General features: G+C 34.9%; 15 protein-coding genes, 1 long non-coding RNA gene and 2 other non-coding genes across 23 annotated transcripts; 10 read left to right on the forward strand and 8 right to left on the reverse strand.

Moving 5' to 3' along the window:
* Positions 1 to 4284: 4284 nt before the first annotated feature.
* Positions 4285 to 5323, reverse strand: LOC145588000 (uncharacterized). The gene is made up of 2 exons (XR_014101515.1): positions 4890 to 5323; positions 4285 to 4610 (listed from the first exon to the last, which is right to left on the reverse strand). It is a non-coding gene; the product is annotated as an uncharacterized LOC145588000 (long non-coding RNA).
* Positions 5324 to 5389: 66 nt separating this feature from the next.
* Positions 5390 to 6289, reverse strand: LOC145588999 (zinc finger BED domain-containing protein RICESLEEPER 2-like). Its single transcript, XM_081645577.1, has one exon. The coding sequence runs from the start codon at positions 6287 to 6289 to the stop codon at positions 5390 to 5392; it is 900 nt and encodes a 299-aa protein (XP_081501703.1).
* An 8958-nt stretch (positions 6290 to 15247) lies between these two features.
* On the forward strand, positions 15248 to 16201 carry LOC145589000 (uncharacterized). The gene is made up of 3 exons (XM_081645578.1): positions 15248 to 15325; positions 15425 to 15550; positions 15707 to 16201. Exons 1-3 carry the CDS (start codon positions 15248 to 15250, stop codon positions 16199 to 16201), a joined length of 699 nt encoding a protein of 232 aa, XP_081501704.1.
* Positions 16202 to 29337: 13136 nt separating this feature from the next.
* Positions 29338 to 36285, forward strand: LOC145588001 (uncharacterized). The gene is made up of 7 exons (XM_081644638.1): positions 29338 to 30052; positions 30616 to 30923; positions 31132 to 31863; positions 32983 to 33111; positions 34524 to 34727; positions 34832 to 35032; positions 35640 to 36285. The coding sequence occupies exons 1-7, from the start codon at positions 29800 to 29802 to the stop codon at positions 35766 to 35768; spliced, it is 1956 nt and encodes a 651-aa protein (XP_081500764.1). The 5' UTR covers positions 29338 to 29799; the 3' UTR covers positions 35769 to 36285.
* A 5548-nt stretch (positions 36286 to 41833) lies between these two features.
* On the forward strand, positions 41834 to 51271 carry LOC145589001 (protein ANTI-SILENCING 1-like). Its single transcript, XM_081645579.1, has 14 exons — positions 41834 to 41993; positions 42718 to 43067; positions 43220 to 43388; positions 44380 to 44466; positions 44571 to 44711; positions 45207 to 45329; positions 45416 to 45468; positions 45848 to 45940; positions 47687 to 47762; positions 47842 to 47932; positions 49455 to 49560; positions 49656 to 49772; positions 51142 to 51222; positions 51266 to 51271. The coding sequence occupies exons 1-14, from the start codon at positions 41834 to 41836 to the stop codon at positions 51269 to 51271; spliced, it is 1653 nt and encodes a 550-aa protein (XP_081501705.1).
* A 1126-nt stretch (positions 51272 to 52397) lies between these two features.
* Positions 52398 to 53261, reverse strand: LOC145589003 (RNA polymerase II C-terminal domain phosphatase-like 4). Its single transcript, XM_081645580.1, has one exon. It carries the CDS (start codon positions 53259 to 53261, stop codon positions 52398 to 52400), a length of 864 nt encoding a protein of 287 aa, XP_081501706.1.
* A 3041-nt stretch (positions 53262 to 56302) lies between these two features.
* On the reverse strand, positions 56303 to 57043 carry LOC145589004 (RNA polymerase II C-terminal domain phosphatase-like 4). Its single transcript, XM_081645581.1, has one exon. The coding sequence runs from the start codon at positions 57041 to 57043 to the stop codon at positions 56303 to 56305; it is 741 nt and encodes a 246-aa protein (XP_081501707.1).
* A 254-nt stretch (positions 57044 to 57297) lies between these two features.
* LOC145589005 (uncharacterized) lies at positions 57298 to 62276 on the reverse strand. The gene is made up of 2 exons (XM_081645582.1): positions 60958 to 62276; positions 57298 to 60880 (listed from the first exon to the last, which is right to left on the reverse strand). Exons 1-2 carry the CDS (start codon positions 62274 to 62276, stop codon positions 57298 to 57300), a joined length of 4902 nt encoding a protein of 1633 aa, XP_081501708.1.
* An 11278-nt stretch (positions 62277 to 73554) lies between these two features.
* LOC145589006 (RNA polymerase II C-terminal domain phosphatase-like 4) lies at positions 73555 to 74421 on the forward strand. Its single transcript, XM_081645584.1, has one exon. It carries the CDS (start codon positions 73555 to 73557, stop codon positions 74419 to 74421), a length of 867 nt encoding a protein of 288 aa, XP_081501710.1.
* A 669-nt stretch (positions 74422 to 75090) lies between these two features.
* On the reverse strand, positions 75091 to 78564 carry LOC145589740 (putative histone H2A variant 3). Its single transcript, XM_081646418.1, has 2 exons — positions 78254 to 78564; positions 75091 to 75649 (listed from the first exon to the last, which is right to left on the reverse strand). Exons 1-2 carry the CDS (start codon positions 78359 to 78361, stop codon positions 75353 to 75355), a joined length of 405 nt encoding a protein of 134 aa, XP_081502544.1. The 5' UTR covers positions 78362 to 78564; the 3' UTR covers positions 75091 to 75352.
* A 959-nt stretch (positions 78565 to 79523) lies between these two features.
* LOC145588002 (uncharacterized) lies at positions 79524 to 83849 on the reverse strand. Of its 2 annotated transcripts, XM_081644639.1 has the most exons (6): positions 83647 to 83849; positions 83268 to 83420; positions 82890 to 83060; positions 82649 to 82803; positions 80699 to 80856; positions 79524 to 80000 (listed from the first exon to the last, which is right to left on the reverse strand). In XM_081644639.1, the coding sequence occupies exons 1-6, from the start codon at positions 83735 to 83737 to the stop codon at positions 79943 to 79945; spliced, it is 786 nt and encodes a 261-aa protein (XP_081500765.1). In that variant the 5' UTR covers positions 83738 to 83849; the 3' UTR covers positions 79524 to 79942. The 2 variants fall into 2 exon arrangements, with proteins under 2 accessions (XP_081500765.1, XP_081500766.1); XM_081644640.1 differs by lacking the exon at positions 83268 to 83420.
* TRNAL-CAA (transfer RNA leucine (anticodon CAA)) lies at positions 82107 to 82190 on the forward strand. Its single transcript has one exon. It is a non-coding gene; the product is annotated as a tRNA-Leu (tRNA).
* TRNAL-CAA (transfer RNA leucine (anticodon CAA)) lies at positions 82290 to 82373 on the forward strand. The gene has a single exon. It is a non-coding gene; the product is annotated as a tRNA-Leu (tRNA).
* Positions 83850 to 89766: 5917 nt separating the features above from the next.
* LOC145589741 (phosphatidate cytidylyltransferase 1-like) lies at positions 89767 to 101057 on the forward strand. 2 transcript variants are annotated; one of them, XM_081646419.1, is made up of 13 exons: positions 89767 to 90000; positions 91848 to 91942; positions 92175 to 92428; positions 92536 to 92687; positions 93803 to 93944; positions 95845 to 96001; positions 96208 to 96255; positions 96351 to 96437; positions 98519 to 98647; positions 98728 to 98784; positions 100198 to 100281; positions 100382 to 100492; positions 100710 to 101057. In XM_081646419.1, the coding sequence occupies exons 2-12, from the start codon at positions 91892 to 91894 to the stop codon at positions 100469 to 100471; spliced, it is 1251 nt and encodes a 416-aa protein (XP_081502545.1). In that variant the 5' UTR covers positions 89767 to 90000; positions 91848 to 91891; the 3' UTR covers positions 100472 to 100492; positions 100710 to 101057. The 2 variants fall into 2 exon arrangements, with proteins under 2 accessions (XP_081502545.1, XP_081502546.1); XM_081646420.1 differs by having other exon boundaries at positions 100715 to 101057.
* Positions 101058 to 106694: 5637 nt separating this feature from the next.
* On the forward strand, positions 106695 to 112398 carry LOC145589742 (boron transporter 4-like). 2 transcript variants are annotated; one of them, XM_081646422.1, is made up of 13 exons: positions 106695 to 106846; positions 107597 to 107720; positions 107848 to 107930; positions 109246 to 109438; positions 109553 to 109691; positions 109778 to 110110; positions 110231 to 110404; positions 110507 to 110602; positions 110702 to 110818; positions 110906 to 111228; positions 111368 to 111647; positions 111765 to 111875; positions 112000 to 112398. In XM_081646422.1, exons 2-13 carry the CDS (start codon positions 107626 to 107628, stop codon positions 112030 to 112032), a joined length of 1977 nt encoding a protein of 658 aa, XP_081502548.1. In that variant the 5' UTR covers positions 106695 to 106846; positions 107597 to 107625; the 3' UTR covers positions 112033 to 112398. The 2 variants fall into 2 exon arrangements, with proteins under 2 accessions (XP_081502548.1, XP_081502549.1); XM_081646423.1 differs by having other exon boundaries at positions 106704 to 106846; positions 107614 to 107720.
* Positions 112399 to 116831: 4433 nt separating this feature from the next.
* LOC145589743 (boron transporter 4-like) lies at positions 116832 to 121577 on the forward strand. 2 transcript variants are annotated; one of them, XM_081646424.1, is made up of 13 exons: positions 116832 to 117000; positions 117614 to 117748; positions 117857 to 117939; positions 118145 to 118337; positions 118432 to 118570; positions 118688 to 119020; positions 119129 to 119302; positions 119407 to 119502; positions 119578 to 119694; positions 119782 to 120110; positions 120293 to 120572; positions 120667 to 120777; positions 121189 to 121577. In XM_081646424.1, the coding sequence occupies exons 2-13, from the start codon at positions 117624 to 117626 to the stop codon at positions 121198 to 121200; spliced, it is 1992 nt and encodes a 663-aa protein (XP_081502550.1). In that variant the 5' UTR covers positions 116832 to 117000; positions 117614 to 117623; the 3' UTR covers positions 121201 to 121577. The 2 variants fall into 2 exon arrangements, with proteins under 2 accessions (XP_081502550.1, XP_081502551.1); XM_081646425.1 differs by having other exon boundaries at positions 116833 to 117000; positions 117618 to 117748.
* Positions 121578 to 129887: 8310 nt separating this feature from the next.
* On the forward strand, positions 129888 to 137809 carry LOC145588003 (boron transporter 4-like). The gene is made up of 12 exons (XM_081644641.1): positions 129888 to 130813; positions 130949 to 131031; positions 131142 to 131334; positions 131428 to 131566; positions 131668 to 132000; positions 132273 to 132446; positions 132554 to 132649; positions 132761 to 132877; positions 135959 to 136278; positions 136580 to 136859; positions 136961 to 137071; positions 137181 to 137809. The coding sequence occupies exons 1-12, from the start codon at positions 130719 to 130721 to the stop codon at positions 137214 to 137216; spliced, it is 1977 nt and encodes a 658-aa protein (XP_081500767.1). The 5' UTR covers positions 129888 to 130718; the 3' UTR covers positions 137217 to 137809.
* A 586-nt stretch (positions 137810 to 138395) lies between these two features.
* On the reverse strand, positions 138396 to 140585 carry LOC145588004 (F-box/LRR-repeat protein At4g14103-like). 2 transcript variants are annotated; one of them, XM_081644642.1, is made up of 4 exons: positions 140454 to 140585; positions 139181 to 140268; positions 138914 to 139075; positions 138396 to 138824 (listed from the first exon to the last, which is right to left on the reverse strand). In XM_081644642.1, exons 2-4 carry the CDS (start codon positions 140249 to 140251, stop codon positions 138489 to 138491), a joined length of 1569 nt encoding a protein of 522 aa, XP_081500768.1. In that variant the 5' UTR covers positions 140252 to 140268; positions 140454 to 140585; the 3' UTR covers positions 138396 to 138488. The 2 variants fall into 2 exon arrangements, with proteins under 2 accessions (XP_081500768.1, XP_081500769.1); XM_081644643.1 differs by lacking the exon at positions 140454 to 140585 and having other exon boundaries at positions 139181 to 140298.
* Positions 140586 to 142144: the final 1559 nt, after the last annotated feature.

The following is a 142144-nucleotide window of genomic DNA, read 5'->3' on the forward strand; positions in this document are numbered from 1 at the left end:
ATGATAGATTGTTTAGGTTTATGTTTTTTGCTAACAATTGTTTGATTTTCCACTTCAATTATCGGTTTTTTTTTAAAGCTGAATTTCTGAGGTTTCTGTTTAGTTGATTTCAAGTTTTGATAATGCTCATCATTAATTTATTTGTCAGTACATATGATTCTTCTAAGTTGGATTATTGAATTAATAGTTACAGTTGGTGAACATCTTAAAGATTATACAATTGATAATATTGATAACCTCGCCCTCGGCCGGTGGTGGTTTGTTAGGAGGAGAGAATGTCACAATGAGTTAGAGGGAAGAAAAACGTGGAATACAAGTGAGGATATGTTTGTCCATTCATGTTTAAATGCGGGCGTTACCTTGTAACATGAAGGCATCGTTTAGCTTTTCACTTCATGTTTGTGGTTCTTCTAAGATGGATTACTGAACAGTTATTTAAAATTACTGCTATGTATATTGATGAAATATTGTACGACCGGAGTGATTTTGCTGATATATTTTAGGCCATAAGAATTTAACATGTGGTTGGGGACCTAGAATACCCCATTTTTGGCCAGGAAATCATTCTGTTTTTGGCTTTTCTTTCTATTTGAATTAGCAACCTTTTGCAATTTTTTTGTGGTGTTGAACTAAATTTGACAAGTTCCTTTAATAGATGTGGAAGTGTATGAAAAGAAGTATTACCTAGTTAAAATTTGTACTCTGCTGCTTTATGCATTTTTTTTACTGCTTGGAGTTGAATTGAAAGCAATGATAAGTTCAGTTGTTAATTCTAAAGGGTATCATAGGCGGTGTCTTAACCCTTGTAGGATCGATTATGATGCATTCGATGTTTTTGCCTGACTTTAGAATTGTGACTTTGGTAAGAATTATGCCAGATTAACAGCTGGAATTTGGATAGAATGTGTACATTGAAGAGCACGATGACATCATTGACAAGCCGGGTTCAAAAGGATGACTGATAGACTTTTTATTAGGATTCACAAGTTTCACGTATGGCTCTGTCGATTTTGGAGTAGTACCTTTTGTTGATCTATCTTGCTTAATTTCGTAAGATATCTGCTGTGGTGTAGAAAATTTTGAGCTCTTGGACTGGCAATACTATAACTTTTGGGATTAACGGAGTATTTGTTTTGTTATTTTAATGTTTTGCGGACATGATGGATTGTTTGACGGAGGACCTTGAATCTAATAATTGTTATTTTAATGTTTTGCAGACATGATGGATTGTTTGACGGAGGACCTTGAATCTAATAAATCTTAGTGTAAGTCATTTATTTCTTTTGAATTCCTTCTTATATTGGTGATACAAAAGACTTGGTTACATTTGTGATTTTTGTATGATTATTCTGCTCATATATCTGTTCTAACTAATCTTGGACTTGTGACCACTTAATGTTTGTTCTGGTGGTGAAACTATGGTGTTTTTTTAATGTCTGTATTAATTTTATTTGCTACTGATATATTGTACGGAGTATTTCTTATTTGCTTAAGTGACCTTGGTTTGTGTAGTGAAGGAATCTCTTATTATGGATTATGGGTACTCATTATATTGTGATGCAGTACACAATAAAGTAAGATGGTATTATTTGTGTTAGATTTTTGCACCTTAAGCCCAACCTAAGAGTCCAAGAATCGGGAGACAATTATTCAGCATGCCATGAGTTTTCATGTAATATATATTAAATTAGTACATCAGAATTATGTTCGTCACCATATGCTTAATCAGGTTTGAAGTATATTAGTAAGAACAGATATGTAATCAGTTACCATATGATTAAATTAGTTAGAACAGATATTTAATCATTGCAAGGTCATGTACAATTTATCTGTTTATAACCTATAACCAGCCTTGCTTATTCATACATGTATGAAGTTTTTTGTATTTTTGGCCTTTTTATAGTCTTTTGTTGTTGATTGGTTCAAGCTTTAGAAGTTTGTAGAGTAGATATCTGCTGACTATTTTGGATGATCACGAGCTAAATTTTTCATCTTAACATTTGATTCATTCATATGATCACATGGGAAAATCTGGTGACGTTTTCTTTGCTGAAGTTTCACATGACAATGAAGTTATTGCCTGAATTATTTGCTGCTGTTATCAACTGGATACGCTAATAAAAGCACAAAGTGATACATTATTTATGATATCCTTGGTTGTGGGTCTTAGGCAGCGAGGTTTAAGAGGAAATGCTACTTTGCATGCTTCGTTCTGCAGATCCCTTGTCACACATGAATCCTAATAGCAGATAACAACTGATGTATACTTTGTTTCTTAATGTGATGATATGATACCCTTTCTATAGCGAGGACTGTAAATTCAATTGGTGCTATAATATTGGAGTATTTCTGTGCATAGAGCTGAATGCACACGAGACTGTATTTAGATATCCATTCGAACCCTCTGAGGTCTTTTAATTTACTGAAGTAGAAACCTAATTGAGTTGAAATGCTTTGTTAGTCATTGAATTAGGGAAATTTCTGATGTCATAGGACACTGTAATGAATCTGGCTTTCCGAATCTGTCTAGATTATGTGTGTGCTACTATTGGATTTTACATTTTTACTTGTTTAAAGCTTTTAAGCTATGCTTCTTCTTGTCTCCTCAAATGTTGGTTTTTTTACAAGAACCTTCCTTTGGCTTGGTTGACTATACCAATTCTGAATACATGAAATATGCTGCAAGTTTTATAGTGGTTTTGATTGGATCCTGGGTCTTGAATTCTTTCATATACTGCTTTCCCAGGCCATAAGTAGCATTGACGCTGTTAATTGCTTTGATTAGATCCGGAAACTGGATGACGCTGAATTCAAAAATCCTTAAGCATAATCTTATATCCGGGTGAGTGACATTCTCCTGTATGATTTTTGTGTTCTTAGGACAACTGTTGATCTCTTGTTTTTTCTTACCTATTAATTGCTGCACCTTGCTATGTCGACAACAGCTTTCGTAATCACTGAGGCTCCAAATTACCTATTAAAATAGTATGGCCATCTTTCCTTTGTTTTTCTATTTCTCTTTTATCGGCTGTTCTTTCATAATTGTAGTAAACCTGTATTTGGTTTATTTGTCCTTCATGCATGCATTTCCACATGATCATATTGGTAAAGGCGTAAAGCAAGCATCATTTCGAAGAAATCTTATTTTCATACACATGGAAGAGAACAATAATCATACTTAATTAACAAGTACGATTTCATTTCCTGATAAGACTTAGGATAAAGAGGCCTTTGTTCACCTAAGGTTTTTTAATGGTACGTCTTCATGAAATGTAATACGGAGAAATTTATTGTGTTGGATGAAAATAAAATATGATTTAAGTAATAAGAGTAATAAGTAGAGCTGTCAAAAACCGACCCGAACTGGTGACTCCGAACTGTTCCGAAAAGGAACCGAACCGTTAACAACCCGTTATGTTATAACCGTAAACTGACCCGACCCGATTTTATAAAACCTGAAACTGAACCGATCCAAATGTTTGAAAACTTTTAAGAAACCGTACCCGTTTTTAAAGCGAACCGATGCAACCCGAAATCGAGAACAGCCCAAACCGAGTACTGCCGAACCCGATAGTAACCCAACCTAGTGTAAACCGAAACTGTTAAAACCCGACAAAAACCTGATTAACCCGAACCGTTTATAACCCATAACCAGTTATGACCGAACCGTTTACAACCTGTAACCGATTGCGACCGAACCGTTTACAACCTGTAACCGGTTATGACCGAACTGTTTACAACCTGTGACCGATTATGACTGATCAAGTTATAACCCATAAGTCCATAACCTATTATGACCAAATCGTTAACCCTATATAAATTCCTTTTATGAGTAATGGCTTATTGGATAATATATATTGTATTAAAAAAATCTGAAAATTATAGCTAACTTTAGATTATATTTATTATAATAAAAAATAAAAAAAAAACACTCAAATCATGATACTTTGATAAACAGACGACAACATGACTATCTCATAATTTATTAACTTGGTAAGAGTAAAAAGTTAATTGAGAGACTAACTAAAGTAAATTGAGAAACTAAGTAAAGTGTAACTAAAGTATCTTGAGGTGAAACAAAACTAGTAACATATTAATAAAATCACCTATGAAAAATTAATTTTGTCAATGTATGGTAAGTTGGTAACTGAATAATCTAATGCCTAATGGCTGATGAAGGCTAAATCACAAATGAATGGCTCTCATTAGCTTCAGTTTAAAGAGTTCTAAGACTTTCATTGTAGATAAATAAAGCAATTCTTTGTCATTTTTGGTGACAGATCAAAAACACAAGGTCCCCAAGTATCAGATTCTCTCAAAACAAGAGTGTATCAACCATAGAATTTATACGAAGTCCTGTGACAATAGTAACCTGTTTATTAGGTAGTAGTAAGATCCACAAATCAGTAAACAAAAACACCAACCACTTAGCAAATTTACTTTAGAAAACTAAGCAGAAATTATATAAAGCAAAAATTATCCACAATGCAGTCGAGCAGCAGCAGCAACCACACTCAATCACTAGAGGAACATCCACAAGGCAGTGGAGTAGCAGCAACCAAAAATAGCAGCAGAAACAGATGCATCAGGAACCTCAACCAAAAAATCAGCTGCACATCAAGATCAACAGATGTATAAGTACGTGCCTTGCTCAATTGCAACTCTAACTCTTCCCTAGGAAGAAGTAATTTAAAGAGTAAAAAACACGGTGTAAAACAAAGCAAACATCTCTTCCCCTAAAATTAAAGACGGAGTAACTAAAATAAAATGTGAATAAGAAATCATAACTATAACTAACATAAGAAATCATAAATATTCCATGGCAAAAAAAGTAGAGCAAAAGCCAAAAAAAAAAAAAAAAAAAAGAAAAAAGGAAACAAGAGCATAACCAGCAAGTTAGTGGCACCAAGTGGAAGAGACAACAAAATACTAATTTGATGCTGCACTATCAGTTTCATTTGACACTTCTTTACCAATTTCAAGAACATCTTCATCAATATCGGTATCATAATCAAGAAACCAATTTTGAATGGTTACCAACATCTCTACATTTTTGGGAAGAAGAGCACTCCTATACTTCGTCAAAACACGACCTCCCATGCTAAATGAAGATTCAGAAGCAACAGATGTTATAGGAATGGCCAAAACATCTCTAGCAACACGAGATAATGTAGGATACAACTCAACTTGTCCTTTCCAAAACTGGAGAATATCAAATTTTTCTCCCTTTGCTACTTTTTTTCGAGGTAGGGCCAAATAAGCATCAAGATCAACAGTTAGGCTCCCCATTGAATCATCATCATCATCGGTAGCACCACACTTCTAAAATAATGACAAAAAATATTTTAATCAATTAATACAAGATAAGACATGCAAAATCATTAATAAACTAATTAAAACAAATATTCACCTTATATGCGGCCGACAATGCAAGAAACCTACCGCCATCATCATCACCATTATTAAATTCATTAAATGGTGTATTGGATTTTTCCCTTGAACTAGAAGTAGGTTGTTGAGCAGAATAGAAAGAATACATTTCAATAAGAGAATCCATTACCCTTTTTACCTTTGCGTCAACAGCCTCTCCAACGTATAACAAGTTGTATAATTGCCTCACACGTTGAATCTTATAACGAGGGTCAAGAACAGCAGCAATTGAAAGAATTAAAGAATAATCCTCCCAATAATTCTCAAACTTCTCCAACATCATTGATGCCATAGGCGCAAGCTTAAGGTCTTTATGAGCTTCGGTGATATAATACTCAATAAGAAGCACATTCTCAAAATACAAATTAGAAGTAGGACATTGAGAACCAGAAAACAAAGTGGTAATGTTATAAAATGGCAAGAGAAAGTCGCAAACATTTTGAATAGTCTCCCACTCATCATCTGTGAGTTTATAATCAACCCCCAAAAACCTACTGATATATCTTTTGATTGCAAGCTTAGCTTGTAAAGCTTTTTGAAGCATCAAGTATGTGGCATTCCAACGAGTGACAACATCAAGGCGCAATTTACCATTAGACACACACTCAACCTCAGAAACAGCTAGCTCAAATTGAGTGAGCCTAGAATCAGAGCCATCAATATATTTCACCACTTCACGCAACTTATCAACAATTTCATCAACAAACTCTAAACCTTTTCTGACAATTAGATTCAAGACATGAGCACAACAGCGAACATGGAAAAATTTGCCTCCACAAGGAAGAGGAGAACAATTCGTGACATCTTTCCTAAGAAAGCCAACCATCACATCCATAGAACGGGCATTATCAACGGTCATACTGAAAACTTTATTTTGAAGGTTCCATTCTTTGATCAAATTAAAGACAAATCTTTCCACCTCTAAACCAGATGGGGAGGTTGACAATATCTGAAATTCAGTATTTGAGACTTGAGACCCCAATCATTATCCACATAATGAGCCGTCAAAGTAAGGTAGCCGCGATTAGTACAGGCAGTCCACAAATCACAAGTAAAACTAACCTTGCTACTAATTTTACCCAAAGTATCATACAACAAAGCTTTGAATTGGTCATGCTCAACAATACAATACTTAAGAACAGTGTTCCTACAAACATGTTTTACATTCTTATTCAAGTAAGAAATTGCTTCCCTGAAATATTTATGCTCAACCATTCGCAAAGGATATGAATGACAAATAACAGCTTTAGCCCACTTACTCAACCAAATTTTTTGATCAAAAGAAAATTGATCAGCAGAATCTATTTCCTCTTTAGGTGCATGAGGACATATCTTAAAATGATGTCTACATGTTGAAGAACCCATGCCAGATTCTGCTTTGATAAGTGCTCCACAATAGTTACACGTAGCATAAGTGGTAGTTGGTTTTTGACCTGGTTTAGGTATTTTACCATCAAGAATTTCACTCATAACAAAATGTTTCCAAATATCTGATCTTCGTCCACCTTTAGACACTTGGCCTCTACCTTTAGCAACTTGTAAACTTGGGGGAGTGACAGTAGCGCATTGGTTCTCTACTGTTTGATTTTGAGACTCCATTGTTTCAAAATATGAGTCTCTTTCATCATCAAATTCATTTTGACCATCCATCACTTTAAAACCAGAAAAAGGACATAAAATTAGTTATTTAATCGTCAAAATTTCATTTCTCCAAAGTATTTCAGGTGTTATAAAATTTACATTGAAGATTAAATTTCTACAAAAAAAATAAATAAAAAAATAAATAATAAAAAATAAAAATAAATAAATAGTACATAGGATACAACAAAGATGAAGAGGTTCCACAAAATGGCTTCATGTTTCCAGCCACTCATTATATCTTAATTATTTCAATTCATTGAAAACTTTGTATCATCACTTTTATCAGTTTATCACATCATTTTTAATTTCTCCTTGGACTTACTTTACATACCCACAACCCACCTTTGTATTACTTCTAGATGATGCAACATATTATTTTTCTACCTATTCTCTTTCTAGCTATAAAAATCAAATGCTCTCTGTTTCACATCACCCAACATCCCAGCGAACACCCTCCCCCTCTCAACCTACCACTCTCTTGTACACAACTACACACGCTGCCACCCCTCTGTTTTGAGAGCATACCGCACCACTTCTCCGGCAATGGGCTCCTTATTCACAATGACTAACCTGTTTTGAGCAACCCAAATTTATCACTTAAAGCTATAAACATGTAATTAATTTATCACTTAAAGCTGTCACAAATTAAAACCTAAGAATTCATGTATACATCTAATACAATATGCACACCACCTGTTCGACATTATGTCTCAAAGACCCAAAATTTACTTTCACTACCAAATTTTGTGGGAATTACATAAAATTGCATTATATTCAAGAATTTACTTCTGGGTTTTTATAGATTCAAGCAAAATTTAGCAACACAAAGAAGAGACAAGAAAAAGGGTTTTCAAAGTTCAATTATTACCTGCGTATTGGTGGGTAGCGGAGGCGCGTTCCTTGTGAGTTCTTGCTGATCGCCTGATTGGGTGGTGAATTGGTGATGAACCGTGCTATTAAAGTTATAATTGAAGGAGAGTTGAAGAGGATAACCGTGATTATAGGGTTTGAATGAAAAAAAATTGAAGCAGAGTTGAAGTTTACCGATTTTGATTAGGGTTTTTTTTTTATTAGGTTATTTTTTTTTTTTTTTTTGAGGGGATTTTTTTTTACTACGTATTAGGTTTCATTATTGGGAAGATGAATAAGGCCATTGGATTAAAGATGAGTTTAATCAGCGGTTGTGAGGGTGTTTTGATGAGGGGGTATGGATTCTAATCCGTGTTTTTATCGAGTGGCCAATGAGAATTAATGAATTATAACTCAATTTAATACTATTAAAGAGATTATAACAAACTAACTAACTAACTATTACTAGCTTACTGTTATTAGTAACTTACTAACTTGCTAGTTAAAACAAAATATAAATTCAAGTCTATAACTAATAAAATTAAAGTATAAATTATAATTATTACTATAAATATATAACGTGTTTATAACCTGACCAATTACAAGTTTACAACTCAATTCGTTCTAATTCATTACTCGATCAATGTTGTCTTTAAACCTTTATTCAATTTTGACATGTTTAGTACCCGTACATTTCAATATTTTATGACTCGATAAATCCATTATCTATATGACCAGACTTGATTATGACTTGAGTCAATTGACTCATTTCAACTCATTATTCAATTAACCCAACTTATTTTTAACTCATATTAATTAACCGAGCATATTTATGACTGAAACCAAATTTCAACTTGTTCTAATTTTCGTTACCTATTCAACCTAACTTGTTTAACTCATAACTCGATTTTAATTTGATCTGATTTGAATTCGTGTATGAGTCGTAACCTAAGTCATTTGATTTGAATTCGTGTATGAGTATAAATGTATGAGTCATAACTTGTTATATGTACTATATGACCTAATAAACCCAATTCTTTATAACCTACTCAATCATATCCTCACTCACTTGATTTGTTTAACTCACTATTCAATCAACCCAGCTTGTTTTGTGACCCTTATTAATTAATTGTGACTTTGTGAGTTAGGATTTTACCCAATTCTTCATAACCTGCTCAATTATATCCTAACTCACTTGATTTGTTTAACTCACTATTCAATCAACCCAACTTGTTCTATGACCCTTATTAATTAATTGTGACTTTGTGAGTTAGGATTTTACCCAATTCTTCATAACCTGCTCAATTATATCCTAACTCACTTGATTTGTTTAACTCACTATTCAATCAACCCAACTTGTTTTATGATCCTTATTAATTAATTGTGACTTTGTGAGTTAGGATTTAACCCAATTTGTTTTGAACCAAAACTCGTTTTAAATCGGCTGAGTTCAACCGGAACCGATTATAACCCGACCCGATTATAACCCGACCCGATTAGGACCCGATCTGTTTTGACTCGAAAACCGTTCTAAATTGGAAAACCCCGTTTTCAAACTGAAAAAGTTAACCCGAACCGATTATGACCTGAACCGATTACAACCCGACCCGATTAGGACCCGATCTGTTTTGACCCGAAACTTGCTTAAAACCGAAAAAATCCATTTTCAAACTATTGAATTCAACCCGAACCAATTATGACCCGAACCGATTACAGGCCGATCTGATTAGAACCGAACCCGAATAGAAGCCATAGTTAAAAAAATCCAAACCGAACTGACCCGATTTTATTTAAAACCGAACTGAACCGACCCGTTAATTATTTAAACCCGTTATAAACCGATCCGTTACAATCCAAAATCTGATAAACCAAACCGAAAACCAAACCGAAAAACCGATTGACACCTCTAGTAATAAGTTAACTCAGTCATAAAGTTGATTTAAGCTCTCTCATAATCAAATTCATGCAATTTTACAGTGGTTTTTGTTGATTTTACAAATCATAATTTTCATGTCATTTTACACTAGGTAGTAGGTACTCAGGTAATGATAAACTGATTTTTGAGATGGAGTGATTTGTCCATCTCAACTAAGAGGTAAAAAGGGCAACTGTTTTTAGTTCTGATTGTTTTCCTCTACATGATGTCTCAAAATTTCCAATTAGAAACTGCAAACTTAAAAATGGAAAATTTTCATTTTATTGCCTTAAAGTTATCACGATTTGTCTAAAATTGTTCATTAGTATTAGGCATACTGATTTTAATTTATCTGCTTGTTTTAATTTCTCGATGTGAGTTGTCTTACTTTGAATATCGGTGTATGAATTTCTTTCCTTTATGTATACTCTCTCGGTCTCTCCCTTTTCATGGTTCTCTTATGTTCCTGCTGAATTCTGTTTCCGTTAGTGTTCGAGGGCTGGTAATGGTTTACCGTCCAATTGCTCACCTACACAGCCAATACAGATTAGCTAGCCCGGGGGTTATCCGGGAACAACCACTCCGATGCTAAAGTCAGTACCTTTGTGAGAAGAAAGTGAAAGAAGAGAGAGAAAATGTTTTAGAGAGAGAGAGATTCTACCTTTGAAATGGGGATTTGCTTGGGTATTTATAGAAACACAACCAAGCAGGTGCCACCTATACAGATAGGTGGCACACCGACCTTGTAAATAGCAGGTGCCTATGCGGCACCAAGCAACTTTCCACGTGCCAGATGGACATGCCACGTTCCGAGAAGCAGCTGTCCACGTGGCAGAGACTGATGCCGGTAAGGACATGATTTATTCAATGATTAACGAGGGCTTAAACTGCACAACACTCTTTTACCGGCTTATGATAGATGCTACCGGTATATCCCGTACAACTAGCCCCCCAAGTGAGGACGTTAGTAAAACTAACTTGCTCACTTGTGATGGAAAACGGTGCTGGTATGCATAATACACCATACAAGAATGATGAGAAAATGAAAAAATCTACGATTTGCCCCCCAAGTAAGCAAATTGACGATAGTACTTTGCTCAATTTAAGACAAAAAAATCTACGATTTGCCCCCCAAGTGAGCAAATTGACGATAGTACTTTGCTCAATTAAAGACTGAAAAATCTACGATTTGTCCCCAAAGTGAGCAAATTGCCGATAGGACTTGGCTCAATTAAAGACGGAAAAATCTACGATTTGCCCCCCAAGTGAGCAAATTGCCGATAGGACTTGGCTCAATTAAAGACGGAAAAATCTACGATTTGCCCCCCAAGTGAGCAAATTGCCGATAGGACTTGGCTCAATTAAAGACGGAAAAATCTACGATTTGCCCCCCAAGTGAGCAAATTGCCAATAGGACTTGGTTCAATTAAAGACGGAAAAATCTACGATTTGCCCCCCAAGTGAGCAAATTGCCGATAGGAGTTTGCTCAATTGAAGACAAAAACCGAAAATAGGAGTGAAAACGATTTCACGCTTATTTGAAATTTTTTCCCCAGGATTTGGCGGGAAAATGTAATAAAGTAATGGGGCACGTGTTAGTCATCAAAGTAGGGTGTTTTTGAAAAGGCGTTTTATTACAGCAGTTGGATTTCATGCAGTAAATGTCACATCAACTGCTTCATTTGGACAGTATAAATAGCAAATTTCGTACTTTTAACCCTTCATCTTCTTTGCGAAAAAATTTCAAAAAAATTTCCACTTCACTGTGCTCGTATTTCGCACATATTTCTGCGATTCAGGAGTCGAATTGTCGAAGGTTTGTTCAGCTGCGTTGTGACCAGCGTTTGTAAACGGAGTGTACGGGATATACCGGTAGCATCTATCATAAGCCGGTAAAAGAGTGTTGTGCAGTTTAAGCCCTCGTTAATCATTGAATAAATCATGTCCTTACCGGCATCAGTCTCTGCCACGTGGACAGCTGCTTCTCGGAACGTGGCATGTCCATCTGGCACGTGGAAAGTTGCTTGGTGCCGCATAGGCACCTGCTATTTACAAGGTCGGTGTGCCACCTATCTGTATAGGTGGCACCTGCTTGGTTGTGTTTCTATAAATACCCAAGCAAATCCCCATTTCAAAGGTAGAATCTCTCTCTCTCTAAAACATTTTCTCTCTCTTCTTTCACTTTCTTCTCACAAAGGTACTGACTTTAGCATCGGAGTGGTTGTTCCCGGATAACCCCCGGGCTAGCTAATCTGTATTGGCTGTGTAGGTGAGCAATTGGACGGTAAACCATTACTAGCCCTCGGACACTAACGGAAACATAATTCAGCAGGAACAATTGGCGCTAGAAGGAGGGGATAGTAATAACTTCTATCGTCCAACAGGACCTCTCACAGTCATGGAAGGAAGTAAGGAAACTGTAGTACCGATACCGGAAGTTGATAACCGGCAATATGATAACAGTATCTTTAATGCTAACCCGAATAAAACTGTAAACAGCCTACCAGAAATCGTGGTCGAGGATGAAACTCATCTCCTTCACGGCAACACAACGAACATGCCCATAACGCCTGACCGCAATAGAGCAGTAACCCCAGATCCCATGGAAGGGTTTACCCCGGAGGAGCTAGAGATAACGGCTAAGGTCATGCGGGCTATGTCTAAGAAAAGAAAGGAAGCCGAGTTAACGGCAGGGGAGATATTGGGTGATGTACCGACAAAGCCGCTAATAGTGAACTTGGAGAGTCAGTTCAATCAGGCGGGACAGCAACAACCGTCAAGGAGCCGGGGCCGAGAAACCATACCGGCTGAGCGCCAAAACACACGAGGCGCCCAAGTGGGGGATTCAGGTTCTTATCGGCATGAGGTTTCTAGTGGATTAGAAAGGCGGACAGCCAGGGCAATCATGAGGCCAGGATATCTCCGTTCACGCAAGAGGTACTTGACCAACAAATGGAGAAAATAAAGATGCCATCTTGTACTTATGACGGTAAGGGGGACCCTAAGCGGTATGTAGCTGCTTTTGAGAGTCACATGTTGCTATATACCGACACCGATGCTGTGTGGTGTAAAGTTTTCCCTACGACTCTTACCGGGGCAGCTTCGGATTGGTTCTCCAATTTAGAGCCGGGGTCAATTGACTGCTTTGAGACCCTGGTGGAGTTGTTCACGGGTCAGTACATAAGTAATAGTGCAAGACAAAGGACATCTGGCGAGCTCATGGCTATTCAGCAACGAAAAGAGGAATCGCTCAGAGATTTCATTAGGCGCTTCAATAACGAGGCTAATACCATACCGAATTGCAGCAAGAAATTGCCGTGATGGCATTGATGAATGGGCTGGGTGACAACGATTTCAAAAAATATATGTCGCGGAAGTCTTTCCCAAACTTAGGGGTAGCATTTGCCAAGGCTCATGAATACATAAAAAGTGAGGAACTGCTGAAAAAGAGCCGTTAGATATCGTCAGCAGAACCCTCCAGAAGGCAAAATGATAATAGCCCAAACGCCCAGATGGGTGGGGTAAGCAGGTTACAACCACAAGGCCAACAGAGATCTGGAAGGCCGACAAGGGGATTGGGTCGTTATAGCAGCTATACGCAGTTAAATACCCCGAGAGCGGCAATTTATTCAATAAACCAGAATAAAGAAGATTGGAGCCGGCCGGCGCCGATGATAACGAAGGGCCAGGACGTGAAGAAATATTGCATGTTTCATAGAGATGTCGGTCATTACACCGAAGAATGTGTTCAATTAAAAGAGAACATTGAAGATCTCATAAGGAAAGGGCGATTGTCTTAGTATCGTACTCAACCAGGTCCCAGCCGGCAGCAAAATGCACAGCCTAGGCAAACCGAGTACCGAAAGCAGGGAGATTCATCAATGCAAGAAGTGTATGTGGATGATTCAATTGTGAAAAGCCGTTTGGCTACAGATTACGTCGCCGATTTGAGAGAAAAGTTTGAAACTCTTCGGCGTTACCGGGTGAAGTTGAACCCGGAGAAGTGTGTGTTCGGTGTTCGGTCAGGAAAGTTTCTCGGGTTCATGGTGAGCGAAAGAGGGATAGACGCTAACCCCGATAAGATCGAGGCAATTCTTAGTTTACCAGAACCAAAGTGCATAAAAGATGTACAAAAGCTCACTGGTCGAATGGCTGCGTTGACGAGATTCATCAGCAAGTCAGCTGACAAGGCCTTACTGTTCTTCGTGATCTTGCGCCAGAACAAGCTGTTCGTATGGGGGAAGGACCAATCCAAGGCGTTCCAGGCTGTGAAAAATCACTTGAGGTCCTTACCCACGATCGCAAGACCGGAACAGGGAGAAATATTACAGCTGTATATCTCCTCGTCCGCAAAGACGGTAGTAGCGGTGCTCCTAGTAGAACGACGAAAAACCCAACTGCCAATTTACTTTGTGAGCCACGTTTTAAATGCTGTCGAGAGACGGTACCCGTTAGTAGAGAAGATCGCGTACGCAGTAGTTGTGGCCGCACGAAAGTTGCGTCCTTACGTTGATGCACATGCAATTGATATTTTAACGAATCAGCCGTTAGAGAAGTCTTTGCAGAAGATGGAAACGTCTGGCCGCCTGCTTAAATGGGGGATTGAACTGTCTGAATACGTTATTACGTATAAACCAAGGGTATCAATCAAAGCCTAAGCCTTGTTTGACTTCATTGTAGAAACGTCTTATTATGAAGAGGAGGATGGTATCGGCACATGGAAGGTTTCAGTTGACGGCTCGTCTGCTTCAACCGGCTCAGGGGCTGGAGTAATTATGATCTCTCCCCAGGGAGATGTGTTTGAATATGTTGTCAAGTTCAAGTTCAAAGCCTCGAATAATGAGGCAGAATATGAAGCAGCGTTGGCAGGGATACAGCTATGCATATCTGCGGAAGAAAAGCGTATTGAGATGACAACTGACTCGCAACTGGTAGCAAATCAGTTCAATGGCACTTACGAAACTCGAGAGCCGAGCATGACGGCATATGTGGCAAAACTCAAGAGTGTCACATCGGGTTTGGAATATTTCGAAATTAAGTTGGTTCCTCGAGCAATGAACACACAGGCAGATGCACTGGCTAAACTTGCAAGTTCAAGCTTTAACGACTTAGAGAGGACGGTTATGGTAGAAATTTTGAAAGAAAGGAGTATTGATGAACATCCTCCTAAGGATGTATATTGTACAGGTGAAGGTCGAGAATAGTATGACGAAATCTTGGCTTACAAAGTACATAACGTCCTTCCTGCCGATAAGACGGAGGCAAGAAAGATCCAGAAAGACAGCGTATGGTTTATTATGTTTCGGGGCACGTTGTATAAACGGGGGTTTTCGCTACCGTTGCGAAGGTGTATAACAGCGTATGAATCGGCAAGGCTGATAGAAGAAATACACGAGGGTGATTGCGGTAATCATGCGGGGGTCGGTCAATGTCCTTGGAGGCAATGAAGCGGGGCTACTATTGGCCGACAATGAATGCAGACACCATGGAGTATGTTAAAAATGTGATAAGTGCCAGAAATATGGGCCGGTGATTAATCAACCTCCAAATGATTTAACACCTATTCTTAACCCAATTCCGTTTTCTCAGTGGGGAATGGACATTATCGGGCCGTTCACGTCGGCAACGGGTGGCCGTAAGTTTTTTATCGTAGGGATAGACTACTTCACCAAGTGGATAGAAGCGGAACCGGTAGCAAAGATTACAGCGAATGAAGTAAAAAAATTCATCTGGAAGAGCATCTTTACACGGTTCGGATTGCCGACTACAATGGTGTTTGATCACGGCTCACAATTTGACTGCAGCCCGGTAAAGAACTTTCTCAGCATATACAAAGTGAAGTTTGCGTATGCGGCGGTATGTCACCCGTAGTCAAACGGCCAAGCTGAGGCCGCTAACAAGCAGATACTAGGGGCAGTTAGGAAAAAAGTAGAAGACGCCAAAGGCTTGTGGGCGGATCTGATACCTGAGATTTTGTGGGCGAACCGTACGACAACAAGAGAAATTATGGGGGAATCACCTTTCAACCTTGCTTTCGGCTCGGAAGCAGTGGTTCCGGCGGAAGTGGGACTACCTACTTTCCGGGTACAACACTTCTGCGAAAGTCAAAATGATTTGTTGCTTCGACAACAATTGAATTTTCTACCGGAAGTGAGGCTGACGGCCGCCATAAAATCTGCGGCATACAAAAACCGGATGAGCCATGCTTATAATCGGCGCGTCAATTATCGGCCCATGGAAGATGGTGATTTAGTTTTGCGTAGAACGACCGCAACCGGCAAGGGGAATGCAGAGGGTAATTCACTACAATCTGGGAAGGGCCTTACCAAATATATGAAACACTTCGCCAAGGGTCTTATCGGCTAATGACCCTAGAAGGAGTACCCCTGAAGAATGTTTGGAACGCTAGTGTGTTAAAGAAATATTTCATGTAAAGTTTAATGTGTTCTATTTTGTATAGTATAAATTTAGATGACATGTTGTCATACGTATGTTTATGGTATTTACTAGCGTTGTAAACTATTTTAGTACCCATGAAATACAATAACTCTACCTACTTTCGATACAATCTGATCACAGCCTAGCTAGCTGACTCGGTCGTTCAAGTGAGGGAAAAAGAATGAAATGGAATAATAATGGACCTCAAGGGGAGTTGAAAGTGCGGTCTGATCCACTGCCTTTGCTCGGCCTGACAAAGGTTGGATATGTAATCTCGGCATGTTTCACATCCGATAATTAATTGCAGGCATTATAGAGTTTCCCCAAATTTTATTTACGAATAAATTTTGCCGAAAACTCGGGGACTATTATTGGTAAGGTGTAACTTGAAAAAAATACCGAAAACAGAGTTGAATGCAGGCATTATTTAGTTTTTCCAAATTTTATTTACAAATAAAATACCGAAAAACGTAACTTTAAAATGCCGAAAACGTAAATTTGTGATAAAAGCCGAGAAATCGTATTAAAAACCGAGAGAATAACTAAAAAACGATTCAAGATATACAAGCGTCAAGTGTTAGATAAAAAGTAAATAACGACCATAGTATAAACAAGAAACGCACGATAGCAAGAATTATGGTAAAGAAACAAATAAACAAATTGCTCCGAGATAATGGTTTTGAGTACAGACATACAAAGATAGTGTATCCAACATTAAAAGGAAAATATTGTACGACACAGACAAATATAATTGTTTTAAGTACATAAACCGGTTACAGAGTAGATGGCCAAATAAAAACCCAATGATGACTGCCCTCCTTGTCAATTCTTGTTGGCCTCCGTTGTTGTTTCAGCCGCCTTAACGGGCTCTTTCACAGTTTCATTGTTGGAGGGACCGACAGACCCATCTTTACCAGCATGAGTGGTAACAGGGCTACTAATAAGGGCGTCATCAAACTCCATTTCTGGCAGTTCACGTGGGTCTAAATTTTTTATCACGGAATGCGGTGGGAGCTCGTCAAAATATTCACTCTCGTAGGTGGTAGGAGAGTGGTTCATTTCTTCATTAAAGGCCTTCTCGACGGCCTGCCATTTCACCGAATCCCACCCCTCAGCTTTGCACACACAGCGATGCGCGGAGACCCAACCGGCAGTGTACCGGTCAACCAGCAAGTTGGCATAAAGGTCGGTCTACAGGAACCGATTAACGGCTCGGCACCTGATTCCCGGCTTATCACGCTCCATTTCCTCAACTCTGCCGTCCAGCTTCGCCTTAGCCTCCCTCTCGACCTTTAGACTCTGCTCGAGGCTGGCTACCTTCTTTTGCAACTGCTCCTGGTCCGTCAGCTTCTTGTTCAGATCCGACACTTGCTTTTGCAAGGTCCTCATGTCGGACTTGACCTTATCGCGCTCCTTGATGACGAGCTTACAAGCGTCATCAGCCTTCTTCAGCTTTGTCTCGGCTTTATCAGCGGCGCGCTGATAATGCTGGTACATATGTACCACCTCAACAGCAGAGTTGACGGTCTAGTGATGATATTAATTTTGCCGTTAGTAAAAAAAAATAAATAAAAAAAAATGGTAAGAATGCTGTCTTACCCGGAGCATGTTGTTCATCAGCTGACCGAAAGGAGCAGCAACACGATTGGCAGGCCTGTCGGCTGGCGTCGCCAAGTCCTTAAGCATCCTCCACCCCATGCTCCCGCCAGTGCTAGGGTCGTCACAAAGAACAGACTCCCCACGATTAATGTTGATCCGGGGATGCCATGGGTCACCAGCAGCACCAAAAGGTACAGTCAACTCCTCAGCGACTTCTTCCGGGATTCTAACATGCGGAATCTCGATGAAATCACCGACAAGAGCAGGGACGAAAGAATTCTTGTTGGGACTGCTTGAGCGCGTCGAGAGGACCGTTGGAGCCTCCGTTGACCGGAGGCTTGTCGATGTTGGCCAGCTGGTCTTTTCTGGCCCCGCTACTGCCGGCCCTAGGAACAGTTGGGTCCCTCAAGGTGACCGTCAACTTTTTCGGCGGATTGGGATCGGTCTCGTCCTCCAAATTAACGACCCCTTCCGGCCAGGTCTCTTGTGCCTCCTTATGGAGGGGTGCCGCATCGCTATCTTGCTTTTTCTGTTGCTCTCGGTCGGAGGACTCAGACCTCCTCTTAGACGCATTCCCTCCACCCTTTTTCACAGCTAGGGTGTGAACTCAGATTACCAGGTGAAGGTCAAACGGCCTTGGACTGTTCTCCCGGCCACATTGTTGTCGATGCCAAACATTTTGAATTTGGTTTACGGTTTCCACTTCATCACTATATTGAAAAAATATTCAGGGCTTGGAATGTATCAATTGCACAGTTAACGCCTCCAACCATCCGAAATATAGTCTCTCTTGTCTGGGTTATGATATTTATGGACTTTCCCCTTACCTTGAACCTATTTCGGAGGTTGCACTGGATAAAGAAAGATAGCCAGTCACCTGGATGGTGGTCTCTGTTTACTGCTCCCGGGAAATGCATTGTGTGGCCAAAGTTGACCAGTTGCAAGAACTGGAAGACAAAATTTTATTTTATGGTGTTCCCGAAGATTTTACCGTCCGTAGGACATTTCACCACCCTCACAGTATGTTCGAGACCATACGGTCGAGAGCACTAGGAAAGATGGAGAAAAAAGCTTTTGAGTGGTTTAACTATACATATGTTAGTGCCGGTAAGAAGAATAAAGTTGTTCCGGGGGTGTGGCTGCCCCATTGTAATTATATACTAGGCAACGCCCCTCTATCTCATGTCGGTCTTTGCCATATCGATGCATTTGGTATGGAAATGTTTATAAATTATATACATTTGTTTATATTTATCTTTACTGTACTTGCACTTTGCATTTGGAAATAATTTCGATAAGTGCTTTGCCTGCTTATTGTCTTACCTGCCTGCGTATATTTTACTTACACTTGTTTTCTTTTTCCTTTTTTATTTAACGCTTATGTTTACCTTTATGATGTCCGTTTTTGATGTTTATTATCGGGTGTTTCTACCGTCAAGTATTGACAAACTTGACTTCAGCCGACTAGGGTTGCATTCTGACGGGCGAGTGAAGCAACAGTGCCCAGATCGGCCAAAGAAGTCATACGACACCCTTCCCGTTTTCGCCACCAGAGCCTCTAAAAGAAAAAGAACAAGACAACAAGATATGGCTCCTACCGAACGCGTTACCAAACTGTAGACACCCATTTGTGTCTCCCCAAAACCAAACCCGGTGATGAGTACCTTTCACGTCAAATCATAATCGAATGAAACGAAAGTGTGGAAAAGTCTAGTGTTGCGGAAAGCTTTTATTTTAAAATTCTTTCTTTCTGTTTTCGAAAACCCACTCTATTTTATGAAAACGTCCATTCCAGTTTAGTTTGGTCCATGATAAGGGTCCAATAATGGTGTAGTTGGATGGGGCTTGAAAAGAACTTTTCAACGATATATTATAAGCCCAATTCCGATGAATATTGAGGAAGTTATGGCCAAAATACTAAACTGGGCCCAAACCGGATTTTACCTACGACCCAATGATCATGAGAAGGGTTCAAAGGTTTAATCCTATTCCTAAACTAATTAGGATTGATTAGAATCTTCTATAAGTTTCTAAAATATCTTAATTATCCTTTTTTGAAAAGATAAGATTAAGGAATTTGATTTAAATATAAACTTTCCTTTTTTTATAAAACTTTCCTTTTTTAAAGTCCTAATTCTATTCGGATTTAAACATGTTCAAAGACAGTCAGATATTATTTTCGTGCCTCATATTTTTTATCCAAATTTTATATGGTTGGATAGATCTTGAAATTATCTTTCCAATGATATATTATAATAATAATTCCGATCTATAACGAAAAAGATATGAATAAGATATCAAACTCTATCCAAAACTGACACCGTCTCACTATTTCGTTCATATCTTTTATTCTACAACATATTTTAATCCGATTCTAATTGGGTTAGAAAGTAGACGTCAATATCTTTCCAACGACATCTTATTCATCTTATTCCGATTTCTGGATCAAAAGATATGATAAAAACAAAATCCGCAAAAACTGTTGTCTACGAGTTTTATTTCGATTCGAATTTGGATTCTTTTCTTAATTCTTCGACTTTATTTTTTCCTATAAATAGAGGTCATATCTCCTCTTAATCATTCACCAACTCTCATCAAGATTTTCTTGATTATTCTCTCTCTCTCCCTTTTTCTAAACTAGCCTTTTCTCAAATAAATAATTCCGCATTCATTAGATCTTGATACACCTAGCCATATTCGAAGTTGCCTTCGCCCTAGACGTGAAAGGTTTTAATTTCTGAGGGTTTGGTCCCAAATCTCTATTTCAATTATTTAATTTAATTGTTTTGATTATTATTTTCCTTGAAGTTACTAACGTGTGTATTTTGTAATTAGAAAGAGGTACGAGGCATCCAAGTAAGTATCTTATTTAATTGATTTTATGATGTAGATATCACGCTTAGATTGTTATTTATGGTTCCTAATATCATGTCTAGGGTATCTTTAATATCAAGTATGATTTAAAAGTATGATGCTTCTTATGTTCTTTCTAATATTTCTAATATTTATGATTATGATTTATTATGATTATTTATTATGTTGCTTGATGGATATTATTTTATATTGTTATTGCTTGATCACCTTTTATTGCAGGTTAAAGGGAATTGGTATTTGCAATCACGCTTGATAAAATAATTAATAATCTTGTTAGGGTTAATTGTGATTATAATTCAAGTGATCACCAATAATAGTTTATTTGTGCATTAAATTCAACCAACATAGATTAAACAGGTTTAGGGTTAATCTATTGATTGTATGTTAGTCAGAAAGCGCACATGAATACGAGCAGAATAAAGTAGAGGCCTATTATATTAGGGCAGGTTCAATCTATTTTAGGTTGGATTTGTACCATCATCCCCGAACCCTTATTTGGTTCATGACCTTATGGAGTTGGCGATCTCTTGGATCGTTAAGGGGTGTAACCTTCACCTCGTGAACGGTTTACAAGTTCCTTAAAAACTTGTTGGCGACTCTTTTGCTCTATCTTCTTCCCTTTTGGACGCCACCGTACTTTAGTGTATGATCACAGTGGGGTTCAAGCTAGTGGGATTTTAAAGGCTTGAAACTATTCCCTACACAAACCCTGCACCCTAGCTGTGAAAAGGGGTGGAGGGAATGCGTCTAAGAGGACATCTGAGTCCTCCGACCGAGAGCAACAGAAAAAGCAAGATAGCGATGCGGCACCCCTCCATAAGGAGGCACAAGAGACCTGGCCGGAAGGGGTCGTTAATTTGGAGGACGAGACCGATCCCAATCCGCCGAAAAAGTTGACGGTCACCTTGAGGGACCCAACTGTTCCTGAAGAGTGCTGACAGAGATTGAAGAAAAAAAAAAAACTAAATCACCAGTATCGCCTTAGCCTTCTTCCGCCGAAATAGTTGTACGGGATATACCGGTAGCATCTATCATAAGCCGGTAAAAGAGTGTTGTGCAGTTTAAGCCCTCGTTAATCATTGAATAAATCATGTCCTTACCGGCATCAGTCTCTGCCACGTGGACAACTGCTTCTCGGAACGTGGCATGTCCCTCTGGCACGTGGAGAGTTGCTTGGTGCCGCATAGGCACCTGCTATTTACAAGGTCGGTGTGCCACCTATTTGTATAGGTGGCACCTGCTTGGTTGTGTTTCTATAAATACCCAAGCAAATCCCCATTTCAAAGGTAGAATCTCTCTGCTTTCGGTACTCGGTTTGCCTGGGCTGTGCATTTTGCTGCCGGCTGGGACCTGGTTGAGTACGATACTGAGACAATCGCCCTTTCCTTATGAGATCTTCAATGTTCTCTTTTAATTAAACACATTCTTCGGTGTAATGACCGACATCTCTATGAAACATGCAATATTTCTTCACGTCCCGGCCCTTCAATATCATCGGCGCCGGCCGGCTCCAATCTTCTTTATTCTGGTTTATTGAATAAATTGTCGCTCTCGGGGTATTTAACTGCGTATAGCTGCTATAACGGCCCAATCCCCTTGTCGGCCTTCCAGATCTCTGTTGGCCTTGTGGTTGTAACCTGCTTACCCCACCCATCTGGGCGTTTGGGCTATTATCATTTTGCCTTCTGGAGGGTTCTGCTGACGATATCTGACGGCTCGTTTTCAGCAGTTCCTCACTTTTTATGTATTCATGAGCCTTGGCAAATGCTACCCCTAAGTTTGGGAAAGACTTCCGCGACATATATTTTTTGAAATCGTTGTCACCCAGCCCATTCATCAATGCCATCACGGCAATTTCTTGCTGCAATTTCGGTATGGTATTAGCCTCGTTATTGAAGCGCCTAATGAAATCTCTGAGCGATTCCTCTTTTCGTTGTTGAATAGCCATGAGCACGCCAGATGTCCTTTGTCTTGCACTATTACTTATGTACTGACCCGTGAACAACTCCACCAGGGTCTCAAAGCAGTCAATTGACCCCGACTCTAAATTGGAGAACCAATCCAAAGCTGCCCCGGTAAGAGTCGTAGGGAAAACTTTACACCACACAGCATCGGTGTCGGAATATAGCAACATGTGACTCTCAAAAGCAGCTACATACCGCTTAGGGTCCCCCTTACCGTCATAAGTACAGGACGACATCTTTATTTTCTCCATTTGTTGGTCAAGTACCTCTTGCTTGAACGGAGATATCCTGGGCCTGATGATCGCCCTGGCTGTCCGCCTTTCCAATCCACTAGAAACCTCATGCCGATAAGAACCTGAATCCCCCACTTGGGCGCCTCGTGTGTTTTGGCGCTCAGCCGGTATGGTTTCTCGGCCCCGGCTCCTTGACGGTTGTTGCTGTCCCGCCTGATTGAACTGACTCTCCAGGTTCACTATTAGCGGCTTTGTCGGTACATCACCCAATATCTCCCCTGCCGTTAACTCGGCTTCCTTTCTTTTCTTAGACATAGCCCGCATGACCTTAGCCGTTATCTCTAGCTCCTCCGAGGTAAACCCTTCCATGGGATCTGGGGTTACTGCTCTATTGCGGTCAGGCGTTATGGGCATGTTCGTTGTGTTGCCGTGAAGGAGATGAGTTTCATCCTCGACCACGATTTCTGGTAGGCTGTTTACAGTTTTATTCGCGTTAGCATTAAAGATATTGTTATCATATTGCCGGTTATCAACTTCCGGTATCGGTACTATAGTTTCCTTACTTCCTTCCATGACTGTGAGAGGTCTTGTTGGACGATAGAAGTTATTACTATCCCCTCCTTCTAGCGCCAATTGTTCCTGCTGAATTCTGTTTCCGTTAGTGTCCGAGGGCTGGTAATGGTTTACCGTCCAATTGCTCACCTACACAGCCAATACAGATTAGCTAGCCCGGGGGTTATCCGGGAACAACCACTCCGATGCTAAAGTCAGTACCTTTGTGAGAAGAAAGTGAAAGAAGAGAGAGAAAATGTTTTAGAGAGATAGAGAGATTCTACCTTTGAAATGGGGATTTGCTTGGGTATTTATAGAAACACAACCAAGCAGGTGCCACCTATACAGATAGGTGGCACACCGACCTTGTAAATAGCAGGTGCCTATGCGGCACCAAGCAACTCTCCACGTGCCAGAGGGACATGCCACGTTCCGAGAAGCAGCTGTCCACGTGGCAGAGACTGATGCCGATAAGGACATGATTTATTCAATGATTAACGAGGGCTTAAACTGCACAGCACTCTTTTACCGGCTTATGATAGATGCTACCGGTATATCCCGTACATCTTATACGCATTATTTTTCTTTTGGTTTTGAATATTTTGTACTATGTAGCATGTTATATACTGGGAAAAAAGGGAGAGCCTTGGAATCAAATGTTAAGAACTGGTGGCTTCTCTTAAATATAAATGCGCTGCTCACAGAAGGCTCGACAAGTTAATCTTACCTTGTGTTTTCAGAAATTTTGATTATAAATTTCTTCTCTTTTAATTAGGAATTAGGAATTAGGAATGTAATGAATTTTTTTATTTTTATTTTTATTATTATTTTTTTTTGACACAGAAATGTAATGAATTTGAGTGATCTTCTATGCTTTCAATTGTGTATAAGACTGACCAGATGAAACCGAAACCTATACATTGGCCTGATATACTCCGTATATTTTTATTTGCAGTTACCCCATTTGATGGTTTTCAGGTTTTAGAAGTTTTATTTGTGAAATCATGGAATTGGTTTTGTTTTCGGAGGAATTCTCTGCCTCAAATCATGAATGCCCTAACAACACAGCGTTGGTATTAAAATTGTATTTAGATGATATCATCAAAATATCAACAAGGAATGATATTAATACTAACAAAAAAAGTTTTAGTACTACGGAGTACTAAATTAGTATTTAGGTATTATGATATTTAATACCAACACATGTTATTAAAGGAGTTCTCAGCCTATAATAATGACTCTAATAACACGCGTTAAATATTAAATTATATTCCGTATATAGTATTAACTTTTTAGTCAACTAAAAAGCCAAATAACAAAACATATATTTTGGGTGTTTCACTATTTTAAAAGCCAAAAGTTATAGAAAAAGTCAATCACCCAACAAGTCCGTTATCTTAGAACAACTAATCTTAGGGTATGTTCATATTTACTTAATTTTAGTTCAGTTCAACTCCAATCAATTCAGTTCAATTCAGTTCAGCTTTAATCAGTTCAGCTTTAATCAGCTCCTAATTTCACTCTCTTATAAAATATTCATTTCAGCTCAGCTCAGTTCAGTTCAGCTCCAATCAGTTCAGTTCAGTTCAGTAAATGAGCAGTAAATGTGAACATGCCCTTAAACTCTTAATAGTCATAAAACCATTTGGTCGTTGTGTTAACCTGAACCCAAAATATTTGAAGCAACTTTCAACCCATAACCTTGATGGATCCGACCCACTATAACTATTGGGTCATAGATTGTATGTGAGTATTTAATCGTGTGACCCCGAATGCAGTTGGCAGAGTACAGTGTCCGAAAAAACCGTTTCAGATTTTAAATGCCCCACTTCAGATTCTTTCTTTTTGCTTTTTTGAAATTTCTGACCGTTAGCTATATAACGACATGTCTTGGCAGAGTTGGAACAAGGTGGGTCATGTTTAAACTCATATTCAAGGATAAATGGATATGGATTATGGAGTCTGGTCGCTAACTAATGTGCTATTGACTATTGTGCATTTGTGTATTTGGGTTGTAAATTTATTTATTTATTTTTTTTAGGAAAATTTGGCTTATAGGTTGTACTCGATAAATTGTGTCACAAATTTTTTCCTGTCTTTAAAAATTCTTTTTAAAGGCTTTTCTTCCGTAGAATCATCAAGATATATACGGAGTAAATAAATATTTTGTGAATAATCACCTTTTACAAATGAAAATAATTAAGCTTGAAAACGCCATTTATACCAAAATATCTGAGAAGTAAGGTAACTAGAACATACCAATACCTAATGAGTTATTTGAGTTATAATACAAGTTGTTCTTTTAGAGACTAATGTAGTAATGTGAGGTTACGTGAGTGTGTGACTATGTATTAGTTATTGTTTTGATGAAAATAACTTTTTAATGTGATTAACTTATTACTCACTTTGTCTCATAAAAACTAATCACACAATCAAACACTACGCACATGTTGATGTACTAGTTGATCTTATTTTTACATAAGTAAATATTAATGTATATTATAAAATAGTTATACTATGAAACTTTATATCAAAAATTATTTAGCAATAAATTTTATGATATTTTTTTTTGTTATTAATATATTAATAAAAAAATGATCAAAGTTCCCTCTAGGTTTTCTCCTTGGGAGGGTTTTTCTAAACTCCATTGCTAAATTTTTAAAGCTAAGGGTTTTTTTTCCCACTCTTTTCCTTTTCTCTCTTTCTGTTTCATCTCTTTTCTTCTGATCTCAATTGTAAATTTTTATAGGGGCTTCTACCGGTATTTTTACCGATGGTAAGCCCAAAAAAACTTTTTCATTGCTTTTAATAAATGGATCTCATCTCTATGATGGTGTTTATTCAATTAGGGTTATTTTCTTTATTTGTTCGTGTGCTTAAGTTTGAAGACTTAGGGTTTCATCGTCTCCGAAAGTATCTAGAAGACTATATGAGTTTTTTCACCCAAACAACTACTCATCCGTGAATCTCAAGCCGAATCAGTGCTAACTCACATATTGTATTGCTTCGAATGAAGTTTTTTATTAAGGCGATATTTGATTGAATCTGCGATGTAACTAGTCCTTAGATTATTTGTAATTGTGTTGGAATTTAGATTTCCTAGGAATTGTTATATAAATTCAAGTTATAGTTGACCGAATTACTTTTTTTTTTTTTTTGTCATTACCTAATCATTCAAGTTATTTATAAAGTATGGCTCTCCATTTATTTTTAAATTTACATGCACAAATATTCTGTTTAGTGTACAGAAAATTACAAAGTAGAATCAAGTGACAACAATGCAAAAGATTCTATACAACGAAATATCTTATCAGAAAAATAAGTGACAGAGTATACTACGAGGATGACCATTATGAATTTCTCTACTAACCCAATCATATGATTTTATTGTCACTTTTATCCATTTGACAGTTTGTATGGTTTTTAAAGAAGCATACCAGACAGATTTCTTATTATAATTAATGTAAATGCATTAAAATATTCTCACCTTTTATTTGTTAGGTGGAGATAAATTATTTATACGGAGTATCTACTTTTGTAATGCTTGCTTTGATTATTTAATGGACACGCTTGAGGAAGAAATAATACTCTACATATAATAAAGTAATCGAAAATCATTTCATTGTCCTTGTAATTTTGTTAGAATTGTTACGTTTTAATTTACTACGTAGAGTTGTAGATAGGGGTTAGTGAATCGTCATTTCCATTTCACCTGTAACAATACATGTGAGTTGTTCATCTAATGTAACTTCGGAGTACTTGTGTCAGGAATTGTGAATTAGTGAATAGTACAAAACAGTGAGAATCATCAATCAATTTAGACACCGATATTAAATTGCAATTTAAATGCGAAACAAATAAAACATGTTCAAGAATAATGTCATCCGTCAAGATAACACGACCCTCCTTTGTAGTCATAGCCTTAGCACCATCGGGAAGACCAACAGGACAGAGTATAATTACGCTAACATCTTGTAGAGAGTACTCACCGCCAATAACGTGATGAAATGCACCCGTGTCAATAATCCATGACAAAGAAAAATAACCACCATCAATACGGTCGACATAAAGGGTAGAAGAATTACACACCACCCAAAGTAGGAGTATTGGCGTGAAACTGATTAGTAGAGATGGCAGACAAAGTGGCCGCGCCAGACACAGGTGGAGTAGTAGCCGGAGAAGAAGAGCGTCCTCGGTGTCCATATTTTTCCAGCCACCATTTGGATAGCCCATGAATAAGAAAACAATCGTCATAATCGTGACCCATACGATTACAATGAGTACAATACAAATTCGAATTTCGTCGTTGTTTATGTAGAAAATTACCGGTGGACGAGTTATCAGTGTGATCGGAATTAATAGAAGACGTAATGTTGTTGTCATTAACCATTATTGATCAAGTAGTAGGAGTAGTAGAATAGCAGAATTTTTTTATTTTTTTTTCTTCAGAATATTAGGGTTTAGAACTTAGAATTTTAGGGATTATAATTTTAGAGGCTCCGATACCATATCAGGAATTGATTTTCTTTAGTTGTATTACTGTATGAACAAGTATATATACAACATAAGGAGAGATTAAGGCCGATAACATTACCCCCATTAGCTATACAATATTAGGCTTAACAACTTGTTAGTAAGTATAGAGAAATTAAATTGAGCAATCATGGATTATTTTGGATTGTTTAGACTTTCAATGTCATATTAGGTATCTTTATTTGAATTTGTAAATGGCATTAGCAAAAAAAAAAAAAAAAAAAAAAAAAAAAAAAAAAAAACAAATTCTATTACAATTCCTTAGCTTATAAAATGGTTATCTTTTTGCTTCTATAATGCGGGGTTTTGGCCACTATATGATGACTTTCTTCTAGTAAATTCATTAACTATCAACTTAAATTAAGTTCTTGGATGAGGGTTCTGAAGGATTGATCTCATCCAAAATTGATGTTGAGTTCGTGGAAGGATCGTGTTAATGTCCCAACTTGATTTTAAGAAATAGTGAACAACTTAAAAAATAAATTCTAAATATTCATTACAACTTTTGAATAGATAACTTAAATATGTTTGTTTTGAGTAACAATTAAAAAATATCATACACCAAGTAGATGCAGCTTACAAAAGGTACAAGCAGTCAATTTTCGGAATTCAAATTTTGCATTCTACTTTGTACGAAGTACTGTATAACTCTATAACACAAAAGTGTACCTTGTTCATGTTTTTGGCTTAAGCCAATCTCAATATGCTACTACTCCGTAGTCTATACTATATATTAATAAGTCTTGATTGTCAATCAAACAACCTCCCTTTTATTATTACAGAAGCATACACTGATACACAAATCTATTAGACATGTTTTAATCCGAACTTATTTCAATTCATTTTATTTTAGACCTATTTTGCGAGTTTAAGAATTTATAAAATACTTGTGCAACTTTAATTATCCAAATAATCATTAATTTGACCAATATTATATCCAAATATCCGATTCCAATCCAACTTTAATACAAATACAAATCGAAATTACATACCTCTATACGGTTATACATTTATACCTATAGGCTATAGCCACAAATTCAAACGCAGATCTCAATGCACTAGAACACCATACCTTAAAAAACATAAAGAAATTGTGTAACTCAACAAAAAATAAAGTAACACAAAATTCAAAATTAGTACCCTAGCAAACATGCTCCAATAAAGCAAACATCAACTCGACACAATAACCCATAACACTAATTGGGCCACACATGCCCGCCACCATTTACCCTTTTTCTTTTCCCTTTTTTTTTAATCCAAAACCATTTTTTTTAAAAAAATAAAAAATCGCCGAAATCAAATATTTTTCAAGTTTACCCATTCTCGCCGTTTATTAACAATCGCCGGTTTCCTTCTCTTTCTCTCTCCTCTTTCTTCGTTCTACTGGTTCGTTCAATTCTCGAAGAGAGAGAAAAAAAAAAAAAAACCTTCGAAACCCTAACAATGGCGGAACTACATTCATCTTCTTCCTCATCACAAATTCTCTGATCATCTAGAAAACCATCAAAACGACGCAAATTTGATTCGTTTTACACCGTTTTTTCAACGGTTGGTTGGTTAATTTAAACTGGCTATGGCGGAGGCTGTATTTTCGACGGTTTTCTTCTTCTCTGTTAGGGTTTCGACTTCGTTACGATCGCAGATCTCTCGCGATCCTACCTAAAAAAAAAAGTCATTCAAATTCGTCTTTTCGTTAATTTATTTGATTTTATTCAGGTGTTAGAGGTTTTTCGGTGGTGGTTGTGGTGGCGGAGGAGAGAGAAAGTCGATAATGGCGGGGTGGGAGAGGTTGAGGAGGTGTTTGAGAACGGTGTTTTTCATGTTGGCAATGGTGGCGTCATTATTGGTGCAATGTCTGCCATTGTTGGTAGCCATTGGAGATGTTTTGGTACCTTGTGTTTTGGTTTCGAGCTTCACCTGTGTTAGGTGTTATAGCTTTAAACAACACCTTAGAAGATACGCTTTTAAGAGCTCTTTGATTGATATTCCTCTTGTTTCTGTCCTCAGATCTCTCCTTATTACCTGTATGTCACTCTTTTATCATTTTGATTTTTCTTCGTTTTTATTTCAATCCAATTTATTCATGTAAGTGTGAATTTTGATTGTATTTTTAGCAATACTGAGCTAAGATTGAGGTGAATTAGAATTTTTTATCATTGAATTTGATATGAATATTGGTTAGTTATGCATGTTTTTGGTTAAATGATTCATTTGTTGCTCTGCTAATGTGTAAACATCTGGGATATTGCTTAATTGCATTCTGTAGTAGCTATTGATATTCGGTGTACCGGTTAATGTAACTAGTGGTGATGTTATGCTCGGTGTAAAGGGTTTGGTATGGCTTTATGGTATGTTCATTTTGTGGGTGGTGATGGGGCAGTCCTAGAATTGTATATTCTATATGTAGTTTTTGGCGAAATTTGGATAATGTTGTTCTTATGTTATATATGAAATACATACGTGCGAACTCTGGGTTTTGGATGAATGTACATTGGTGAGAAAGTAGTTTTGAAGATGAGTGTAGCTGTGTATGTAATTTGTGAATTGTCTACTCTTCCATTGCTTATGGATTTATGCATCGTTGCAGGTGTATATTCTCTCTCTGATGCTCCTGCTCTTTCTCATGGACCATATCTTGGAAGTGTGACGATATGTTCCATTTCTTCAATTCTTCTTCTGTCAGTAAAGGCCTGTGTTTTCTCTGCGAATTCTCAAATGGTAGCTGAAGCTTCACATTCTATTTCAAGGCGTATTCTTCATTTGAAAAAGTCTTGGGGAATGCCTGTTTTGTTTCTGTCATCTGTAGTTTTTGCTCTTGGCCATATGGTTATTGCCTATCGAATTAGCTGCAAGGCGAGGAGAAAACTTCTATTTCATCGGGTTGATCCAGAGACGGTAGTTCCCCTTGTGGTTCCATCCTTTTTAGTGTTGCTTGCCTTCTAATTGTTGTGAATTTGTTTCCATTAACTTAAAATTTGCACATTTGTCATTTATTAGCTATCCTTGCTGTTCTATAAAGCCAATCATATGTTGTTAAAGTGCTATGCTTGAAATATTTAACCGTTTCCAGTGTCATGCTGAAGTGTGATCAACCTCTTGGCAGGTTCTGTCTTGCAAGAGTTTGCTATCTGCCTATCAAAAGCTTCCACGATCTCCCATTCCCTCCTCAGCAAAGGCTACTCCTAAAAGTGACAGTGAGACAAGAAGGAAACCTTATGGTCTAACCCGTTATGACGGTGTCTTGCCTGTCAGATTACTTGCTGATATTGATAGTTTATTCACAACTTGTCAAGGCTTCACGCTCCATTACAAGATTAGTATGCCTAGCTCTCCTGCGCGTTCTTTGTCATCCACAACTTTTGTTGAACCCAGTAGAAGCTGTAGCCCTCAGCTGGGCATTGGTAGGGTAAATGTTGATCGGCCATTAAATGCTCTGTCAAAAACCCAACATAACCTGTGTAGAAGCTATAGCAACAATTTCTATTCTTCTTCTTTGTTTGACCCATTGCTTGAAAATATGGCACGTTCTGCTGTTTCATCTGATGAATTTCCTCCTATGAGCCTTGATGTTGTGGAGGACAAGGATGTAATAAATGATTTAAGCCCTTTGAAATTGGATTCAAATTTGGAAGCAAATGGAGAGTGTGGTATTGTCCTAGTGCATGGATTTGGAGGTGGAGTTTTCTCATGGAGACATGTGATGGGGACACTGGCACGTCAAGTTGGTCGAACTGTTGCTGCATTTGATCGTCCTGGGTGGGGTTTGACTCCTAGGCTACTAAGGAAGGATTGGGAAGAGAAACAGTTGCCAAATCCTTACAGCCTTGATACTCAGGTATAGCTTCTAGATACCATCTTTTTATTACGGAGTATAATGAATATAACTTTATGGATATGGAACTTTTATTATGAATATAACTTCTAATAAAGAGTTATTTAAACATACAACATATCGATTTTGAGTTTCATGTTGCATGTCAATGTTAATATTTGATGCAAGACCCTTTCACCCTGGTGTTTGGTATTGGTAATTTTTTTAGAACAGAAACCATATTACTTGTTAATTTTCCAGTCTTGCTGCATGTGTGGCTACGTTGCCTACGGCCATACCTTTTATTGAAAGCATGTCACATGATACCATTGTCATTTTGCATTTTCTGCTTTCACATTTTAATCTTGATGTTACAAGGTCAATTTTGTTGTCTCTTAATCTAAACTTCTATAGGATGCTGATATGCTCTCTTGGCATTAGAGGATCTTTTCACTATTTGTTTGCCTGTTTTAATCCAGTATATGAATGGGCCTTGACAGTCTTCATATGTGGTTACATTATTAGGGCTCCTGGTACTATGCTTCCACTATCTTTATGTAATTTTTTGCATACTGTTTAGAAGCCTGCCAGATTCGTGCTATGTAGTTGTGTCAAGAAGCTCTCAATTTTTAAATTCTATAACTTTCTTTCTAGATGAGATATATGTATCATCTATCAGCTTGAAGTTATTGAGACTTTTAAAATACTTTAGCTTGTTGCTCTTTATATGGTGTGCAGATCCCTTGTTCATAACACTGATGACCATTTTACAATTAAGCTTCATCATTAATATTCTTTAAAATATAACTATCAAACTCTTGAACTCAGCTCTTCCTTTTAACTGGAGATAATTTACTAACCCAGTTGAATTGCCTTGATTGATGCCACTATCTTCGGTTACCATTGCTTTTGTAGAAGTTTGATTTGTTGAGAATTATAAATCTGCTGCTTATGATCTGCTTGCTTACTGACGAGGCACAATTGTTTTATTATCTGTTACTTTATTTTGTTTTATTATCTATTTCTTTATTATACAAAGTCGGCTATATGTTTTAAATGTCCTGTCTTGCATATTTTCAATCATTGTCATTTGGGACATTTAATTTCATTTTTTGGCTGATGCTGTGTTGGTTCCTATTTCAGGTGGGCCTGCTTTTGTCCTTTTGCTCTGAAATGGGGTTTTCTTCAGTGATACTTGTTGGCCATGATGATGGTGGCTTGCTTGCATTAAGGGCAGCTGAAAGGGTGAAAGCATCGGGGAGTTCTGCAAATGTGAGTAATAATTGCTTGGTTCATGCGAAGTTTTTTGGATGGGCTATATATCTTAGACTTAGCTGAATGGTTTTTGTGTACAGTAAATGTTGTGTATGATTTATTTTTACACCTTTCATGAATTTTTGTTTTGCTTATTGCTTATTATCAGTCCAATTACAGATTAGTTGGATGGAAACCAATCTCTCTGTAGCTATTTGTAGCCCTTCATATGTGTTGTGTTTTGTGGGTTGCAAATTGCATGCATTTTATGCTAGTTGTGTGTCAAAGATATGCAACGTACAGTATCAGCCAAAATGTGTAAATGGATTTTGTGACAAAGCAAAAAACTATGCATACTTAAAGTTTTTATGTTTCCTGTTTTTCGATAGTAAAGAAAATAATTGTTTTTTACACCATTTGGTTATTTGCGGTATTTTTGATGCTGTGGTTACTGTACTTTTTGATGGAGTGCAAATTAATTGCGTTCTTGATTGGCTTTCTTTTGGGATTGAAAATTATCAGTTCATTGCTTTGCTGAAGTAAATGCTGTGTTATACGCGAAGAGTTTTCATGAACTGGTTGGGCTGTGAATCAAAGAGGAATGAAAAGTTTTTATGGGGCAGATAACAGCTGGAAGTAGTAATTAGGCAGATAATGTGTAACTAATCATGTGAATAGTAGGTGTTTGAGGATGGAGGAGGGGGTGATATTTTTTACTTTTTGTACTATGATTCTATGACCAAGTTGAGGCTAGACCGCTAGACAAAATTCAAAATGTAGGTGTATTGTAGAGCGATTAACAGAGTGGTTATTGAACCCAAAGTAGGAAATGCTAAATTGGATGTGTTTCAGAAGTCTGGAATACTGTCATCAAACTTGAGTAACATGACATATGTTCTGATGTATGGTGAACTGTTGTCAACAGCTTCTGAAAATTCTGCTTACTTGCTGAAGAGGCTTTGTCTTGGCAAATGAAGCCAAAATGTTTCTTTATCTATTTTTTGGTTCTATTAAAATCATTATTCAACAGAGAGATGAGTTTATTAATGTGGGTTTTGATATGTCTATTGTCAGAATTACACCCCCTTTAAAAATGAAGGCTTTCCTTATATCCTCATCTGTAAACACATACAATCTAGGAGTTGGCTGATGTTATTTTCTATGTTTAGTAGATGTTTATATTTACATTTAACCTTTCATCACATGTGACGATAAATCTTTCCTCAAGCCGGACTAGAAGGGACTACTGTACTGATTGTTGGCTGATTGGGATGTAAGTTAGCTAATCATGCATCTTACTTGCATTTATGGTACAGTGACTATTTTTTGCATTAATTAGACATCTGTACAACTGTACCTTTAGACTCCACTATCAGGTAGCTATTATGTTAAGAGTGCCTTAGAATTTGAATTATTCTTTCTGTTTTCAGGTTGCAATCAAAGCAGTGGTGTTGCTGAGTGCAGACCTTTCTCGAGACGTAGTTCCATCTTTTGCAAGGATACTTCTGCGCACTTCATTAGGAAAGAAACATTTGGTTCAGCCACTGCTGCGGACAGAAATTACGCAAGTGGTAAATAGGCGTGCATGGTATGACGCTACGAAGCTGACAACTGAAGTTTTAAACCTATATAAGGTATAAGGTTTGCTCATGTATATTCTGTTTTAGGAGTAGGATTCTAAAAGAGATCTTTAAGTCAAGTCAGTTTTTAACTTGATGTTACAAATGCATCTTATCAGGCCCCTCTCTGTGTAGAAGGTTGGGATGAGGCTCTTCATGAGATTGGTAAGCTTTCTGGTGAAACAGTTTTATCACCTGAAAAAGCAACATCGCTGGTAAAAGCAGTTCAAGATTTGCCTATATTGGTTGTCACTGGAGCTGAAGATGCACTTGTTGCTTTAAGACCTGCTCAAACTATGGCTTCCAAATTTGTAGATTCTGTAAGTATTGTGTCTGTATTGATATGGTTGGGTGTGTTGTGTGTGTGTGTGTTTGTTGTTGTCTGATTTGTTACCATTATGATCTTTTACAACCCTCATTCTCTCTCTTTTTCTAAAAAAAAAATAAATAAATAAAAATTGACACTTGTTTCATGTTCGGTTCTTGCCGGTAACAACATGATCTCCCAAGTCCTGGACTTTTGTGGGTTAGGGACTAGGGAGACTGAATCATTTGATACATTTGATCTACCTGATCAATGTTCAAGCTGTGTGATTGGACAGTGGATGATATTGTATGAAGGTTATTAGGCTTAGAGTTACAATCTTGGGTGGGTGGTCCAGCTAATTAGTTCAGTCAGGCAGATCAGTCTGGCATGGTTCTGGATTCTTGTTCTAAGCATAATATAGCATATGTTGTATGAGAAGAAACTGCCTTAGTTATTGTAGGGTGATAGTATGGATTTAGAAGTATTAATGCCTTATTCCAGTAGTTTTCATATGTAAAAGCATGTTCGCCTGTTTAATGTTTTAAACCTTTGGAAGATTCATACTTCATTGTATTTTCCCTTTTGACATGAAGCTCATTATTAATTGTATGATTATGCAGAGATTAGTTGCTATATCAGGATGCGGACATCTTCCTCACGAGGAGTGCCCCAAGGCTTTGCTTGCAGCTATGTCTCCTTTCATTTCTAGAGTTCTATGCGATTTTCAAGTGCAGGTCCATACAGAGTGAAACTTTTATTACTTAGCCAGCTTTAGGAGGGTCTTCCCCTGTCTTTGGGCTACCTCAAACGGCTTTCCTTGCTGAAACGTCAAAGAAGACAGTATGGTGTTCCTCTCCCCTCGGATACTAGTTTTTCGAGGTTGGATCTTCACTTCAAACTCTGAAGCTGCAGGGTTCCTCAAACGCCTTTCCTCGCTGAAACGTCAGAGAAGACAGTATAGTGTTCCTCTCTCCTCAGGTTGTAGTGTTGCCAGGTTGGAACTTCACTTCAAGCTCTCAGAAGTTGCAGGGTTTTGGTGTGAATCCCTTGTAAATTGTTGTCTTTTTTTTTTTTCCTTAATTAATTTACTTTAAGTGAGATGGTTACTGTCAGCTTGTAGATATTCTTGTCACTGGCTACCAAAGGGTAAACAATGACATAACTTGTATACATCATTTTACAATCTACACGTTGGCGCGTTAGTTACTGCTGTAGTGACTGTTGTGTACCTTTTAAAAATTTGAAGAGTTGAAGAAATTTTTTGTTCACTCGTCTCTGAGTATCTTGCAGTTAACAAAGTCTAAAGAGATTCTCATGAGTCATTATTTGATCTATGCCTTGTCGAGTTAGTTACTGCTGTAGTGAGTAGTGACTGACTGCTTTTAAATTGAAGAGTTGAAGGAATATTTTTGGTTCATTCGTCTCTTTGATTGTGCAGACGTGCAGTATATGTAGAAGTCCGAAGAGAAACTCTCGTGGCCTAAAAGCCACCTTGAGCCATATGGATATACGACGTTTTGGCAACCATTCTGTTTTTAAGCAATTTTTAACAAATGTCAAAAATTCGTTCATAGCCGCAATAGGCATTGGGTGCTGCTAGGGAGTAAGGACATACGTACGTAGTAGATGATTATTGTTACTCGCGAGCAATCAGCATGATTTCAATCTAGTTTGAAGAAGGATCATACAGTATTGGAACATAATCTTTGACATGTCAAACCTGTGCTAAAGCTATACAAATTATGCACTTACTATTGGATATAAAACGACACGAGAATTCCTACTCCCCCAAGATCTACAATTAGTAAGAGTCAAACTAGTGGCCTGAAGGTAACAAACTTACAATGTGAGAGCAATTTCTACTTAAGTTATTGAAATAAGAGGGGGTCAGGGGACCTTCACCGGGGCCATGTAATTAATTAGTTAATGTTATTCAATAACCTATTTTAACTTATAAATTAATGGAGTATAGTGATTACTTTTGAGCGAGAGGTAGATTCAAATTCCAGCCCCTCTAATATTTTCGGCCAAGATCAGCCACTGATTGAAATATTATGTGGCTTGTATATGATCATATGCTAGCACTCTACCTAAGCCTTTTATTTTGCTAATTATGACATTTTTAGAGTCACTTGAATTTTTCCGCCATATATAGGTCTTATGGAGTAATAGCCGAGACTATTTTTGTGTCCCCGCACCCCACGACACCAAGACTATTGATTTACTACGTATTAATTTACATTTACTTCCTCCATCTCTTAAAGTTTGTCTCATTCCTTTATATAGAATAATAATTATGAAGTGTTTTTTTAAATTTGTCCTATGGAATATGATCATGGGCGGAGCTACATGGGGGGCTGGGTGCCCGGCCCTCGTAGCCCATTCCCACGGCCTTTAAAATTTCTATTTGGCCCCTGTAAACTTTTACAATATACTCAAATTAACTAACTCATTTGTTAATGATATTTCCTTGGCTTAGTAGTTAAAACATCTATCCTTGTGTCAAGTATGTTTGGACTGAGCCTTTGAGGTTCGACTCCCCTTAACAGTACTTGTGTTGAAAAAAATAAAATGCATTGTAGTTTTCTACTAAAATTGTCAAAATATTATCACACCATCCCATACATCGATCAATAAGGATTGATTTGAGTGGTAATTAATATAAATAGTTTTGAGTCTGAGCCTAACCAAATGCAAAAAGTCTTCATTGGGAGACTACAAATCAAGTGTTTAACTAGGGTCAAATCTAGAATAAACTATACAGAATTCGGCCCCGATAAGTTCCAAATCCTGGCTTCGCCCCTTAATATGATACTCTGTATTAACAATCGTAGAGATTTACGGAGTACCATTTTACGCTTACATACACTATAATACTTCCTCCGTTCTATTAATATTGCAATAAGGAGGAAATTACGCATACCAAAACATATTTTATATGCTAAATTGCCTAAATATATACATTTGTGAAAGAGTAAAAATTATAAAAAGTTGATATTGTGAAAGTATTTTATGAGACAAATCCAATAAGATACCACATGACTATATTTTGCTTAACGTATAAACTTATATTATATGGTCAAACAAAAGTGATAAATAGTGCAAAAAGTTCATTGTTGCAATATTAATAGAACGGAGAAAGTACTATATTGGTTGCAGCAACATTTGTTATGAACCAAGCTTGAAATAAATGTACTCCCTCCGTTCCCATTTGTTTTTTACGTTTCCATTTAGGGTGTTCCTTTTTATTCTTTATATTTAAGATATTTCCTTTTTAAGTCATTGATTTTAGACAAAATTACCCTTGCTTTACAAATTAAATACTTAATTGTCCTTCACTTTTCATGTGCATATGTACCGTTTATAATATTTTAATGGATTTTCAATACTCATACGGAGTAATTACTTTCTCTCTCATCTCTCTTCTACACCCTTCCAACATTCTTTACCCCACATGTACAATATTCCTTTTTTTTTAACTATAATTGTACTTTGAATGATTAATTTATGTCAATTCACCTCAATTTTACACAATTTCTTAACAACTACGCATAATTCCAAACGTAAAGAACAAAAGGGAACGGAGGGAGTAGTAAATAAATGTGTAAGAACTAAGAACAAAACCATACAATAAAAAAAATGATCATTTTGATACGTCAAATCTAGGCTTGTACGGTGCACTAACTTTCCAGTTTTGCGTAAAGTTGGGAAAATAGAGAGGGAAAAGAGTTTGCAGTTTGCAGTTTTGCTCAGCTCTTTCGAATTGATTGTTACTCGTAAAACATTTAAGTAGTACTACTCCGTATGATTTTATTATATGACTATTAATTTGTCATGTTATGAGTGTTCTGTCTATACATTAAAAAATATGACTACGTTCATACGGAATATTAATTTTGTGCTATGTACTACCAAGGGTCTGTTCTCCTACGTTGAAATTCAGTTTAGTTCAGTTCAGTTTATCTCAGTTCAGTTCAGTTGAATTCAGTTCAGTTTAGTTCAGTTCAGTTCAGCTCAGCTCTTAATTTCCTTCTCTTATAAAATATTCATTTCAGTTCAGTTCAGCTGAGTTCAGTCAATGAGAACAGACCCCAAGTACCAACAGATTTAATAGTTCAATAGGACATATCAAAGTTGATGCAATTATTGCTCTTATTGTTCTTACTCCCTCCGTCCCTAAATTGCATTCATATTCATAACATTTATTCCTCACATAATAGAAAGAAATAGAAATGTAACTTAGGGACGGTGGGTCGGAGGGAGTATTATCTAGTAATGACTTACTCATTATTAATGGCTAAACAGTTTGTCATAAGATTTAGTTAGGCTTAATTAATAAAGTGAAATAAGTTTTAATCGGATTGTAAATGATACTTGTATGTTTATAGGCTCACCTAAAACCATTTCAATAGGATGAAAATGGTAACCAAATGAAGCTATAATATACAAACATTTTAGGCATAAATATCCTCCCAAGTCCCAGCAAACACCACTGAATAAAACTTAACTCATTTAGTTATATTTCTCAAAAAAAACTTAACTCATTTAGTTATATTTCTCAAAAAAAAATTCCTTGGACGTGCCCTTTAACCGTTTTAGTCAAGAAGTATTTAATACTCTCTCCGTTTTTAAATACTTGCTCCATACTCTCTCCGTTTTTAAATACTTGCTCCATTTCTATTTTTTGCATTATTCATTTGTCCTACTTTGACTAATGTTTGTGATTTATACATAAGAAAAAATATAGTCTTGTGGGTACTTGTTAGAATCATCTCAATGATTATTAATTTTCAAGTGTTAAAATTTATAATTATTGATAATTAAATATATTAGTAATCAAAGATTAGCATCGGCATGTGTGTCCAAGAGAAATGGAGCAAATATTTAAAAACGGAGGGAATATAAAGTCTAAATTTGTGTGAACAAATGTGATACATATACATACAAGAATAAGGAGTAAAACCATAACACAATTTTTCTATGCATAAAGCAATATAACCTTTCCTAATTCACTTCCTTCCCAGTAAACTCCACAAAATGAAACTTTTTTTTTTAGAAACCCACCAATTGAAACTAACTCCGTAATATAGTAATTCTTCTTATATTTATGACATTTTTGTTTTTGTAAAAGACAATAATTATCATTCACTCAATGTGTTAGCTCATACTTAATTATATACTCCGTTTTTTTTTTTTTGAATAGTCATACTTTTTTTTTTTTTGAACGGGTTGAATAGTCATACTTAATTACATAAGTACTCCATAAAAGCAAAAAAAAAAAAAAAAAAAAAAAAAAAGAAAATAAGCAAGAAAATAGAGAAAAATTTAGTTTAATTTTAGAAAAAATTTACAACAAGTGAGAAATTAATTCCACTAAAGACCTTTTTTTTTTTAATATTTAAAAATTAATTTTAATTTTTATTTACAGTTGTAAGAGCATGTGAAGAGTCTACTACATGTTCGTAGGCAATGACCATGGTGTAGTGGTGGCGTTGCGCACAATTTCTGCTGCAACAATCTCTTTTCCTGTCACTTCATCTTCTTCATTCCACCAAATTTCCTCCAACTTCTTTCTTCTTCATTTCACTACAAAATTCAACATTTTTACCATTTTAAGCTCAAAATTCTCCAAAACTCTGTCATCTTCTTTTTGCCATTTTTAGTAATCAAGGTTTAATCACCCCATTTCCAGAATTTTAAACCCCTCTTTTATCTGCTTTCTCTCTCTTCATCTGGGTTCCCACTTTCATTTTTGAGGTAATATTCTACTTTCATTCTTTGTTTATGAACTATTATGCTGGTTTTTTTTTTTTGGTTTTTCGTGTAAATTTCTTAGTTGGGTTTGTTTTAATGCTTCTATTTTTGCTGTTTTTTGGGATATTTTTTATCCTGTTTTTTCTTTGTTTATGTTGGGAATTTCTTACTGGGTGACTTTATTTGCTTTATATTGTTAGAATCAGGGGTTTTCCCTCTGTTTTTTTGGGTGTATGTTCACTGTGTTTGATTTAGATGACAGTTCTGTATAATATGTGAAGAAATTTTGTTGGGATTTTGTGTTTAGAGCTAGAAATTATGGAACTTTGGAAGATTTTTTATTTTATCTGTAAAAATGGCCATTTCTTCAACATTGTTTTCCGTTTTAGTGAGAGAAACTCATCAAATTATAGAGAGAGAAATTGAGTACGTTCATCCACCATTCTATAGCCTAGCTTTACTCTACTCAAGTTTGTTGTCATATGCGCATATCGATGATCTGCAATGTTTGCTCAGGTGGGGATGAGACTATCATCCACTCTTTATTTTACTGCAAGCATGCAGCTAGCATTTGGGGTTGCAGTGAGTTCACTGATCTGTTGAGGGATGCTCCATTTTCTTCTTTTGCCGAATTGTTATGTGGGTGACTGGGAAAGTGAATAAGTGTAAACTCCGTCTGTTTGCTGCTTTGGCGTGGGCTGCGTGGCGCTGTAGAAATAAGGAGATTTTTGACAGTGGGAGTAAGGTGGATGTGGTGGGGGTTGCTATGGGTTTTGTTAAGCTGTGTGTGGATTATGCAAGCTATAATTCGAAGGTTTGTATGCCTCGCCAAAACCCTGCTGTGAGTTCACCTACTAGATGGAAACCACCTGAAGCTAATGCTGTCAAAATTAATGTTGACGCTCATGTGTTAGCAGGGAGTGGGGTGAGCTTTGGGGCTATGATTAGGGATGTCCAGGGATCTTTACTAGGTGCTGTAGTAAAGAAAATTGATGCATGATCTGGCAGAAGTGGGGGCAGCAGTTTTTGGAGTTAGGTTGGCTCTCAGGATGGGGTATGAATGTATGATTGGGTAGAGTTGGAGTGTGATGCAGCTAATGCAGTCAAGGAAATCCAGAACAAGCAAGAAGGGGTGGCTCCAGTTTTCTTATTCTATGATGAAGTGTGTTTTCTAAGCTCAAATTTTACTTCCTTTATGTGTAGGCATGTGAAGCGGGATGGTAATGACGTAATGTAGTTGCTCTTAGTATTGCTAGGTAGAAAACTCCGACTGATACGGAACGAATTTGAATGAATGTTTTTCCCCAAAGTCTCATGACTTTGGCTTTGCTTGATTTGAATTAATAAATGGTTCCCGCTTGTTGCCTTCAAAAAAAAAAAGTTTGTTGTCAAGATGATTTTTTTGTTTTTTATTCCTGATTTAGACATGAATTTTGAATGTTGGAAGAAGCTAGTATTAAACAATGTTGTTGTTTTCCCATAGTTTGTTGGTTCAGATGTTTGCCATTTTCAAAGTTGTGAAAAGCTTAAATTCGTTTAATTTGTTATTTTGTACTAGTATGGAATTGTTGTGTCATACTCAATTACTCATCTAGCGTAATGGCTAAATTTATGAGTTAATAGGTACTACTCATGCTAATTTGAGGTAAAATCACATTTTGATAGTGTAGTGTATCGACAGTATGAATGACTGATAGTATATCTGTCTTATTACTCTTAAATGTATAAAACTGATTGAAGCTTATGTATAAATTTGCATGTTGTTCTATTCTTTTTTAAGAATTGTTACTCCTTTCAGCAAGGAGTTGTTGTATTGGTTCCGATACTGTTGTTTGCTCAAATTTTATTTATTCAATTGGGATATTGGTTTCTGTGTTTGGAGGCTGCTGAAATGATTTCTTTATTAGGTAGTGTGTTGATCAGTAGTTTCTGACTTTCTTCTAGGTGACCAAGCTATGTCACAACTGATGGAGGAAAACCAGGAAACTTTCAAATGGGGAATCAAGATGGTAACAGATGATTCAGAAATCAAATCTTACAAGTCGTTTAGATATCAAGGTGTTCAATATTCTCTTCACGACTGTGTTTACCTATATCGGGAAGGTGCAAAAGACACCGATATAGGTAAACTGGTAAAGATGTGGGAGTCAAAAGCAGGAGCTAAGAGAGGGAGAGTTATCTGGTTTTTCCGACCAGCAGACGTGTGCAACTTCATACGAGAGTATGAACCTTCTTGGAATGAGCTGTTTTTGGCTTCTGGTGAGGGCAGAGGAGTTTCAAACATAATCCCTCTGGTAACTTCTCTACCTTCTTGAGCTCTTTTTCACTTTCCTAAGAATAACTTCTCCTTGATAGAACATTATGTGAATATGGATAGAGTTACATGGTTGAAATGTTCAAAAGAAATTATGAATATTATCTTAGTTTTATCTCCTTTATGTTTCAGGAAGCTATTGTTGGGAAATGCAATGTTGTATGTACTGCAAAGGATAGAAGGAACACTCTTCTATCTAAATCAGATTTGGCAAAGGCTAACTACTACGTTTCCCATATTTTTGATGTCGGAGATCTAAGGATATCAGATAAGTTTCCTGATATCATTGACAAGATAAAAGGTTAGTGTAAGCTGTATGGTTTTTTTATAACGTCTTAGTTGGATTACATGCTACACAAATCTTGGTAATGCGTGACTATTACTAGAAGAGCGCTTCTTCCTAATTTTTAGTATGGATTTATCTTTCTATGACCATAAGGAGTTTCTTTAACCAGCCATACAAGATATTTTGGTAGAAGATTCGTTCATTCACGTTTAAATAAAAGGTTAAGTAACCTAGTAACTTAATGGTTCGTCAAGCTTAAAGAGGCTAGAAGCACTACAACTAGGAGTTGTAGGACGAGGCTCATTTGCTCATAACTTCTCACAGTTGTATTCCAATTTCCAGCAACAAAGTTTTTCTTTGCACTTCCAAAACTTTTTAATCCAACTCTATTCTTATGCCCTATGATGGCCTAGAAGAAATTTGTAAATTTGACCTACTCTTATTGTGAAATTGAGTGACTCAAGTCTGTAACTATTAACAAAAAAAAAGTCTGTGACTGAACCCAATGTAACGAACACAGGATGATGGGCTTAGAATAAATTGACCTTTTTCTAAGTGGAATATTGCAAATTAATTTACAGCATATGCTCCTAGGCACATTGTCACCTTATAATTTGCTTATCATAGAGCTCACTTTTCTGTGATTTGAAATTTGAAATTGTTATTTATTTCTGTTTTTATAGGAGTACTATATAAAATGAAATGTGAATACATTATATTGGAAGTCTGATATAGACCTCTTGCTACTGTTGGGATCTATTGTTGTTGTGAGCAAGAGAAATCTGCTGCATCTGACTTAAGTGACACAGTAAATCGTAAATCATGCTGAAGCAAATCATTGAAACTATATAATCCCCGCTCTCTTAATTATAATTTCTTTTGGCCAAGATGTCATCTTAGTACTCAGAACTTTGAACACAATATTTTGTGATAATGTTTCATGTTAAGTATTCTCTTATTTGTATTTATATCTAAATCAGCAACTATTATCTTTATACGTCTGCAGTGGAACGTTTGTTCAATTGGAGTCAAAATAATCCCAAAGGAAATTTAGAATGCAGGACTGGTCTCTCTGCTGGTTCACAGTTGAAAGGTACTTGTTGAAAAGACATACATTTTCCCCTTTTTATAATTTTGGTAAAAAGTTATTTGTATTAATTTATCTATGCCTCCTATGTTTGCTTGTGTTATGCTTAGTTGCAGAAAATCCTACAAACACTGCTGAAAAGCCTACAAAGATCGAATTTTTGCATGCATCTGAGAATTTTGAGATTCGAGATAAGCCCAAAGCAAATGTAGAATGCAGGAACGATCCTAGTGCTAATGCACTATTGAAAGGTGGTTGAAATGACTAATGTATTTTCTATTTTTTTTTTTTGTTTATAGAAAATTTGGTATATACTACCTCCGTTCCTAAATGATTTTTTACATCTTCCTCATAAGTTCATTTCTTAAAGTACTTTACACTTGTACTTTATTCCATTTATGGCAAGGACACTTAAATTGTTTGCCTTCTTTGGCCCGCCACAATACCCACATACAAAATTTAATATAAGATTTGACCTACTTACATTGTTGAGAAATTATAAAATCACTCCTTTCCCCACCTGTACACTCTTCCTTATTTCCTTAATTACTGTCAAGTAGTAAGTGCCTAGGACATACGGGAACGGAGGTAGTAGTTGAGTAAGCACCCAAGGGTATTCTTTGCTCATTTAATCATCAAATGAGTAAAACATAACTTTGGGTGCACTTTGCATACGGGTGCATATTCAGTAGTTGTTTGTATTAATTTTTATTTATCCATTTTTTTTTCTTTTTGCTATGCATTAGTTAAAGAAAAACCTACATACACTGCAGAAAAGCATATAAAGGCAGAAGTTCTGAGTGTACATGCGAATTTGGAGCATCACACTTTAGAAGCCCCACCTTTGAAGAAGAGGAAAATTCTACCAGGTACTACTTGCAGTCTACTCTATTCTCTTCATATATGCTTGGTACTCAACATAACATCTGCATTTACATGTTTGTTTATATTTCAGAGACAGATTTTCCCTCACCATCTCAGGATACCCGAAGATGGTTCTTCGCGTTGGTAAGTTCTGCTACATAACGTTATTGATCATGCTTACTTTCTAAAATCTGGATGCTAAGGGTTCTGTAGAATTATGCGATAATGCAGTAAATCTTATAGATTTGTGAGATTGAGAATAGGCTGTTATGTTCCTTTTATATTTTTTTGTCAATGTCTCTGTTGATGTTGGTTGTGATAATTTTTGTGCCGTTATTGTGTTACCCACTTTCAGTTGTTTCTAATTGAATTGGCCATCATTTTGTAGTAATCCTTTTGCTTTAGTTCTCTTGATAGCTTGTGGGTCTGAGGGACTGGAAAAGTTATCTGGTCAACTATTATAAAACATCTGACTCACAAAAATGATGCATTTATGAGTATTTCTTTTGCTATATGATTCCAGTCGTGGGAAGATAAACTAAAGGAGGCTCATGAGCAAGGAACTGTCATCCACTTGTATAACTTGGATCTGTCTCATACTGCATTAGACGTACAGGTACTGAATACAGTATAATTTAATTATTACCTGTGTTTTTTCCTTGCAATGTTGATTCTTGTTCTTTTCATATGCACGATTGCTTATTATATCTGCTTATTTATTCCACTCAACTACTATTGTAATCAATCAAAAATTTCTCATGCTAGAGCACCTTTTTTCCCCTTGCGTAAAGATAGTAAGTAAAATGGTAGTATGTGACTGCTGTCTGTGTCTCTTCTTTGGTGTTTGGGTTTTTACTACTCATACCATAGGAAGGCCATGTCCTCTATTTGTCTTGTTTTTCCTTTCATACTTCCTTTTGATTCTTAATAATTGGAGCTTAAATTATGATTTTCTGCTCACCAAGTCTAGATTTTTTTTTTTTTTTTTTTTTTTTTTTTTTTTTTTTGGGGGGGGGGGGGGGGGTGGGTGGGTGGGTGGGTTGTGTGGATGATTAGATTTTGTCAACCTGTTAGTGTCTATCTCCTAGTCTTCATATTTACTTAATATCAATGTCATAAACTAATAGCTTGAATAATATTCAAATCATCAATAGTCAAAGTGATGGAGTCTTATTTAGTATGCATGTAATTCTATATAGTTGGCTAGAGGTTATGAAACTGTCATTAACAAAGAATGTCAGTAATAATAGAAACTTGTTGAGATTCAAAGGGGTAATGTAGTATCTATGTTCTTGCATCTGTATTGGTATCACTTAAGGCATCCAAATCCCCTCTCTCTCTCCTTCATTGTGTGAGTAGATGCTTTTGAAAAAAGAGAGAAATTGGTAATGGGATTATGTATGTCTCTTTGATATGGTAATCTACATGCCTGTGAGGGCACACAGCACTGGAAAGCCACCTTAACCTCCTCTCCTGAAACCCACAACACCAACCCTGAAACTAGCGCTTACCCAACCTGAAATTAGCTCCACCATTGTGAAAAAATTACTTCATCCACCATGAAACCACCCTATACAATAGGAAAATTACCCAACCATCTGAAAAAATACCACTAAGAAACTAGATCTAGAAGCTTAATTCAAAAGAGAGAGAGAGAGAAAAGTAAGGAGGGGCAGGGGCAGTGACTTCGGGGGTAGTGGAGGAAGTAATGGGGCAATGGTGGTTGTTTTCTGATTTAAGGTGGCAGTGGTAGTTTTTGAAGGGAAGGGAAATGGATGTTGGATGATTCCCAATCTTAACTATCTAAATCTAACTTATCTAAGTGTTTTTGTTTCTATTCTCCTCCTTTCCCTTTCTTAAGCTCATTCCCTTTCCCCTTTGTTAAGCCAAACGCCCCTAAAGTTCTTTTGGTCTGTTTAAATTTCTCAAGGCTTTTATCTTTTGTTGAATGGTGGGACTAAGATCTTCATTTTCTCTTGTACTTATGTGGTATGATGGTTCTTTGTCTTTTCAGCTCTCATCCCCTTTCCTTTCAAAGTGTGCCACACATTTTCATACTATTTAAGTAGTAAACCTAATTAGAGAGAACATAGGGTAGTTTGTTGGTCCGTTATCTGCTTCCTTGTTTCATGATATATAGGTGTATGATTATATCACCTCTAACATTAGGAAAGAGGTTCTTTGGACTAAACCCCACGGGGCCTTACCCCTAGCAAGGAATCAGACGTTAAAAAGGGCACATATTCAGTTAAAATGCTACAAAGAGTGTATATATTAGTTGTTATCCTAATGCTTGTTTAGTAGCCATAGTTGTTGCTCAATAATTATGATCTTGATGTCACTCACTTCTTTGATTGCTTAGGAAATGATTTCAAAGGCTTTTAAGGTTAAGGCTCATGCAAAGATCATGCCACGCAGACATTCTTTCGATATATATGGTACGTTCCTGATTTGAAATCCTTGTTTTTTAGCATGAAATTTGTAAACAATATCTGAAGCTATGGTTTGTACTTGCAGGGCATGCATTGGTTATATTTGAATCGAAAGACGATGCAGATCTCATCATGTGTTTGTTAAAAGATAGGTGTCTTGTAGTTGGGGAAGGAAGGTATCTTTACATGTCCCTCCCCCCCCCCCCCCCCCCCCCCCCCTCCCTCCTCTCCTTTTTGACAACGGGAAAAAAAAAAGAAAAGAAAAACACATAAGTCATCATAGTGGGTATAATAATCCCATCCCCGCCTCACCACATGCCAAACCGTGACCCATCCCCGCCCAGGATGAGGCGGGTCTCCTATTTGACCTGCCCCATTGACACCCCTGGCCATTTATAGGTTACACAAACATTTGAATTGACACTTCGATCTGCAGAACAAAAATTTGAGACATGACTAGCAATTGACTTGACACTACTGACTAAAATAGTTATTACTAGAACAAATCCTTTACCTAGGGTATTTGGTGCAATCCAACAACAAAGATGGGGGAGCTAACATTTTCCTCTTCATGCCAGAATAAAACCTACAACCAAAAGCAAAGTTCAAAACGGGTAAAATCTGCATCCTATCTCCATGCAGACCATCTCCTTCTGGGTCTTATAATCTGATTATGAGCAATAGTTCCCACTCTTGCACAGGGAACTACAGGTTGGTCATCTTAGTAGAGGTGGATGAACTTCAAGGTTCAAACTTTGGATTTGAAATGATTGGATGATAACCACTTTTCTCATGGCTGTCCTCGAACCTATCTCCAAGACACTAACTGATTCACACTTGATACAATCCAAACCAGAAGCTGAACCTGCATCTGAGTCCATGCATTTCTCTGAAGAACCCATAGGCAAATGCTCCTCCGTTAGAGTTTGTTCTTCCATGAGCCTGCAACCTTTCAAATGATTCTGACTTCCATGATCCTGATTGCCTAACACGCTGATATTTGAAGTATTTGAATGTGACATACTCTCTTCCCGCCTCATACGATCTTCCTTGGCAACTTCCTTATAGTGTCTACTACTTGAATTATCACAAATGACCCCAGCTTTGAGTGGTGATAGGTAAAATGTTTTCCTTGAGAAACTAGGTAAACTTTCTTTGGAATAATCATAAACGAACCCTGCCTTCTTTGGTTCTGAAACCAACACTTGGGTTCTGCTAGATCAAAATTTTCCTTTAGCACATGAACTCCTAAGATCTCTTCGCAAGAGAGGTTATTCTCGAAGAAATCCCTTGTTCTTGGATAGATGAAAATCTGAGCCCTAACCACACCTTAGATTTTATCAAGGATCGACTTCATTTGAGTTTATGTATTCCTTACAATTTCTTACTCTTCACTAGCTTCATTAGGTGCCCCCTTTTGGATAACCTCTTCAGTAGAGGTAACTCAATGCTGAGGCCAACTGGAATAGGCGTTAAGTAATCTGAATTCGACCTCCCACATGCTGACTGTGAAGTGGTACTCCCATTATGGATATCAAGACACTTCAGACAAACAACTCTGGTCTAGGATTTACCATGCCACATAGCAGATTGGGCCTACTGTATAGGACTCACTTTGTAGTTAACTAGTTATAATGTTATATCTTGCTTCTTTTTATTTATTTATTTATTTTAAATTTCTAACTTTTCTTATTCCAGGCCTCTCGTTGCTTGCAAAGCCACTCTTAATGAACCATATATGACTCGGAATTTTCCTGGCCATCACATCATGGATAAACTGAAGCACAAATTTAACAATAACAAGGTATTCTTATCTACCATTCTAATTCTACATACATCATACCTTTTATTTGCTCTTAGTATGTGAATGGCTCTTTATATTTTTTTTGGTCCTTGTAGAGAAAGGCCGTGTTTGCTTCCCACTGTGCACAGGCAAATACAATTGAACACGAGATGGCAATGCAATGGCGCATGCTTCAAAAAAGATCAGATCTCTGGTGGGAAGCTTTATTCAAGGTGCCACTTTTTCCACTATCTTTTAAATGTCAGTGTGGTGTAGCTGGTGTGGACGTGTGTTGGAAGGTTTCCGTATACCCATGTTGGCTAATGCATGTTTAAACTGATAGAGTATAAAACATATTCTTGGGCCTCAACCACCGGCTTAAGCTTTTGGTTGAATTGGTCCTTAACATAAACCATACCACTCCCACCATCCATTTGGCCATAGGACAATTATTTAGCTAGCTGTACCCCTTTGCACTATCTGTCACAAATACCTTGTTATTCCAACTCTTCATTTCATTACAAGTCTCAGTAGAGCAGTGTCGGGTACTTGGCACTCAGAAATGGGTGATTTGGTATGGCAGTAAGACTTTCATTTTGGACTGGTTTTTTGCATATTTCTCATATTATTGCTGTTTCTGACAAGTCGTGTCCTATACTTGTTGAGTCTGTGTAATATAGTCAGTACCAATCATATCAACTTCAGTCACCTACTTCACACACTCTTAAACATTATTATAGTGTGATTCAAAGTGTGGGGGTGGAGGAGAGAAGGGACTCCCCCAAGAGAGCCCGAGCACAACGTCTTCATGAGTTAAGTGTTCCCACTTGGGAGCTAACAATACCAACGTTAAAAGCAAAATCAGGCTGTAAGATAATTATGATTATTTAAAAAAAAAAAAAAAAGAAAAAAAAAGAGAGATAGAAAAGAGAATATAAAGTTTGTGCAGTATTTTCTTTTGGGGTAATTGAATATATTGAGTAGTTCCACTGACTACTCACTCTATCCACAAATAAAAGTCTCCTAAGGTTTTTTGACACAAAGATTTAAAATTTAAACATGGAGGGGGTAAGGTTTTATATAGATAGTGTAAAAGAAAATTATTAAATTGATGGTGTGTGTAAAAGAAAGATAAACCTTTTTTTTTTTTTTTCTGTTAAGACTCGCATCACTTGATAAAATTGGGGTGAATATGCCATGTATAGTAACTTGACTTATTTGTGGACATTCAAAATACAGTATATATGATTTTGATTTGTAAACAGAAGGATTATAATTTGATTATACTGGGTGGGTGACAGGTTTGAGAAGGTGGGTATATGGGGAAGGGTGGGCGGGTATAGGGTGAATAGCTCTTAATTTATGCCTGGTTCATGGCCAATGGTTGGGTATAAATTTCATCTCCTTTATTTATGTCACTAACCAATAAACTCTTGCCCTTAGTGGTCTGCTGTCTCTCCTGCCGTTTCCCTGGTAATATGTGACATTGCAATCTTGCATGGATGTGTTCTGAAGTGTGATAGGACATAGGAGTGTAGGAGTCCAAAGTTTTCCATTCATTTATTTTCAAAAGGCAAAGTTGTGATTTTGTCATTGAGACAGGGACAAGCAAAAGAGTTTTCAGACTGTCAGAGCCAGATGATGAAGGATCGAACAGATGAACTTAATAGAACGGCAGTAGAGGTAACTTTTGCACATGAATCGTCTGATGCACCTAATAGAAGAGAAGTAGAGAGACCTCCTGCAATCAAATCAGATGAACCTAACATAACAGCAGTAGAAGTTACATCTGTACCTGAATCTCCTGTTGAGAGGCCTCAAAGTGCATCACATCCGACTTTGTTGTGATATTTATGGTAAGCTTTCTATGAATAAACAATTCTCTCTTGTTAAACATTTACTGTCACATGTACTGAAGTGCTTTGTTCTACCTTTGAATAATTATGTAGGTTTGGCAATTGAAGAGTTTGTGTACAGAAGGATGCTAACTGCAACTGTGTGCTTGATATGTTTTTGGATGTTGAGCGTGATATATTTAAGAAGTCGCCACTTGAAAAATTTGCGGGTTGCCCCCCTTAGATCCAAGCATACTTTCTCAAATAGAACATAGAAAGCTGTATAAATCTTTTTTGGCTACAAACTTGAACTATTAGTCTATTACTATTTCTGAGGCAATGTAGATAATTAACTTCCTCCTTGAGTTCACAATTATAAAATTTTCGGTTGACATCGTAATTATAGATCTTCTCCCTTAAAATTTCTGTAATGATCTAAGTGTCATACTTTAATTATTAAATGACCATTTTGCACTTGAATTGTCCAATGAACAACTCTTGATCTTCAAAAGTTTGTATCATTCATTACATCTAAATCTTTGACAAGATTACTGTCATATATACAGAAATATATTTATGAAAATGTAGGGGAATAAAGCCTTTATGGACCTGTTAATCTGTTATAAATTAAGCATGTATGCAGGAATCGGATTATTTTCTTGTTCTGTCACAAACTTGGTTTAACAAAAAAGATCTAAAACTTCCAGCATAAAATAACAGTACTAAAAAATTAAAATCATATACTAATAGGTAAATGAACATTGAAGAATTCATACTTGTATTATATTATCATAATAGCCCTAATCAATATGGGCGCAAATAAATCCGAGTACAATTTTTCTAAGATCAAAAATAAGAAATCCTCATTGATTTAATGAACACTTGAATACAAAAACCCTAGGAATTGGATCATCGAAGGTCTTCCCAATACCTAGGACTTAACACAACAATTAGAACAACCAATTTTAACAATCCACAATACTTAACACATTAACCAACACATTAACCCTTAATCACCCACATTTAATGTACTACACTTGCCAATTGAACAGAATCAACCACAATATCAACTGTCCTGCTTCTTTTCACTTCTGTCTGAACACAAGCCATACTACTATCTCTCGATCTCTTCTTTTCACACACTGCATCACCCCTTTTATCATCTCCACAACCCGAAACCGAGCTAATCAAAACCGCCTCGAGCACGTCCCTTACATCCCTCGAACCATACTCTCGAGACCAACCATTGTTGATCACAAAACTATCATCATAAAACAAAGTATGAACCAACATCAAAACCCGAAAAACCCTCGCAAGTTCCGTGTCCACTACTTCTTGATCATCAAACACTTTCTTAATTGGAAAGTAATCATACCTACCAATTTTCAAAAGATTTCTCTTACAAGATTCCTCCCAAATTTCCTCCGTATCATCCACTATTACAACAACTTGTTCATGTGATAACACAACTTTATCGAACCCCTTTCGCCTCTCCTTTACACAATCCTCCCTCGCAACAATCGAACAATTACTCGGAAACCCGGCTTTAGACACGAGCAACTCGTGCACTTGTCGTGCGTAATATCGACTTCCCATGGTGTATATCGACAACTCGAACATCGAACTAACCAACTTAATAAATTCACGTACACCCGGCCTTAACTTCACCACACAATTACCATTACAAATCTCATAAACATCCTCAGTCGAGTTCGTGCTCGTGTCAATACATCCCTTCTCCATAGACGTGAGTTTGTTCATCATTCTAGAGTGGATTAGGGTGTGGTCCAAGTCAAGGATTAAATGGAGTTTCTTCGAATTTAACAAGTATTGGAGATTATTGTCTCGAATACTAGTAATCTCACTATTTGTTACTGATGAATTCATTGTAATTTTTTTGGAAAGATGAAATCTTTAGAATTGTTTTAGGGAAGATGAAAGAAAGAAATTTTTAGGTTCTGGGTACTTTTTTTTTTTTGACGGGAAAGGTTTTGGGTACTTAAAGCTAAAGTCCAATACATATATAGATTATATATGACGTATAATAGGAAATTAAAGCTAATGTTTTGATTAACAAAAATCTATCTATAAAATACTTTCCATATTTTCATCCCTAATCCATCTATGCCGCCTTAAATTTTTTATAATTTTATTAAAACCAATCTGTCCTTAAGCTTGTAATTTAGATCTTACACGGTTTTCCCTTCAAAAAAAGATCTTACACGATTTTGTTGCACCGTGTTTTTACTAGGTATAAATGGATAAATAAATTTAAAATAAATAAACAATTTCTTGATATTCAAATTGTAAAAATGTATATCTAAAATAGAAAGTATATCATTTTGAAAATTAATGTCGAGTAAATTTTATCTTTACAAAGAACTTGATATAATGACAAAGGTAAAAATTTAACATTTTTTTTTTAAAAAATAAACTTTTTGTAAGACAAAATTTGTACTTTTTTTTTTTTTGAACTTGATAATTGATACTCTCTCGATTTCATATTGTTAATCTTATTTGCAATTATCTTTTTGTCAGACAAAATTGATCGAAATAGGAATTGAAGAACAGTATAAAGCGAGGAAGATTTTTAGCAACTATCACCTAAAAATTTGTACTCAAGAAAGGGTTTGAACTATTTTTTAATAGGTTGAATTGGATTGAAAAGATAAATCTAATGGAGTCTTAACATAATTGAAAATTTACAAAAATAATTAAATTTGATATTAAATCTGATGTGAAGATGGATTAAAATCTTAAGATCATAGGGCTACTCTTGCTGATCATTTTACAATCAAATCGGTTTGTCAAAAAAATAATAATAGTCACAAACAGTTTATAGTCCATCCCTCCATGTAGGGTTTAGTCGGTTCCATCACGGTGAGATTTAGATTAGGTGTATTTAATTGAAAATTTAAATCTCTTATAGGATGATTGTAAGTTCTGAATGACTATTATTAGTTATTAAATTAAATGAATACACCTCTTTCTATTTTATATAAACAAAATTTTGAAAAATTAGAAAGGTTAAAATAGATAGAAAAAAAAAGTAACTAAACAGTATAACGATTAACAAAACCTACAAAATTTTTACTTATATAAAATATAGCCCCAAAAGACAATATTATTTAAATGCAATATATATTTGTATTAAAAAGAATGTGACAAATCTTGAAAAACTCAAAGTTTTTTAAAAAAGAAATTTTATAATTCCTTATTATTAAGCATTTATTCTTTTGATCTTATCTAGTTTCTTGTAGTTTATACTGTTTTTTTTTTTTTTTGGAGTAGTTAGGGGCAAATACAAGTTTATCTGCCTGATAAACGAATTTTTGTTAATCTGATGGCATTTTTGTAAATATATTGGAAAAGTGTGGTTATTATTTCAGTACTTTTGGTGAGCTGTCCAATTACTGTTTGCAACTTGCTTTTACTGTTTGGTGAGGAAATTACATATGTACCCCTCAACAAGTACATGAAAAGACATATGTACCCCTCAACTGGTACTTTAAAAGACGATTGTACCCCCCAGATAAACAAATTTTATTTATCTAGGGAATTAATTGGGTATAGCTCAGTAGTTAGTTAGGGTTTTAGGGCTAGATAATGGATCATATATACTCCTTTTTTTTTTTTTTTTTTTTTTTGAAACAATGTACTCCTTATTTTTTGATGGTAGTAAATTATATTAAAAAATAGAACAAGAAAACAATAGGTTTTGTTTGGTATGGTTGTGGTTTTTTGTATTTTGTATTTTTTTTAAAAAAAAATCATATAATATATGTCATTTAATGATTAAAAATTAGTCAAACTTATAAAAATCATGATAATTATAAAATTGTCAACCAAAAAACTAAAATACCTTTTTCTTGTTTCCTATTTTTTATTTTTAAAAAAAACACATAATTGAAAACAATAAAATTAAACAATGTAATACAAGGCCATAGTTATTAGTTAATTTACTTGCATTGCAAGAACTTTTTTGATAATACTATTTAATATCATAAATAAAGTAATATAATTAAATTTTTGGATAAAATATATCAATTATGAGCTATATAATCATTAAAACATTATATTAATTATATTTCAAACATTATGTTACCCTTTCAATACATCCATCCCAACTTATCTCTCAATGTTGATGAAGTTACACATATTCAAATTGATAATACGCAAGTCTTGTTAAACCGCAAGAAGCTAGCTTCACTTAGTTCTTGATTTGGACCATACCCTAATTCATGCAAGAAAGATAAAGAAGTTCAAGTCAACTTAAGAGCGAGCCATGATGTGCGATGATATTTCCGAGTTTAAGCTTTCGAGTGGTGAGGAGTTTGTTGTGAAGTTAAGGCCCGGTGTACATGAGTTTCTTAAGCAAGTTAGCACTATGTTCGATTTGTTAATATGCTCCATGGGAATCCGTGAGATGCACCTAATAGAACAGAAGTAGAGAGACCTCCTGCGCTCAAATAACAGTATTAAAAAATTAAAATCATATACTAAATGGTAAATGAAGATTGAGAAGTCATGCTTGTATTATATTATCATAATAGCCCTAATCAATATGATGGGCGCAAATTAATCCTAGAACAATTTTTCTAAGATACTCATTGAATTAATGAACACGCAAATACAAAAACCCTAGGAATCAGATTAATTAGAACAACCCAATTTAACAATCCACACAACTTAAAAAATTAACCAACACAACAATAAATGATCATCGAAGGGTCTTCCCAATTCCTAGGGCTTTAACACAACAATTAGAACAACCCATTTTAACAATCCACAAAACTTAAAACATTAACGAACACATTAACCCTAAATTACCCCACATTTAATGTACTACACTTGCTAATTGAACAGAATCAACACAAGCCATACTATTATCTCTCGAACTCTTTTTGCCACACACTTGATCACCCCATTTATCCTCGCAACCCGAAACCTGAACGCGATGTAATCAAAACCGCCTCGAGCGCGTCCCTCACGTCCCTTGAACCATACTCCCGGGGCCAAGCATTGTTGATCACAAAACTATCATCATAAAACAAAGTATGAACCAACATCAAAACTCGAACAACCCTAACAAGTTCCGTATCCTTTTCTTGATCAATAAACCCTTTCTTAATTGGAAAGTATTTATACCCGCCAATTTGCAAAAGATTTCTCTTACAACATTCCTCCCAAATTGTCACCGTATCATCAACAATTACAACAACTCTTTCATGTGATAACACAACATTATCAAACCCCTTTCGCTTCTCCTTTACACAATCCTCCCTCGCAATAATCGAACAATTACTCGGAAACCCGGCCTTAGACACGAGCAACTCGTGCACTTGTCGTGCGTAATACCGACTTCCCATGGTGTATATCGACAACTCGAACATCGAACTAACCAACTTAATAAATTCACGTACACCCGGCCTTAACTTCACCATATAATCACCACCGCAAGTCTTATAAACATTATCCTCAATCGATTTCGTGTTCTTGTTCGAGTCAATAGTTGTCTTCTCCGTAGACGCGAGTTTGTGCAACTTTCTAGAGTGGACTAGAGTGTGGTCTAAGTCAAGGATTAAGTGGAGTTTCTTTGAGTTTAACAAGTATTGGAGATTATTGTCTCGAATACGATTAATCTCACTTTTTGTTACTGATGAATTCATTGTAATTTTTTGGATAGATGAAATCATTAGAATTGCTTTAGGAAAGACTAAAGAAACAAATTTTTAGGTTTTGGTCCAAGATATATATAGATTATACACGACATATAAAATACTTAAAGCTAATAGGAAATTAAAGCTGATGTTTTGATTAATAAAAATATATCTATAATATTTTTTTTTTTGGTTGGAAAGAGCAATATATTATAAATTTAGGCTGTTACACACAGCAATAGTATAAATACAAATACACCTCACTAAGGAGGGTCAAAAGATGGTGTCACAGCACCCAAAGTATTTCCAGCTAGGTTGATAGAAGCTACATTAGATGAGGAGTAGTTCTGATGCAAATTAGGGTGTGGGGTTAGAATAGTAGCATTACAGAGGAACAAATCTGGATTAAAAATCCCCATGCACTGAGCTGCAAGACCCAATCTGGCTGCCCTGGCCAACTGGTCCACCTCCTGGATGCTCCTCCTGCCCACATGCATCACCTTGCATTGGCCCAAAGTCTGTCTTAAGTCCCTGCATATATTAATAAAAGGAGACAAATTATCAGGGGGGGCGTAGCAGTCATTGATGCTAACAGTACATCTCTGGCAGTCTGATAGAATTGTGCTATCCTCCCAGTTCTTTGATTGGCACCACCTCAAAGCAAGCAAGATTGCTAGGCATTCAGCCATGGCAGGGCTGGTAGTTCTCACATGAGTAGCAATCCCCTGGATCCAGACACCTTCTGTTGTTCTACAAATACAAGCTATCCCTGCAGACTTTCTTACTGGACAAAAAGAAGCATCCACAGCAAAACAAAAGGTAGAATCAATAGAGGGGGGAACATACACCATAGCCTTATGAGACCTAACAGGGGTTAGAAAGGTAGCCTCATGGATCATCCACCTTAAAGAATGCCACCACTGATCAACTGTGATATTGGTCTTAGCAAAAATCCATTTGTTCCTCCTCAACCATAACTTCCAACATATTAGAGCAAAGAGACAGTTCCATTTTTGGTCAAGAAGAGAGGATTTGCTGGTGTCTTTAATGTTGTTAGGGAACCAAACATAGAAGGGGTCAGTGAAGAAGTTTTGGGGGCAAGAAATGGAAGACCAGATTTCAGTAGCTCTAGGACAATCCCTAAGAACATGAATGATGGATTCATCAGAATGAGGACAGAAGGAACACTTACTAGAGGGAGAGATGTTCCTAGAGTGCAGAACAGCAGAAGTAGGTATGCTCTGCCATGCACAGGCCCACAAAAAGAACTTGACAGAGGGTTTTACATCCAACTTCCATATATCCTCAGTCAAGAAGTAGTCTCTACTCCTGGGATAGGCTTGATTCCAGAGATACAAATAGGCAGAAAAAGTGTCAAAGTGATTGCCCTTGCCTAGAGAACTGAAGGGAAAATCCTCAGAGTGGCTAAGAATAGGGATAGCAGAGATGACAGAGAGAATGTGAGGAGGAATATTATCATGGAAATTAGCAGGCAACCAGCCATTATTCCCCATGATTGAATCAACCTTTTGGTTGAGTTGGTCAGGTTTGAGAGGACCAGCAATAAGCTGCCTAAGGGGGCCCATGCCAGTCCAGTCATCAAACCAAAGAGAGCATTGATCTCCCTTCCCAGTACACCATTGGGTAAAATGAGCATAGGTTTCCCAACCCTTCCCCATGTCCTGCCAGATGTGGGAGCCATACTTAAAGGGTCTAGGAATGCTTCTGTTGCAGTACTTCTCCCTAATAATGGTGGTGGCTAGGTTGTTAGAGCTATGGATCTTCCAGCAGAGCTTAGATAAAAGGGCCAAGTTGTTAAGGTGGCTTTCTCTAAATCCCAGACCCCCTCTATGGACAGGACCACAAATCTTTTTCCAGGCAATGAGAGGGGATTTTCTTTTGTTTGGGGTTGAACCCCAGAAGAACCTAGAGCAAATTCTATCAATGCTAGAACAGATTTTCTTAGGAAGGGCAATCACCTGCATAGAGTATTCAGGAATAGCAGCAAGAGAAGCTTTGATTAAGATAGACCTACCAGCCTTAGACAGATTAACAGTCTTCCAAGCAAAGAGTTTCTTAGCAAGATTATTAGTGATGTAAGCAAGTTGAGAGATGGAGGGTCTCTTGTCAGTCAGGGGAAAACCAAGATATGTACCTAAGTCATCACTAACAGGGACATGGAGGGCAACAGAGAAGTCCTGGATGGTCTGGAGAGAACAATGTTTGGAAAAGTAAATTTTGCTCTTGGCAGGGTTCATTTTCTGGCCAGACACATCCCAAATATTATCAAGGGTTTGGATCATAGCATGGAGAGTGGATTGGTTAGCCCCACCAAACAGTAAAAGGTCATCAGCAAACATTAGATGAGATATAGGAGTGCCCCCATTTTTGAACATAAAAGGTTTCCAACCCCCCTCTTCACAGGCTTTCTGAATAAGAAAGGACAGGTATTCCATGCATATAATAAAGAGATAGGGAGATATAGGATCTCCCTGCCTTAATCCTCTAGAAGCTTGGAAGGATCTAGTGGGCTTGCCATTCACCATAACTTGGAAGGAGGATGAAGCAACACAATTCATGATTAGATTAGTAGAGGCCTCATCAAAGCCATTCCTAGCAAGGCAAAACCTAATGAAAGGCCATTCCAGTCTATCATAGGCTTTCTCAAGATCAATTTTAAGGGCAAACCAGCCAACAAAGCTATTCCTAGTTCTCATGGAGTGCAGAATCTCAGAAGCAGCAATGTAGTTGTTCTGACACCCTCTACCAGGGAGGAAACTACTCTGATTGGGAGAAATAATAGAATTGATCCTAGGTCTGATCCTCAGAACAATAATTTTAGAGATAATCTTATATACAGTATTACACAGGCTGATAGGTCTATATTGCTTGATTGACTCAGGATTCTGAACCTTTGGAATAAGACAGATGGAGGTTCTATTGATCTCAGCAGGGATAGAGAGAGAGGAGAAACAGTCCTGAGAGAACTGTAATAGGTCCTTCCAGATGGTGGACCAATGCTCTTGATAGAAAAAAGGATGGAACCCATCCATACCAGGGGCTTTGAATTTTTTCATGCTAAAGACAGCCTGGTGCACTTCAAACAGAGCAGGGGGATGGGAGATACACAGGGAAGACCCATAAATAGGTTGACCAAGGGAGAGAGTAGCTTCAGAAGAGAAGAGAATGGAGAAGTAGTTAGCAATATGGTCATGCAGACCAGAGGTAGGCACAGGTTCACCCACTTCATTAGACAGATTCTGGATTCTATTATGAGATCTCCTAATGAGGACAAAGTTGTGAAAGAAATTAGTATTCCTATCCCCTTCAGTGAGCCAGTTAGACTTGGCCCTAACTGCCCAGAAAGCTTCTTCCTGGGCATAAGCAGAGGACTGGGAGCAGGACAGATGGGAATCAAGATTCAGCAGGAATTGGTTGTTTGGTTCCCTTTCAAGGGCATTCTGGACACCAGCAATTCTCCTATGAAGTTTTTTGGTAACAAGCAGGGGATTAGGAACAGTAGCCTTAACCCAACACTGAATGGAAGAGGACATGGATTTGAGTTTTTGATGGATAGGCATATCCTGAAAGGGCCAAGCATTTTCAACCAAATTCCTAAACCCAGGGTAAAGGTACCAAAGAGGTTCCATTTTAAAAGATCTTGAACCAGGGACAGAAGGTTGGGGCTGGACACACTGGAGTTTAATAGGACAATGATCAGAGGTACCTCTAGTGAGGTGGGTAAGGCTTGTTTGAGGGAATTTCTGAATCCATAGAGAGTTAATCAGAGCTCTATCCAACCTCTGGAAAATAGGTCTTCTCTTTCTTTTGTTAGACCAAGTAAACCTATTCCCAATGAACCCCACATCAATCAGACCACAGACATGAATGCACTCATTAAATCTAGCAGCCCTTATTTGAACAATGGGCCTACCCCCAATTTTTCATTAGCAGAAACAATTTCATTAAAATCCCCAATAACAATCCAAGGCACATTAACAGAAGAAGATAAATTTTCCAAATCATTCCAAGAATCAATCCTACCCTTAAATTTAGTACTAGCATAAATAGCAGAAATGAAAAAAGAAAAATTTGAGGAGACTACCTTAAACACACCATGAATGGCATGGATGTCCCTGCTGACAGAACAGAAATCCAGCACCTCAGATTTCCAGAGAAGGAGCACCCCTCCAGTTAATCCTCTTGGTTCAGCCAGCTCAAAGCGGTCATAGGGAAGGTCTTGGATTATGTGCTTGGTATGAGCACGGCTAGTTTTGATTTCAGACAGAAAGATGATATCAGGGGTATGTTCCTGAATAAGGTGATGCAGATTTGCTAGGAATCCCTTTCTGGCGATTCCTCTCGCATTCCAGGCAACAATTATCATAGGTTCAGGCAGAGGTTCCCGAAGGAAGATTTCCTCCCTCAAATGGAGTGGGGTTTGGGGTCCCAGATTGAAGAACTCATACGTCTTGGACGAGTGGAGTCTGATGTTCTGCAGTTGGAATACTGCTTCCATCAGCCATAATTGCAGATCCACATCCTGGAAGAACTTTGCAGTAACCTCCAGCTGCTTGAATTCCATCTCTGTTTTCGTTACAAAAAGGCCATTGCTTGCTTCGGAGAAGGTCAGCTTCTGAGATTTTGAGGTCAATGTGTAGATCTTCCTGAATTGAGGGAGCATCGGAGATGGGTCCACCAGAAAAGCCAATTGAGGATGTACAATCCAAGGGAGGTTTTGAACTTGAGCTTGTTTCATCCACCAAACAAGGAAGGCTTCCAAAACAGGGCACATTGCCTTCAAGTCGCAGAGGGAGGGAAGATGGCCTGGCAGAATCGACCCCTCCGGCTTCTTGACCATCATCAACTCTTGGAACGGTGCATCCACTAGGTATGGGCGAAGGATGAATGACCGGATCTGGTGCTTGGATATCCGCACCCATTTTGATGGAGTTTTGAGGAGGAATTCCATTCTGTTGACATCCGTTTCTGGATAGGTTGGGATCGGAGGATCTAGGCATTGAACTGCTATTGGGTTCCCCTTGGACTGATCCACCAGGATCGGGAAAGGGGGGTGGAGGGGTTGCTTCTGGAAGGGTAGGTAGAAGCGAGGGTTTTTGATGAGGTATTGGCACATGTGTTTGATGAGAGATGGTGGGTAGGGAGTTGATTCCTCCTCCTCTGAATCTATCTCGTGCTTGATAGGGCAATCCGAAAACTGGCCCGACTCGTTGGAAGACATCTTTGGAGTGGGTGCGTTTTGCAAGAGGGAGATTTTTGGTTTTTTGTGGTGCGTTGACTGGTCTCTGGTTCAGAGTTGAGGAGGGAGATGAAGAAGTTGTGGCTGCGAAGAGGAAATGTGGGTTAGGGTTAGGGTTCGTAGATGGGATAATGTTGTTAGGTGGGAGCAGCTGAGAGATTGAATCAACGGTTGGAATTGAATCCGATGGCTGAGATTGCGACAGAGGGGCATCGGTGGTTGGGCAATTAATAAGGGTAGAAGCGGAATTTCCCTATAATATACTTTCCATATTTCCATCCCTAATCCATGCCGCCTTAAATTTTATAATTTTATTATTAAAAAAAAAAAAAAAAAACAAATCAGCTAATGGGGGCTTGTTTGGCATCATTTTTTGTTTTCAGTTTTCTGATTTTTTGAAAACTAAAAACCAAAAACTGGAAACAAGAAAAAGGTGTTTCCACTTTTCTGTTGTCAGTTTTCAAAATTATCATGATTTTAATAAGTCTAAATTTTTTTTGATTCTGTGACATATATAATATACTTTTAAATAACAAAAAACCAAAAAACAGAAAACCACAGCGATGCCAAACGAACCACAGCGATGACAAATTAGCTTGTAATTTAGATCTTACACGGTTTTGTTGCACCATGTTTTTACTTACAAATTCTTAAATAAAATTAATTGTATTGTGAGTAGAATTTTGATTTGTGTTATTTTTTAAATTTATTAATTTTTCTGATTTATTAATTATGCAGTGTTAATAGTGAATTTTGGTGTGGAAAAGATAATTAAAAAAAATAATATTAATGTTGTGAAATAAGGGGAAAGATGAGAGATTGAAAGAGAATAAATCTATATATAATATTCCATATGATAAGGTGTATATATACATACAATATATTAGGGTTTGATTGGATAAGAATATAAACCCTAGATCTAGATTGTTCCGGAATGATACAAAGGAGGATAATGGATATCCACAAATATTTCATAACACTCCCCTTTGGATGTCCATTATCGAAGACTGTGCCTCATTAAAACCTTTCTACGAAAAACCCTGTGGGATAAAAACATAGTGAAGGAAAAAGAGTACATCATTCTTCGTAATACGCTCGAGATGCTGCCTCATTAAAAACCTTACCAGGAAAACCCAATTTGGGACAAAACCATGGTCAAGGGAAAAAGAGTGCAGCGCGTATTTTCTCCCCCTAATGAATACATAACTTGAGATCTTCTAGTGCCGCAACGATGAATCCAATATGTTTGGATATCTTCTCATATGTAGTAAGTAAAGTATCATTCGTTGATCTTCGACTCTCCTAAGCTGAAGTTGCATCTTCAATTCTTCAAGTATTCACGTGAACATGTGAAGTGTCTTTCATTTCACCATACATGTGTTTATCTCTAATATCATTATTTCAAGTCTCTGTTTAATAGTTGATTTAAAAATTAAACTTATGCTAGTTGATTTAAAAATTAAACTTATGCGGTTATGACTTTTTCTAGAAGTCGTTAATAATAGAAATTGATAATTATTATTTGATCAAACATTCCTTAATGATCATTTGATGACAAAACTTGACATTATTAATGTCGTTCTTCAATTTCATATGAATTATTATATAACATATGCAATTATATACATTAATCATGGTTCTTCTGGACCATAAGAAACAGTCTCACACATAAGTATCCCGTTTCTTTAGAAGTTTCATAATTAACTACACAATAATTTTCTACGAATACAAATAGTAAATCTCACTAACTCTTATATACTTAAATTTCAGGTTGAGATGTCAATGATGTAGTCACATAAAATTTTCAAGAGTTTGATAATTGTAATATTAAAAAAATTTTGTAGGACTAGTTATTTAAATACGTTGTATTATTAAATCGGTGTTTTCAATAATTTCATCACAACTATAAGCCCATTGGAATATAAATATTTTTTTGTAATTTCCTTGAAAGTTACAAATACGCCATACTATATATATTTTGAACAAATATTCACATATACCACAATTAATGTATATAACTAATGCATCAATATGAGACATAAAAAATAAAATATACAATGAGTAATGCATCTAACAAATTTCAATATACGCAAAGAATAATTCATTAACCTATGACTCACACATGTATATGAACATACATAAGACTCTGCAAGACACTGTACAGTGTGGATTTAAAAATCCATATTTCATTAGACTTCTGGTCCATGATAAACTTATGATTATTATCATTATGTCGACATTAAAATGGACATATATTCCAGATCCCTTATTCACTAGTCCATTATATCATGCATATGCATTATTTATCGGTTCCATCATATACCGGTATCATTATATAAAGTTACAATTTTAATTTGCATGCTATTTTGACAAAGATATCTGAATACATTTTTCATTGGTACCAACATAATTTTTCTTACATCACAGGCCATCTATTGTAACAATTCAGATATCTACACAACTTCAAAGGTATTTCATACACCTGGTATTAATATACTATTACACTATTAAAAGTGTCAACTGCACTATCTTGCCATATACCACATCTTTATTTTGAAACTGATTATACAATCTACACTTCAGGTGTAGTGTTTCAAGTATATACAATTGGCAAGCTTTATCTCAATGTGCAACATATCTTGATAGCATATGGATAAAAGTTTGCTAGAAAACATTTCAAATTACCATTATTTATATAGGAATCATCAGTTTTTTTTTTTTTTTTTTTTTTTTTTACTTTTTCCAACTTACTCCAATTCTCCCCCTAAGTTGGTAAAATATCTCATATATAGTGGCATCACAGTTCTTCACCAACTTAGTATACAAATTTCCAATAAAATTCATTTCATAGGAGGATCATAATCAACAAAATTTATCTCTCGGAATAATTATATTAAAACAAGCTTTAATCTCTTCTAGAGAGCAATTTTAAATTATTTCTTCATAACGCATATGTATTTATTATTAACTCTTTCATAATTTGTTCTCTTTAGGAGATCAATAATTCAATATCAATGGGAGACATATAATGTACAGTTGATGACTTTCCTTATTTTCCTTTTTTCTTATGTGCTGACATATTATAGCCCCAATCAAAAGAATTGTTATACAAGCATAAATCACTTGCTTGTAATTTTACTAGTTGGTGATCTTCTAGATCTGTAAAGACTTAAATAGTGTATTTGGTGAGCTTCTAGTCACTTGATAGTTGACAATAATATATAAGTTATTTTGGTGAACTTCTGGTCACCCATTACTCTTTTATATAAAAAATCAAAACTTATTAACCCTTGAAATTTTTCATATATACAAATTATTATGAATTACAATCCAAATATAGCTCAATCTCAATGTTATGTCTTGCCATTCAATTCATTTCATATATTTAACATTAAGAGAGCGTTAACACATTATCAAATGAAACTTCAGGTTTCCATAACGGGTAATTATTAAACCCGGATGACCTAATTTAATTATCACATCCAATCACTTCTATAGATTTGAACTCTGGTTAGTTTTCCAACACTAGTGATCACTTTATTAAACTTAATTCATGCATGACCATGAATGTATTGTGATATTAGAACACCAAAATGTGTTTCTTTATACAATTGGAAAGACAATCAACTAATATTTTATCCAATAATTACTTATATATACTCTGCTGGAGTTTTGACTATAATCTTGATATATGTTAATTAATCTTGTTGGATATTTCATACTGTTTTGGAGTCTTTTGTATAATCATGAGACATATTGATTTTACTAAAAAATGATTTTATTCTAGAAATGTAATGGGATTTATCATTTCCTCAAATTTGCCATTGTCAATATTTGCTCCATTCCTTTTTCCGAAGGTTCTTCTTATTTATTTATTTATTTATTTATTTATTTTTAATCTATTGGACTACAATGCTTCAGCCGTGCTTTAGGTTTCATTAGTAACCGATGTTGTCCTTTTGGGACAATAAATTTAATTGGAGCATTTACAACTAGTAATGATCAATGACATTCATTTATTTACATCCATCTTCAGGATGGTGTCATTTGTAAATATGTAATATTATATGGTCGCTTTTATTAAATAAATTATTGACATTGATATTAATGCTATGTATTCACTACATACCATCAATATATCATACAATTCATGTGCAAGGATTACATATAATAACGAAATGAATAATATCTCCCCCTAATCCTTGCATGTGGGGATATGAAATAAATTAAGTTATCCAACAACTTTGAAATCCTTTACACTTAAACCATAAATTATTTTGGTAATGTCAAGTATCAAGCAAAGAAAAATATTCTCATAAAACTCTTACTTGTTCCTCTTGCCCAATCATATTAATCTTTGTGTTGAAAATTCTGTAAACTATGGACATAATACATTCTTCAAGTAATTTGCTCAAAATAGCATGTTTAATGAATTTCTTGAACTCATAACACTATTCTTTGCTCAAATACTTATGAACTTTATAATCAAGAATAATTTCATGCAAACATGCTTGTTACCTTTTTAATCATTCAAATTCTCACCCAAAGTTCAATAACTTGAATACTATTCAATATCTTTTGTATAATATTATTTCATGACGTTGTGTTTATAGAATCACGTTAGTATGTAGTGGATATCTAAGCAACATGCTTTAGCTTTGTAAATCATGCACATCTCTTTTTATTATCCTTAAGGGTTTTGAGCCCTTTATATGTTCAAGCTAGGAACTTTAAGTCTATGTGTGTGAATACTCTTTATAAATATAAGGAACTTCAGGTCCGCACATCATATTCAACTTACATTCATTCCAATAATCTAACTTTAAGTAGGTACATAATACTATAATTGAATTTAATCACACATCAATCAATATAATGTATATAGTATGCTTCATAATTTTATCAACTTATAAGGATAATAATAATAGGTACATAATAATATAACTAAATGAGAAGGTAAAAACAATATGAGAACCTACTACTTCACGCTTTAATAAAAACATACCTGAATTGATTGAATCAACTATATTGTCGGATCAATTATATCAATATATTGTCTGATAAAGCTTAATTAGAAAATAGAAACAAGCACATAAACAACCAACATTAACACGTTCACGTTAGTGGAAAACCACATGGTTCATATCATACTTGAAATATAAAAACATAATTCAATACATAAATTATAAATAGTTTCACATTTGCCTTAGGCTTACTTCGTACAATTTACAAACATTTAAGGCATTAAACATAGGATTTCACAAACAAATTATATGAGTAAATAATTGCTAAATCAAACCATTCATATTTGCTATCAAGCATGGAGAAATAACCAAACTCATTTACGGATAGGAAAAGTAATACCAAAATCTAGCAAATATATGTACTACAAGTTCATAAAAACCATACGTTCATAGAATTAACCCCAATAATAATTCTAAATACCCTTTTAGATTCAAACTAAACAAAACTCATAGTCAAAACAAAACTACTAATTAGTTTTTCTGCACCAAATCCAACTATTCCCAAATTGCTCATTGAACTCCAAGAATAATAAAAATACGAAAATTTGAGAAACAATATAAACATATTATGTAAAGGTTTAAAATTAACAATAACAGGATAGTTGAGAATGAACTTTCCTGATATCAAAACCTTTCCCACTATAAAAACCAGCCTTATCGTCAACTTCATGTTGTCAACGACATCTGTTAGCCTGTAACTCATGAAAGAAAAGAAAATAAAGTAATAAAGTATAGCCCTTAATTAAGGCTAATCTATAATATTATGGATAGATGATAAAGATGATTCAAGATAAACAAACCAATGCAATCGAAAAATAATATGAGTAGTTCTTTGTAACCAAATTATTAATACCGTGAGACTCCTTGTACTAGTCCCAAATTAATTAATGAGGATTGGGAATGATATGACATTCTTGAAACGTGTGATGATCAAGATTAATCTCCTTCTAATTTCTTCTCAAGATGCGACACAACAAAATAATAATGAGTATAAAATTTGCATATTGATTAGAGTTTGGTGCTAATAACGTGTTGTTTGATTAGATAAGAATATAAACCCTAGATTTAGATTATTCCGGAATGATACAAAGGAGGATAATGGATATCCACAAATATTTCATAACAATTAACAAAAATTGGGGTTTTTATGGTTTTCGTCCAGTTGAAGGCCTGTGAAATGGAAGTATAGAGACTTTGGGAGGAGGCTAACAACATGCTTAAATAAAGGTCACTATGTCTATTACTACATTAGTGTAGAAGAAAGGTTGTTATATTATTTAAGGTTCAATGTATATAGTTAGGTGATTTAGTTTCTGCTCTATATAGCTGTCAGCTTCAATGAAATATAATTGGTAGCTCGCTCTACTACACCAAAGGCTACTTTTAATTTGTTGTAAAGCTTTCTTGTTCACGTTCCCTTGTGTCAAGGTTTCTAGTGTTCAACAGATAAAAAATCAAGAAATAAAATGCTTAAATCATTTATTGAATACTGATTATTATGATATAGTGTCTTTTATAATTGACATAATAACTTTGATTTTGGGATATATATTTTTTTGGAATAGTAACTTTTTTTATAATATAGTATCTTTTATAATTGACATAGTAACTTTGATTTTGGGATATATATCTTTTGGATATATATTTAATAGCCCTTTATTCATCATCCCGAGCATGCTAGTTATGTGTCAGAAGAACTACGTCAAGCGAGCGGAACGTTTGACCCACAATAATCCTGTGAAAATACTAGCACGTAATAGAGATGAAGATGGTGGTAAAGAATACTCGAGTACAATATCAAGCGGAAGAATGCCATTTTTACCGATACTTTTACGAGGGGTGGAGGAAGTTTGTCAAAGATTACCCACAGCTACAAGCGGGTTCCAACATCGAGCTTTATTGGGATGCAAATAAAATTCTACTTCTAATAGGATTACCGGCCACTCCACCGAAAGAATCGAGCCGGTTATGGTGGAAGTGAATACAACAACACCCAAAAATAGAGAAAATATGCAAGATGAGTTTCATAATTTTTTATTATTTTTCTTTTTTATTTTTCATTTTTTTTTTTGTTATAGATACACATTGGTAATTGGATTTTCCGGTTATAAATATACTAACTAAGTATTTAGAACGTTATATTTTCTGGTTTCCCTCCTCTTTTCCTTTACACTCAATCGTCATTTACTTAGTTCAATAAATAACTTCTTTAAACTCTTTGAATTTCCATCCAATCTTTAAATCTCTTTTTTAACATGGAAGAAGAGCTTGAACTAACATACACATCTATTGCCGGTAAAATTCATATTCCCAATTGAATTTACATTAGATTTATCAAACAAGACATACTTAGATATTGTCATGAGATGTATGAAAATAGAGCAGATAGAGTAATCTCTGAACCCTTATAGTTCCAACAATAAACATTGTTGCACCCGATTGCAGGCAGTATTGATTCGAGTACTATGTATCTCCCGACAGAAACCATCTATACCGTTATTTATATCACGGGTGGGATGACTTTTTCGACAACCACCGCCAACAATTGCGACTATTTTATAAAATTTACATTTCTTGGCACAATGATGAACTGAGTATCTAATGTTGATACGACTAGCCAATGTTTTTTTTTGATAATTTTTCCCACGTTAAATATTGTGTGTCCATTTTCACTAGTTATCTTGCCTTTATTTTTTTCCTACTTATCTTATCAATCTCTACATCTTTAATTTGCCTCCGCTGTGCACTCACCAACCCTTGGAACGGTGAGTATTACAAGAGAACTTTCATTATTATAAGAACTCACAAAGGAGTAATACAAATTAAGAATAGTGTATTAGGGAGATTGTGTGTATGTAGAAACTCTGATCATGATATATATCTTAGAGAGCTATATTTGTAGGTACATTGGGAGTATCGGAGTATTAAAGGATATGTAGGTGGATACATACTCCAAATGATGCCAAATACCTTATATTTATAGGTGATGTAAGGAGGTGGAGGAAATGTGTGGAATTTTCTACACACAAACTCTTCAAATTGTTCACATAAATCTAGAACTTTCATGAGCATTCACTATTTTTAGATTCTTCTACCATTCTTCATCAATTTCTTGATTATTTTAGAATTTTTTAGAAATCTTAAGAAACTTGACATATAATGAGTTGGACTATGGAATTTGGGTCACACTAACCCAACAAAAGCGGCGAAGGACCGATAACAAAGAATTAAAAAAAAAAAAAAAAAAACCCCACAGCCAACTATATGTTATTAATTTTTTGTTGATCGATTTGTTTTTTTTTTTCAAGATTTGGGTTTTTTTATTTTAGAAAATAATGTAATTCTGAAATTTGATTAGATTAGAGTTTTGTACAAATTCTTATATGGATCTGGTTCACACTAATTTATTGTGGACCACTAACATTAGAGAAATTATGGTTGTTTTATTAATTAAAAAAAAGGGTCACTATGTTGAAATAAAAATCATTTTGGTAATATATAGGCCTAAGTGGTTAGTTTTTTTAATGAAATATTTTATACACTAATCAATATGAATAATAAAGGCCACTATGGTAAAATTATGCTAATAGCATCGTATTTCAAGTTCACAATATTATTAAACGTTGTACTAGTTTTAAATAAAGGTTACTATATTAAAAATAAGGTTACTATGTTAAAAATAAGGGTCACTATGTTCAATATAATGTCAGTTGCGTGTGTATAGACCTCGGGTCCACAATAATGTTATTGTGGGACAGGTCCACGCAAGTCTTTCTGCCAAAATAACCCCCAAAACCATGTGTGTGACACGAAAATCGAAAAAAGTAAAAAATTACGTTAGGTTTGACGACAAGTAGTAAAAAATAATTTTTTATTTTTTATTTGGTGGTAAATAAAAATTTTAAAAGTTTAGGTGGTAAAAAACAAATTTTTGTTTTTTTTTTGTTTTTTTGTTTTTTTTTTTTTTTTTGATAAAAGTCAAAAAATCCTATTATTTATTTTTATAGAAAGTATATCATTTTGAAAATTAATGAGGGGTAAATTTTTTTGTTACAAAGAACCTGATAATGACAAAGGTAAAAAATTTAACATTTTAAAAAAAAAAATTCTCTTTAAATGAAAAAAACAAAAAGATCAAATATCAAGAGGAAAATTGTTACTCTACTAGGTTAGGTCCTGTGCCATGCACAGTAATTTTCAATAATTTAACTATATTTAAAATTAACATTATATACTTTCATATGTTACATACATTCATATCAATTGAATCCTAAAAAACAACCAAAAATGGCAAGAAAAAATCACACTACTAATCAGCGACATATGTCAACTTTAGCAAGTATTATTGAAGTTTTCATGGAGTGCTAATTGATTGAAATTCTAATCATAAATTATTCAAGGAAATAACAAAAGTATCATTTCTTGATTTGATATTCGCATTTCATTGTTTAAGCTTGTAACTTCTATTACATAATTAAAAAAAAAAAAAACAAGAAAAAAATTAAATAATCTTGTTACAATAAACGTATGTTGTACATAATTTATATCTTTTTTAAAAAAAAAATAGTCCATAACAAATGATGTTAAGAATATTATTTTCCATATTTTTTGCTTAAGTTTATAGTTGTCCATATATTTATTTTGGAAAGATACATCAAATCTTCAATTATACTTTGTATGTAATTATTACCTTATAAAATATATGTAAAAAGATTTATTTTTGAAATTGAATTATTTTCCAAAAAAAAAAAAAAAAAAACAGTAAGGATATACTAGAAGATGACACGTGTTATTACTGTTGTGTCTTTTAGTATATAGTTATTGATTATTGATTTTATATTGTTAATCTTATTTGCAATAATCTTTTTTAAGACAAAATTGATCAAAGTAAGAATTGAAGTACATTTTCCCCTTCAAAAAAAAAAAAAAAAAAATCTATAACCTAAAAATTTGTACCCAAGCAAGGGTTTGAACTATTTAGCAGCTATAACCTAAATTTTAGCAGCTATAACCTAAAAATTTGTACCCAAGCAAGGGTTTGAACTATTTTTTAACAGGTTGGAGGGAGTAGATAATAGATAATATTTGATAGTGAACGACATGTCAAAGGTTCACTTAAGTATAAGCTCACTTTTAAATTAAAATACAATACACTTCCTTAGTTCCTTTTACTCTTTTAATTGTCCCGTACACACATTGATTTTTATTTAAAATTTCAATTGACTTTTATTTTGCATCATATAAACCACATGTATAAATTAAATTAACTTACATTAAACAACATTTTTTTACCTATACTAAAATAGAAGGGTCTTTTTTTTTTTTTGGATATTTTTTTTTTTTTTTTTTTTGAAAAAATATACAAAAATAGAAGTTATCATATACTTCAAAGACTTCGTATATATATACTTTAAAAATTATTGGGTTTGATTTCAATGTAAAGTATAAACTTTTTTTAAAAGTTTTACACAAACATAATTAGATTTTTTTTTTTTTTTTTTTTTTTAAAAAAAAAAAAAAACACACACACATCTTATTTACAGTAGGGGTTAAAACCTCCCAGCCACATTACAAAGCATTCTATGTCTTTAAGAATGCTACCAAACTCTAAAGGAGGAGCAAGACCCTTCATCACATGTTGTCCTTCTCCAGCACAAATCTTCGAAAACCCGCTTGCTTCCATGAATGTGCACAAGGCATGTCTCATCGCAGTAGCTTCACATTGGCGATAGCTTCACCATCACACAAGACATGATATAATTAGAGATTTAGCTATTAAGAAATAATAAGAATATCTGATTGTTATTCATTATGTTATTATGTAAATATCTTTTATTTATCTAGTCAATGTTGTTAGGATTGACTTCCATATTTTTAGGTTATTTTGTTACATATATATATATATATATCCTTACCCTTTTTTTTTTTTTTTTAATTAAAGTTAAGAATTGATTCTGTCAAAAAAATTAAAAATCATAAAAGTGAAGGTTAATAATTAATAGAATATATAACATATTATACATACATGCAAAACATTTATATTTTTACTCAAACAAATTTGCAATGTCACAACAAACCTAAACAATAATTTAAGGGACACTCTTTACTACTTCGTATAAATTAACTCTTGAACTATTAGAACAAAGATATTGAAGAGGGTAAAAAAAAAGTTAAGAGTAATGAAAGAAATACTAGAGTTGTGCATGAAAAGCTTGGAATGCTCTCATCCGTCATTAATGGATAACAAGTGTTCATGGACATTCGATTGTGGCGATCCTATCAAGTTACCCTTTCGATTCATCCATCCCAACTTAACCCTCAATCTTGATGAAGTTACACATATTCAATATGATTATACTCAAGTCTTGTTTAACCGCAAGAAGCTTCACTTAGTTCTTGATTTGGACCATACCTTAATTCATGCAAGAAAGATCAAGAAGTTCAAGTCTAAGCATAGACGACAAAACATAAGAGCCATGATGTCGTACGATGATATTTCCGAGTTTAAGCTTTCGAGTGGTGAGGAGTTTGTTGTGAAGTTAAGGCCCGGTGTACATGAGTTCCTTGAGAAAGTTAGCACTATGTTCGATTTGTCGATATGCACCATGGGAACCCGTGAGTATGCTCACAAGGTGGTTGAAAAACTCGGTGGATTGGATAGGTTTTTGTGGGTGATCGCTAGGGAAGATTGCGTGAAGGCGAATCAAAAGGCGTTGGATGTGGTGTTATCATGTCGAGAAGCAACATTGATTGTGGATGATACCGAAAGTGTTTGGGAGGAATCTTGTAAGGCAAACCTAATAAAAATAAATCCGTATGATTATGATTTTGTTCCTTTAGAGGAAGAGAAAAAGGAGTTATTGGATGGGGAGCTTGCTAGGGTTCTTGATATATTAAGGGGTGTTTATAATGGATTTTATGATGTTGGTAATGAAAAGGATGAATCTGCCAAGGATGCAAGAAAAGAGCTTGAAAAGGTTATGATAAGCCGGCCGGAATTAGGTTGTTCGAATCAAGAACAACATGACAAAGATGAAAAGCTTGGTGTTGATGAAGTTGTAGCAACGAGCAAGCCAAAGAGATTAAGAATTAGACTAAATTGAGTCTTGCTACAACATGATTGTACCCCAATGACAAAAAGGCGAAAGACACAAGATGCGATCAGCAATACTTCATCATTTAATGTAACGATGGTCGTATAATCAACTTATGTAGAATATGCCTTTTCGCTGCATATATGTAATGTTATCTTGGTGGCTTCATTGTTGTAGTTTTAGCTACGTAGTTATTGTATGTAATTTTTTAATCTTCTAAGTTTACATTGTTTATTATATTACTAGTATATTGAATAAAAACTTATATTTCGAATCAAGTCTTTTATGAGGACTGAGGAATAATGGCAGAATTAGTCAGTGGCTGTTTGTATATTACATAGAGATGGATGAGAGTCTGAGACCAACTGTTGGATAACCAAGCTTGTGAAGGTTGCACAAGTTGGAGACTGCTAACACAACGGCAAGAGAGCAGCAATAACAGTCGATCCAACAACGGTCTCTTGATATAGTTCCAATGTTGGCAGTGTACAAGCACAAGGGAGAACAAGTCCAGAAAAGTTGCATTACCAAATTAATAATCAATAGGTACAACAGACAAGTATATAACTGAACTTGTTTGACTAGAGCTTGTGATTATACTGAGAATGCTAGTTGCTAACAAGGTAAATCATGTAACAACTAACAATTGATGATAGAATTGATGAATGGCAAAGCATAAATCGAACAACATAAGGTCATTATGATAGCAAGCTAGGCAACTAAACGGATAATCCACAGAATGAAATTATAAACTACTCAAGTACACCTACAGAACACATCAGTAACACAATCACCATCCTGTGGCTGATTTAAACATTTAAAATTTAGAAAGAAAAAAAAAGGGCACCTACTTAAAGGGTCTCTGTCAGAATCACATACATTCTGAGGGTTCTGCATGAAACTGCAGATATCTAACACCAGATAATCATATAAATAAGGTCTAATCCTTAGATGACTTGTTAATGAGAGATTTGTGGATGTGAGGAATAACTCCACCACCAGCAATAGTTCCTTTAATCAGCGTATCAAGTTCCTCATCTCCACGGATAGCCAGCTGCAGATGCCTAGGAGTGATACGCTTCACCTTCAGATCCTTACTTGCATTTCCTGCAAGCTCCAATACTTCAGCAGTCAGGTACTCGAGGATGGCTGCAGTGTAAACAGCAGCCGTTGCACCGACCCTCCCATTTGCAGTTACCCTAGTCTTGAGCAGACGGTGAACACGACCCACAGGAAACTGCACATTAATCAAAAAGATATCTCAGCAAAATAAATAGCTCACCAATAATAAAACATCAGAAATCAACTTAAACATAACTGTGCAGCAATAGTTAATGCAAAGAGCTTTCAGTATCAGCAGTCAAAGAGGGCTTCAGCCTTCAGGATGAATGTCATGAGCTTTACAGGCTAGCAAAGAGCAATGATACGAGGCAAATAGCCCAAAAAATGAAGCATTTAAAGTGCCAATTTGTAGTGTTTATAAATTTAAAAAAAAAAAATTGAGTTCCCATGAAGGACTTCTTTTTATTTGAAAAAAAAAAAAAAAAAAAAAAAAAGAGAGATATTGCAACATCAGCTGGAAATTATGATGACAAATTTCTTATATATTCTCAACTTTTTGCAACAAAATTTGTTTCATCATTAAAATTGACATAATGTGAACATATAATGCACCCATCTATTTTGGCACGATGTCCATAAATATTTTCAAAACAGGGGCATGTCAACGAATCAACACTTAATGACAGATCAAGTAAAGGAAGGTAAATTTACTATTTACTCCACAAAGAGCTACCAACACTATTGCAGCTTCACCAGGATTCCCTTAAACTAGATTCCTTCCGATTCAAGCTTTATTATTTTATTGCCAGCACCAATTATAAAGATGCAACAAACAAGCTGAACTTACTTGGAACACAAGTATACTTTTTTCTGCATAGAATGATACATTTCACAACAAGAACAAAAAATAAAGAAATTCTTCTTAAAACACTAGCCAAAAATGTAATTCACAAAATTGTCAATGCTAAGTAGCTACAGAATGACTTGCTATTTTGTAGAAAGATACTAAAACCAGATCCAGAATGTTTCGACCCAAATTCATTATCAATTTCTGTTTTTAGTTTTGGCAATGAATCCAATTGTAGACATTCTCCTCTCACCTCCTTACAGCATATGTATAATAAATCATTCAAGCAAGATCTCTCTGGAAAAATATGACACTATCCACTACAATCTTACAAATCTCTCATATTTAAAACTTGTAAAACCTCACTCAAAGGGACCTACTGCAGTTTAGTTCCTGTGAGAACTCTGTTATAGACTGATTTTCTGATGTTAATATTGTATGAATTCCAAGAATTAGTTAAGATAAAAGCTTGATAATTTGATAGATAATGGCTGAAAGCTTACAAAGGTAGTACGTAGTAGGTTTAGCCTACAACTCTCCTGTTAGCAAGTTAGCAACTTGAGGTTGCAACTCTCTATTCCTATAACCCAATTCATGCCTACTTTCTTCTTTCTACTCTCTCTCTATTTATACTCAAGCAAGGCTACTAATAACACTAAACTTCCTAAAGTGCCCTTTCTAAAGATTGGTCTATTACAAATTCACACACACCTATCACCATACTATGGAAAAGAAAGTCATTCTCCAGGGTCCAGACCTTTTTTCTTTTAACCTTTGAATTGCTCACCAAAGAACCCCAAGTTTCAACCTCAAGTTTCAAGCTCAACATAAAAATAACGCAATCAAATGATCAACTTCATTGTCCCACCAAGATAAATGCAACAAAGAACCCCAAGTTTCAACCTCAAGTTTCTCTGAACACAAAGGTTAAATTCATCGCTTTACAATGTGATGTCCTGCTGTTGACAATATTTTCAGGGACTAAAAAGCACACAACCTAACCCTATCCACTATCCAGCCATATCATGTCTTTGAATTAATAGTTGGAGAAAGAACAGAAACCACAGATACAACAGCTTAAACAAAACAGTCTTCTTTTACAAATGCAGATGAACTATGCAAAACAGTACTGTGGACTGAAAGGAAGCAGATGGAGAGGGCAATACTCCTCATAATTGATTAATTATGAATATGACTATCAAATAACACTCAACAAAAACAAGACCTCATGAGATTGGTGGTCGTAGTCAAGAACCTTGAACCTGATATTTGTGACTTTAATGACTCAAGATTGACCAAAATTGATGCTTTAACAAAAACACGAAATACAAAATTCCCAAGGACTAATACAACTGACATCATAAATCAGTCAACTAATCCTAACCAAATTCACTTTATTAATGATTAAATTAATCTTATACTTCAAAAAAATTGCACCACAAAATAGCCAAAACCCAAGTCAAATCTCATCGCAAAAACTTCATTGCAACCTACAAGAATCCATTTCAATAGCAATTCCAGGGACAATCTTGAATTAATCAGAAAAGATGAGTTTTGAACTTCACATCACTCAATGTTCAAAGGTTAATTCTACTTCAATCCTGGCCTCCAAAACCAGCACATCCAACAAGCATTACAACAATTCATACCCAAAATTACAACATCAATTCGGAACAACGAATGACAATTAACACAGCCCCCACCCCAAAAATATCCCAAATAAAGAATTTCGCAACCAAATTCAAAACCCAGAAATCCCATCAACTAATCTCATGAAAATCATATCAAATAACACAATCACAAGACAATTAAAGTGATTTGAACAAAACCCAACAAGCAAAATTTCTCAAATTTTGAACAAACAAGCGTAGATCTACAAAAATTACATCAAAAAACCCAGAAAGAAATCAGAAAAAAGGGAAAAGAAAAGACCTGAAGACCAGCACGAGAAGAACGAGAAATGGGGGCTTTCTTATCTTTGTCTTTGTTCAATCCGGAAGATTTGCCAGTAATCAAACCCTTTGCTCCTTTGCCTGACATTTTTGGGGTTAATTCAAAAAATGAAAGGGTTTTTGGTTTCCCTCCCAAAAGAAGAAGAAGAAAAACTTTGAGTTGGGTTTGGGAATTTGCGGAAAACACCCGGATTGCCAAAGTGGATTTTCGGGGAGGAGAGAGAAAGAGATAGAGAGATGGGGGAGATTGAGAGGAAGTGTGGATTTTTTTATTTATACTTGGAATCAAGGAGAGAGAAAGAGGGAGGTGGCCGAAAAGGAAACAACTTCTTGAGATTTTATTGATATGACTAGGAGTTGACGATACTATCCCTTCCAAAGTTTCAATACTCCCGTATTCGAAAGATGTACCCATATTCATACCCGATGCTCGATATTTATGTTTGGACTTTTAATGTATTGTTTTTTTACCCATATTTATATCCGATATTCGATATTCTATTTGGACTTTTAAGTTGTATTTTTTTTATTAAGGTAGATCTTTTCAAATTGGCCCGGTTCAATCCGATTTGATTTTTAAATTTTTGGGGGTTTGGGCAACCTACAAATTCAATTTTTAGTTAAATTTTGAGCCGAATTTATTTTGACCCGAAAACCCGCTAATTTTGACCCCCCCCCCAAGTAGCAAGTTTGAGCATGATTTTCTCGATCCATAACCTTGGCGTGAAACGCACCACTCTTTTTTGGGCAAGATCTAATCCGTGAATTGTGATCACCTATGAAAAAGTTCGTCCAGGCTAGAACACGCCATGGGTCATCTTGGGCCAAATTTGATGAGTTATACACTTATAGTGTCTTGGCAATTAATTTTATAGTATTCGCACATTTTTCACTCGCTTTATTATTACTAACAATTCATTTGATAGTATATGTAATATCCCTTATGATTGCTTTAAATGGATTTGATATACTACTCAATATCAACAAGATGCATCTTCCTTTTAGAGAGTTCATATGCTGAGATACTCCGTAGTTAAGCGTGCTTGGCTGGGACCTGGGAGTAGTATTGGGATGGGTGACCTTCTGGAAAGGGCCGGGGTGTTACAGTATATTAATACAATTGTTTTATAAACATTAGGTTAAAGTATAGTTAAATGTGAATATTAAATCAAATAGACTGATACGAATATAACATCTCACCATTCTCACATTTCAGCTCATTTTAGTCCAATTCAGTTTAGCTCAATAAATGTGAACAAGCCCGAAGTAATGCAATACTGTATTAATAAATTAAAATAGAAGAAATGTAATAAGAATATATGTTTGGTTATATTTTGTCCTAAAGTCAAAACAAGAGCATTATTTTGGGGTGTGAGTATATAGACTACTTTGATACATATTTGTTTACATTTTATAAACGAAACTATATTCTACTCCGAATAATTCAACTTAAGAGCACCCAAAAAAAAAAAAAAAAAAAAAAAAAAGCCTTTCTGTATGTTCAATTAGCCCTTGAAAAGAAAAATATAATGTTGTAAAATATACAAGTAAGATGAAACTATTGACAAAAGAATAATACTTGCATTACTTGCATATATATGTATTTTTTATATTAAAAAAAAATATTTAAAAGACTAATCTCCCATGCTACACTTCTACGTATGAATTTTTATGAAAATCCTTCCATCATGATGTAAACGTAACCTTGTTCGTCGCCAGATGTTCTCCTGCAAATAACCATATAGAAAGTGCATTATTTTAATTGTCACATAAATAGGCTTGAAAATGTCGAATTTAAGAGGGAAATTACATAGCAAATTAAGGTAAAATCGTGATGGATATAAATCAAGTAAAGAAAACGCATGAAACTCTTAATAGGGATAATAAACACGAACAAAACCCACATACTCATGAACAATTTATAATCAGTTTGAACAAATGGTTTCATTTTTTGATTAGCCATTTAATCGAGCTAAACTCAATGTCTAAGACATTCGTCTTGTACACCTAACATATTTTATTAGATTGTTATATATCCTCTACCCTAAAGCCTAAATTATTAGTAGAATGACATAGTTAAGAGATTTTTTATAACAAGACTTAAGCCTAATACTACCTTATATTTCTAATTAATTAACAACATGTATATTATACGTATTGACTTATTGTCGAATCATGCAATCCTTTATCAAGCTCAAGTTCAAGTTCAGATCAAACTTGGTTTATTAATTATTATCAAGAGAAGCTCATATATTATTTTAAGTTCAATATTAATCTTGATAAAATCATTTAGGAAGTTTAGTCGTTTCAGCTCAACTTATGGGCTCATGGCCAAACCAAGCATTATTTTAACTTCTTCTTTTAATCTTAATTTTGTTTGTTGAATTGGATTTTCTTAGGTCAAAAGGGGGAAAAAATAAGGTACCTTGTATAGAAAACAAAAGCTGCAGACCCAAGAGCAACAAGCCCAACAAAGATGAGAAATGCGATCATCAAATTGGATGTTCTACTATGCCTTCTTTCCTTTTCTTTGCCTTTGCTCACTACGCAACTTTGTAAATTGCATGTCTCTCTTACTATGGGCTGTCAATTCAAAAAAAATAAAATAAAATGCTTTTATTATCATAATAATAAAGAGAACCATATTTAATGAGAGGATAATCAATAACTCTAATCTAATACTCTTTCCATTTTAAAAAGTTCGTTTTGTTTTGAATTTTGTTTTTTGAGTACAGTCACTTAATGAGAACGTTTACAGAAAATACATTTATTATTATTACTAGTTTTGTACCCGTGCGATGCCCGGGTTGTTTATTGAATTTTAAGATAAATTTTTAATCTATATGTCAAATTTTAAAATATATCATTGATACAAAATTACTTAGGAATTGATGTGTTTTTGTGGTGATTTAAACTATATAGTAGGCATGTAATGACTAATAATAACATTGGTGAAAAACATTTATTGACCCGTAACCTAAAATATTGACCCTGTCCGAAATGACTCTAGATTGTAAAGTATATTGCTTTAATTGATTAGAATACATTATAAATAATGGATGTGGTGCATTTTGAGCTAATTCCTTCGCTTCAAAAAAATACTATGATACAAAAAATAAATTTATATGATAATTTATGATTGTAATAATTTTTTTTTAATAAAATTATAATTTAATTTGTACATATGAAATATTGATACTTTATGAAAATAAAATTCTAAATTTAATTTGTACATATGAAATATTAGGCAAATGCTAACGAACGCCCTGGGGGCGTTGGATAAAATAGCAAAAAGTAGAAAGATTAAATTAAAATAAATATTAATTAAACCGATCAACGCGTGATTTTATCATGGTTTCCCAAATATGTATCACTTTTGGTAGTATTTTAAATGTTTATCCAACGCCCCGGGGACGTTCGTTAGCAAGATCTTATTATTATTATTATTATTATTATTATTATTATTATTATTATTATTATTATTATTATTATTATTATTAAAAATAATCGGACAAATAAATTGATCTAATTATTTTTTAGACGAATTAAAATGCTTTTATCATTAATTTTTACACAAAAATTGCTTTTTTCATTGGAGTCCAAAAAATTAAACAAAATTGTTCGTGATATTTAATGCTTTATACCAATCTAAATCTGACCCAATACGATGAGTAAACAACTAAACATGCATCACTAAATATCCACACATTAACACATCAACGATCCAACTCATCCATGACCTTTTTTCCTAGCCCATCAAGTTTTATTGTTGAAAATATAAGCCTAAAACTTAGTTTAACTATTTTTATAAACTCTCTTTAAACAACACAGAAGTCAGGATGGCCGAGTGGTCTAAGGCGCCAGACTCAAGTTCTGGTCTTCGAAAGAGGGCGTGGGTTCAAATCCCACTTCTGACAATTTTTGCTCCTAATTAATTTCTTACCTTATTATACAATGTATACTTTTTATAAAGTCTTAATTATATTCTTAGCAATTAATGTTACATCCTCAACCGAGTCAGGATGGCCGAGAGGTCTAAGGCGCCAGACTCAAGTTCTGGTCCTCTAACGAGGGCGTGGGTTCAAATCCCACTTCTGACATTTTTATTTTCCGTCATATTATCATACTCCTGTATTTCTATTTTTTTGCCCCATTTGACTTTGCACAGTCTTCAAGACGAGTACTTAATACAGATAATTTGTTCAATATTATAGGTCAAGTTGCGGAAGTAAGACCAATTATAATAACAATTTAACAAGAGATAATGTTGACCATCCTGAAAATCATGCAAGATAATGAACATACTTAGGCCAATATAGCACATCCAAACTCATAATATTGTGATGAGTAATAATTCTATAAACTTTAGACTCACCTTTTCTTGATCTGAACATTGCTCATCATACACTGGATAATCAGGGGACGAAGTCTCCTCAATTACAGCATAACAATCGACTCTTCGACTCCGAATCCCACCACCACAAGGGGCAGAACACGGTAACCACGGTCCAACAACCCATTCAAACACCTCTACAATGTAAAACAGACTTAAAATAAGCTGTAGTATACTAGCTTTACAACAATTGTACTAGCAGTATTACATAACAAATTTATACCTTTAGGCTTTGGTTGTGAAATCAATTCAGCACCACTTTTACAGTACCCTGATGAAGTATCACCATACACCATATCCGGATAAGAGCAGTCTGCACAACAGACGAATTCGTCGCCATCTTCCACCTTATTCTCACACTTTTTGCACCCATCTTTCACCTTTGTGGGACTTCCTGTTGATCGAATATGTGAATAACAAGCTTCTTAGGGAATTATTATATTATCGCATATTCTTCACTAACAGAATCAGTACTAATTAATAGCCGCACATATTATTTTAACATGGCCAAAAATACAAATGTCACGTTTACTAAAATACAGTAATGGTATGGTTTATGATTGAATTTCCTAGCATGAAACCGTTAAAGAAATTAAATTACCGGCTATGCAGCAGTAAAAATGTGTATGGTCAGGAGGACAGGATGAATATTTTTTCCCCTGGCATTGGCCATAGCAGGTGTTTGACTGATTATACACAAGACCTCCACATTCTCCCTTCAACTTATGTAGGCATGTTTTAGTCCAATAGCATCCTAAATTTCCCATAACAAAACAACCAATTATTAGAAATTTATCAACTATGTTTCAAAAAAGTTGCAAATTTCATATGTAACTTATTTATACCCAGGATAAATTCATTTGTCACATTATTCGTACATTACTATTTCAACTTATGCTATCAACACTTTAACACAACACCAATTAATTCCAGACAGAAGGAGTATACAATATGAACGGGAAAATTTAGGAGGGGATTACCTTGGGAGGGGAAGTCCTCTGAAAAAGCAACAAAAGCAATTGATAGAGAAAGGGCTAGGAGGAGCTTCCACTCCCATTTTGCTTTCTCCATTGAAACTTGATAAATAACTCGTTTATGACCAAAAAATTGATTTTTTGTTGGATTAAAGGGAAGTTTTGGAAGGTGGGTTTAATAATTATTAATACTTCTTATTATGCACCAAAACATGCTTGGTCAAATCACATTACATGTAGGGGGAACTTCCATAATCATTTATTTTTCTCAATTTCTCTCTCCATTGACATTCTTCAACACCAAAAGTTTGATTGTTGGTTAGTTGTATTAAAGGGGAATTTTGGAGTGAAGGCTTGTTTACCATATTTTAATGGAAAAAAGTTCATGATATATAATACTCTTATTTGGCATGCACCCAAATTAAAATTAAATTGTAAGTCGGACGTTATGCATTATGCAACATGGACAATTTTAGACGGCGACCTTGTTGATGTGTTATAGTTGATCATGTGCTTGTACACATAAAATTAAACTTCTAACTTCTTAGTAATTATTCATCAAAAAAAACTTTTTAGTAATTAAGATTTAAGTCTATATATGTATATAACTACCATTATTTTTAGAGTATATTTGTTGACGTATTCTATGTTATATATCTCCGATTCTCCGCAACTTAACATACAATTATACTTCATATCACACATGACTAGAGAAGTAGTCTTTCATTAATTTATCCGAATAATAAATGCAGTATTTTAGTTTTTTGTATAGGCGTGTAAATGATGTTTTTTTTTCCTCATTGATGTTTAAATGAGAATTTGGATATTGATACTTAAATTTACACTATTTTTTAATTATTTTTTTTCAGCACACTTCAAATTGACCTGAAATCAACCTCAAGCCCTATTGTCAAAATAAATAAATAAATAAATGCCAAGCCCGACGCATTGACGGATTTTCCACCCTTGCATCCATGTTAATTAAAGTCAATAATAATTTTTTAAAACTTCACATAAAATAAAGTCAATTGTTCGAAGTGGTAACTGAGTGGTAATTGATAAATGATTGTTAGGTTCAAACGCGGATTCGTATCATGGATTGATTGTGATGAGCTATATAGTTGTGGTGGATGTGTCATGTTTCATGCAATGTGCTTATTAGTTAGTTACATACACATTCGAAATTCATCAAGAAATGTGTCTTAGTGTCATTGTTCATGGTCGCTAAATAAGTATTTCCTCTGATCCCTTCTAAATTAGATGACATGTTTTGACATTTGACACTATTTGTTAACTATGCTTTGACTAATATTTGTGATTTTTAGTAGTTTTTTTTAATGATATAATTAAAGATATATTTTCTATCGAATTTTTAACAAACGTGAGAAAAGAAACATGTTATCTACGAGGAAGTATATAGCATTTGGTAAAATTCATATATTTTGCTTTGGTGTTCATAATCCATATCCCAACTTGCATAGCTACATGTGCTATAGTCTAGAACTAGCTTAGGTGCGGTCCCGTACATACGATTACTAAAAAAAATTATAATTGATTAAAACTATTATAGTTATACTTTAATTAAATCGAGCCCTTTTCCTAAATAATGTTGGGAAATTATCTAATTCCCAAATTACAGCTACTCTTTTTTTAATTCCCATTATACCGTCCACGTCAGCTAAGGAAAACAAACCAATTTTTTTTTTCTCGGTCCAGCAACAAACCGCTACTTCAAGTAGCGGTTTTCCTCAAAACACCGCTACTTGAAGTAGCGGTTTATGAAATTAAAACCGCTACTTCAAGTAGCGGTTTATGGGTTTGTTTTGTAAGTTTTTCTTTAAAAACAAAATATCTGTAAATCAGTAATTAGTAAATACAAACCGCTACTTCAAGTAGCGGTTTCTAATATGTAAACCGCTACTTGAAGTAGCGGTTTTCAGTAGCACACCGCTACTTGAAGTAGCGGTTTTCTAATAAACCCGTTTTTTAAAAAAAATTCCCACTGAACCGGTGACGTGGATGGTAGGGTGGGAATTAGAAAAAGAGTAGCTGTAATTTGGGAATTAGATAATTTCCCAACATTATTTTATTGACACGTGATTATTGCCTAGCAGTTCTAAATTTGTAATAATAATTATTGGTTTTTTTTAATAAGAATTTTTTCATACATAAAAGTTATGATATATTCTTTTTATACTTTTTACTACTTTTTAAAAAATTGATTAGAGCTTTTATAATTTTTTTTCGATTTTTATTTTTACAACTTAAGATTAATTTTAATTAAAAATAAAATTTGGAAAAAACTTCTTGGCTAAATTTTATTTAAGGGAATGGCATGCAAGTAGAGTGTAACAATATGACCAACTAACCAGTAACCATTAGTCAATGCCCCAATGCCCAATGGTCATGGGTTAGAGAGAAAGAGAGAGTATGAGAAATTAAATGTGAATAAGGAGAAAGATAGAGAGTTTGATGACCAAGCAAATTAAAGTCATGATAAATTGATCATGACCAAATTCAATTCACGTTTTTAGTCATGTTGTAAGTCTTGTGAAATGTTGCAATGTGGCAAGAGGATTTACAACTTTACTTTTTTTTTTTAGTTATTTTACATTTATTTGAGAGTAAGAAAAATTTAGTATGAGAAAAAAAAAATAGAGTGATCTCCCTGAAATTGGTTTTTACACAACAAAATTCCACAATTACTCTATTTTTGTTTAAAATTACCTATATACCGTCCACGCCAACTTATTAAAAAATCTGGTTCAGTATAAAACCGCTAATATTAATAGCGAATTTACCATCCATGAAACCACTAATTCAATTAGCGGATAGACATAAATTAGTTTTTTTTTTTTTAAAAAAAAAAAAAAGAGCGAAGCCATACTAATCATGAAGTATAATAATGTTACACACACCTAAACTAATATCAATTTTGAATTTAATTAGCAATTACATCAATTATCAATTACATCAATTATCAATTAATAAAAATGTATCAAATTAGGGCAATCTTTTTATTTGCGTAGAGTGATTGTTGCTGACTTGCTGCCCTTGGTTGCGGGAGGCGGCGGTGCATAAGGCCTTACCATGGTAGCATTGATGAGGGAGGTTGTGCACCACGGCAAGTGAGGAATAATACTAGAGAATAGAGCATTTTATTTTCTTTTTTCATGGAATACTGATCAAATGGCTAGATTCGGAAAATTATGAATATGGCAAAACTCTAAAATGCTATTGAATTAGCGATAAAATAAAGCTCGGCTTATTTACTGATGTGGACATTGTGTAGGGAATTTTTATCAAAAAAAAAATAGAGTTATGATGGAATTTTGGTTTGTTTAAGCAATTTTCATGGAAATCACTAGAAAATTAGAATGTTAATCAAATAAACTTAGGTAGCTTATATATGTGATTACTTTGTCATAATGACATATTTGTACATGTTTAGGCATGTGTGAGCTAGAGTGGAATTGAAAGAGTTCAAAGTTTAGACAAATGATTAAACTATTTATTTGGTGCAAATTAAAAAAGGCCAAGCGTGAAAAATAAAACAAATAAATGCGACGTAGCCACACCTATCACATTCTCCCAAAGAAGATCAATTATTTTGATCGGAGGAACATTGAAATAATCATCCTCTCCTCTTGGATGAAACCTAATTGACAAGCTTATCTACTACTTTATTCTATCCCCTTATAATAACAGAATTAATGAGACTATGCTAATTCTGAGTGCATCATTTATAACGAGGGTGGGCCAACTCTCAAATGTCTCTTGAGTTTATTAAAATTGCAAAGTAAATAATCGTGAATGCCATCCAAAGAAACCCTTGAAACGCTTATTTGGAGACATGTATACTCTAAGTATCAAGTATCTTAACATGAATGCTTATAGAGACATGTGGCTTTAGGTACTCTAAGTTAATGGCATTCAAAGTTAATGTATCACTCTCAAACTCTAGCTATGAGCCTATCACAAAATTTGCATTCTAAACCAACATTACCATAAAATAATTCCATGCACCATTCAATATATGTCATCATATGCTTCATTCTAACCATTCTACACATATTGAGGTTGACGTTCATCAGTTAAGGTAAACCTATATTTCTCACACTCTTTTATTGCACTTGCCTCAAGACTATTAGTGTCAATAAGGGTATGTTCTGTTCAGCTTAATTTCAGTTCAGTTTAGTTTAATTCAGTTCCTGATTTATTTCTCTCATAAACAATTCATTTCAGTTCAATTCAATTCAATAAATCGGGACAGGCCCTAAATCCTCGCTCTATATATGCTTTAAAATAACAAACAACTGACATTGCATGCATAGTACGTAGACTAAACTCAAGATTAGAGAATAAAGCCAAAACTAAATATCTTATATACCAAGTACTCATGATTTTCCCTACTCTCATCACATGCTTAAATAGACTATCCTTAGGTAAAGTAAATAAATAAAAAAGCTAATGGCTTTGAGAGGGAAAAAAAAGAATTTATGCTAAAGACATTTTAATCAAAGTGGTGGTGTCGAATCCAATAATAACAATAACTTATAAACATCTACTATTATCACATTCTCTACCTCTTTCACAAAAGTATCAAAAAGAGTTAATGTGAATTTTCTCATTAATTTTATTTTCTTATTTTCATTTCATGAATAAACACTAGTAAAATAACCAATGTTACCGGTTTCAACATGATATTGGCTTGAAAATTTAGCTAGCATATGTCCGAAAAGCCCAACCCGACTCTGTCCACATATTCCAAGTAGATTTGACCCTATAGTTATTTTTATAATAAACAAGTCGATAAAAATCCAATGATTTGGTATTAGTAGGGGAAGCACCAAAACAAACCCATAGAATTCTGAACTCTAGTTATTCAATTTTCATTCCTATATTTTTTTTTTCAAATTCCTTTATTTACCTAAAATGACATATTCGGTTTTAAATAACATCATTTTACATAGATAAAACTACCAATCGAATGTTTCTCAAAAAAAAAAAAAAAAAAAAAAAAAAAAAACCTACCAATCGAACATTTGAAAGGAAAAATTGCCACCATTAATCCTAACTTTACTCCATCCGACAATATTAATCCCAACTTCAATTTATTCACTATCACTCCTAACTTTAAATCATGTTAATTTTTATCACCCTTAAGTGACTTGAAACCGGTTAAAGAGGTAAACCATGCTAACTTGGGATTACTTGTACGCATGTTGCAACCTGATTGGTTAATAAGTAAAAAAAAAAAAACACTCAAGACCCAACGACAGCCTGCAACCACCCATTGCCAGCCATTATTCCCTTTCCCCCGGAGCACCGGCCACCAAAGCAATAGCCCCATGCCCCCATCGATCTCTTTTCTCTCGCGCACCAAAAAGCTGGGGAAAGGAAAGGGGGCATAAATAATGGGGAAAGGGGTCAAAATTCAATAGGGATGGAAGGTGGCTAGTCGGAATTCTACAGGGAAAGGAAAGGATGGCGAAATCCAGTGGGGAAGGGGTAGAAACGGACGGGGAAGAAGATGGAGGTGCGAAACGGCAGGGAACAGGGCGAAAACGGTGGAAGAATTGGGGAAGGGAGAATGTCGGCGATCGGAGTTAGCATCGCGGTTGCCGCCTAGCCGAAACGACAAGGGCTTTCTCCTTGCCGGCGATAGCAGAAGCCGCCTCCTACCGAAAACGACAGGGCGCCGCCTGACAAAGGTGTCTCGACCACCTTGCAACTGGGTAAAGGTTATTTTTTTATTATTATTATTTAAAATTTTTTTTTAGACCTATCATGTGTGGACACGTGTCTGGTAACTTACAATATTAAGTTGAATGATCGATCAAAATTAATAGGGTATAAAGTTGAGAGTGATAAAAAATAAACGAAATTTGAGATTAAACAGGGCAATTTTTCCCATTTGAAATTTATTCATCTTATCATCTCTCCTTTTCCCCCTTACAGATCACTAAGAATCTTTTATAGTGCAAAAATTCAAAGAATTTACTTTTTGAAAGAGAAAGGCATCGACATGAAAAATGCTTTTTGATGCTTTTTTTTTTTTTAATAGCTCATAAATTAAATTCCAAATATAATTTTAATTATTACTAGTAACTAGTAATAAAAAAAATTTCCTACAATATTTCCCTCCAGAGTGTTAAGCTAACAGCAAAACCGAAAGACCTTTTCATTTATCAACCTTTCTTTGTCACTCTCATTACCCAAATCACTTTCAAATGGTTTCGTAAACTCAAAATACGAAATATTTCATTTGATTTTCGTGGGTTTTTTTTTTTTTGTTATTTTATTTATTTATTTATTTTCTTCGGAAATCTCTACAATCTTTACACTTGTATTTCTCTGGTAAGTTCGCCTGTTTCTTCTAATTTTTATTCGAAATTTTATTTTAATTTCTGATTTTTGTAGTTTTCAACTGAATATTATGCATTTGTGCAATTATTGAGAATTAGAGTTAACTCCTTTTCTTAATTTTGGTTCGTTTGCTTAATTTCTTGATGGGTATTTTGTTGAATCTGAAGTTTGGGAGATTTGGATGAATTTTATCGGTTAATTGATTGGACAGTTCGATTAAATGATAGTTCTTTCTTGTGCTTTTGGGTTGATATGATGTTTGTAGAAAGCTCTAGTTTAATTCCTTTATAATTGGAGACATTGATTAATGAACGAAATGATGAGCATATTTAAGAATGCTTGTTTTTTTTCTTCTTCTGGGTTTTGACCTTTTTGTTATATTGAGCTTTCTGTATGATTCATACACTGAAGAAATTGGAAAGTATTGTTCTTTACCTTGATTGATAGCAATGGTACCTTGCATTTGGAAGGTGGAAAATGTCATGGGTTGGTTTTGTTGAAGGATTGACTTGTTTTAGGTTTGATTTGAATCATGGTATTGTTGGTTATGTTACTTGGACTCGAGTACTTGGGTCAGACAAAAGCAGTCTCCAAGTATTAAACTCGACTATTTATGAATAATTTCTATGAGTGTTGTCTAACATGAAGTGTCAAGTGTTCATACCAAAATTGGAGGGTTGAGGATGTTACACGAGTATTTGTTGAAACCCATTGTAGCCTACTTGTGAGTGTCCCACATTGGAGAAATAGGAGAGTTGGTTCCACTTTATAAGGTAGAGAAGTTACTCCTACTATTGCCAATGGTTTTAGTATGGAAGCTCCAAAGCCTTGTTTGTGGACCAAACTCTTCTCCTCCTTTGTTCGGGTTACCCAGGCCCATTTCATATTGTTTCTAAATTTAACATGGTATCAGAGCCCAGGTTTGTTGGGCCGTTTATAACTGGGCATTTGTCAAGCCACTGGTTAAGGGGCCTCTATTGGATGTTCATTCCCAAAGAGGATTTATATTGTACCTTCTGGTGTGCTCTAAGTTCTAAAGACACTCACAAGTGAGGGGGAGTGTTGAAACCCATTGTAGCCCACTTGTGAGTGTCCCACATTGGAGAAATAGGAGAGTTGGTTCCACTTTATAAGGTAGAGGAGTTACTCCTACTATTGCCAATTGGTTTTAGTATGAAAGCTCCAAAGCCTTGTTTGTGGACCAAACTCTTCTCCTCCTTTGTTCGGGTTGCCCAAGCCCATTTCATATTGTTTCTAAATTTAACAGTATTTGAGGTGCAATGAGGGGTATATGCAGCACATGTTATTGGCGATGTCATGAAAACCTGGATATTGTACACTAGAATGAGGTGTCTGACTAAAATAGGTTTATTGAAATTTTGTAAATGATGTTTGATTAGAATGGACTTATGCTGTAGGGTGAGAAAAATGCAATACTCCTCTTCATGGGCACAAATGTTATGTTGTTTGAATTTGTGCTCATGTGAATAAGTACAAAGTTTATAGCTGTTTTCTTATTTCCTTAAATGTGTTTGAATTATAATTAGCAATATTTTGTTTGCTTACTTGATACATCATTTATTTGAGCACCATAAGACGATACATACAGGTCATGTGACTAAGTTCATGCCTACTCAACATTAGTCTGGTGTTTTCCATCCTTTCTTTTAATATTATCTCTTTATCAGTTGATGTCTGTGTTGTGCTCACTGCTCAGTATCTTTTGTTGTGCCATAGTCTTCTCAAGCCCTGTTATTTTGGTTTGTCTGGAAATATTGAGCTCTATATCAGATAACATATGCGCCCAATTTGAATGACTTACTTGGTCCCCTTTTCAGATAGTTAGTGTGTATGTGTACTGTTGGTATCGGTGTGAGAAGGGATGAAAGTTGGAGTCATGAATAAGCTCAGGCGCCGTAAGCAGTCTAATGAGGTTGGTTTGTTTCTTAATGTGTTTTCTGAATTCATTTAGATGTACATGAAAATTGTCCTGTTCCAAATTTTCATTCCTTTGTACTGGGATTACTTTATTTCCATTACTTTCGTTCACCTCTTGATTGCTAAACTCATTTTTCATTGAAATTATCTGTTGAATTGCCTCTATAAGGCTATAAGCCATTCTAACTCATCTCTCATTTCAAAATTGATGAAATATTCCCCATTAGAATCCTGCTGATGACACTAAACCAAATGGGGGGAATTTACTTGTCAATGATCGTAACAAGTACAAGTCAATGTGGATCCGTACACATTCTACCCTTTGGATGATTGGGGCCTTTGTCCTCATCATCTACATGGGCCATCTTTATATTTGTGCCATGGTGATGCTGATCCAAATCCTGATGGCAAAAGAGCTGTTTAATCTGCTAAGGAAGGTCCGAGAGGATCGAGATCTTCCTGGTTTTCGGCTATTAAATTGGTGAGAGTTTCAAGTTCATAAGATCTAGATTGAATTGCCTAGAATATCTTTAATAGCAAATGAAAGCATGGCGTTCTAATTCTGTATGTGCTATTTTACCTTTTCAGGCACTTTTTCTTCACTGCAATGTTGTTTGTCTATGGTCGATTCCTCAGTCAGCGGCTTGTCAATACTGTCACTTCAGACAAAGTATTGTATAGGCTTGTTAGCATTCTTATAAAATACCATATGGTTATCTGTTATTTCTTGTATATCGCAGGTTGGTCAGCTTTCCTTTTTGTTTTCTTGTTTTGCAAATGAAGACATGATTGATTAATTAATTGGGCTACAGTATAATTGCAAGCGTGTAAGGTTTTTTTTTTTTTTTTTTTTCTTCCTAGCCCCAAGTGTTCTAGTTGTCTGGAATCTGTCCCTTTACACTGTTTGCTGAGTATATCCTCCAAAAGTGGAAGACAGGAAGTATTGTTGCTTGAGATTGTGATATTGTAAGAGACATGCATCCCATCTATGTTGATGTTTCTAATCAATAAATACTATTCCTTATGTTACTCGAACTTGGTTGTTCTTGTCAGACACCTTTATTTTCCAAGTGTTGGACTTGACTATTTTGTGAAAATTTCCCATGATTTTAGTTTGAAATGAAGTGTCTCCATACCCAAGTTGAGTGTTGAGTATCTGACATGGGTACAAGAGTGAGTAATATAGATGTCTAATTGTCTATTCCCTTATTATAGTTTTCAATCTTTTCTAACCAATTCTGCTTGTATGAACCTGATTGCATTCAGCCTTCAAAGTATAATTTTTTATGCTTCATATTCAATATGCAGATGTTGGGATATGCATAAAGCAAAACTAGAAAATAACCCATAAGATTTATATCTTGTTGGACTGTTTGTGAATTATGATGGGGGGAGGTTGTACTCAAATCTCCGAAAAAAATAGTAGAAGTGTTTTTTTTAATAATCCTTTGTCAATAGAAGTGCTACCAAAACTTATTTTATGAGGAATAATATTTAACTTTAGTCACAACTGACAAGTGGATATACTTAAATACTTTGTATGAGTATTTTATTTTTATTTTTTATGAAAGTACTTATCTACGAAGTATGAACTTTGTCAGAATGGATGTCTTTATCCTTGTTAGCCTATTTAATTATGTTTAAGTGGCATCTGAATGTTTTATCATGAGGAGCGATTTCAAAGGGGAATCAATATATAAGTGTTTTGGCCATAAGATTTGATAATTGTAAATTATGATATTGAAGTATTATGCTCCGTGAAAATTTACCACTAATTGTCTTATCTTTTTCTATTTGATATGCATTTTTTATCTGGTAAAAAAAGTTGCTGAAGTTACTTTGCAATTGACTTCAGGTTTTGTGTGGTTTATTCTCTCTCTGAAGAAGAAGATGTACAAGTATCAGTTTGGCCAGTATGCATGGACGCACATGATACTTACTGTTGTGTTCACACAGTCATCATTCACGGTGGCCAACATCTTTGAAGGAATGTTTTGGTAAGAGAACTTTCAGTACACAGTGAAAGATGTAAATTAACTATTTTATTTTCCCAATCTAAGATAAATTGCCTACAGTTTATGGCAATCTTTTCTTTTTTCTCTTTGGCAAAAAAGTGTGGAGATGAATTGTTCTGTCGTTTTGTATCTTTATCATAATTTTCTAAAGCATGGCCTGGTCTCCTTGTGTGACTCAACTTCAACCATATGTGCATGCAAGTCTATAAGAAATTACCAAGTGAGAAATCTTGTTAGATTTGTCTAAATGTCAGGTCTATCTAACCCATGGAATTAAAAAGCTCTTTTGACAATAAGAAAATGATAATAAGACATTTTGACATGGTCGAGTTTGAATATATTCTGGTTTGGTCTAATCTGGTCATATTACAGGAATAAATAATAAGCTTCTGAATAAGGTGAAGAGAACATAGCCTTTGTTATATCTTATTACTAAAGATGCATTGAAAGAAAGCTACATTACCTTTTTCAAAAGAAAAAAGAAAGGAAAAAGAAGCGAAGATGTATTGTTTCATCCTTTAGTCTGAAACTGAATGACGCTGGTGTATGCATAATTCTATTTTTAGTTCTTTGTTTGGATTCTCATAAAAGCTCAGTAGAATGTAAATGGATGAGCTATGACCTTGCAAGATAATCTGTCTCAGTGTCGGCGCCTTATTTTTAGTATCATTATCATAGTCCCTAGCTTTCTTGTCCTTAAAGGCTATCAGTGAGCAGTATCGGAGCAATGTAAATCTGGTGCTTCAAGTATTTTTCATCTATCTGGATCCAAATGTGTAGTTCTCCAGATGGTTCTGGGTTCCTGCAGAGGAAGGAGTGAAGGACTATATATGTTGGGAGCAACACTTTCATGTAAGCGGGTTTACTTGGTCAGAAGCTCAAAATGAAATCTAAATCTAAGCCGAGCTCTCCTATTTTATTTAACCAATTGGTGCCTTTTAAAAGGCATGCACTGAGGTGATAGGTATCCTAGAGCCTTGGAACAAGTACAGGGGTAAAGGCATTATTTTTTAATAAGAACATATTCAATAGGATCACATATTAAAGCGGTCATGATATTTAATTACACGGAACACTTTAAACTTTAAAGGATATGGCGTGGGTTTTACTCTAGACCACCTCACTGGCCCTAGAGGTTACCATCTTTTTAGCCTCAAGCATGCCTTTTCATACACTGTGAACAACCATTTTTCTTTGCTTCTACATCTAATTGTTGTTGTTTGCATAAGAGTTTCACTCAGAAATAATTTATTTAGATTAAAGATTTTTGTTACCTTTGTTCTTGTTACTTTAAAGTACAAAGTATACTGTGTCTGTATTTTCTTAAAATCCTCTTTCTTTCTCTTGCTTATATTTGTTCAATTGTGCCATTGAACCTTTCCTGTTAGAAGGAAGTAGAAGCGTGACACTGTGGTGAGCTTTAGTTTGTGAATTCTGTATACACTTTTGGATTCTGTGTTTCTCATGAATAAACTATTAGCACCAAAAGTTGAGAATGCTGTGTGAAGATTATTGAAACTTCTCTGTCTTTTGAATATTAACAACACATTCTTCAAATGATTTTAATATATTTTCAGACTATAGTTTGTTCCTGGGTGTGATAAACTATGATATTCTATGATTAATTAAAAGCCTTTTTTATTCGTAAGGCTAAGATATCAAAATTAGAGGATCTGGCAAAGCCTTTCATACATAATGTTGACTTACTAGGATAAATGTGATTGTGACTTTGACAAGAGATTTTGTGTTATAGCCTTGTTCTCCCTGCTGATGTATCATGGCTTCTACGATGAATTGTCATCCTTCATTCTTATAGACTGCTACATATTATCTTCTTTCTTTCTGCTGTTGAGGACAATAACTCAGTCTGATATGATTGCAGGTTTCTTCTTCCTGCATCACTTATCGTCATAAATGACATTGCGGCTTATTTATTTGGGTTTTTCTTTGGAAAAACTCCTCTGATTAAGCTTTCTCCTAAGAAAACTTGGGAAGGATTTATTGGGGCTTCGGTTACAACCATCATTTCAGCATTTTTGGTCCGTACTACTCTTCAAATTTTGGCATGCATTTCAGCTTTTTGACCTGTTTGGATTTATTTTACTTGTCCTTGTGCTGCAAACATAGGACCCATTTAAAAGCATAAGTTAACCCTGGCATAAAGTTGAATCTCCCTTGAGGAGACTATAATGTTCTTTACTTCTATTTCACGTATGGATCTGTTAAACTTTTTATTCTATTGCAGCTTGCAAATGTCATGGGTCGGTTTGAGTGGCTAACATGTCCACGAACGGTATATATTTTTGTTGCTTAATGTTAAAGGATTTTCTAAGAAATCAAAATATATCTCTTGACTAATTGTTGTATTTTTCTTTGGTATATATGAAGGACTTGTCTACTGGTTGGCTTCACTGTGATCCTGGGCCGCTGTTTAAGCCAGAGTATTACCACTTACCAGGATATATTGCAAACTGGGTAAGATACGTACATTGTTTTCAGTGTTATGCTTCAAATTATATTGTACTTAGTTGTATGTTATTGGCTGCTGTTTTTTGTTTGTCCTAATTGCTAAAGGTGGTGCTGGAGTAACCATGTCAGCTTCTCCAGGGGCGGAACCCGAAAATGTTTATTAAGGGGGCCAAATTTAATATATATAGTATTGTACTTGAATTAAAAAAAAATCTACATAATGCAAATATTTGAAAATGAAAATTTAATGCCGGAGTAGTAGTTAAACCTTTATGAAATAGTATAATTGGTACAAGTAAGTATTGCAAAGTAAAATAAAAAATGAAAGTGTAGGGGGGTAGGTTTCGAACTTGGGGTGGAGATTGGAGAATAGATCTCACTACCAACTAAAACCAATTGAGCTAAGTAAAATCGTAGTAATACTTATGCAACATTTAATACATAATATCAACCAAGGGGGAGGCCATGGCCCACCCCAGCCCCCCCCCTTGGTTCCGCCACTGAGCTTCTCATTCTAATGTGGTCTTATAGCTTCATACTGATCAGTGACCACTTATATAACATCAAAAGTTTCGGATAACTTGTTCTGGTTTCATCCATTTTCATGCATGTCTTGGGCAGCAGTATGTTTGGAGTTACATTTCACTTTAACAATTCACTGAAGAGTGCTATTTTGACAATGAGAGCTGACTGCTTAGGAATTCTGTTTGAGATTGGTCTTTTTGTGCCATCTGAAGTAACTCTTCATTACCAAAAAATTTCTACGTTCCAGAATTTATGTTTGACTTCAAGCCCAGAGAAATTGACACTTTTGTCAGCAATCTCTTAAAAAATCATGATGAGAGCTAGACTGCGAGTGACCAGCTTTAACCCAGTGTGCTGTTGGTGTATGTGGATAGCTATTCTTCGTTTTGATGAAAAAACCCTTCAGCTAACGGTGGTTAACTTGGTTAGTTGATTTTTAAAAAAGAACTGATGGAAGGAGGTGAGAATGTGAGATTTGCAGAAGGTGTGTGAGGTGACAATAACTGTTATATTTCATAGCACCTGTTCAGAATTTTGGTCATTGTTCGCATTCAAATAATCATACTTTTGTCTCAGTCAAGTGGGCATTGAACTTGGGCATTAAGGTTCTTGATCCAACACCATATATGTTAGGATGTTTCTCATCACTTCCATTTTAATATAATACTGATGATATCAGACATTAAATTAATCATATATTTGTCCTAAACATTTTAAGAATTTTATCTACTGGCAAGAGCATAGATTTCAGGCTGTCTGATTTTTTTTTTTAATGCGGCCTTTTTAATAAGCTCCATCATGATTACATGACAATTATATCACCTCGAACTACATGTTAAGTTTCCTCTTCTAGATAAGGAGTGAATTTCTGGAGATTGGTATGTTCTGTAAAAAGTTAGTTTTACATGACTTATTGCTACAGCAGGAAGTTTCATTCAATAAGATTATCGAACACTTTGTAAGAAACTGCCAGGCAAGCTGTGATAAAACCTGTTATCATAAGGGCTCCATGTTGAACTAATACCTCTTATTCTTTGAGTAATTTTATTTGTGATGGAGTTAAAAGCCTTAATGTTTGAATCTTCTTGTTAAGCTATTAAATTAAAATTTCTTTGTGCCAAAGTCGGAGAAAGATCAGCAAGTTGTATTGAAGCAAACACCTAGTTACCTTGTCAAGCTATAATATAAATTGGGTTGACTATGTAGTTAAACAAAGAATTGGTACTCATTTGACAAATTGTATGTTGAATAGATGACAGGGACTTAGAGAGCATAACGATGTTGCTGTCTGTTTTGTAAGGATGATATCCTGTGCTTTTTTATTTTCTGTTTTAACATCCTTGGTTTCCATATGTTTTATAGAATATGTTGGCATCAAAGTATCGTGGATCTCAACACTTGCTTCATTGACACTAATAATGCTCTTGCCTATGAAGACACTTTTATTTTGGGATTGATAAAGCCTTACTCCTGGAGTCATGGCTACTAAAATTAGATGTTGCTATGAAATATTGCAGGAGATATTATGAATTCCGAATTTATTGTCATTGTATCTTTTGCAGATCCCTTGGAAAGAAATTCCCATCATGCCGGTTCAATGGCATGCTTTGTGTCTAGGCCTCTTCGCATCAATCATAGCACCTTTTGGAGGATTTTTTGCCAGTGGCTTTAAAAGAGCATTCAAGATCAAGGTTCACTCGCATTACTTTGACTTTACACACAGATGTAAAGCCTCCACAATATCTGATTACAACCCTTTTTCTTGTGACAGGACTTTGGTGATAGCATCCCTGGACATGGTGGAATTACTGACAGAATGGATTGTCAGGTATGCTGCAAAATATATTTGTTACTAATTGAATCTGTTTAATTTATAAAATTATGGTATGCATTCTGGGGATTGCATAGTCAATTAATTGAAAATCCGAAGTCTGCACAGTATCATATGCAAAGTATATGTTAAGTTTAGCAGTCAATTGTGCATCCATTATAATTTTAATTTATTATAATTCTCAATGGTAACACTAAACTTTTTAATTTTCTTAGTGGTAAACTGCAAAAATTCTTATTATCATTGATAAACTTTAATTTATTATAATTTTCAATGGTGAACTTAATGGAGCAATTTAGTTAATATTAAACCATGGTTAACATCTTTTTAGTTAAAATCATAAACCATGGTTAGTTTTATTATTTTTTTAATAATTAACTTAAATTTAAAAATTAAAAAAAAAAAAAAAAACCCACCCCTTCCCCGAACAACATTCACCACGCCGGCGCCGGCAACCCACCTCATGCCCCAACCCATTCCGATGCCCAACCACCTCCCTGACTGGCGCCTCGGCCTCCCCAGCCCGCCGCGCCTATCCCCTATCCCTGAAACCCACCTCCCTTTTCCCCGAAAACCCTAGAAACCACCCTCGAAATCCCCCATCTGACTAATACCCCACCATCAAAAACGTTAATCGGGCTTTTCCCACCTTCGAAACCGATTGGTTTCAAAAACCACGGCCTTCGTCTCGAAGCAGCGTCGTTGAATTTCGCCACAAAAGCCGATGATTTTGTCCTGATTTTCGCCGGTGATTTTCGATGGTGGTTTGGGTCGTGGGTTTGGGTCCGATTTGGCGAAGGAGAGGGAATTGGGAAATCAGGGAAGGGGAGTCCGATAGGAGAGGGGTTCCAAGTGTGGTTGCGGATTTCAGGGATAAGGAATGAAAGGCTGGCGAATTTCGGGAGTGGGGGATGAGCGGCTGGCGGTTTTCAGAGGTGAGGGATGAAAGGTTGGTGGTTTTCGAGGGTGGAGGGTGAGCGGCTAGTGGTTTTCGGGGGTGGGGGGATGAGCGGCTGGCGGTTTTCAGAGATGAGGGATGGTCGCCGGCGTTAAGGGGTTTGGGTGCCGCCAACGGTGGGTGGAGTCGGCAATGAAGTGCGGTGGCGCTGGCGGAGGGGAGGGGGCTGAGGTTGGCTGGGGCACCAGTGGGTGGGGTTGGGTTTTTTTTTTTTTTAAAATAAAAATAATTTAATTATTTACAAAAATATAAAAACTAACTATGATTAATGTGTTTAAATTAAAATAAGTATTATCTTTGGTAATCAAAACTTAGGTTTACCAAAGATCATAAAATTTTTTGTAATTCACCACTGAGAAAAGTAAAAAGTATGGTGTTACCAAAGAGAATTTCCCAATAAAATTTTATAATAATTCGGTATTTAAACATGAGTGTTTTTATAATTTTTTCAGATGGTAATGGCCGTCTTCGCATATATCTACCATCAATCCTTTGTTAAGTCACAAAGCCTCTCAGTTGAGTCTATCTTGGACCAGGTAGTTTTCCCTTTGTTCAGATACATAATAGAAAGGTTTTTTTTGTCTGTTGTTAAAGTTATTGCATGAAGTCTTTATACTGACATCATTTCTTTGGTAGATTTTGATGAACCTTACATTTGAGGAGCAGCTTGATCTATACCGGAAGCTTGGAGAAATCTTGCAGCAGAAAAGATTTGGACAACATTAAAATTCACGCTATTGCTTTGAGGTTTGTTTTTCTTCCCTTCCTATATGCTTTTAAACGGCAAGATGTGGTCTGTCTTACTTGTGACTCACCATTCCAATATAACTGACAACTCAGAAGAACAATCGTACTGTGCTTTCCTTGTGAGCATTTGGTACTAGTCCAGTGAATCACTTTGATAGCTTTGCTGGATTATGTTGCCTTTGTCCTTATACTTGATTGACTTCTTCTTCATTTGAAGATTAGCGGGAGAAGCTGTTGGTAATCAGTGAACTGCTATCTCAACTCATGATTATATTAGAGGGCTGGTATTTGTCGAGTTAGGACACTTCATTAGGGCTTGGCTTGGATCTTCTTTGGAATGTGATATTGGTAGCAGTTGCATTGTACATGTGGAAGAACTAGGAGTTTTTTGTTAGTCATTGTACACTAGAGTGTATCATATAATCTTTATCTGGGATTCATTTTCCTGGTATTTTGTCTAAAATAGTTTTCATTGTTTTTAGGGTTTTTCTTAAAGATATATTCTTGCAATACCATTCATTGACCATTGTTGGTGCTGTGGTTCCTTGCATTCCATTAACAATTATGATTGTTTTGTGGTGTACATTTCCCCATTTGCTCTTGTTTGCTTTGCACTAAAAAATGCCAATAATTTCATCAAATAAAAGATGCAACCCTGAACTTCAAGATTTCTGCTGCAACATTTTCTGAAGGAAACTTCAGTAATTCACCCACTGAGGCATCGACTGTCCGTTGCAAGCTTGACACATTGAGCGTGGTGCTAGTGACCAATTGACCATTCCCTTACCATGTAACTAACGGTAACAACCCATATTACCCAATCCCAAGTCGAGGAAACCAACCCAGCCAAGAGCCAACCAGAGTCACGGTCGCAACTTGCAAACAATCCTCTTCTACGCCGTGCCAGGATATGTGATTCCTTCTCGGCTGACTTCATACCCATCTCACCCCGACTCCGTGCCTGAGCCACCCTTACAAAAACTAGGTCATGATGCTCAGCTTCACGCTAGTTATATGAACTTGGGTACCTATGTCCGACTCAGCTATTTTGTAAAAAAGATTTCATGATTTTCAACTAAAAGTGAATTAGTGAAGTATTCGAGTGTCATATTATGTCCAAGTGTCGACGGCCCGATATGAATAGTTGAGGTGATACGAAGAATATATTTAACATAGCTTCACGTCAAACCAATTGAACCAACCAGCATTATAGTCTTCGTTTTAAAACCAAAATGATACACAAAGTACTATAATAAAAACTTATGTCCAAGTATCGATGGTCCAACATGAATAATTGTGGTGAAACGAAGAATCTATTTAACATAGCTTCACATCAAACCTATTGAACCAACCAGCATTACAGTCTCCGTTTTAAAACCAAAATGATAAACCTTAGAACTATAATAAAAACGTATCAAATATTTGAAAACGTATCATAAAGTTAATTTTATAATGAACAAGAAAAACGTTTAGTACTATGATTAAGGTCCTCGACATATCTGTCCATTTGATGCTTGCGGAGAACTAAGAAAAATAGTACATAAAACCAAATAGAATATATTCATACATTCGTTTTGTTATAATTAAACATGTAATTAATTAATTAGAAGATTGCAACTTTACGCATCCTTTTGCATTGTTTATGGTTTATACATCTTGCAAGTCAAGATTGAACTTTTTCACCATTTGTTAAATAGTACTGTATTGCTTTTCAAGCTCACTGTTTTTTTGGTTCAATATATGTGGGTCAAGCACTTGGGACTAGAGGGGAGGGTAACTTACCCCCAAGTACTTTCACTTGGCAACCCTACAAAACCGATACCTCTTATAGGTTTAGCCAGTCCAACTCCGCAGGTCAGTGCTTGAGAGTAGATGGGAGAGGTAAGAGAATCCCCCTACTCCTAAACATTTTGCAGTTAATGGGGCTTGAACTTGTGACCTCAAACTCACACACCAACTCCAAGCTTGGTAATTGCAATGTACTCCGTACTTAGTAAAAACACGAAATACTCTGTATAAATTAAGTGAATACGGAGTATTTAAATATGGTACTGTATAAAAGTACTCTGAATCCCAGCAAAATACTAGGGAATCAAACAAGATTTGGACTTAAGTGAAAAAGAAATGCAGTCAACATCATATGCTCCTTCTAAATGGAAGAAATGTCTTACGAAAAGGCAAATAGACCACAAATCACTATATCACGTACCAAGTATTTTAGACCAAGAATTTCAATAAATTTCTTTTGCCTAAGTTCACGCATTAGAGATCAGAATACAAATAGGGGGTTACAACATGAATTAGGACCGTCTTATTATTATAAGACCACTTTGTACATGAACTAGGTCAAGAGAAGAGAGAAATTAAAATAAGTTCATATGTTTACAGTGACTCATAAAAGTAGCTAATACGGTTTTATGATGAGGAAAATAATTCTACACAAATATTCTCTTATTGATATTTAACTTTGGTATAACTAGCTATAGAAAGGGTCAAAGGGTGGTTATGATGTAAATGAGATCCGATTTCAAGTTTTGCATGTGATTAATTTTAAAATCGTGCAAAAATCAGTAAATGAGTCGAACATATATTCAAGTACATATGGAATTAATATATAGAGTATAATTAAAATCAGCGATAATATAATTAAAATGCCAAGGCAGGAGTAGTTCAGTTAACTTTTGGCTGATTGACTTTGGTTATGTAAATTATGTTTTTAAGTAATTGTCCTTTCTTCACAATCGTAAGTGTTGATATCAGCAAAATTGGCAAACACTTAACTGCATGATTTACATGAATTCAATATACTCTATTAATCTACTTTCTTCACAAATCGTAAATAGCTCTCTATGTTATTCTTATAGCAATGATTTACATGAATTCAATACACTCTATTAATCTACTTAACTTTTGGCATGTTCACATTTATTGAATTGAGCTGAATTGAACTGATTGGAACTGAACTGAACTGAAGTGAGCTGAACTGATTGGAGCTGAACTGAAATGAATATTTTATAAGAGAGGGATATTAAGAGCTGAACTGAACTGAACTGATTGGAGCTGAACTGAATTGAACTGAACTGAACTAAAATTAAGTAAATGTGAACATACCCTTTCATATAACTAGCCAATTGCAATTATTAACCATATTATATATATATTATTATTTTGAGATAAGCTTCTTCAAAACGTTCATATAGTTTGAGGAAAGCTTTAGGGCATAATATCAGGTATTTTGTTGTTGCCTTAACTAAACAACTATTTAGTGCCGTCCCTAATTAAACATTATATTAGTCGGTGGAAATTTGGCATGGTGATGGGCTAATCATGAATTAATAATTAATTGATTAGGATTATTAGGAAAATGTTTCTGGATTGTTCTTCCAATAGTTACTATTATGTGGATTAACATAATATATTAATAGTTGAAGTTATGTATTAGTAAGTGTGATATCTCATTGATACATATAATAAAGGGCAAAGGAAATATACTTGACCCGAAATTAATCACCATTCAAAGTTCATTTTCTGTAAAAGAATTTGATAATTGTCAAATCTTAGATTTGTTATTCTACTTACTTAGCTAGGGTGCATGATTAAGAGAAACAAGCATACAATAATGCAAATCCTAAATTACGGAAAAATAAAATTTTCAAAATTTTGCAAGGTAAGAAAACATTATTACAAGGGTACATATGTCTGTGGCTGAGTGGCTCTGTGCCCTCCGGAGTGATGTTAAAATATAATTTTTTTTTATTTTTTATTAGGGATTAATAATGGCTATATACAATCCAAAATTACAATGAAAATTCAAAAGTACGTTTTAAATTTTAATGGAGTCAATTGATCTCATCAAAACTTATGACGTAGCTTCGCCTATGATGTGGTACATATTAAAGCAATCACATTATAACAATTTTTTTTTACTAAACATTCAGTTATGTTAACAATCTAGCTTCCTGTATTATTTTTCTATATGTAACAATAATCAAAGATTGTTTTAATTATTAGTATAGAGAGAGCTACAAAGAGCAAATAATGTATATAAAGTACTAGATTTGATCTTTGACGTATCACTTTGAATAATTTAACCAATTAAACTAATTAACATCCATAATAACACTATATAATACGAAGTATGATACTAGGTGCTCGTATATGCACATATATATTTTAATTAGATGAATTTATAGCCAGAATTAATTTCTTTTTATGTGGCATCATCATGTGGATTTGAGCATTTTAGCCATACATAAATCATCTTTGGATTTTGTTAATTTAGGTTGATCTTGACGTCTTTGGAACCCTACCCTCCCAAACAATCGTCATTAATTCACTTGATTGTTTGTAAGTGCACTATCTCCATAATCCGACATATTGACAGAATATACTAATTAATGAAATTCTCTTAATACCCACACAAATAGAAATTCCAATTCCAATTCCAATTCAACATCAATATATATGACACATTCATACTCGTATATATTTTTGTCTATTAATGAATAGCTAGTAAGTATATATCACCAATGACGCCCTAAGTTGTTAAGTTACATAATTTATTGTAATTAAGAAAAAAAATTGATGCCGTGATTTGTTAAATGATGTGTGTGTAATGTCTTCAAGTTTCCAATATGTGTTGCTTTTGGTTCAAACGTTTTACGATATCAAATGGAAACAAATTCTTAAATTGTATGTTTCACTAAGTGGGAGTTCAAGTCTTTGTACACTTTCATTTATGCATAAGATTGTTTTGTGATGATGATGTTATTTGCAACGAGTCTTATTTAATACTCTAAATGGGGGAGGATTGTTGAATAATTTAGAGTATTTAAGACAAATTCCATGTTGTTTGATTAATTACTTAGGTTATGGTGTTGTAATTAATTAAACAAGGATTAGAGCATGAACTAGAGCATGAACAATTAGCTACGAAGCAACATTGAAGCTCTCTCGATCGAGCTATGGCAGCCCGATCGAGCGCGAGAGTGGAGATGAATTTCGCTGATTCACCGCCCGATCGGGCATTTTCAGGCCCGAGTGATGACCCAGAAATTGCAAGCACTCGCACCCGATTGAATGCTGACTGCCCGATCGAATTTTATTTTTATTTTAAAAAAAAAAACTATTTCGTATTCTCTTAAATTAAGATCAGACATTTTTACCTAGGACGTACTCTAGCAAGTGGCAGGAGATTAACTAAAATACTCCACCACCCTTACTTAAATATGCTCCAACGGAAATTGATTTTGGCACACCCGGCCCCTATATAAGAAACATAGGGGTGTGCCAAAATCAATTAAGAGTGTGCCAAAATCATTTCCTGCTCCAACTTATCTCTTGTTCTGAATAATCTTCTCATCTTACCAACAATACAATCAATAATGTTGTGATATGATTTGAGTACCTTAAATTTTAATTACGTGACAATTAATTAGGACAAAAAGCATACTCATATCTAGGGATGGCAACGGGTCGAACTCGGAGCGGATTATGCTAAATCCGACTCCGACTCGACAGGAAGTCGGAGGCTAAATCCGAATCCGACTCTGATTTCAATATCCGACCTTCGATTCTGATCTGACCCGACTTCGAATTTTTTTTTTCGTTATTCAATATACTTTGAGAAATTGGGTTATTTGGGTCTTTACTACCTACACCCAATGCCACTATGACCCCCACAAAAATCCACTATCTATTGGAGTCGGAGTTGGATAATCCTTCAGAGTCGGACATTTGTCGGAGTCACATTTTTTTCTCGGATTTTTTGTAGGATCCGACTCCGACCCTCTTCCGACTCGGAATTGAATTATTTTATCGGAGTCGAACTCGGATTATTTGTTTCTCGGACTCGGAGCGGATTTTTTTACCTCGAATCGGGGCGGAGTAGGGTGGAACCACGCGGATGGATTGCCATCCCTACTCATATCAAGCTACTCTAGATTCTAGAAAGATCCGAGTAAAAAACGATCACGGACAGTTGACACAAACCATACAGTACTTGTGACAGCTAGTTCCTTTTTCCAAGAAATCTCAAACAGAAAAATAAGGAATACTCGTATTCATCCTCACACAATCTACTCCATCAACTGGGCCCCACCAACCTGCCGGAAAAATGAACTTTTTTTAAAAAAAAAAAAAAAAAACCTTAACGAATTGGGCCCCACTAAGAAGTCTTACGTTACCAATACCAGTCCTATGGCGGGTCTTTTTAAACCTCCCATATTCACTTGAACCCTTCTCATTTCTCTTATCTCTAATTTTTTTCAAAGTTTTTTTCTACTCCTTTAACTCTACATACAGAGAGAAACTTCCCACGCCGGTGGTATTTTCCGGCGTCTTTCCTTTGATATTGTAAGTTTTAACCCTTATCTTCTGTACTGCGTATATAGAAGTGTGTATTATTTAAATCATGTCATATCGATGTATGTATATAAAAACTGGTAATATTTACATGTATATTTACATATTAAAGAAACATTATGAAATATAAATTCTTCTTCAAATGAACGATTAGTGCAATTTCTTTAAGTTTAGGCACTTATCTAATATTTTTTTGATTTTGTTTGAGTTACCAATTTACTAGTTCTTGTTAAAGCTAAGAAAAATAAAAGTTTTTGTTTTTATAACCTAAATAATTTATGTATATATGTTCATGGGAGACTTTTTTTTTGCAATGAAACAGTACACAACAAATTTTGTTAGCAATTCAACGTCTTAGCAATAATAATACTTTATCTATTTCAAATTGTTACAATTCATCAGTGTCTCTATTAAATAGAAAAGCATTTTAAAACCATATACTAATAATTTTTGTATGTATTAGTATGACCAAATATTATATGAAGTATTTTAGATAATATGAATATATATATGATACATCGTATTTGACTACTTTACTCATTTCACATATCACTATGATGATATGAGAAATAATCTTTCAAATAAAAATAATATCGATGCATAAACTAGCATTATCTGAATTGATAGCAACGGATGCAAAACAAAAGAAACATGTAGTATATATAATCTAATACGAAGTATATATGTATTTATATATAATCGAGGATAATTTATCATATCTAATTTATTTGGAATAATTAGGTAAATATTAAATCCAGGAAATTGGTAAAATGAGAAGACCATTACAAGGAGTTGTAGATGATGTCAAAGGAAGATTGGCATGTTACAAGCAAGGTTGGGTTGGTGGTATCAAATCTGGATTTGGGTAAACTTTTATCCCTCTAAGTCAATATTTAAAAGAATATTGATTTTTATATTTTGATTTTAATTAATGAAAGTGAAGTCTGTTTTTAAAAAAATTGATAAATTTATTTATGATGTTGGGAGTATAGGATATTGGCCCCAAGTACGTACATCTTCTTTGCTTCTGCTCTTCCTGTCATAGCCTTTGGGGAACAACTCAGCAGAGATACAGGTGCTCTTCCTCTTACACCGTTATTTGACTTTTGTTTTCCTAGGATTATCAAAAAAGAAAAGAAAAAAAAAATACGGAGTACATTTTTTAATAATTAATCGTAAGGTGTACAATATATTGACTTTTATACTCTCAAGTCTCAACGCACAACTTTAATACAGGTAATTATTAATATAAATAAAATCAAGGATTAACCCTACAATTAATTAACAAATAAATTAGTGATTTTTTTTTTTAATTTTTTTTTTACTATAGTAATACTTCCTCCGTTTTTATTTTATTGCACCATTAGGACTTTTACGCTATTCACTTAATCTTCTTTGACCATCATTTGTGAATTATCCATTAGGAAAAATAAAGTCATGTGGGATCTAGTTAGATTCGTCTCAAAATTAACTTTTCAAATATCAAATTTTTATAATTTTTACAAAAGTATAATTGAAGATATTAATAGTTAAAGTAATGCATTGGTAAGCGTGAAATTCCTCATGGTGCAATAAAAAAAGAACGGAGGAAGTATTATGTATTCATTTTTTTTTAATTAGAAAGATCTTGTTAACGAATGCGCTCGGGACGTTGAATAAGCATTTAAAATATTACTTCAAATGATATTAATTTGGGAAAGCATTACAAAATCACGCATTGATAGGTGTAATTAATGTTAATTTTAATTAATTTAATATTTTTACTTTTAGCTTAGTTTATCCAACGCCCACGGGGCGTTCGTTAGCTTTTGCCTAATTAGAAATAATAGCATAGAAGTAGAGGTGTCAAAAGCACACCCGACCTGATCCGAAACCGACCCGAAAAATATCCGATTCAGATTTGGACTCTTGTAGACATAATAATTTAGTATAACTCAACTTTAAAAATTTACCCGACTCGGCTATATCAGACCCGATCCGATTATCCGAACTGACACCCCTACCTAGAAGTAGTGTAGTGTAAAAAGACAAAATGGAGTACATATTTACATGTACGTGTTCTGAGATTTGAGAACAAAAAGGAAATTTTAGTATTAATTTGGGTAGATACATTGTACATCATTGTACACATGGGCCTAGGCTGGACCCCCTTATTTCATGTATTAGGTTAGCCCATGTACAAGCCCAACTTTGAAAAAGATAGACTCCAAAATTTCAATGAACATTAAATACTGAGTTTCAAATTTCCTATATAGTATTGCTTAGCTCTAGAGTCTGGACCTTCCAATGTACATATGTTACTTTTTAAAATGAATGTAAAAATCCACTATTTCATTACTAAATTTATGTAGTATGCCAAAAGTGATGTATATGTTTTCCTCTATATGTAGATGGAAGTTTGAGCACTGTTGAGACTCTAGCTTCAACAGCAATATGTGGGATCATACAATCATTTTTTGGTGGACAACCTCTATTGATTGTTGGGGTTGCAGAACCAACTGTGATTATGTACTCTTACCTCTACAACTTTGCCAAAGGGCGGTCCGATTTGGGACAAGAACTCTACCTAGCTTGGGCAGGATGGTATAATTTTCAAATTTCATAAATATATAACATTTCTTTAAAACATGATGATTTTGATATAAGGTTATCTACATGTACAATATTCTTACAAAAATTTGTTACCTTATTACTCAGGGTTTGTGTATGGACCGCCCTCATGTTAATTCTTCTTTCGATATTCAATGTTGCCTCAATCATCAACCGGTTTACAAGGATTGCTGGGGAGCTATTTGGCATGTTGATTACAGTCCTCTTCATCCAAGAAGCAATCAAGGTAGTTTTAATATCAAGTACTTTACTAGATAAACTTTGTTTTATTTCATAAACTCAGTATTGATCTTATGATTTTATATTATGTAGGGTGCTGTAAGTGAGTTTGGAGTCCCCAAGGCCGAGGATCCAAGTGAAGAAAAATTCCAGTTCCAATGGCGGTATGTAAATGGATTATTGGGCCTCATTTTTACCTTTGGTGTTCTTTCTACGGCCTTAAAGAGTCGTAGAGCAAGATCATGGCGGTATTCTACAGGGCGAATCAGAAGCTTCACTGCAGATTATGGAGTTCCTTTGATGGTTGTGGTTTGGACTTTCTTATCATATAGCATTCCCAAAGGAGTTCCAGAGGGTGTACCGCGAAGGCTCTATAGTCCTCTGCCTTGGCAATCTGAATCCTTGTACCATTGGACTGTGATCAAGGTAAGCATTCATTCTGCAACATCAAGTTTATATGACAGTAAAGTTGAGAAACTGTAAAAATTAACTTTGCTGTAAAATTTTGAACATTTTGTGATGTATGAAATGGTGTTTAAAATGCAGGATATGACAAAGGTGCCTGTAACATACATTTTTGCTGCTATAGTCCCGGCTTTGATGGTAGCAGGACTGTATTTTTTCGATCATACTGTTGCTTCACAATTGGCCCAACAGAAGGAGTTCAATCTTAGAAAACCTTCAGCTTACCACTATGATATCTTGGTTCTTGGAGTTATGGTATGATCAATTATTTTCCTTTTCATTTTATCATATACTACTATTTCATCAAAACTTGTTAAAGTGGTTGATTATCTGAAACTACAATAATGCGAATTGTAGACATTGATTTGTGGACTTCTTGGACTTCCACCTGCAAATGGTGTTCTTCCACAATCTCCGATGCATACTAAGAGCCTTGCTAGTCTTAAAAAGCAGGTATGTGTTCAAAATTTAATTAAGATCGTAGTCTTGTTACTTGCTAGTACTGCTGTCATAATTTTAGCTTAACTCGCGTATTTTGTAATCAAATTACAGTTAATAGGGAAGAAGATGGTTGAATCTGCCAAGGAAAGCATTAGGAAGAATGCTAGCAGCAATGAGATTTATGGCCAAATGCAAAATGTTTTCATCGAAATGGATCAAAGTCCTGATGTAAGCTCTCAATAAGATGCTTTTAAATAACAGTAATTCTCGAGTAGTATTAACAATGAATATGACCATAAAAGTTTGTTATTTTAGCCCTATGTAGTTGCCAAGGAGCTTGAAGAACTAAAACAGGCGGTAATAAAAGGTGACAGCAGCCCTGAATCAAAGGACAACAAGCCTTTTAGACTCGATCACATTGATGCATATTTGCCTGTTAGAGTCAATGAACAAAGAGTGAGCAACTTGTTACAGTCAGTCCTTGTAGCAGGCGCTTTGTTTGCTATGCCCGTGATCAAGTTGATACCCACCTCTGTTCTTTGGGGATACTTCGCGTACATGGCCATTGATAGTCTCCCTGGAAGCCAATTTTGGGAAAGAATCCTCCTCCTTTTCGTAACCCCATCAAGGCGTTACAAGTAAGGCTCACATAAACTAAAATCTTACTCTAAAATGTTGGCTGCTACATTTCGAGTTACTAATATGCACTTACTTAGATGCTTAATGTCACTAAACCTTTGTCATCGAATTATGTTGATATAAGTCCTTTTGATGCAGGGTTCTGGAAGATGCTCATGCCTCTTATGTAGAATCAGTGCCCTTCAAATACATTGCTGCTTTCACAATATTCCAGTTTATATACTTGGCAATTTGCTTCGGAATCACCTGGATTCCAATCGCTGGGATTCTATTTCCTTTACCTTTCTTCCTTCTCATAAGCATACGCCAATACATGCTCCCTAAGCTGTTTCACCCAGCTTATCTGCAAGAACTAGATGCTGCTGAGTACGAGGAGATTGCTGGTGCACCAAGGCGCGCTCATAGTTTGTCTTTCAGAGTAAGTAATTTGACAGCTTAATATTGCAACACTCCTTATATTTCTTCTATCTTAAAATCATACTTCGTATAAGGGTAATAAGAGTATAAGACTGTGATCGTATTTACTGGTTTACAGAGGGATGCTCTGGACGATGAACTGGTAGGAGATGATGGTGAGATATTTGATGAACTGACAACCAGCAGAGGGGAGTTTAAACTCAGAACCTTGAGCTTTGAAAATCCTCAGGTTAATTTTTTTTTATAAAAAAGATCATTAGTTTTTCTATAGTTGATAGTAGCACATAGATTAAATTAACATCAAATTAAAACTTGTTCACTACCTTAACTTAGCTATACTTGTGCATTTTCAGGTTCGCCCACACGAAGTTGTTCATCCAGAGTGAAGCAAATAAGAATGTTTACACTCAGTAGATCGAAAAAAATATCATTTGATCATAAAAGTTTCGGTATAATTTGAACTCTTTAAGTTTGTATGATATTACCTACCAATGATTTCTTAGTCGAAAAATTAAGATTGAGGTTATAACCTTTAAGAATAGGTTAAGGTACAAAGTTGATTTCCCTTCACTACACGAGTATTTATGTACACTTTGTTAGGAGGGGCTTATCATATACTAGTTCATCATGCATAAACTTATTGTATTGCTTTCATAAATTGTTCGTCGTTGTATTAAACTTATCAATGACATCATGGCCAAATGGTTAAGATTGAGGTTATATATAATACAAGTACATGTTTAAGGTTTTAAGATTGAATTCTTTCCATTCTATGTGTATTTTTTTATTGGATTTGGTGCTTTGTATGACCAAATAAAATGAAATTTCAAGACATGTTTTATTTTGTATCTAGCATGCTCATTTTCTTATGGGCTTATGGCATTCTAAGTTGTGGGCCTATGAGGCACTCAAGAGGCTTTTTTTTTTTCAAAGAATGGTTGCATTAGGATGACGGCTCAAAATTTTAAATAATCATTTTTCTCGTGTGTTTTTGCGCACTTATGTAGATTATGTTTATGTTTGAGTCTCCAAAGATAAAAGTGAGAAAATGTTTAGCAATCAATCTATAATATGAGTTTAAGTTTTAAATTAGTTACTATCTCCGTTTTATATTATTTATTTATTTATAACAATTAGACATTTTTTCTCTTTAATTTATATCAAATTGTGCAAATAATATGAAAGAAAGGAAATACGTGGATTGAGCCATGAGAAACGGTTCATGTATCATTTACATGACCATACTTGTCAATTGTCAACCCTAGCCCCGTCAATCAAGTATTGACAAAATTAAAATTTCGGTAGTGATACATAAAACAAACAAAAGAAGACCATGTGCATTCCATCCCTTTTCCTTAGCTGTTGAGTCTACTTGCTTGTCAATTACATGGGCTCAAAATTGCTCAATCCATTCAAACTTCTACTTGATATTGAGTTTGACAATGACACAACAATTGTGAGTTGTGCATAACTTGGCTAGCTTTGTGAATAATATGTTAAATTGCTAACTATGACTGATTTCATTCATATAAATGTTAGTTGATACATCAACAGAGCATATATATAGTTTACTAAAATTGATTGTAATTAATAAAAAAAAAAAGATTTCCAAAAAAAAAAAAAAAATCAAATTGATACATAAAGCCAATTTAAATCAAAGCAAAAATAATAAATGAAATAAAAACATAAATTATACTGTACCTATTAACAACGCTTGTTTTTGTTTTACATTGCTAAATTAATACGCAGTACAAATTCTAATATAGAAATTTTTTAATTATTTAATTGTATCCTTAAGCACTACCCATATCATTGAGACATTGACTCATTGTCCATAAAAGTATTACCGAAAATTTTGGACAGAATTTTTAAACAATTATCTGACCTTTGGGAAGCACTCCATATCATGCATAAATGCATAGTTGCAAAAAGATAATTGATGTACATACAGATACAGTAAATGAGAAGTTCGGCATCCTTGCCTAATCTTAGCCTCTTAGGTATAGACGTATAGTATCATTATGGCTTGAGCTCTCCTCACACCTAATCTTAGGTATACATTTAAGATAAATAATAAACATATCATATAACTAATATATAAAGCTAAACTTTTAGCCAGGTCACGAGACAGCGACACTTGACGTTCTAACTTTTCGCCAAGTGTCGCGCCACATTGGATAGATTTAAATAGACCTCATAAAATAAAAAAAAAGTTAATTTAGAATTCTATTTGGATAGAATTTTAGGATAATATTAGTTTTATTTTCGATAAAATACCAATATTTTAAATGTACAAATTCAATTATAATTCTATTAACAAAATTATTAGATTATAATTCTCAAAAATTATCAAATAAATTATTTTTTATATCATAATATTTTTTTGAACAAAGAAAGAGTTAAAAGCATAAAACATAGATTAATAATATACAGGGCCGTAGCATTGATTTTGGGGGCCCTGTTCTAAATCGAAAAAGGGGCCCTTAATGATGTAAAAATTATATTATGAAACGAAGTACTTTTTATCTATAATTTAGATAATGCACAATTTTCCTATATATACATTACAAAATGAAAATGCTTTTGTATAACAATGATATATTCAATTATGCAAAATTAATTCAAATATTTTATTCATGTTAATATATCAACTAAATATAACATCATAATTATAATAATAATGTCACATATACAATTATAGGTCCGTAGAAAACTAGAAACAACCAATTACGATTCTAATCTTTAACATACAAATTGCAAAATTAAAAATTAAAAATAAAAAATTCATCCAACTATAAATAATAGTAATGATTAAGATACTGCATAATTGCGTTCATATAATTTATACATGCCTATAGAAAAATTAGAAGCCAGGAGTCTAGGACCGTATAAAAAAAAAATCAATTAAAATTGCTTCAATTGATATTATCAAACCAAAAACATTAAAAAAAATTGAAATAAAATAAACATCAAAATTTTACCTTTAACCAATAGACAAAGTAGGAATCAATGAAATCAGTCATTCAAAAAACTATCAAAACAATACCCCCAAGTGAAGTTTCAATTGGTTTTTGTTTTTGTTTGATTCTCTATCAATTGAGAATTAGATGAAATAATCATGGAAAATCAAATATAATTAATTGTTCATTGCCAATGTGATAGAAGAAAAAACGTTTGAATTTGACTGAGTATATGTAATTTTCCATTAAAAATCCTTGAATGGAGAAATTATTTTCCATGGAATTGAATTGATTTAATTAAGATACTACGATACTAATTTAAATTGATGAAGGAATTTGGAAAGTTGTAGAAATTAATATGAAGCTTGAATAAAGCAAAAAGACTTGCGTGGACCTGGTCCACAATAATATTATTGTGGACCCGAGGTCTATACACACGCAACTGACATTATATTGAACATAGTGACCATTATTTTTAACATAGTAACCTTATTTATAACATAGTAATCTTTATTAAAACTACTACAACGTTTAATAATATTGTGAACTTGAAATACGACGCTATTACCCTAATTTTAACATAGTGACCTTTATTATTCATATTGATCAATATATAAAATATTTCATTACAAAAATAACCACTTAGGCCTATACATTACCAAAATGATTTTTATTTCAACATAATGAACTTTTTTTTAATTATAGTGACCCTTTTTTTTTATTAATAAAACAACCATACTTTCTCTAATGTTAGTGGTCCACAATAAATTAGTGTGAACCAGGTCCATTTAAGAATTTGTATGAATAAAGGGAGGAAAATGTTTTTGATGAAAATAATTGCGTGTTTTGCTACATTAAAACTTGACGGCGTTATAAACAAGAAGACTAACAAATACTCCGTATACAATCAATAGTTAAAAATAAAAATAAAAATAAAAGGATTAAAAAAATGGGCCCTTTTAAAATTAGAGGCCGTGTGCAAGAGGGCACCTTGCACACCCTCTTCTACGGCCCTGATAATACATACTAATCGGTTAAAATAATATACTTCACAATCTAGCAAATCTTATAAAGATTAAGAATTTATTCTAAAATTTTCAATAAACAACCCGGGCATCGCACGGGGCACTAAACTAGTACTTAAATAATTTCAATATACGAGGTATGTTATCAGGCTCTATTATCTACTCTTGTTGAGTTTGAGAGCTTTTATGTATTTGTATAAAACTGTACTCCAAATATATTATTGATCATGTTTTTTTGAGCTTCTTGGCAGAGCAAAGTAGAGTTGAACAAATTTCAGTAGAGCAGAGCAGGACTTTCACACACTGCAGAGCAGAGCAGATTTTAGCAAAGCAAAGCAGAATAGAGCACAGCGGAGCAGAATAACTCTAAAGAACAAGGCCTAAATGTACTAATATGTGTTTTTGATAGATCTATCTCGATGTGCATGATGTTGAACATTAATATTTCTTAATATAATTTAATTATACAAGCTCACATGTCATGCCAATGCGTCTTGTGCCGCTTGAGTTAAGTAAAAGACATGTTTTGTTGGCTTGTGCTAATCTTAAATAAATAGTAGAGCTCATGTAAAATTGGCTCATATGTTGTTTTCGTTCTACGTTTAGGGCTCGTAATAGTTTGTATATGTTTGCTAATTTGTCAAAAATGAAACAAGTTAACCTGCCATGCTCCAATTCGATTCTCATGCCAAATTTTAAAAATGATATTATATATAGCTATTGACCAACTGATGTGTCTCTTGTCTTTTATCGATATCATAACGAATCAAGCCATTATTGTATCGTATTTGATCCATCTGCTCATCCGTCTAGCTCATACCCTATAATAAGAGTAGTTTGTACATCTACAAAAAGAAAATAAGGCAAACATAAAAAAACAACTATGAAGTAGTCTGTACATGTACAAAAAGGAAGTGAGGCAAACATTAAAAACAAAATAAGCAGTCAACAAAAGAATTAATTATGAAAAAGAAAATAAACAGCCAAAATTGACTAAGAATAGTAGATTAATAGAGTGATTAGTGAGTTTACATCAAAAAATAGAGTGATTAGCGAGTACAAAGAGAGTGGTAGTGACAGCTAATTAGGTCGTAAAACGCGCACAAGTTTTTGTACACAAACATGAAACCACACCAACAAACCCAACACCACACTCCAAGAATTTGATCAGAAAATGGGCCCCACTTCCAGTTCATGTCATAAAAACATTTGCAGTACAACTCTAAGCGCGGGTCTTTTTAAACCTCCCATGTAACATTATCACTCCCTTCATTTCTCTCTCTTATCTTTCTCTCTCTACATTCCTCACTTTCTAGTCAGAGAAACTTTCCGACTCCGGCAACATTTTCCGGCGAATTCGTCTTACGTTGTATGTTCACTTTCACTTGCTTTCCAATGTACTTTATTTCACTAATATGTGAATGTGATTTATTTAAATATGACATTTTTTTTTAGGAAGAAACGGTGTATCTCAAAGTTCATTGGATCCTTTTTCTTAAAAAGCTTTAATTATTTAAAGTCACTTTTGCCTTTTTCTTTCTGTTCATTTCACCAACATAAAAATATGATTATTATTTAAATTATTTTTCATAGCATAAAAATATGATTTTTATTTTGTAATATTCACTCTTCCAATTTTTTTTTGTTTAAAAACATATATTTAATGTATTTATTTACGATTGCGTGACTAAATTAGGTGTCAATTGGTGCATTGTCTTTCTTGTAAGAAAGTATAGATTAGTCAGCAAAGTACAACCTTTAGATCTTGTAATTTATCAACAAATATCTTGATGAAATTTGCAATTCTTGCTGAAATTAACAGCAATGATGCATAATATTTAGCTTAATTCATAATTTTACCCTTTACACAATTTGTTAATTACAATGAACTGCCTAAGCTAAAGTGCCTCATTTTGCTGTTAATAATTTTGTTGAATATTTTTAGTAATTTAAATCGTCTTTTTTTAATTATTTTGATGAAGGTAGATTACAATGTTAGAAGCAAGATTAGGACTTGGGAAAATGAGGCCACCATTACAGGGGATTGCAAATGATCTTAATGGAAGATTGGCATGTTATAAGCAAGATTGGATTGCTGGTATTCGATCCGGATTCGGGTATTATTCCAATTTTCCATATCCATATTTGAATTCAATTTAATTGTAACTCAAATTTTGATCATTTCATTTTAATTATGTATTTCTTGTCTTAATTTTGGAGTATAGGATACTAGCCCCAACTACATTCATCTTCTTTGCTTCTGCTCTTCCTGTTATAGCTTTTGGGGAGCAACTCAGCAGAGACACAGGTGTTTACTCGATTACTCGATGTTACTCTGACTCTTCATTTTACCTAAGTACTTGTGTTTGATACTCGACACTTAAAAAGAATGAAAAAAAAGCATTTCACCTAAGTACCTGTGTTTGATACTCGACACTTAAAAAGAATGAAAAAAAAGAAGAAGAATTCATAGGTTAATTTGGATGTTTATTTATTTTTTTGACTATATGTAGATGGAAGCTTGAGCACAGTTGAGACTTTAGCATCAACAGCAATATGTGGGATCATTCAATCTATAATTGGTGGGCAGCCTCTATTGATAGTTGGGGTTGCAGAACCGACCGTGATTATGTACTCTTATCTATACAAATTCGCCCAAGGGCGGCCCGATTTGGGCAAACAACTTTATCTGGCTTGGGCAGGATGGTATAATTTTAGTTCTGAATGAACCTTTATAGGATGATGATTTTGATATAAGGTTGAGTAATCCTAGAATTTGTTTTCATTTTTGATTTCATAGGGTTTGTGTATGGACTGCCCTCATATTGATTCTTCTTTCGATATTCAATGTTGCTGCGATCATCAATCGGTTCACCAGGGTTGCTGGGGAGCTCTTTGGGATGTTGATTACTGTTCTTTTTATCCAAGAGGCAATCAAGGTGCTTAGTTTAATTACATATCCTATTATTTGATCAGGCAAACTTAGGAGCTTATATAAATGTGCTACATTGTTCACATGAGTTTGATTTAGTGTTCTTATGATGCTGTTTATGTAGGGAGCTGTGAGTGAGTTTGGAATCCCTAAAGCTGAGGATCCTAGTGAAGTGAAATTCCAGTTCCAGTGGCGTTATGTAAATGGGTTGCTAGGCGTCTTGTTTACCTTTGGTCTTATTTCAACGGCCTTAAAGAGCCGCAGGGCAAGATCATGGTGGTATGGTACAGGCCGTATGAGGAACCTCATTGCAGATTACGGGGTTCCTTTCATGGTTGTGGTTTGGACTGCCATATCTTTTAGCGTCCCTAAAGGTGTTCCAGAGGGAGTCCCTCGTAGGCTCTATAGTCCTCTTCCTTGGCAATCTGAATCCTTGTACCATTGGACTGTTGTCAAGGTAATTAATCTTGATTCAATATCACAATTTACGTTTTGCTGCTCTTGTACCATTGAAATAGTTCATTTTAGTTGGATTTTAACTAGTGAAATTGTGTTCATAATACAGGATATGGCTAAGGTGCCTGTTGTATACGTCTTTGCTGCAATAATTCCTGCTGTGATGGTGGCGGGGCTCTATTTCTTTGACCATAGTGTTGCTTCTCAACTGGCACAACAAAAGGAATTCAATCTAAGAAAGCCTTCTGCTTACCACTATGACATCTTGGTGCTTGGTTTTATGGTAAGATAAATCTGTAATAGCCTGTTTTTTTCAACCTTATATCTCAATAAAGTCGATTAGAGTGACTGATACTCATCCCTTATAATTTGGTTGCTCCATTGTAGACATTGCTTTGTGGACTGATTGGACTCCCTCCATCAAACGGTGTCCTTCCACAATCTCCAATGCATACCAAGAGCCTTGCTACTCTCAAGAAGCATGTAAGTGTGTTCCTGTGGAAATGAATTTGTTGATTAGTTCATTCGCTGACCTTAAATAATATACACTGTTTACAGTTGATTGGGAAGAAGATGGTAGAGTCTGCAAAACAAAATATAAAGAATAATGCTAGCAGTACTGAAATATATGGCCAGATGCAAGATATTTTCATTGAAATGGATCAAAGTGCTGATGTAAGTTTTCAAGATAGATACTTGAGATAATTTATCTTCAAAGTATTGGATAATGTTGGATGATAGTTTTTTTTTTTATTTTTTCAGCCTCGTCAAGTTGCCAAAGAGCTTAGTGAGCTGAAACAGGCAGTCATGAAGGGAGACAAAAAAGAAGGAAAGGACAACAGTACAGCCAGTACTTTTAGACTCGATCACATCGATGCTTATTTGCCAGTTAGAGTCAATGAGCAGAGAGTTAGTAACCTCTTACAGTCGGTCCTTGTAGCAGGAGCTGTATTTGCTATGCCCGTGATCAAGTTGATACCTACCTCGGTTCTTTGGGGATACTTTGCATATATGGCCATTGACAGTCTTCCAGGAAGCCAATTCTGGGAAAGAATCCTCCTCCTTTTCATCACACCATCCAGACGATACAAGTAAGTCTTAATTGATATTCTAAACCTGAAATACATTCAAGTGGTCTAATACAATTGATGGTTTTAAACTTCCTAGATAAAAAGCGGCACTTGGAAAGTGAAATCCGAAAACTGGAAACAATACTGAATAAGTATTTATGACAACTTGAACCCTGATATCAAAATCTGATCTTGTTATGCAGGATTTTGGATGAAGCTCATGCTTCATATGTGGAATCAGTGCCCTTCAAAAGCATTGCTGCATTCACACTATTTCAGATTGTGTACTTGATGATCTGCTTTGGGATTACTTGGATACCGATTGCTGGGATTCTTTTCCCCTTACCATTCTTCTTTCTTATAAGCATACGACAACATATTCTCCCAAAGATGTTTCATCCAATTCATCTGCAAGAATTGGATGCTGCTGAGTACGAAGAGATTGTTGCTACACCAAGGCGTAATCTTAGCTTGTCTTTCAAGGTATTTTAAGTTCTCTACCCATCTCCTCTTTCTCAGTCTTATTAATTACATGTATGAGAGAAACAACGTGACATCAATAATGACTGATTTACAGAGAGAAACTCCTGAAGATGAACCCGTGGGAGATGATGGTGAGATACTTGACGAACTGACAACCAGCAGAGGGGAGTTCAAGATCAGAACTGTGAGCTTTAAAAATCCGCAGGTGAGAATTAAGTTTGCTTCCTTCTGCTGTCTACTTCCTGAAAACATTAATATATTTTTGAAAGAAGACCAGGTTGATTTTACTATATAAACTCCAACCATAACCTTCCTTTCGGAAGAATAGAACAAATGTAGACAGAGGGGAAAAATAAATAAGCATCAGGAACATGAAATCCTCGCCATAGTCCCACCACTGCACAAATGCATTACCCCGGCCTATCTTAGCTGAAAAAAATTCCCCAATGCCCTTGGTATTGTGCATTTCATTGGTTTGCTAAGCTACTTAGCTTGAGACATGTATTCTACTCTAGTTGATGACACATTCTATTTGGGGTATGATTGCCTCTTTTCTTAGCTTGGATTGATTAGTGAGAACTATTTCTTATACACGTGTCTTACGTGCTTTTTTTAGGTGCATCCTTAGGAGAGAGCTCAGCTCGCCCACAATGAAGTACTAATAGTATAGTAAGAGCAAGGCAGCAAGCAGGGAAGGTTGACAGTGATGATCCGAAGATATACCTTTTTGGAAGAAAAGGGGGGACTGACTTTGCATCAGGAAGCTGAAAACTTAGAAGAAACTGAAAAGTATACAAAACATTTCATTCTTTGTAGGAATTAGTAAAAATCTGTGCTAGGCTTAGGATGGCGATATCATGTATTTTGTGATTAACATGCTTTCCAAATTCTATAGGAGTAGCCAATGACATCTTAGCGAATTCGTTAATATTGAGGTTGTAGGTACATTAGATCCTAATTTTGGATCTCCCTTCATTAGTTCATTTTTCATGTATTACTGTATTATATGATCAATTTCCTTACAAAAATCTTAAGCTTTCTCTATTTTTCCCGGTAAACTTGCATGTTCTGAATGTGTTTCTAGTAGTAAAACCCCTCCCAAAATTTTTTTGAATGTGTTTTGCAATGAAGAACTGGCTGAATGTCCAATGTGATTTTCTTTTTCTGAAGTGGGTATGGATTGCCCAGGCTAAGCTGTTAAGGCTTCTAGATACGGAGTAATTGATAATAGTACTCTCTTCCGTCTCATTTACTTGCTTTATTAGATCCAAAAGTTTTGTCACAAAATATATTTTAATGAGGCAAGCAAGATGAGATTCAGTAACTAATACTTTGTATGATTTTGGGCCATTGTTCCCTATCCACATGAAAGCTTGTAATGGGCTGGGCTTGCAAATATTGCAATAACTGGCAACGCTTGTTTCATGGGCCTCAATTTTGCTAAGATCTGATACTTGGACCTGATGTCTAAATTCTCTGACCCAACACCACATAGTGGGCCGTATCATTGGCCTGCAAATATGACATATGGCTAGACCTGTCAATTTCTGACCCAACCCAATAACCCGATTCGACCTGACCTAATTCCAAACCCATTTTACTGAGAGAGAACCCGAATCAACCCAAATGACTAGAAATAGACGTGATTTGATCCCTTTATCATTATTTGTAATGATCTAAGCTATCCAAACCACTCGAACCCAACAACCCAAACAACCCAAAATTTGACCCAAACTCGACCTATTGACCCGAATCGACAGGTCTACATGAAGCTAATGTGGGATAGTAAAGTGAGATTTACTTACAACAGTACATATCATCCTATTGTGAGGAAACCTTGGTTCAAGACCATGCAATAATTACTCTTATACATTGCCTGCACATACATAGCTCAATCAACACACCATTTTCTAATTGAATACGAATTTACTTTGAAATATCAATTACTCTAATTGTAAGCTGTAAGTAATTACAGATACATTATACGTTTATTTTTTGTCCAAATTCAATCTAACGTCGTATGAGTCATACCAACAAGAACAACATATGAATTGAAAATAGTCCTTACTTTCCCACCTTTTATGATCTTATTAATTACTGTACTTCGTATAAAACATGAATATGTATGAATGTCTGAAACAAGGGAACAATTAACAATGCAAATCTTAATGCTGACAAGTTACAATTCGAAAAGAAACACTTTCAAGGAAATAACTCAAACAAATATTACGGAGTAGTAGACAATTTGCTAAGTCTCTTTTTCCTTTCACATATGAAAACTAGGGTGAATTTGGAAATCATATATGCATACAACACATCCTACTTTTTGAGTTGCAATCCACTATATATATTTCAATAGTATGCATGATCATTATTTATGTCACAATTCAAGTCACAAAAGTTTGATTCAATTGTGTACTACTACTAGTATATTCCTCAATATATAACATCAATTATCAGGAACAAAGTATGATCCCAATGTATAACAACAATTATGGTAGAAGAACGATCATCTTAGGTAAATAGTCACATAGGTTCAACGTGCATAAGTTTTATTTTACCAATTAACATCATACAATAATGTTATCTTTTATTATCACATCTTCCTTGAAAAATCCACCAATAATCATTCTTATGTACGACTGTACTAGTATTAGGGCATGTTCTCATTGACTGAACTCAGCTGAATTGAACTGAACTGAAATGAATATTTTATAAGAGAAGGAAATTAGGAGTTGAACTGAACTGAACTGAATTTCAACGTATGAGAACATACCCTTATTTACCTCGAATAACAACTTATGTTGCTATTTTACAACTTATTTATGCTAGTTAAGAGTTTAGATTAAGGGCCTGTTCTCATACGTTTATTTTCAGTTCAGTTCAGCTCAGCTCAGTTCAATTCAATTCAGCTCCTAATTTCCTTCTCTTATAAAATATTCATTTCAGTTCAATTCAGTTGATTTCAGTCTATTAGACAGTCCCTTAGTTTATTCAATACAACTCGTTACAATGTCATCACATGAATTATACGAAGTAGATATGCAAGAAATTCTTTTGCTTTTCAATTGACTTAATTGGTTATTTTAAAATTACTAGTCAAGTAATTATGATATAATCTCACAGTCCTTCCCATGTAAAGAAACATAAAGATTGAAAAATTAAAATAAAAAATAAAATTCTAAGTATCAATTAGTTCAAATGAGATACTATACTTTGGAAAGTGGACAAGTTGAGGTCAATTGGTCTATCTTGAGGGCCTGTTATGATTTACTGAAAATAACTGAACTGATTGAAGCTAAATTGAATAGAGCAGAAATGAATTGTTTACGAGAGAATGAAGTTAGGAACTGAACTGAAATGGTTGGAGCTAAAATAAACTGAATTGAGCTGAAATTAAGCTGAAAAAAACAAACCCTGACCTTAATCGAAGTTGGATATAATTACTTTTCCTTTTTTTTGGTCAGTTGGTAGTCTCCATACGTCAGTCGAATTCCAATTTTATTGCTCACCAGCATTGAATTAAACTGGTACGTTACATGTTTTCTTACAATAAATTCAGACTTAAACATTTATGATTCACCATCACCGCAACCAAAAGAAAAGTAAAACTCTTTCTCCAAAAAAAAAAAAAAAAAAAAAAAAAAAAGAGAGGAAAAGTAAAACTAAAATATATGAAAAAAAAAATAAACAAGTGGAAATTAATGCATATTGATAGGTTTTTTTTGTTTTTTTTTAAGGAATATTGATAGATTATCTAATATTAAATATTTTTAGCATACAAGTACTGAGCTGAATTGGACTGGACTAGACTGAACTGATTAGAGCAGAACTAAACAGAGTTGAAATGAATTGTTTATGAGAGAAGGAAATTAGGAAATGAACTGATTGGAGCTGAATTGAATTGAACTGAATTAAGCTGAGCTTAAGCTGAAGAGAACATACCCCTAGTACTCCACAGTATTTCTATTACGATATCAATAATATCGTAAGGATATAGCGTTATTGTTTATTTTGTGAAAACAAAAATTTGTTATTCGAGTATGAGAGCATTATGAACAAACATTCAATTTTTTTTTAGAAGATGAACAAACATTTCATATGTATGTTGTATATTGTATGTATTAAATTAATTAGTGATACCGATTAATGAAATCAACTAGTCTATAACGTAAAGAAGCAAGCAATAATACAATAAATAGGCGTATTACATACGCTTGTTATAAATGGTAAACATGGTGTTTTATTTAAGTTCGTGTTCTTTAACACAAATTATTCGCATAAACTATAGCAATCATGTTGGGAAATCAGATAAGAGCAAGTGAGCAACCATTTTTACCAGCTAGCTAACTGAATGTCCCAAAAAATGTGATCGTCAATTAAATGGTATAATTGTTATAATCATATTCGGAATTATTCACTCATACAAGCAATATTATGATGACTGTGACCAGTAATAGCTGTATACTTAAACAAACAAGCAAACTCTATTAGTATATGAAAGTGCTTAGGGTGCCTAGCCCCCATTTTAGTAATGCTTTATGTTCGTATGCACATGACCTTATGTTGATTCTTGTATGTGTTGTATCATAACATTTTCAAACTTTAAGGGACCGTTCACTTCAGTTTATGGACTATTCCTTCAGCTTAATTTCAGTTTCAGTTCAGTTCAGCTCCAATCAGTTTAGTTCAGCTCCTAATTTCCTTCTCTCATAAAATATTCATTTTAGCTTTGTTCAATTCAGTTCAGCTTCAATCAGTTTAGTTCAATAAATGTGAGCAGACCCTTAATTTCAGTTCAGTTCAGCTTCAATAAGTTCAGTTCAGTTCAGCTTCTAATTTCCTTTTCTCATAAATATTTAGTTCATTTCAGCTCCAATAAATTTAGTTCAGTTCAGCTCAGTTCAATAAATATAAACAGACCCTAAATGATATCATTCCTTTATTCAGGATATTTTTACATTAGGACACCATCAACTTCAAATAATGGTACCCCTTACATTGTATGCACTTCCTCTTTTTAGATTAGTTAAAATATTTTATATTTTTTTTTCTATCACATATATTTGTAAATGCCGCATAAGTTTAATTATAAATATCTCTAATTATCATTTATCGAAAATTTTAAAAGTTGATATATTTTGAAAACACAAAAGGTGTCTAATAAGAAATCACGTCATCACTATTTGTTTGTCTATCCAAACATCACAAAAACTAGTGAAAAGGATGAAAGAAAAGAGAAGTTGCTAAGATGAATAACAATGCATGCATATACATGGAATAATGAATCTTCTGACAATTCTTCGATTGAGATAGAATTTTTACATAGAAAATTCCATGAAATTATTAAAATTAGCTAAAGCGACCCTTTTATTTATTTATATTTTTTTTATAAAAAAAAAAAAGGAAAGATACACTGCACGAGTGCTAATAATCTTCTTCATAACCAATGATAATTCCATAAAAAAAAAAAAAAAAAAAAAAAAAAAAAGAAAAAAAAAGTGTGCTCACACATTTATAAACGTTGAGAATTTTATTTTACCGTCAACAACTTTTAGGTTGGTTATGCATATGATTTTCATTTCTCCAACTACTATAATTCTCTTCTCTTTTAACAAAATGCATGAATATGGAAAATTCCACTCAAGAAGTATTTACTACCAATTTCATGAATATGAAAATGACCATTTTCATTTCTGCACCATATAGTGTAGTATAGGCTGCTGATTTCAACACATTTAAACGTTTGGTAGATGCTAGAGTTGTAGCATTACATTCACAATCATGAGGTAGACGTGAAATTAAGTAGAATAATTCAAAACGATTACCCTCCTAAACAAATTCGTAGTACTTCCTCCGTTTCTTATTTCTTGCAACATTTGTCATTTTGGGGTGGTTTACATTTCTTGCAACAAACTCATATTTTTCCTTATTTGGAAACTTTTTGCTGTCAAAATTACCAATATACCCTTACTAAAAAATTGTTAACACATAATGCTACACATAATTACAACCCATTATAATCCTAATCTAGATTACTTATCAATGAAATCACACCCAAAAATCAGACCCAAAAATCAAACCCATAATCTTTCTCTCTCCTCCTCCATCTCTCATTTCATCTTCTTCATGCATCTCTCATCTCTCATAATAATCAAATCACTAGTTTGGTGGATTTTCTTCAACTCTGATTGTTAGTGGCTTTGGTGGGTCATCAGTGGTGTCGGGATTGGTGGTTCATCGGGTTTGGTGGTTCACCATTCTTATGGATTTGGTGGTTTGTCGGGATTTGGTGGTTTTTTTCTTTTTGGTGGGTCGTCGGTGGTTTGTGCTAGGTGGGTTCGGTGGGTTCGTTGGTGGGTTTGCTGGTTTTGTTGGTGTCGGTGGTTTCGTTGGGTGGGTTTGTTGGTCGTAGTTGTGGTGGTATCGGTGGTTTCGGTGGTTTCGCAAGGATAGATGAAGGGTTTTGGTGGTTTCGTAGGTTTGGGGCGTGCATTTGGGTGGTTTAGGTGGTACTAGATCTAGTGGTTTAGTTGGTGTTGGTGGTGTCGGTGGGTCTAGATTTGGTGGTGTCGTTAGTTTTGCAGGGGTGGAGGGGTGGTTTTTGTGGTTTCGTGGGTTTGGTGGCACGGGTCTGGGTGGTAGACCGGTGGTTTGGGTGATGGTTGTGGGTGGCGTGCGTTCATCGGTGGTGGTGCTTGACTTTGGTTGCTTAATTGCTTTTTTAGTTGGATAAATTATTCACCCTCTCTCCTCCTTAATTACATCATTTACATGCCCTTATATTTTATTAAGTATGCTTAAAAAGTTTTGACTTGGGAACCGCGCTACCCTCCTTTGTTGCAAGAAATAAGAAACGGAGGGAGTATATAATTTTAATTGACTAAAGAAAAATCAAATGATGTAGTACAAATTAGTATAGGCTCTAAAAGAAATTAGTTTTGATCTTGCAATTTTCATAATTCGTCACTCTGCCCATCTTTATTGTTACAAATGCTTTTAACTTGAATTTTGGGGAATTAGGGCCTGTTCAGTCCTGTTCAGTGAGCTGAATAGAACTGAATTTATTGGAGTTGAACCGAACTAAACTAAACTGATTAGAACTGAACTAAACTGAAAATAATCTGAAGAGAAAAAACCCTTAGAAGTGTAGAAAATAATAATTGCGACTTGCGAGGTCTAATTTTATAGGAGTAGAAAAAGTAGTAAGAAAAAATTATACAAAAGGGATAATGCATACAAATGGCCAACAAAAGTAAAGGGTAGTCTAATTACTTTTTTAAAAGACCCTAGAAATAATTAATTTGTACGGATTTTAGTATAAGTAGGGTGATTGAAGGGATACTTTCCATGACATTCCACTGGAGAGCAAAATGAAGGTATGAAGTTTGCGGTTTGGTTACAATTTTCCAATAAAATAGATAACATTGTAGAGTTTTTAAAGGTTTATTATGAGATTTTTTGGGCGTGTTTGGCGCTAGCTTTTGAGTAAATTTTAGGTAACTTTTAGTGGGTTGACCAAGTCAAGTCGTCAAACCACTACTTAACAAAAAATGTGAGTGTTTGATAAAGTAGTGGTTAAGTAGTTTTTAGTGGTGGAGGTAGCTTTTATGAAAAGTTAGAATTATTAGCTTTTGAAGTTAAAGGTAGATTTTGAGGTAGCTGTTGAAAATTTAATATATAGTTTTAAAAATAAAAATAAAATATTGATTCTTATATGTAACAGCTAGTCATCCATTACTTTATTGAACATTCATAACTAAAGGAAAATTTGCAAATTACAGCCATTTAAAGTTTGTTTTTTGCAACTTTTCAAAAAAAAAAAAAATTTGTTTTTTGCAAATTGCAGCCATTTAATTTTTTTTTTTTGCAAATTGCAGCCCAAAAGTTCATATAAATTGTAAATTATTACAGCTCGATTCAACTTTTTCATCGGTTTACAAGTTGAAAAATCTTCGATTAAGGTTTTATGGGCCATTTTAATTCTTAAGGGACCGAATTGAGCTTGGAATTAGCAAAAAAATAACGCAAGTATCTCGTTTTGCGTAACAAAAATGTATCGATTTGTGGAAAACTGTAAATATGAGACACTTATGTTATTTTTTTGCTAATTCCAAGCTCAATTCGGGTCCCTAAGGACTTAAAAGACCCCTAAAACCTTAACCGAAGATTTTTCAACATGTAAACCGATGAAAAAATTGAATCGGGCTGCAATTTACAATTTATACGGACTTTTGGGCTGCAATTTGCAAAAAAATTTTTAAATGACTGCAATTTGCAAAATACGAACTTTAAATGGCTGCAATTCGCAAATTTTCTCATACCTAAATTATCTATTTTCACAGCTAACGGCTTGTTGATAGCTAACAACTATATACACAACTAACAACTACCTACACAACTATATTTTACCAAAGACACCCTTAGTACCCTAACATTTAACAAGGTATAGGACTATCACTTTTATGTACTTGTAAATAATGGACTTGATAACAAGAAACATTGTGATAAACTGATAACTGTAAAACTAAGTGAACGATCGATCTAACAAGACCGAGCCATCGTCAAAATGTAGTATAACTACCACTTTCATGTACTTGTAAATAATGGACTCGATAACAAGAAACATTGTGATAACTATAAAACTAAGTGAACGATCGATCTAACAAGACCGAGCCATCGTCAAAATGAAATAATTGAATATGTATAAAAAGTTTAACCAATAGAATAGCCTAAATATAAACCAACAACTATCTCCATTCCTATCTATTGGGATACAAATTGGCGAAAACCCCCCCCCCCCCCTATCACCTTGATAAACATAATTGGTTTATCGAGTGGTAAAGCGATAAATGAAAAAAAAATACTCACTTGAATAAATATTTTTGTAATTATATCAATAATATTTTTGTAATTATATCAACAATTTTTTTTTTAAAAAACTATACTGTAATTCGTAAGGTATCATTTTTTTTTTTTTGAAACAGATACAGTATCATTTCTTATTGCACATTTAAAAATCCCATTCATCTTTCCATCTACTTTTACACAAAAACCATACAATAAATCCATAATTAGTCAAAAAAATACTCCAAATGACAGCTATTACTCACAAGTCATAACAAAATCACAGTAAGAATCTTCAAATCAAATTTTAATGAAAAAACATAAATTCCATTTCCAAGTACAATAACAATAAAAATAAAAATCTCCTATGAAATGAGAAATGGGCCCCACTTTGATACATAACACTAGCAGCGCGGGTCTTTTTAAACCTCCCTTCTCACTTCCTCCTACTCTTCAACTCTAACCTCTTTTCCACCACATTAACCGTCGTCCGACGCTTTTTCCCGGCGAAACACTACGGTCGTAAATTTCTCTATCTCTCTCCTCATCACATTGTTCGCATTCATTTATTATTATTATTATTATTATTTTCTTTTTAGTCATTTTTATTACTTTTAGGAGTAAATATTTTACAGCTAGCATGACTAGAATAATAAAGATTTCATCATGATTTTATTAAATGTCATTTTATTTCTTTTATTTACATTATTGTTAGTAGTTTAATATTTTGTAACCTGTTTTTTTAGGTCAATTTTTTGTAGCTTTTTCTTCGGAAAATTTATGGGTATCCTCTTTTTTCTTTAATTCTGTTTTTTCTTTAATTTTTTTTTTTCCTTCTGTTTGTGTCAAATTTTCTTATTGATTTTTGTTTTTAGTAGTAAATTTGTTTTTAGTATCTTGAAGAATATAGAAAAAACGCGTATTTGATTTTCACTGAATTTTTTTTTTCTTGGAAAATGTTACTTTTTTGTTAAAGAAAAAAAAAATAAAATTATTACCGTTTTTGGGGTTTAATTTCTGCAACCCTTGATTTTTACCTTCAATGTTGATAGGTTAGACGATTAACTAAGCAATTCCAGTTACATTGTTGAATTTTGGGTAGTTACAAATTTTTATTTTTATTTTTTTTATTTCACTTAAATTTGAATAATATTACTGGGAATAATAAATATATGAGATGAAATACACATACTTAGTAGCTTAATTGTAGTAATTTTGTTAAAATAAGGAAAATAAATGTTGAATATTAACGGTGTGAATTTTGTTTTTTAGGGAATATTTGATATTGGAATTGGTATAATGAAGCAGCCATTTTATGGGATTGTAAATGATTTCAGTGGAAGATGGGCATGTTACAAGCAAGATTGGAGTGGTGGAATTCGATCCGGTTTCGGGTAATTTTGGGTTGTTTCATGTTTATTTTCATTCAGATTCAATCTATATACATGAAAAATTGCAGTTTCACTTCAGATTTTTAGTAAATTGTTTTAAGAGTTTTTGTTCTGTTTTTTTTTTGGGTGAGGGTATAGGATATTGGCACCAACTACCTATATTTTCTTTGCTTCTGCTCTTCCTGTAATAGCTTTTGGGGAGCAACTCAGCAGAGATACAGGTGAGCGATCTTACCCAAGTACCCGTGTCTGATACTCGACACTTTAAAATACAGAAAATGTATTAACAATACTGGTCAAATGTACCTCGTGTTTTTCCTACTATTTGTAGATGGAAGTTTGAGCACAGTTGAAACATTAGCATCAACAGCAATATGTGGGATAATTCACTCAATAATTGGTGGGCAGCCTCTTTTGATAGTTGGGGTTGCAGAACCAACTGTGATCATGTACTCTTATCTTTATAACTTTGCGAAAGGGCGGTCAGGTTTGGGAAAGGAACTTTACCTTGCTTGGGCTGGATGGTATGTATATGATTGACATATATCAATTCTGCCTAGAAAAGCATGATGAATTTGATATGTAGTTGCTGAAATTTTTATGTTGCTGTATGTCAGGGTTTGTGTGTGGACTGCCCTCATGTTGATCTTTCTTTCGATATTCAATGTTGCCACGATCATTAAACGGTTTACAAGGGTTGCTGGGGAGCTCTTTGGGATGTTGATTACAGTTCTTTTCTTCCAAGAAGCTATCAAAGTACTCTTAACAACTTGCTAATCTTGTTTGTTGCTGAAAAATTCTGCATTAGTACCCTGAAATATGTGAATTCTGCTTAAAATTTCTTATAATTATTGTAGGGAGTTGTAAGTGAATTTCATATTCCCAAAGATGAGGATCCACACCAAGAGAAGTATCTATTTCAGTGGCGATATGCCAATGGATTGCTTGGAATAATATTTACTGTTGGTGTTTTTGTAATGGCCTTAAAGAGCCGTAGAGCAAGGTCATGGCGCTATGGTACAGGTCGTATGAGGAGCTTCATTGCAGATTATGGAGTTCCATTGATGGTTGTGCTTTGGACTGCCTTGTCGTTCAGCGTTCCTTCTGGAGTTCCAAAGGGTGTACCTAGAAGGCTCTATAGTCCTCTGCCTTGGCAGTCCAAGTCTGTGTACCATTGGAGTGTAGTAAAGGTAATCATTCAATATGCAATCACTAAACTTTTGCTGTTATTTGTTGGATTTCTAAGTCTGTGTACCATGGGAGTTGGAATTGTTGGATTTCTGACAGAAGTGTTTTGTATTTGTATCACAATACGTGACAAATATATATACACAGCATTATATGTTTATATGTATCAAATAATCCTAACTGGCTACTTATATTGAACATCTTGGTTTCAATTTACTTGGAATTGTTTCCTTCTACCACTTATCTAAATGGATTTTAATAAACTTAAATGCAGGATATGGTTAGGGTGCCAATAGCTTACATCTTTGCTGCCATCATTCCTGCTCTGATGGTTGCAGGACTGTACTTTTTCGACCATAGTGTCGCTTCACAACTAGCTCAGCAAAAGGAATTTAATCTGAAAAAACCTTCTGCCTACCACTATGACATTTTGGTGCTTGGATTTACGGTATGTTAACCAAGAAATGTAATCTCTAATTACATACAACCTTTCCATTACATTGAAATATTGAGGTGACCAATATTCGTGTCTAAACTATATTTTTGTTATTCCAGACTTTGCTTTGTGGACTACTCGGATTACCTCCATCAAATGGAGTTCTTCCTCAATCTCCTATGCATACAAAGAGCCTTGCTGTCCTCAAAAGGCAGGTGAGACTTGTGAGACAGTGAGAGTGTGGAATTTTACAGTGATTTATCATATTGTTAGCAATTACATGATTCAGCAACTTGTATTTATCATGTGATTGTGTCTGATGACAGTTGATGGGTAGAAAAATGGTAAAATCTGCAAAGGAAAGCATACAGAAAAATGCTAGCAGCACTGAAGTATATGGTCAGATGCAGGATGTTTTCATCGAAATGGATCAGAATCCCAATGTATGAAGTTCTCAACCACTACAAGAAATAGGTCATTTTGCGACGGAAACCTTGCAACGGACTACAATTCCGTCGCAAAAAGGGTTAATTTGCGAGGGAATAAATTCCGTCGCAACTTTGCGACGGAAACAAACTTTTGCGACGGAAATTCCGTCGCAAAGTTTGCGACGGAATTTATTCCCTCGCAAAAGTTTGTTTGCGACGGAAATAATCGTCGCAAAACAATATTTAAAAAAAAATAAAAAAAACATTTTGCGACGGATTCTGCGACGGAAATTCCGTCGCAAAAAGTTTTTAAATTTTTTTAAAAAAAACTGAAGTTTCGCTGAAGGAGAGAGAAAAAGAAAACGAAGAACAGAAAGAGGAAAGCGTAGAGAGAGATAGAGGAAAGCGTAGAGAGAGAAAGAAAATCCGGCCACTTCACCGCCGCTGTCGCCACCGGAACGACCGGAATCCGGCCACTCACACCTACTAACGCCCACCCCCTCCGTTCACTCCCACTCACGCGCACTCACGCCCACCCACGCCACCCCCTCCGTTCAAGCCCACTCACGCCCCTCCGTTCGCCGGCGGTGTGCAGCCACCACACCACCCTCCTTCCGGCAGCCGGATTTCCGCCACAACACCCTCAAATCCCGGTGAGTATTCCACTATCCCCCTTTGTTTTTGTTTTCAATTTAATTTTAATGTAAACCCTAACTTTTTCTAATTATGTTTTTTAATTTAATTTGTAACTAAATTTTATTATTTAATTACTTGTGTTTAGTGTAGTGTAGTTTAATTTATATTGCAATGTTAGAATTAGTTTAATTTTTAAGATATATTGCAATGTTAGAATTAGTTTAATGTATGTTAGTTTAGTTTAAAATATATGTTAGATTAGTTTATAATGTATGTTATTTTAATTTAAAATATATGTTAGTTAGTTTATAATGTATGTTAGTTTAGTTTAAAATATATGTTAGATTAGTTTAAAATATATGTTAGATTAGTTTAAAATATATGTTAATTTAAAAATACATGTTAGTGTATGTATGTTTATTTGAATGTGGGTAATTGTGTGTTAATTATATGTGTTTCATCACTTGCTTTAAACTTGTTTAAATTAAACAATTATGGTATGTATGTTAATTATATATGTTCACTAAGATTTGAAAGCATTTGCATCTTCTTATTCCTAGATACCCGTTCAAGACATACACATTAGGAGTATGTCTTGAATAGTCCCCGGTTGGGACTGTCCTTTGACGTTAGAAATGTGAGAAATAGGCAAGTTAGAACCAAAAACGCCCCATTTTCACCCAATTTTCCTAGTTTTAGGACCTAGTGAACCTATATTGCCACTTATGAACTATTTCAAGCCTCGAACTCAAGTAACTATGTTATTTAGGTGTATTATGGTCAAAAATAAGCTCATTTGATAACAAATGTGAGAAATAGGCAAGTTAGAACCAAAAACGCCCCATTTTCGCCCATTTTTTCTAGTTTTAGGACCTAGTGAACCTATATTGCCACTTATAAACAATTTCAAGCCTCAAACTCAAGTAACTATGTTAGTTAGGTGTATTAAGGTCAAAAATAGGTTCATTAGATAACAAATGTGAGAAATAGACAAGTTAGAACCAAAAACGCCCCATTTTCACCCAATTTTCCTAGTTTTAGGACCTAGTGAACCTATATTGCCACTTATGAACTATATCAAGCCTCAAACTATTGGTTCTCATTCTTTATTTTTATTTCTGCATTGTATATCCTTTGTTTGTTACAGGAGGCGTACCAACACAGACAGGAGGAATCAAGAACCCAGGGTTCCCAACTGTCTGAAAATGAAATTTTCTTTGAGGCGGCTGGTGGTCGTAATAAGAAGGGTCGTGTTAGAGGTCTTGGTGTTGGTGCTGACTTGTACTACGGCACATCTAGGGGACGAGGATCGGGTTCTTCCAGCCAATACGTACCGTCGGTCATAACTCAAATGCAGGAAAACTTCCACAAGGAGTTGAATGAGAGGGTGGAAGCAATTGAGAGCCAGATCGATAGCCGTGTGGCGGAACAGCTCGATGCTCGAGTGGAGGCTCGAGTGGCAGAACGGATGGCTGAAATCGAGAGGAAGAACAAGGAGTTCTTAGAGGAGTTAGCCAGTAGATTTACAGGATTGACCACTCCTTTCACTTGTTCTACGATTCAGCCTCAGATTCGAGACCCCAGGAACGACCCGGGTGGTGGTGGTGGTGGTGGTGCAGGCCAAGGACAGCCAGCTTGTGTTTAGTTAGGTGTCATTTTTCGATTTTTGTATATGGATGACATTGTAGTTTAAAAAATTATATCATGTACCGTACTTGGTAGTTACGGCTACGTGTTGTATATATTTGAATTATGTTAGGGCGTGGACTTTTTGACTGAAATTATTTTAAATGCACGTATTTTATTAAACAGGATTGCATGAATACAGGTTCTAGGAAAACAAAACAAAATACAAAAAAATTAAACAGGATTGCAGGAATACAGGTTCCAGGAAAAAAAAACAAAATACAAAAAAAAAAAAAATTAAAATTACAATAACTTTGCGACGGAATGTAATTCCGTCGCAAAATGGAGTATTTTGCGACGGAAAAACTTCATTTTGCGACGGAATTACATTCCGTCGCAAAATTTGTGACGGACTATTCCGTCGCAAAAGAATCCATTTTGCGACGGAAATACATTCCGTCGCAAAATTTGTGACGGAATATTCCGTCGCAAAATGATTCCTCTTGCTACGGAATTTTCGTCGCAAATGTTGTTTTCAGCTACAACTACCTTTCCGTCGCAAAATCCGTCGCAATTCGTTTTGCGACGGATATTCCGTCACAAAAGGACTGTTTGCTACGAAAGTTTGAGCGACGCCATGCCTGTGACGGAAATCCGTCGCAAAGTCACTTTGCGACGGAATTTTGCCAGTTTGCGACGAATTATTTCCGTCGCAAAACGGCCCTTTTCTTGTTGTGAACATACTTGCTCATACATTATAGAAACTCATTAATTGAAAATAAGCTCTGTTGAGTGTAGTACATGAATAGGACCATGTTAATTCTTATTTTTCAGCCACATGAAGTTGTGAAGGAGTTGGAAGATTTGAAGCAGGCAGTTATGAATGGAGATAGCAAAGACGGAAAGGAACACAAAGCTTTTAAACTTGAACACATTGACTACTATTTACCTGTAAGAGTCAACGAGCAAAGAGTGAGCAACATCTTACAATCAGTCCTTGTAGCATGTGCTATGTTTGCTATGCCGGTGATCAAGCTAATACCCACCTCTGTCCTATGGGGATACTTTGCATATATGGCCATTGACAGTCTCCCGGGAAGCCAGTTCTGGGAGAGAATCCTCCTCCTCTTCATTAGACCAGCAAGACGATACAAGTAAGTTTTCCAACTACCTAAAAACTAGAGTAATTGCTTGTTTTGTATCTTCACAATTCATCAGTTTTGAGGTTACTTAAAAATAGAACAGGGTTTCAGAAACCACTTGTGGTTTTCCAGTTTAAGGCCTTGTTTTCAGAAACCTACATATGAACATTTTGGCTCTTGAAAACCACAATATAAAAACTTAAACTGATGCCAAATAAATTTTTATCATGCTGATTATGATGCTTACAACCTTAATACCTGGTATGCTTGCCAATCTGATTAAGCCTATTGTTATCCATCCCATTGAATGCAGGGTTCTGGAAGAAGCTCATGCATCATATGTGGAATCAGTACCTTTCAAATCCATTGCTGCTTTCACAGTATTCCAAATCGTGTACTTGTTGATATGCTTTGGAGTTACTTGGATACCGATAGCAGGGATACTCTTCCCCTTGCCTTTTTTCATTCTCATAAGCATACGCCAACATATCCTCCCGAAGTTTTTTCACCCCTTTCATCTTCAAGAACTGGATGCGGCTGGCTATGAGGAGATTGCTGGTGCACCTAGACGCTCTCATAGCAAGTCTTTCAGGGTAAGTAAATGCTGTCAACTTTGTCATACATACTTACATAATTCTTGCATACTTTAAGCATATCTTGGTGACCTTTGGCTTATTTTGACGTCTGTAATCAGGAAGGAGAAACTCGTGATGATGATGAGGGAGATGATTCTGAGATACTAGATGAGTTGACGACTAGTCGAGGGGAGTTCAAGATCAGAGCTATGAGCTTTGATAATCCTCAGGTGAGAACTAAGAGTGCTGCTTTGTTTTTTACTCTATCCTGTACTTTTAATAAGATTTCTTGTTCTTAAACTCTTATTCATTAATCCTTTTTTCTTGTGCTTATTCCAGATTCATCCTCAAGGGAATAGTACTAGTTCAGAATAAAAAAACACAAGCATAGTACAAGGCAGATGGAAAAGGCTAATGATGATGAAAGATAGCTTCTATACAAAAGACATTCAGAAAGATTTTGCATAAGAAACGTCAAACCTTGAAAATTAACAAAGTTAATCGCATGCCTATGCAAGTAAGCATGCAGATTGGTAAGGAGGGGGATGTCACAATATTTTTTGGTCGAAATTCAGAAAGATGAGATGCACATACATTATAAACTCGAAAATTAACCAAGTTAGCAAGCTTTAGGAATCATAAATTCATTGTAGAATATTGATAGGAAATTGTCTGTAAAAATTATGTTCAACTTTTTTGCTGCGAAAGGCAAGAATTTTGAAAGCTTCATCCGTTTCGTTATCTGGAAAAAAAAAAAAAAAAAAGTGTCCAATTACCCATACATTGGAGTAGAACTTATGATAGGCTTTTTTTTTTTTTTTTTTTTTTTTTTTTTTTTTTTTTTTTTGTGTGTGTGTGTGTGAGAAACAAACGTATGATGTATGGAGTATAAATTAAATTGACTAACGAATGTGAAAATGATACAGATAGATACAAATCATTTAAATGATTAAAAAATCTACTTTGTATTAGAATTATTTTTGATTGATTGAATTTCTTTATCGATGTATTACCAGTAAATATAGTGTTGGTACAAAATTAAATCATGTATCTTGCTAACGAATGCCTCCGGGGGAGTTATATAATAAGTATTTAATTTGATAAATGATTAATAACTAATATCATTAAGTTTCTATTAATTGTATGCCTCAAAATAAGCTAAAGCTAAGTTCTCTTATAAGTTTTCTAAGATTATAATTTTTGTGTAAAGTCTACAAAAGTCATGCAGTTAAGTAACAATGGTAACGCAACCCAAAAAACCACAAGCAAGCACAAGCAGAGCAAAGCATAGCCAGCCCTCCTAAGAAGATCCTCAAGTTAACATCAAACCTGTAATAGACATGTAACAAACCAAACCTAGCTATTACATGTGTTTTTCATCACTATATATCACTATAAAAAAAAATTATAGGAAAAAAATGCTAATTATTTCTAATCAGACTACATTGTTAAGATTAATATAGTAAGTGCAAAACCGTCAAACTGAAATCCATTGTTCAATAATCTGCAGAGTGTAGCCTAGCTTGTTAGACTCCATCTTGCAGCTACTTTTATTGAGCACGAACAGTTCAAAGGAAAGGAAGTATCTTTGGAAGCACAAAAACCTTGCACTAATGAATAAATCGATGCTAACATGGACTATGGTGATCATAATACTTGAATCGAACACGTGACTGAGGCTTTTGGTAAATTCTTCAATGTGTTCTCAACTGACATGTGATTCTGATATGGAACTGCATTTCTATCTCGGGATAAGTATATGACTAGTTCCTCCAAAACTAATGCATGTCTCAGAAAAAACTTGGTTATTACCAAATCGCGTTCTACTCCAAAGTATTTTTTTATCACTATTCTTCTGAGATGAAATCTGTAACATACAGGAATTTCATGATTTGTACTGAAAAATTCTCGTTCTCGTTCCAACACCAGTTCCTCTCTAATATTAGGACTGAATACAGATGGAACTTCATTCATATTGAGTCCCTACAAAATAAACAGCTATAATAATTAGATTGCTCATATGTAATTGATACCATGTACGTAATAAGATAATACTAAAACCACACACCAACCTCTTCAAAAACAAGTGTTTCTAACGCAGGTGAACAATTAAGAAAGGGCAACAACACTTTGTTCCAGCAATTTAAATCAATTCTACCCAACTCTAGATGTTTAAGATTAGGAAACACCGGTAGTTGATCCTTTAAGACCTTATCATCAACATAGTCGAACACCTACAACGAACCATAGGTTAAATCAAACATTATTCCTTTTACTACAAAAGGAAGAAAGCCAAATAGATAATTTTGCTTCAGGCAAATATAGAGATTGAGACATACCGGCATTAAGTAACCGCGCAATGATAAATGTTGAACATAAGACATGGGTCTAATGAGGTTAATCATTTGCTGAAAAGATTCTTGAAAAGATTCTTGCATCGACAACTCATCATAATCTAACATCTGAATTACCACCAGAAGTGCTTTAACAAGACGATGCATAATTGGGAGCGAGTAATATTTTGCTAAATCATCAGTGTAGTCAAGGTACTCCAGATTGGGAGCATTGATAAGCACCAGGTCCCTGTGAACTTCTGTAGATGTAGGATGATCATACTTAGGCACGGCTAAAGACAATCTTCGTAGGGAAGTGGATGTGATCTCTACAATGTTGAGATCGTTCGAATAGGTTGTAAATCTAAGGTCTTCAAGTACAGGGCAGCTTGAAACTAGCCTCGACAGAAAGGCATCATCAGAAATGAAATCCACGGTCAAGAGGAGCAATTTCAAGTTAGGAAGACGATAAGATGGCATGGCAAAAACATGATCAAGACCAATGTTAAGCTCAAGCTTCAACACCTCCAATGTTTCACAAGTGAAAATAGCTGGGGGCAGCTGCGCGTCACCTGGTTCCCTCACCAGAATACAGAGGTCAAGCTCCCTAAGGCCGCCACAAAGGGTGAATGGATAAGAGATCCACGCGTTTAGTTGCGGGGATTTCAAGTCAGGGAGGGAACCTTGACCACACCCACTACCAATGCAACCATTGAAGTAGACTGTAAGAAAGTCCCCGCTGCTAACTTGAAGTCTAAACTTGGTAAGATACCGCGATTGGTGTGGTTGGAGTACATTATCAACAAAGCTCACGAAAGTGGGGAAACGTTGAATTGCATAGGGATGTTTCAAACAAAGAGATATAGGTGAAACATCAAAGTCGAGGCTAGTGAGCAAAGGGAATATACGCCTCAATCTCTTAGACAAGGAACAAGTAGCAGCGGCATCCTTGGTGGGTAGCAACGAAATCACCCGAATTAACAATTCATCAGGCAAATTGGTAAGCCTATCAACCAACACTTTGTCATTATTAACATTCAATACAGTAGTACATGGTTTCTTCAAGCTCCGATCCATACCCAACCAACCAATGCCTTTATCATCAAATTGATTGATTTATAATGCAAAACAACTCCAGAGTTAGTATATAGAGAAGATGAACATTGAACAATCAATCAATAAATAACCCTAACCCTTGTTTAAAAATAACACTTTGAATGGGAATTACCCATCAAAAAAAATTGATATTTGATGATTACAAAAGGAAAACAGAGCTTACCACAAAAAGCAGCTTCAATGGAGGATAGAGATAGGAATATCAAAACACTGCTGTTCAATGGATTAGAGTTTCAGAGATCGTATAATAAACGGATCAGATATTGTAAAATAAACCTCAAGGTCTCAACTTCTCACTGATCTCTTTATCAGAATTTTTTTTTTTTTTTTTTTTTTTTTTGAGGGGGTTATCAGAATATATATACAAGGCTAAGCAACCTAATTCACGTAGGAATCTATAGCTTGGGGAATACTTTTTCCTTCAAAATTTAATTCTAATAATCCAATATTTGCTCAGTTATTAATAATCTTACCTTTGACCTATTATTTAATAATCCTACCTTTATAAGGCATCTTCTTCTATTAATATCTTATGACATTGGGTAATTTTTTTTTCTATTTTTGTAAGTGACACATGTCATTAAGTAATTAGTCAAAAAATAAATTTAAAAAAAAAAAAACAGCCCACCCCAATAGCCCCCAACCCCCACGAACACCCTAACACCCCCTCCTCTTCACCCCCATTCCCTGACGTCGAATAGATCCGGATATAAGAGAGTAGATTGAACATGGATCCGATGTAGACTACTCAATGGACTCGCATACAGCGCAATCGCTAACCGCCATTAATGGAGCTCAAAAAACTCAATTGAAATCGAAATTTGAGTTAAAATTCAAATATTGTTCTACTAACTTTCAAATTTTCGAGCTATTTGAAATATTTATACAATGAAATGATTGAAATTAGTTAGATCTAAGATGACTAGTTCGGAATCAGCGTTAAAACAAATGAAGAAGAACAATAAAAAAAAAAAAAAAAAAAAAAAAAAAAAAAAAAAAAATTAATAACCACTATAATGGAACTTTATAGTTTTAGGAGGCCATGTCTAGAATTAGGGGTGAACATGGTCTGGTTTGCTGCGGTTTGAATATAAACCAAACCAAATCGCAAAATACGGTTTGGTCAATTTTCCAAACCAAACCAAACCATATTAATATTGAAACCAAACCAAACCAAACCAAACCGTAATAATACGGTTTGGTGCGGTTTGGTTTGCGGTTTATGATGAGACGACATTTTTTCCTAAAAATTGTCAAATATTAATAAATTTATAATCGGATTGTATTATACTACAAAGTTTTAATAAAAATAACAACCAACTAATCAAGTGCTAACACAATTACACATAATAAAAATAATACATAACAAATTAACAGTGGAAAAAAACATAATACATTTTTCAAAAAAAAAAAAAAAAAAATCATACTGCATTATAGTTTTTAATAATTGGCAGCAACTTGACAACATTAGGGGCTACATTATGCAATATCAATGATTGCCGGAGCTAAACTGATCTTGGAGTATAGTAGTATACAGAATTACTGACCGTCTTCTAATGATTTTTCATGTTTTTTATTATTTTTTTTTCATTTTTAAAATATATAATAACTATTTTAATTTTATAAATATTATATAAATATTAAATGCGGTTTACTAGTTTACGGTTTGGTTTGGTTTATAATTTTTGAAAAACCAAACCAAACCGCAAACCGTATTTCCCAAAAAATCGAAACCAAACCGTATTTTCACTAGTAGAAAAACGCATTAGGCAGCGGTTCAAACCCGGTCTAAGGCACCGGTTTGAACCGCTGCCTATTTGAGGGGTGCCAAAAACCTACTTTTTGGCACCGGTT

Source organism: Chenopodium album, chromosome 17 (assembly GCF_948465745.1).
Source record: "Chenopodium album chromosome 17, dcCheAlbu1.1, whole genome shotgun sequence".
NCBI lineage: Eukaryota > Viridiplantae > Streptophyta > Magnoliopsida > Caryophyllales > Amaranthaceae > Chenopodium > Chenopodium album.

Excerpts from the sequence above, each read along its gene's own strand:
- LOC145588999 (XM_081645577.1), bottom strand. The coding sequence starts at position 6,289 with ATGACCGTTGATAATGCCCGTTCTATGGATGTGATGGTTGGCTTTCTT.
- LOC145589000 (XM_081645578.1), top strand. The coding sequence starts at position 15,248 with ATGCGGGGGTCGGTCAATGTCCTTGGAGGCAATGAAGCGGGGCTACTA. Across the intron at positions 15,326-15,424 it reads ATGAATGCAGACACCATGGA|TGGGGAATGGACATTATCGG; the intron begins GTATGTTAAAAA and ends CCGTTTTCTCAG. Across the intron at positions 15,551-15,706 it reads CAAAGATTACAGCGAATGAA|TCAAACGGCCAAGCTGAGGC; the intron begins GTAAAAAAATTC and ends TGTCACCCGTAG.
- LOC145588001 (XM_081644638.1), top strand. The coding sequence starts at position 29,800 with ATGGCGGGGTGGGAGAGGTTGAGGAGGTGTTTGAGAACGGTGTTTTTC. Across the intron at positions 30,924-31,131 it reads ATCGGGTTGATCCAGAGACG|GTTCTGTCTTGCAAGAGTTT; the intron begins GTAGTTCCCCTT and ends ACCTCTTGGCAG. Across the intron at positions 33,112-34,523 it reads CATCGGGGAGTTCTGCAAAT|GTTGCAATCAAAGCAGTGGT; the intron begins GTGAGTAATAAT and ends TTCTGTTTTCAG.
- LOC145589001 (XM_081645579.1), top strand. The coding sequence starts at position 41,834 with ATGTATGATTGGGTAGAGTTGGAGTGTGATGCAGCTAATGCAGTCAAG. Across the intron at positions 43,389-44,379 it reads TATCATTGACAAGATAAAAG|TGGAACGTTTGTTCAATTGG; the intron begins GTTAGTGTAAGC and ends ATACGTCTGCAG. Across the intron at positions 47,933-49,454 it reads CTTGTAGTTGGGGAAGGAAG|GCCTCTCGTTGCTTGCAAAG; the intron begins GTATCTTTACAT and ends TTCTTATTCCAG.
- LOC145589003 (XM_081645580.1), bottom strand. The coding sequence starts at position 53,261 with ATGAATTCATCAGTAACAAATAGTGAGATTACTAGTATTCGAGACAAT.
- LOC145589004 (XM_081645581.1), bottom strand. The coding sequence starts at position 57,043 with ATGAATTCATCAGTAACAAAAAGTGAGATTAATCGTATTCGAGACAAT.
- LOC145589005 (XM_081645582.1), bottom strand. The coding sequence starts at position 62,276 with ATGTCTTCCAACGAGTCGGGCCAGTTTTCGGATTGCCCTATCAAGCAC. Across the intron at positions 60,881-60,957 it reads AAATTGGGGGTAGGCCCATT|GTTTACTTGGTCTAACAAAA; the intron begins GTTCAAATAAGG and ends CATTGGGAATAG.
- LOC145589006 (XM_081645584.1), top strand. The coding sequence starts at position 73,555 with ATGGATAACAAGTGTTCATGGACATTCGATTGTGGCGATCCTATCAAG.
- LOC145589740 (XM_081646418.1), bottom strand. The coding sequence starts at position 78,361 with ATGTCAGGCAAAGGAGCAAAGGGTTTGATTACTGGCAAATCTTCCGGA. Across the intron at positions 75,650-78,253 it reads CTTCTCGTGCTGGTCTTCAG|TTTCCTGTGGGTCGTGTTCA; the intron begins GTCTTTTCTTTT and ends ATTAATGTGCAG.
- LOC145588002 (XM_081644639.1), bottom strand. The coding sequence starts at position 83,737 with ATGGAGAAAGCAAAATGGGAGTGGAAGCTCCTCCTAGCCCTTTCTCTA. Across the intron at positions 82,804-82,889 it reads TTCACAACCAAAGCCTAAAG|AGGTGTTTGAATGGGTTGTT; the intron begins GTATAAATTTGT and ends TTTACATTGTAG. Across the intron at positions 80,857-82,648 it reads AATGTTCAGATCAAGAAAAG|CCCATAGTAAGAGAGACATG; the intron begins GTGAGTCTAAAG and ends TTGAATTGACAG.
- LOC145589741 (XM_081646419.1), top strand. The coding sequence starts at position 91,892 with ATGAAAGTTGGAGTCATGAATAAGCTCAGGCGCCGTAAGCAGTCTAAT. Across the intron at positions 96,256-96,350 it reads GGCTAACATGTCCACGAACG|GACTTGTCTACTGGTTGGCT; the intron begins GTATATATTTTT and ends GTATATATGAAG. Across the intron at positions 98,785-100,197 it reads CTGACAGAATGGATTGTCAG|ATGGTAATGGCCGTCTTCGC; the intron begins GTATGCTGCAAA and ends TAATTTTTTCAG.
- LOC145589742 (XM_081646422.1), top strand. The coding sequence starts at position 107,626 with ATGAGAAGACCATTACAAGGAGTTGTAGATGATGTCAAAGGAAGATTG. Across the intron at positions 107,721-107,847 it reads GGTATCAAATCTGGATTTGG|GATATTGGCCCCAAGTACGT; the intron begins GTAAACTTTTAT and ends TTGGGAGTATAG. Across the intron at positions 111,876-111,999 it reads TGAGCTTTGAAAATCCTCAG|GTTCGCCCACACGAAGTTGT; the intron begins GTTAATTTTTTT and ends GTGCATTTTCAG.
- LOC145589743 (XM_081646424.1), top strand. The coding sequence starts at position 117,624 with ATGTTAGAAGCAAGATTAGGACTTGGGAAAATGAGGCCACCATTACAG. Across the intron at positions 117,940-118,144 it reads GCAACTCAGCAGAGACACAG|ATGGAAGCTTGAGCACAGTT; the intron begins GTGTTTACTCGA and ends GACTATATGTAG. Across the intron at positions 119,303-119,406 it reads TCTTGGTGCTTGGTTTTATG|ACATTGCTTTGTGGACTGAT; the intron begins GTAAGATAAATC and ends GCTCCATTGTAG.
- LOC145588003 (XM_081644641.1), top strand. The coding sequence starts at position 130,719 with ATGAAGCAGCCATTTTATGGGATTGTAAATGATTTCAGTGGAAGATGG. Across the intron at positions 131,335-131,427 it reads TACCTTGCTTGGGCTGGATG|GGTTTGTGTGTGGACTGCCC; the intron begins GTATGTATATGA and ends GCTGTATGTCAG. Across the intron at positions 136,860-136,960 it reads CTCATAGCAAGTCTTTCAGG|GAAGGAGAAACTCGTGATGA; the intron begins GTAAGTAAATGC and ends GTCTGTAATCAG.
- LOC145588004 (XM_081644642.1), bottom strand. The coding sequence starts at position 140,251 with ATGGATCGGAGCTTGAAGAAACCATGTACTACTGTATTGAATGTTAAT. Across the intron at positions 139,076-139,180 it reads TGCGCGGTTACTTAATGCCG|GTGTTCGACTATGTTGATGA; the intron begins GTATGTCTCAAT and ends GGTTCGTTGTAG. Across the intron at positions 138,825-138,913 it reads AAACACTTGTTTTTGAAGAG|GGACTCAATATGAATGAAGT; the intron begins GTTGGTGTGTGG and ends TTTATTTTGTAG.